We start from the raw sequence: 141,668 nt of genomic DNA, 5'->3' as shown, positions 1-141,668 counted from the left end.
GAGCCCCGGGCCCGGGGCCGCCCGCGGCCGCCGCGCCTGACGCAGCCGCTTTCGGCGCCGGGCCCTGCGGAGGCGACGCGGCTGCGGCGAGGGACGCTCACCGTGAAGGGCTGGTCGTGCAGGCTGCCCACGGAGAAGCAGCTGTCCCCGGGGTTCACGGCGCCCGTCAGCACCTGGTGCAGGTTCATGATGGAGGGCGCGGCCGCTCGGCCACCGCCGCTCGTCCCCCCGCGCCCGGCGGCGGCGGAGGCGGTGCTTCCCGGGGGCGGAGCGGGCGCCGCGCATGCCCGGCCCGGCCCGGCCGCCGTCCCTGGGGCGGGCTGAGGGTTCCGTCCGCCCCGTGGGGAACTCGACTTTCCTGTTAAAATAACCCGACTAAATATCCGACTGTGCTGTCAAAACAGAGCTGGAAAACGCCGCCGCCGCGCTGGAGCCAGGCGGTGGTGACGGAGCGGACTCGAAACCTGCCGGGCTGCTGCGCCTCCCGCCCGCCCGGGCCGACAGCGCTGAGCCCGAGCGCATCCTCTGCCAGCCCCTTCCACAAGGGCAGGGGCTCATCCGCCGCCCTCCCACCGGGCCGTGACAAGAGGAAGCACGTGGAACAGGAGTCTTGCGTCCCCGAGGTCAGGGGAACAAAACGTTTTCGCTTGCACCTCAGAGTGGCTGTCGGCAGCAGGGCTTGTCAGCGCCCGGCTGAAGGGAGGGGGCGCGGGAGCCGCCTGGCAGCTCACGGGCGCGGTGGGCGCGGGCCGGTCCGGCCCGACGAGAGCCGGCAGCGTGCCCTCCGCCTCTGCCGCCCGTCCCAGCAGCGCACCTCGCCATTTCGGCAGCTCCTCGGCGCCAAAGCTACGGCAAGCTGAGGTGTCGCCCAGCTGTGAGGCAGCCTGGCCATTCTCTCTGCTACGCTTAAAGAACTTTATAGTATTTCTTTCCACTGTACCTAGTTTTTAGTCTTCCATCAATTTCTCATAGGAAACTTCAGCATTACAAGTGTTTTGTCTTGTAAATTACAGGTCCCACATCAATTTTCATTCTTGCATTATCCCTGTATCAAATATTAGATCCTCTTTCTGCCCACCAGCTCGTCCAAGAAAAAAATGCAAAATTAAAATAATTTGACGGTGTTAGGCATAACTTTGTGTACCACATCCCCGAATACTTATAAAGTGATACTGTGTATCTGTAGATGGCAATGCCTGCGTTTCTGCATAAGCAAGGTCAATCTCATACACTTTTGGGCATTATGTCTTACACATAATTTTAGTAAATATAAGCTTTGCATCCTTTGAAAAACAGATTGACAAGCATGTCACCATAACACAAATTGCTGATGATAATTCATGCATATTAAATAAAGACATCTCTTATTTTTAAAGTCTTCTGATATGAGAAAAAAATCATCAGGTTTGGCAATCTCAGTATGTAGATGTTCCTCCAAGGAAAGTTATAAACTCCTGTAACCCTAATCACTTTTCTTTCGCAAAAGATCAAAAAGCTTATGAAAGTATTCTGTCAATGAGTAATGATCTTACTCTTGCAAGGCATGCTGGTCACTGATAAATGATCTTAATTCTTCTGCCAGCTGCAAAATCTCAAAAATCAACCTTAGTGAATTTTTAAGGTAACAAAAATTCTGTTCATTGGGTTTTAGGTAATAAAGTGTATTATTACTGAAAGCAGTAGGAGACTCTCATCTGCAATTTTCAGCACAACCAGCTACTTCTAAGCTCACACTGTGAACTGCTCTGACTTTGCTTGCAGCCAGCTGGGACTTCTTTCCACAAGGACTGATCTGGAATACACTGGACAGAAGAAGTCAGAGGTACTGCAGATCTATGTTGGTTCTTCAAGTCTTATTCAATCCACAGGTGTAAAGCTCATAGGATTTGCAGTATAACATAAGAAAGAGCAGGCTAATACTAGACAGCAATCCCAGACCCCTGTCTGAGGAAGGTGAAGCAATCAGGAAGGAGGGGAAACTCAGGACACCAACAAAAATGATGAAAGGAAGAGTTTTACTCTGCAGTTGATAACTGCTTTTTAATCTATATCTATTTACAACATAGTAAGACATTTATAACTGCAACATCCTAACATGCTGGTATGCTAAGAAACTACAGAACTTCTCATTTCCTTTCTAAGTGAATTTGACCTTTGTCACTACTCAGATTAGTATGTTTGGCTTACTTTATAGGACATTAACTTGTGTTCTCTCTCCTGTGTATAGAGTGACAGCCTATGCAATGACCTGTCAGGTGTATAAATCCAAGGGCTTCCATCCCCACAGGAATAGGGCATTACCTTCCTCCTCCCAGATTTGCTGTTGGCAATGTGCAGTAGTGCAGGACTTTCACACCTCACCTCACTGCTGATCCCTGACACGGCTGCTATGCTTCTTCCACTTCTTAGCCTGGGGAATGGCAGGACCAGCCATGTGTCCTGCAGTTTGATTGATGCCCCTCCTCACTTCTGCAACATCTATGAATTCAGCTGCAGACACATTATCTACTGTATATTTTATTATAACATCAAAGTGAATGCATTGTAGAACACTGGCATTTAAAAAGAAAAGCTTTAAATTGTTTAATACAATTAAAAGTGTATTTGTACAGTGTCTTGTTGACAAAAACATGTAAGTTGGTCTAGCTCAGAATTTTAAAACTCAATGGTTTCTCAAAGGTAGAAAAAAGCTCAGAAAGCTAACAGTTACAACAACAGTTTTCTTCACATATTTTTTGTTCATTTTGCATATTTCCTCACCTTCTCAATAAACATGTTTTCTTCTTTTAAGAAGATCTTGGGTTTGCCTTTCACTCAGAAGAATTAAAAAAACAGAATAGGCATTGAGTTTAACCTACAGTATTATAAAGTACCATTATAAACTCCTTTTCATTGTTCCCCCCCTAACCTCAGTAAATCTTCTTCATTTGAATCTTTCAGGAACTGAAGTTCTTCTCGCAATCTGATGACTTCTGTCATTCACAATTACTAATGAGTATGCTCACTCAGTCCTTGACTTTGTTTCTTTAAAGGGAACTGTATGAAATGGTATCTGTATTAGAAGATCAGGAAGGACTAATTTCCCAATACTTTAACACACAGTGGCTGTGGCTGTTCTGAAAACCTGACAGAACTGCAGCATTTTTGCATGTACAAAAGGGCTTGGAAGTGAACAATTTACTGCTTTTTGATTATTGAGAAAAGTATTACTTTTTCAATAACAACGAGGCCCCTAAATGCTGCATAAAGCAATACCAAGTATATGCATACACACTTCTCATTAGTAAATCCTTCATATATTTCCTGACAGTATCCAAGGAAAGTCTAAATGAGAATTTTAAATCATACTCCCATGAGTCTCTTCTAAATTCAAAATTGCACATCTGCACAGCAAATCCACATTAACAATATTCTTCAGTGTAATGAAGTACAAAATTGATATATATATATATATGTAAATTATTTCACTTGCAGAATTACAATGACATACTTTGTGTTCTTTCTGTACAAGAAACATCCATGAGTCACTTATTAACAGCGGTGAGGCCACTTATGTCAATGATATACAGGCAGCTTGAAAGAAGCTGGCATTTTAAGTGGCATGTTTAGAGTTTGTCTATGGTACTAGAAAATGTTGTATTCTTCCTGTATTTCTTAATAATTAGCTACAGGAAGGTAAGATATATTTTACGTTTATATTTTACCTTTCACATGAAAAAACCAATGCACTGCAGCCAGGAATAGCTGTGCCACCTCATACACTGTTTGACCTTGTCTTTGCTGCTGTTGATCTTTCTGCAGCATTCCTTTGGTTTGTGAATACACAAGGCAAAAGTGGACCTTAGTGAGGTTAAGACTGAAGAGCCCTTACTGATCTCCTCAAGATATGGTGTTCTCCCTTTGTGATCACACTGGCAATCACTTGAAGAACTACTCAATTCTCCTCTTGAGCTTTTGTGACTTCTAAAAGTGTAAAACAGTAAAAACATACCATAGAATCTTCAGAAAATGTGAAATGCATAAATACATATATATTGGCATTTAGTAGTGAGACTCTAAACAGAAGACCACTTTATGAAACCTTTCTCCCCAAAAAGCTTGCTTTATTCATGTCTTCAGTACCCCAAGTTTCATTATTTGTAGCCTGAAGCTTAGAGTGATATTTGGTTTTTGGTGGTTTTTTTTTTGTTTGTTTTTTGTGGTTTTTTTTTTGTTTGTTTGTTGTTTTTTTAAATGTAGTTTTCATTTGGTGAAAAATGTTTTGTAACAGCTAATGTTGCTGTCAAATCTCCTGTACAGTGCAGTACATTGCCTTTCACTTCAGTGATCTGATATGGCCTTTTACTTGGTGAGGGAGATATATACTGACTGGTATCCTTTTTTACAAGATATTAGTAAAGATGTTTTGATTTATTAAATTCAGATTTCTTTGGCTCTTGGTGATTCTTTGGTTTCAGCAGACAGTATCATAACTAGTTGATTCTAAGGTAAAAATCAACAATTACTAGATCACTCAGGCTTGCAAATTAACAGCTAACAATTAACAGACTTTTAAAATTTCCATTCATATACAGAGTTTTACATTCATTTCACATAACTGAGATTAAAGCTACTTTTGAAGTCATGAAAGGACTGGTGGATAGTACATTAACTGTCCACTCCTTCCCCATGAATTTATAAAATATTCTGTGATCCCTGACAGCTGAAGATGTTGAGCTGGACTTTATCTCTTGAGATAAAGAGATGAGAGTAGTGGGGGGCCCTGACAGGTCCACCCATCACTTTCCAGCAGGCTGCTCTCAGGATACAGCTCTGCACCACAACAGAGCTGGGAGAGCCAGGAGGGCTGCTCTGGCATGGAGCTGCTGTGCAAAATATCCTCTGGTGGATTACACAATGCATGGTTGAGAGTGATCTTGTTTGGCATGTAGAGGTCCTGTCCTACTGCAAATGCTAAATAGTGATGACTTCCAAATGCACCAGTGAGTTTTCACATGTCATCTGTCCTACGTGAACAGGGCACATTTTGTGCCATGGTGCAGTAGTCAGTATCCTGGAAAAGACTGAGCCTGGCTCTCTTCACCACTGCAAAGATGTGTCTGGTTGGGTCAGTTCTTTGTGTAGACCTGGAAAGCTCCATCTGGCCTTGGAGAAGTTCTGCTGACAGCTCACCTGCTGGCACTGAACACTGATTAGGCTACTGATGTATAGTCTGTTACTTGAAATTCATATGAACAGCTGTTGAAATAGCCATTATGCAGTATTATCTACCGGAATGTATTTGTCCTTTTTATGTAAATTCTGAATTGTTCAGTAAGTCTGTTTCTCTTTTATGAACTGTGATTTTCATGTTGAGCATAATAAAAAATACTATTTTTTTGTCTACTCTGAAATGTCAAATTATGTGTAAATAAAAATGTACACTCCATATTCAGATCATGAATTGTCATACTGCCAGTCTATTCCAATAAAGAATATTATTTTATAGTTGAACTCTCTAGGGTATTTCAGGTGGCATATGGTTTCTATATCAAGCTTAAAAGGGTGACACCCTTTATATGTGTCCCTAAGAATCTTACCTGAAGTATAATGCAATCACTTTACTTTTCCTTTCATGTTTATATCAAGAGATTGGATATGTACGTTTCCAAATTCACTATCAGCATATCTCCACAAGTCTATTGCATACAGACATTCATATTTCGACCTTTAAAATGGCTTGAGACACTTAAGGGCTAGCCTGGGGAAAAAAAAAGTTATTTTATGCTATTATTTCAACTTGTTACCTCTTTAAGTTTGTTAATGGCTAGGTTTTAACCTCTTATGAGAATGATTGAGCTTTTGACAGAAGACTGTTTTTTCCTTATACCTGTACTTAGACTTAAGCAGATGGCCATTTAAGGATTGGGAAAGAAAACCACAAAAGCCCATTGTTCTTTCCAGTTGCAGTGGAACTAGCAATTTTATCCTTAAATGCATATGCTCCATATCTCACAGACATTTTGTAAGGTAGCCCTGCATTTTGTTCTTTGCCAGCAGTTTTCATGGTATGCAACTCAAAAGTTGTTTCTTTTTCTGATTGCTACATTTCATTAATATAGTTCACATTCATATGTACAAATGCAGAGTTTCTGAACTGTCAGGCATACTTGCATTTACAAGATTAATAATACCTTCTTTATGCTGTTTTTATTCCACAAATAGGGAAGAGAAAGGAAGAGCAATCAAATGAAGGAGTGTTCATCTGTGTGCTAATGCACATTCATTCCAACATTAAATGGCATATTCATAATGCTGCAGACACATAAAATTTAACAATGGTGCTGAGAAAAACAGAATGTTTCAGCCTGATGGTAGATTCTCTGTTGACTGTTAGGGGCAGAGTAGAAAATGGTGTTCCAGTGACTGATTTTGAGTGGAACAAACCACATATCTAACAAGGCTTGACAAAAGCTATTAAAAGCTATCTTTCTCATCACTTGAACACCTGCATGCCATCTACTTTTCTTTACAGGGTAATAGAGTGTTTGTGTTTTTATAGGAATAGTCTTGAAGCATCTTCCATTTTATAAACAAAAAATCATGAGTTTCTTTAACCTAGTTGTGGACAGGAAATAAAATTTACACATGCACATTTTAAAACATATTAAAGAGTGGTGGTTGTTTGTTAGTACCAGACTTCATCTGTTTTGCAACTAAAGAAAATAATTTTTTACCAGATTTAAAAAAAAAAAAAGCACATGCAATTTCCTTGTTTAAAGATTGTTAAGAGTGTAAAGTGTCACTGTGTTTTATGAACACTATGACTTTCCTGAAACAGCGTGTGGGTTTGTGGTGTACACTGTTTAATCTGCCCAAGAGCGATATTGCTTTCTCGTGACTCTTCTTCCACCACATATTGTACACTCCACTTCAATGGACTGATTTTTATTTACTGCTGAGTCAATATTTACCACTTTGCTACTGCCTGCCTGTTTTAATCTCTGTCTGAGCAAATGAATGGTACCAGGAGATTTTTACAGCTTTAGGCCTTAATCCTGTCACATTCATCGAGTTTCTAGTGGAAGTTAAGGATGCTCAACACCCCAAAGTATTAGAATGCCTTGGTTATTATTGTTTATTTCTTGTATTGCAATAGCCCTGGAAGACTTGATTAAGCAATGGGGAAATACTGTGAGGCAGGACAAAAATAAAACCTATAATGTGCTTTTTTTTCCACAGTGGTTTTCTGACCCCATGGAACAAGAAATAGGATTTTTTTTCCCTGCATGTGTGAACAGAAGGGATCCAGTAGTACCAGAAGCATACACCAGAGAAGGAACCAAATGACAGAAATGCCACAACAACAGCCATCAAGAAGCTGCTTTGATTCACTAAATCGTTTTGTAAATAGAGACTCCAGACTGGTTTCAGTCTTTCTTCCGGAAATCGGTATATGGCTTTGTAAGCAGTTTATTCTGACAAGTTTCCAGCAGTGATTTAAAACCACAAAATCTGCTTGAACCATACAGGTATTAAAATACCAATAGGGCAAATGAAAATCAGCTGTGCAAAGCTTTCTTCTGTAAATACAGGTAGCTCACATGTAAAAAATTCTATCATCTTGGAGTAGACTGTCAGCTGTGTTGTAAAGACACCGTCCTTAAACATATTCTGGGAGAAATACATTTATCTTCTGTAATTCCAGTGTTTTCTTCTATATGTTAACTGCAGAATTTCCATTGCAAAGACCACTGTGACTCTCTGAGCACTGTGTAGTGCTGCTAAATGAACAGTAGTGCTCTAATTAATCTAATGTCTACAAGGAATAGTTGCTGGTACTTAGTATCAAGTATTTTATCTCTATTTTTCCTGGGGGACTGCACAAAGAAAAGAGGTAGCAAATACAGTCACATGGAAAAATAGAGGCATGGTATATATTCTGGTTTGCATTTGCAGCTTACTCTTCTTTCTAATAAACATCGAAAGCTCCAGTCTTGCCCCAGGAAGAGAGAGAAAATAAAACTGAGAGCAATCCTATATAATATATAATTAGACCCTGTGTTTAAATATACTAGTCCAGAGGAAAATAATTAAACAGGTAACTAAATAAACAACCAGCACTAGAAAGCCTAAAACTGGCAGTTAAATCTAGGAAATTGTTTCCTGCTCTTGAGGTCCACGTGAATGTTGACCAGTCCTGTTTACCTCATTACACGTCTATGTGTGCAAATGTGTACATCCATCTTTGTGGTTTTTTGTGTAAGAGAAAGAGACTGGGAATCATCACCAATGCATGCTATTTGGCATATTTTCAGCAGGCATAGCAATCAGCAATGTTTACTTGAAATATGAAGAGATATGAATGTTTAATTATGTCATTGCTAGATGATTCAAACAATAACACATGGACCTTTGGGCTACAGGATTTTCATCATTCTAAGAATTCACAGTGCTTTCATATTACATAAGAAATAATATCTAACATACAATGAATTTTTTCTCAAGACACAGCCTTACAGTTTTTGCATTAACACCAAGTGACTACTTGAAAAATCAATATTTAATTATCTGAATATGCTATATAATAAGCAACAGAAAATAAAAAATAAAATATGAAAACTGTTAAAATCAACAATTTGGATTTTACCATAGATAAAATTTACTGTGACAAATGTGATTTTCCATTGAATGATTGGTGTACATCTAAATAAAAATAACTGGTCTCAGGAAAGTTCCAGTGAGTTTTATGTGTTTGTTTCTGTACTGCTTGTGCAGTTTTAAAACTGTCATCCTCAATAACTTACAAAACTGTAAGGAAAAGCAGGGCTCAAACAAAAGCATTACAACCCGCAATAACTCTTTAACAAAGGATATAAGTATTTATTGGGAGAAAAAATACCCCCAACAAATGAATTGTTCATGTTTCATTATCTGTGACTGCCATGTTAATTCTAAACTTTTAATTTATAGGCCTCCAACTTCACTGCTATCACAGCATCCTTTTTTAAGAAGTTATATTTCAGAAGGACAATAAAAGCATTTTAAATTTGGGAAATGGTGATTGTTACAAGGCCATGTTGCATAATATTATATTAAATAAAATACTTGAATTTGAAGAAATTTAAAGTTTCATAAAAGAAGGAAAAAATAGATTTGCTGCACAATTTTATATACTGGTCTGACAATAGGAAGGAGAATGAAAAGTAAAGTCCAATGCAAATCATTAACTAAATGTATCAGCTGTCAGTTATATCACATTTGGAGAAGACTAATAAGAAAAATATCTACAAATAGCTTCATTCTTCCTAAGACAAGTTATCTAATTTTGGCAAAGTGTGTGTTTTATTCACGGATTACAAGAATTGGGAGATGGATCTGGAAATTTTCCAAACCCTTTTGTAGATACTATATATATGAAAAGTAAAATATATATATGAAAAGTAAAATCATAATAATCTTTTATGTAAATTGGAAAAGTGATGTCTGATTTGGTGTGTGAAATTGATGGATTCAGAAGTACATAAATATTGGTGGAACACTTTACCCCTCAATATATCTGGGCACTTGCCAATGGAGTGTTTTGAGAAGCTCACTAGTGCCCTCTAAGATATTATTTGATTGCATGTTTATTGCAAATATTTGGCCAAAGCCCCCCTGAGAACCTCTCCGAGAGAGAGCAGACAGGACTAAATTAACTGAGCAGAGACAGAAGGGAGAAGGGTTACCACTGTCAAGTGAAATATGTGAGCCCTTCGCCTAAAATGCTTTGGACACTAAATTTATTTACAGGTGCCCTTATAAAGATCTAAGCTTTTACAAACCTAGCTTCTAGAGCTTTTTTTGATAGGTGTCACTGCAGCAGCAGGCAGCTGCATAACCTGCCTGTCGTGTCTGTTCAGGCTCATGTGCAGCTCCCATTGTTACTTCTTGCAATCTCTTTACAAATGTGCTATGGGCATAGGACAAATCTGGTGGTCTGTAGACTGATACAAACCAGATTATTTTACAGTTAGCTGCTCTCCATTAAAAGATTTAACAATTCCCTACCTCTACATAAAGCAGTGTAATGCACATGCTGAGCACCTGAAAGTTGTGTAAATACATTGCCCCAGTAATATATCACTGCTTATTCATACACTTTTCTGACTTCACAGTGCATGCATCACACAACAAAATTTCTATTGTGACATAGTAAACAAGGTGTGTGAAAATCAAGGTAATCTGAGGATAAACCTTTACAAGCTACCTATGAATTTATCACCTTTGTTCATATCATCACACACTTTTTCACATAGAGGCTGTTTTCATAATTTTACAACTGAGAAGGACATACAAAATTGACACACACTGCTACTTTTTCTCTGCTTCATAGTTTTAGGTGGCAGCACCATAATAAAGACTTCTGCTGCCCATGATCACACAGATAAACAACAGAAAAATCAGTGTGAGATGCAGCTCAAGCTACAGAAAATTCTGAAAAGTGCACCTTTGTGTAATATGGTGCAGCCAAACCCTATATTAATTGCTGTATTTCTGTTCTTTGGCTGTTAAGTGGCTTTTCTTTTATGATTGAATAGACATATTTCTGCTGATTTTGTCATTTTGTTTTTTCTTTTCATGAGGATGTGATCTTAGCTGGCCTGAACCTGCATGAGATAAATTCCTTCCCGCCTATTTCCCACTCTTCACTGAAGTGAATGCTGATTTTTTTTTACCGTTCTCAGTAGGAAGTCCATTGAGCCATCTTTTCATATTATCTCACAGATGTTCTTATATAGTCTGTGGGCTGCAGTGTTGCAACATGGAACTTTAAATTCCTCTATGCTTCAGATCATACATCAATATTGCCTTCTCATCCTGTTTGTTAAAAACTTCAGCAATATGCAAGAAAATTGATAGTTTCTATGGGTCTCCTTTGTCCTTGGATCCAGCTTGTTAAAAACCTTGTGGCCTTTTCTCCACAATTTTGCAGCATTTTAAGTTTTCAGCCTTCTAATTCACAGAATCACAGAATAATTAGGGCTGTAATGGACCTTCAGAAATCATCTAGTCCAACCACCACAAATTTCATTTACTTTTCATCCCAAAAGTCAAAGAATCATCAGGTTGGAAAAGAACTTTGAGATCATCAAGCGTCACCCTGTAGTAACAATCAAGTCCAACCCATGACCTAACTAACAGATTGTCTTGGAAAGAAAATGAGGCTAGCAGATCCTTTGGGATTCACTGCTCCCACTGATATCAAAGCTGGCTCTGATTCTCCAGAGAATAGGCTCATTCCTGATGTGTCTCTCCAACACCATGAGTGACCATGCTCAGTCTTACCAGACAATGCTATAAAATTCAAACACATGTCCAGGGTGTTTCTTAAGTAGTGAACTACCTTATTATAGCGACGTATTCCCTGCCTCCTTTGCCCTTACGATATTTTTAATGATTTTGCTGGGCTGGCATCTACAGTACTGTGTAACACACTCTCCTTTTCTCTTCCCCAATGCAGCCTCATGACTAAAATAATCTACAGTAAAATCACTACTACATTTGGTGTCCACATAGGAACAGCCTATTTAGGTGCATAAGCACAACCCATCATGCTATTTAGCCCCTGCACAGCTCACTGTCTTTAGCAGGACAGTGTCAGGGACAAATCATCATTCTTTTAGGAAAATCCCTGTTGTGACTTGTTGCAAAGTGAGAGGGGTTTTGTAGACTGGCTGAAGTGATGTTGAAGTTGCAGATGAAAGATAATAGATGCCATGTCCTTGCCCTAGGAAGTACATTGCAGATCCATTACATCAACATTACATCAAGGTTTCTACTGACATAATTATATTAGGCATTGATCTTGCCTACTACATTATCTATCAAGCAGATGGTGAAGTAACACAAATATATCGATACTACCACAACAATTTACCGTGCAAGGCCACTCATGACACCACACATTTGGGTTATTTAGCACTCATCAAAACTTTTGCTAGAATGTAAAATTTCTTGGGGGAAAAAATCAGTCCAATCTAAGGAAAATAATTTGATCAGGGTCTGGCAAAGCATTAAAATCAGGGTATTAAGAAGGAAACAGTCTGATCAGCAAAATAATAAGATTCCCAGAATTAATAAGAGTTTATTTTTATTTCCTCTGACTTGATAGCTACTGGAAGAAAGAGTATGTTTTGCCTGACAGTATTTTCTATGATATAAAACATTTCTTTGTAGGGGACACAAATCCATGAACTTCAATTTTAACTTCTTTAAATGTCTGATACCATTAAGGATATTGCTGGCATTATGAAGGATCAGCAAATACATGCCAGAGTAAGCACAACAATCAGAACCAAAGCAAAAACAGAGTCCCAGAACCCAAGATGCAGAAGTAACTCAGGGGAATATTAGTACATTATGCACCATTGCTAACATTTCATCTAAAAATTATCCTAATTGTTTATCTGCATCCATTTAACAATCAGACTTCACCATTAGAATAAAAATCAGTATGGCTGAGATAGATGCAGTACGTCATGGAGTGTAAGACAGGGACAAGAAACAGTACCTAATAGCACCAGATTTGGGACATCTGCACTGTTAGATGCAAAGCAAGAGAACTGATCTGCCCTGTGAGTTGGAAGCATCAAAGAAAGGTCCTGTCCAGGACCAGGAAGCACCCTGAATCAATCCCCTTACTGCACCCTTGCTAGCACAGAGGCAAACATTATCTCCTGTGCTGTATACTTTGCTGTCTAAGGCACAGGAGATAAAGCACACTGCGGTATGTATGTAACTACAACCTAGTCCTAGAGTAGCATGGCAGATATTCAGATACACTATTTAATACTAGTCTAGTGTTTGATCTATAAATCCAGGACAATAGTGCTGCATGAATGCTGCTTTGGAAGAGAGCTTTTCTGACATACTGTTTGCTTTCACATCTTTCAATAATTTTCTTACACGTTATAGAGAGGAAACTTGAAATGCTCACGTTATGTGGAATAATTTTGTTACTTTCTTGTTCTTTATGAGAAGACTGAATCTCCTGTGCTATTGCTGCCACCTGAGGCTTTTACTGTATTTGCTGTAGTCTTGTCTGGAAGACTGTATTTGCAGAACCAGAAAAAACAAATCATATAGAATAAATGATGCATCCAGTCTGTGAAACTGCCCAACCTAAGAAATGGCAAGATATTGCTAAACTCATGGACATGAGTAAAGTTGCCCTGACATTTCCCCTTTGCATTGTCATATTTTCCAAATGACCAAAACATCTTGGATTTAAAGAGAGAGGTACTTCTGCTTTTCAGAGGTACATTCTTTGCACCAGTAAATAATCAGTTAGTTGCATATGCCCTTCTGATAGAAGAAAAAGAGCACAAACTGAATGTTACATTGCAAGACAGGTACAGTTTAGTCTCTTTCATTTACCTTTAAAGCTTTTTACTTGACTATTCATTAAGTGCAGAAGTAATTCAGCTATACTTATTGTGGGAGTCAAAGAACAGGCAACAGTTTCCAGACAAGTGGAACCTGCCTCCTTTGACCACCTAGGGCAGGCCATACCATTACTAACAATGGAGCAGGAAACACTAGAAATTACTATAATTACGGCATTTGACCAGCTTTCCAACCAGAAACTTCACACTCAGGTCATAATTTTCTAATGGCTTCGAAATGACTTGCTGAATGCAAAGCTTTTAAATTGAGTGGAAAAAAGGGTTGGTGTTGACCTCTCAAAATGCCCTGTAAAGGTACAGCTGATTGGAACATTGACTTCTAGAGGACTTCAATAAAAACTCAAAGATTTCTGTCAGTATTCTGAAAAGCACATCCTTTTGTCTCTCCCTGTAGCAAGACACATCTACATCAGCAGTACACTGATTCTCTGATAAAAGTGAATTCTCTGCTGACATGCTTGTCAGGGTCCAAGAGACATGTAACATACAGGAGTCTCCACTGAGTAGTCCTGAAAACAGAAGCTTTATGGTTTAGCTCTAAAGCTATAAAGCTCTGGAGGACATACTGACCCTTGCCTATAGTATTTTACTACTTCAAAAACCATCTCTCATCTACCTATTTTAATCTCCATCATTGAAGTTTATCTCTTTTGTTTTACATCTGCTCTTTTTATTTTTGGCTGCATTTTACAGTTACAAAATGGCATACACAGCACACCAAGATTATACAACCAGCTACACTTGTCTCTATACAATGCATAGGTTTTGATTTTTGAATCTGACTTTAGTTAAGAATTTCGATAATTAGCATGACGGTCTCAGTAACCTCTTACTGTGCTCCAAGTCATCAGAGTTGAAATCAAAGAGCTGCAACTACTGGCTTAGTGATTGGAATTATCTGTTATTAGCTATGTGTCAGGAGTGAATGTGGTTAGATAAAAGGTAGGAGAATAGAGACAGTGGTGAAGGTAATCTGGCCCCTAAGGAGTTACAGCTGTGCAAATTATCAAGCATTAAGAACAAGCCTGCCCTTAATAGGCCACAGCTGGATCCAGTTAAGAGGGGTATTATAAAAGAGCAGGTTAGCTGGTGGTGATGGGGTGTGTTGCCTGTCCTGAGAAGAAGGAGTCAGTGCTGTGAGGAGCTGCGCCTGAGAAACCACTGAGAAGGTACGGAACCTTGGCAATAGGACAGCAACAAGTGAAGTCACTAGAAGTGACCAAACTTTCAAATCAGTGATGAAATGACTGTTTGAAAATGTGTTTACACCTTACAAATATTTGCTTCTGTGAAAGAAGCAAATGAATGTGAGTGATCTGTCACATGATGTATTTAACTTACCTTGGATGTTCAGTCTAAGCTGTTTCACAAAGGAGATGACACTTACATGTGACCTTATAGAATAACTTTATGAAGTTCCATGTGACTTTCTTATGCAACATGAGAGATCTACTTGCAACAGACAAAACCAAAAGGAACCGAGAAGGCAGTTAATTTTTACAAGCACAAAAGCAATCAGACTCATGAATTGAATTAGGCAACCAAACTATAATTCAGTGTATTTTTACAGACCATGATCTCTTCACATCTTTTGAAACCTACCCATAACAGTGAAACAAAGAATTGAGTACACAGATTTTCCACATCAGTGAAGCCTTGTGAGTGTTGTGCTGGCAGGGAGCACGGTCCAAGCAGCAGCCTGGCAGGTTGTTTCACAGCACAGCATGGCACAGGCAAGATGAATACTGCAGCAGTAGAGCAACATGAAAGGAAGAGTGGCAGCTCACAAAAAGAAGAATGACAGAAAAAAACCCACAAATGAAGCTGGCATGAACAGCTATTTTTAGCTGGCAATGCTTGCTTATATTGCCATATGCCCTTCCAGTATATTATAACTGTACTCATCACAGGGCTGGCCCGCAGCAAGACAACTGGTGATGAAGGCCAACCTCTGCAGGCACCAGTACATGCCCAGAAAAACAGCTTTTTTTCCCCAGCTTTACATTTTTACTGGTCTTTCACTTTTTCATTGATGCTAGAGATCAGAATGGAAAGCAGGACATTTTTCTCCTCCTCATTCTTCCCATGAGCACGCTTATGCCAGCATGAATGTCTGTCTGGTCACAGGGTAAACCCAGCTGGTGTATCTGAGAGGAAACAGAGAAACATTCAGGGTAGCTGGTGGGCTCATGGGGACTCACAGTAGCACCAGGCAAGATGGGGGCATGGAAAGGTGGGCAAGACCATGACTTTCACCAGCTCTGACAATTTATGTGCACCTTCAAATTATTTTTTGCATTTAAAATATGCTGCCATTTTTAAAGTTTGCAGGCTTGAACAACATGCTCATTTAAGCTTGATGGAAATTGGCTGGAGGCAGCCTGCAGCAGCATTGTCTAACACCTGCTACCCTGCCAGCACTCACCAGTTTCTAAGCTGGAACAAGTGAACATTGTTTTATGAGAATCCAATATGTCCATGTTTGTTTACAATCCTCATTAGGAGAAGGAATTGTTAATCCACCACTAAAAGTGACTACTTGATCAGGAACAAATACTTGCAGAGCCATTGGCACCTGCCCACCAAATGTAGAATGCTGAGCTCACAGCACAGGTAGACTGCAAACAGCCATACAAGCACTACAGCTTTTATTAAATTCATTTGGAAGTGGCCATCTTCCCATATAATTAGCAACATTTTTTCATAACAAATGCAACCAAAATGTTCAAAAGCTGCCTTTCTATGTGTCTGCTGACCTAATTGTATCTATGCCAGAAGCTTGGGTCGCTGCTAGTGTATCTGTGTGAGGTAAACACTGTAAAATGTGTTTGCAAGTGATGAATGGTAACTGCACAAGTTCGCTGCAGACCAACCTTTGGCCTCCTTAGGGTTTCTCTCTTCAAAGTGAGGCTAACGTAAGCCACTTAGACTACCCTGGGTGAGACTTCAAATGCAAAGCTCCAGTCTGTACTGATATTTGTCCTACCCCAGTACTTCCCATATTCCTGGAAGAAAAATATTACTGTGTAAGTACCTTTAAATAACTTCACTCAAATTAATTCCAATGCAGATTGACTAAAAGTTTTCACTGTTTTAAGAACAAGTGAAGAAATAAGGTTCTACTCACAGTATCATTGTCTTCACTATTATTTTTTTCAAAATGGCTGGTAATTATCCTCAAGGGAGAATGAGAAAGAACATTTCCTGGTATTAACAGTATGTGAAAACATTTAAACCAGTGGTTTTGAAATGCAGTAGTTACCTTGTAAAGTCACGCCCTTATTATTTCACTGTAACTCATCTGTGTAGTTATGCCAAAAACAAAAGTGTATGCACAGGATATGGCATGAGACAGCTGGGATAGAATGTTATTTTGAGCTATTTCCTCACACAAAACCAGTTCCTAACTGCATGTTCTTATAGGGTATCTGCAAGGTGTGGGGAAAGTTTAAATGGACAAACATTATTAACCCCCAAATCCTTTGATTCTGGGAAGTAAATGAGGCTATGGAAAGTACTCCTTTTTTGGCAAATATGTAGAAGAGAGGTGCTAAAGAACAAGCTCTGCAGGAGGCTTTTCATCAGGCAGAATAAAGGCATAATCACTGCAGCAAAGCATTTTGGACATGATTGCACAAATTTTAGTTCTTGGGTCAACAGAAAGAAATACAAAGGAAACATAAGCGACAAACCGGATGTTTCTATCACTGCTGCTGCTTCTCTAGATTATGTAAAGGACATTTCCAAGCCCCCAGTAGTAACAAAAATAGCTGAAATGAATTCTCCATTTATCAAGTCACTTGCTGTTATTATTTACAAAGCAGTGATCATAAATGACAGACAAATCCAAAGCCTTTAAACATAATGAGTAATGTCTGAAGCCCACAGGTGAGATAACTATATGCACCGTACATAAATGTTACACAAGTCTGACCATGTAATCAGTTTTTAATACTGGATGTTTAAATCTTTGTAATTGGTTTTTTTGTTTCTTTTGTTCTTTTTTTTCCCTTTTCTTAGTTTGTGCTCTGTTTTGTTTGTTTGTTTGCTTTATTTTCCCTTTTTTGTTCCCTGGAAAGTAATCCTTAGCTGCCCAGGCAAACAAGTAAAATGGGTGCTTTATTCCCATCCTTTGTGTTGCAAATCTGTTATAGAACAGAATCTTCTGGAATAGAGACAGGCATAGGCAATGCCCTTAAGTCTCGCAGTACTCTGTGCATGTGGAAAAATACAGTACCTCCAGCAACAAAGTCCTTGGTGGGAAGTTGGAGAGGATTATTCTGGGCAGCTATCTTGTCTCCCTAAAAACATACTTTTTCCTTCAAAAAGGCCTGTCTTGGGAAACAAGTGGGCTGACAAATCAGGTCAGTGCATGCTTAGGTCAAACAAAAAGCAAGCTCTTCCTCAAAACTCAACAGTTTCTGCTTTTGAGTTCAGACACCCCCACACTTCTCCTGCACTGAGCTCCATTTCCACCCTGAGTGGTATTTACCAGCACTATGCTGGAACCCCCTTATCTAGTATAGTCTTCCATATTGCACATGGGCTTCTGTTGGCACACGTTGCAAGCTCAGAAGGTGCTTTGTTGATACCATTCTGCTGTACAAACACCAAGACATTTGTCTTCTGTTGTGAGGCAATGAGGCAGAATCACACAGCAAACAAAAGCCCTCTTCTTCATGGCGGCCTTTGTACAAGCATCTGCCAGTTCACCTGTCTCAAACTTGTTCCCCTTGGCTCACATTTCCCAGTGCCAGTCAGTTCTCCAGGCTCATCTGTGGAGTCCTGAGGCAGCAGTTTAACACAGCATGGCTTCCCACTCCCAGTGCACTTAGGCAGACTGTGGCTCTTGCTGACACCAGTGACTGCGCAGTAAGACAGCTCAGGCAGCCCCTCCAGCTTGAACGCTGGATCAATCACCTGAATGCATGGACAAGGATGGGGATGGGCAGGAAACATGAACCACAGCTACCCAGATTCAACAGTTGTCAGCTGCCATGAAGGAACACTCTGTACAAGGACACAGCTTTACAAAGAAAACAAAAGAAAAAAAATATAATGTATCTAGCAGGATTTCAAATTACTTATGCTGGTATTTGAAACTCTGAGTCAAACAAACCAGTAGAAACATGGGACTTGGAATTAAACTGGCTAAAGCTCCCTGGAAACTACACCTGCCATTTGCATATGCTTCTTTGAGAACTGCAATCCTGACAGCTTTTTCACATCTCTTAAAATAAATGTATATTAAATTTGAACTTCTTGGCAAGGAAGGGATTTTTGGTGACTTGTAGCAGCAGGAAATGTAACTTGTTCTTACTCAGTAAGGGCTAACCCTAAAATAAAATAAATAGTAAATCCTAAAATAGAAGAGAAATGGTTTATAAAAGATGCAGAAGAGACTGGACATGCAGAAGAATGGTACTTTCCACAAAATTTAATGGACTTTCCACACTACAGTGAGTCACTAAACACGTAACCATTTATTATCCCAAAAAGGGAACAGTGCAGCACATCAAATGTACTAAACACAAGCAAGAAGCTCTCAGTCACCCCATAATTTAGGTCTGTGAATTTACAAATTGTAAACATTGGTCCAAAGAGATGCTGTGAATTCCTCAGGTTTCTAATATGATGGTGGACATGTTAATTTGCACTCAAGTCTGCACATCAAATATTCAAGCTACTAATGCATTAAAGAAATAGTGTGAAAATAAATACCCTATTAACTTGCAAAAGATTATCAAGATCTGCCATAAAATATATATTTTTTTTTGTCTTGGACTTCAATATTCAGTCATTTTTCCTCTTAAATCTCTCTTTATTCAAACAAGATGTTTTGGTCAAAAAAGAATGCTTCCAATTTTTAAAAAATAGTATTTAGTGTAAAATTTGTAGTTTTTTTGGCCTTTAGTGAGAAAAGATGCTTTGAAACAACACAGATATAGCAAACCCTAGCTCTGTTAAAAGAAAAAATGCTAGGGTTCAGCTGGCTTTTAATCTCTTCTACTGTTGTTGGAAGTCCAGAACAGCAATGTTCTGCTAACTGGAATCCTCTGTCCTCAAGCCTAGCTTTTAGTCATGGTCAGGTTATCCTAACCTGATCTCATGTTTCCATTTTCCTTCAGTTTCAACTGATTCACTTTGTTCTTCAGATGTACGCATACACAAAAAAACATCCTCTAGCTTCTGAACTTCTCCATATTCACTGCCAGGTTTACCCATTTCCTTGGCAACAAAATTACTTCAGACCAAGTTATTGTTACATTTATTTTAGGCATCTATCTTGCAGATCTATTTTCTTCTTTTGTGTGGTCCAACCAGAACAGTTTACAATGGTTTACTTTCTTTTAAAGCTGATTATACTTAGCAGAGCAGATAAAAAACTCAAGTCTTTGAAGACTTGTGGAAAGCTGTGAAGGCATAGCCAGGCTGCTGCTAGTAGCCCTGCATGGGGATGCTTCTAAGTAAGGTGGAATTAAGTAATCATTAACAGTCCTTGTCCTGTCCCCTACAACTGTGATCCTTCTAACAGCAGGCCTAAATAAGCGGTTCATAGGTTATAACAACTAACCTCATGATAAGGCTTTCAGCTTAACAAAAAAGTTTCAGCCTTCCCCACCACCCACATTAGTCTCCCTGTCCTAAATTAGGACAGGCCTATAATACTAGCAATAGATAACTTTATAATTTTGAATTTGCATAATGGCAATTTCCTTTTTACCTAGTTTTTTTCTTTCTGTTTGTTCCTTTCACGTTTTTAAAATTTCTTTGGTGGATTTTTTAATTTTTAAAAAATTTACAGTGTATAAGTATATAGCCAGCTTCAGAATCAATGATCTCTGATTTTTTTCATTCTTGTGAAGAAAATTTGTTTTAACTCTACACAAGAAAATTAGTGTATATGTACCTTGAGCTACAAATACAAAAGTATAGTACAAAAATATACAACTTAAAAGCAAAACTATGTTAATATTCTGCATGAATCTAATACCAGGAGGCCTAAATTAGATCAAATTTACATGATTGTAAATACGTAAACACAATTCAGTTTATTTTGGGTACAGAACAGAAAACAAGAAATAATACAACTGGCCCACTCATCTGCAGATGCTAATTTCAGGAGAGGATCTCTTGTGTGGAAATTTACTGGCTGCTATATTTCAGTAGATTTCTAATGTAAACTGCAACAATTCTGGAGTTGAATTTCATTGTAGTGTATAGTGGACTGCAATAGACTCAGCTTATTAACATACCTACCTTAATGACCACAGCATAGCTTACATTTTGTCTTGTGCTGCAGAAACTCTCCCGGAGCTGTGTCAGCCCAGTACAGGCTACAAGGGATCTAGGGCACGGTTAGTCCTGAACCCTTACTCTTCAGCACTTGGAATAAAATATCAATTCAAGCGGTCAGATAATTACTTTACAACCAGAAGACTGATTTAAAAAAAAACAAAAAACAACAGTATCAAAAATCCAATCTCCCACCCGAGAGTAGCACCAGGAGCTGCTATCTACGCGGAGCGGGGCGCTCTCAGCTCCAGGCCGGGGCTGTTTGCCGCTGTCTCTCGGCGGTGCCGGTACCCGCGCGCTGAGGGCAGGGGCGGGGGCGGGTCGAGGCTCCCGGCTCCCGGCTCCCGGCTCCCGGCTCCCGGCTCCCCGCGGGCCGGCGCTCCCGCCCTCCCGGCAGCGCCCGGGAAGCCCCAGCGGCTCCGCGCGACCACCGCGCGCCGACAGCGCCCCCTGCCGGTGACGCCCCGCTGCGCAGCGCGAGCAGCTCTCATTGGCCCCGCTTCGGTGGGCGGGGCTCAGCCGGCGCTTCCCGCGCTTCTATTGGGCGTGCCCCGGAAGGGCGTTGCCGCCCCTCACGTGAACTGGGGCGCGCGCTCTCCTGCCGGATGGTGCCCCCTGGCGGTCGGCGGCCCCGCGGCCTCGGCACGCCGGCATGGAGGGGAGCAGCGGCGGCGGCGGCGGGGCGGATCCGGGCCCGGCCACGGCCCCGGGCGGGGAGGGCGAGGGCTGCGAGGGGCTGTGGGAGCTGCCGGTGGAGCGCTGCGAGAGGCGGCCCGTGTGCGGGCGCTGCAGGTGACGCGGGCGTGGGGCCGCGGAGGTGCCGCGGGGCCGGTGGGTCCCGCCCCGCTCGCCGTGAGGCGGCGCTGAGGCCCCGGGCGGGCGCGGGTCGGTGGCTCGGCGAGGACACCCGAACAGAGCGGGTCGGTGTGAGCGGGGTCTCGCTCGCCCTGTGCGCCCTCCAGCGCCCGTGGCATCGCGCAGTCCCGGCACGGGTCAGGCTGGGAGGGACCGCGCGGGGTCGTCTGGTCCAGCCTCCCTGCTCGAGCTGGGCCATCCCAAAGCAAAGCATCCCCATGGTTCTTGGGTGTCCCCAGTGACGGAGACTCCACAACCTCTCTGGACAATCTGTTCCAGACACAGTAGAGATGTTCTTCCTCTTGTTCAGGTGGAAGTTCGTGTGCATCAGTTTCTGATTGTTTCCTCTTGTCCTGAGGCCATCATGTCCTAAAGGCATGTACACACTTCTTGTGTAGCAATAACATGACATCAGTTAACTCTGTTGTCCACGAAATTGGTAAATATGGTGGGGAATACCTAGAAGCTCAACACAGAGAGGGTGCTGCGCCTTTTCTCTGTGTGCTCCCCTCTGAAAAGCAGAGGGGAAGCAATGTGTCCCCTCAGTGCCATGCAGCGAGGCACATGAGGCTCAGTACGTCTGAGCAGTCTTTGGTGCTCTGTCAAAAGAAAATGAGAAACTAGCCTTACCTTACAGCTTTACAGCTAATTTTGAAATCCATTCAATGCTGGTTAATACAGCTTGTGAATTCAGGTGTCTTTTTGAAGCAGGCAGTGACTTAGAGTCTTACAGAAATACCTCACAACTTGATTTTATGCTTATGTATATATGTATGTACTTTTAGTAAAGTGAGTGCAAGTTCCTGAACTGAAATGCTTGTGCATAACTGCCAGAGAAAAAAGGCTTCTTAGCACCTATACTTATTCATCTGTTTGTGGTCATTGGTGAAATGAGTGGAAAGCTTTGCATGTAGTTTTGCTGACATTGTAGTTGCAGTCTCTTTCAAGTGTCAGAGTTCAGAAGCTTATTGCTGGTGAGTTTCCTATATGTAAGTTATAGTAAATAATATGTATTTGCAAGTCACTTTTGTAAGTGTTCACTGTTAGAAAAAGTAGTCATAAGCAATAGTTGATGCTCAGAGATGAAAACCAAGCAGATGAGTGACACTAGCCTTTTGCTGCCCTCATTTTCTCCAGTGACTTTTAACTCAAAGAACTTCTTGAGCTGGATGTGGTTCTGTATCGAATATCCCCCAGTAAATGTAGGGGGGATGGTTTATGTGAATTTCCCCAGTCCCACCTGAACCTATGTAAATTCCATGTATCAGCAACATCTGGCTAGCAAGGACACACCACAAGCCTACAAATCACAGTGGGGAGAAATTACCTTTTAATGTATTTTGTCTGTGCCTTCCACCTTCCTCCCTTGCACATAGTATTCCAGGTATGAGCAAGCCAGCTGGAGATTTACACGTTGGGTGGTGCATTTCGGTTTATATTTATAAGGATCCTTCCTCATCCTATAGCTGCTTAGTTTCCTAGTAACCTTTTGGGAACTCTTTTGGAAAGGCAAAGTTGTTTTTTGTCAGCTACAGCACTCTCACCCCTGTATTTATTGACTCTTTCAGGGATCATAAATGGTTCTGAAAAGTTTGGTTTCCTTTTCCTAAAGCCATGCCAATTTTTCTCGTATAAACCATGCATTTTTGTAAGGTTCTACTAACCATATTTTTATTTGTAGTTTCTGTTCACATTAGCAGTCTTCTTTGTTGGATATCTTTTTTGTAGTAGTTGCTTACTGCTCAGCTTTTCTAGTCCTTACCTACCAAGGAATTGGCTGAGTGAGAGTTAACCCAGTGTCAGCCCTCAATGTGCTTTTTAATGTTGAGTTCTTTCAAAATGCCTGTAGAGTACTGCCATTATTGTTGTTATTTTATTAGTGTGTTTCACAATATCTACTTCAGGTCCTTAAATTTTGAACAGATTCTCTGATGAGTCACATACAAAAATGGTTTCTAGAAACGGTATCTCTTTGTTTTCTTTCACAGTAAACATGGTGCAAAATATTTGTCCAGCTCCTCAATACCGTGTAGAATATTAAAACATCAGCTTCCTAAAGAGTTGTGGATGAATTACATCTCCTTGTGAGGAGCATGGGAACAATGAGCACAGACACTGAAAGAAATGTAGGGGCAGAGAAACCAAGGAGGATGTAAAGACCACAGCCTACTTTTTAAGAAAAAAGGAATTTTTTTTTTTTGTGGTGCTGACAATGCAAGACTAAATTGTACATTCGGTGTATTTTTGCACTATGTCTCCTCCATGCTGTTCTTCAGGATTATAGCTAAATTAGCTTTTCATTAATCATGACTTTCCATGGCATGACTTGAAGTGGGTAACACTGTAACTTAGGGTGTCTCATGGGAAGCGATATTACCCTTAACAGTATCATGTTGGTTGGGGCCAGGTATAACAGTATCATGTTGGTTGGGGCCAGGTATATTTAATTGACTTCCTCAATTTTCTGAACTCTAGATTTTTGTTCTAAGTTCCTTAATGAATGTGATTTAGGTCTGAATTCAGTAGAAGAGCATGTAAGAATGGATTCTCTTTAGCATCATCTGGTGATTCCTCAGGGGAACTGAATTCAGGTTCTGATTTTTTTTTTAGAAATGGCAAGACAACTGATTGACAACTTGCTAACAAGTGCTCAGTCAGTCAAGACGTGAAATAGAAATGTGGGAGTAAGGTAGATAGGTTTTCATTTTGGATAATGTGAATGTCACTTGAGTGTCCTGAAGGAACAGGATGTTTCTAAGTGTTATGTGTTTGGGGCTTCCTATTGCCTGTGGTGGTGGTGGTGGAGAAAATATCAGCATTTGCCATAGCTTATGGGGGAGAATTTGAATGAAATAATGTAATACAGTGTAAGAGCCTAAATGAGAGATGCAGGACTCCAGGCGGCTCTTCCAAAACGCAGTTTATTACATGCAAGATGTTACAGCAGTCCAGGGTCGTGGGCGACAGAGCCTGTGCCTAGAGCTGTCAGCTGCAGCTGCAGGCAGGCCTGGAGACCCTTAGCTTAGGTTACAAATGCATTATATACTTTTCTTTGCTGAGCATCTTAATACAGTAGAACCAATCTATACCTTAACTTTTATCTATAGCCTATCATAACTAATACAATTACCATATTCATGTTACTATTCTCCAATCACTAAATGTTAGTACATTACAGTTTAAGCTAGAAGTTGTTTTTCAGTTTTCTTGCAGTGGAAAATTCTGACACCTTTTTTCTACTTGCAACATTTGCTGACTTGTTTGCCTGTGCTATCTTTCTGCTTGGTAAAAACATCTTGTTTGAGGTGAGTTTATCCTTTGTTCTAAGTCATAAAAACCCCCTTCTAACTAACAGACACTTTGCCTCCTTGGTTATCCAGTAAGACTGGCTCAGCAATTCTTTTCTTCTATATCAAAACTTGCTTCCATCTCTATTCCTTCCTCAGCTTCTACATTCAAAAATCTTTCTGCTAAGCATACATATCTGTGAGACTTTCTTGTCAAACTTTCAACTTTCCCAACAATACAGTTTTACATTTTGAAGGTGTTGTGTGTGTAAGTGCCAGTTTTAAAAAAAAAAGTTTCAAATGACCCTGCTTATGATTAGTGTTTGAGATGGCAAGCATCTGATGCAAATGAGGTATGTGCATAATTCTGTTTTGTTCTTGAGGAGAGAATTTAATACACATTCTGTCTGCCAAAAGATTAGTGGTGATAAACTATGAATGAATGACTTCTTAAGGCTTTCATAGCTAACTTAAGTATTCCACTTGCTTTCAGAAGTTAAAGCCCCACACCCAAACATTTAAATAGAATAGGTTTTATATAATTTCCAAGTTGCTATTAGCTTGAAAAACAAAATGAGCAGGCCCTACAACTGAAGTAATGTAGGACAACAATTTGATTTTGTGGTGTGATGCTGATAGGAAATTTAACATTTTGAAATTGTGAACTTCTCTGGGTCAGATTACATAGTTTTCTAGATACATGGTGTTTTGTTAGGGAAAAAGCCTTTTATTTGTACAAGAGCCATGAATTGACTTCTTGCCATAAATCTTGACTATAAATATGGAAAGCTCCATTGTTATAAGAGAATTTCTGGGTAATATTTTCAGAAGAAATTGTGACTTTAAACTGTGAGTATTATTTATCGTCTCTGGACATTGCTAAGTGTCATGTAGGCCATCAGAAATACTCACTGGTAACAGTCCTCTATATTTGCAGAATGAGTTTATGTTGTAAAGTTAGGTTAACAGCAATTGGTATTTTCTCAGTTCTACTACTATAAATGCTGCACTGCTGTGTATGTGGGGGGCAGGAAAAGGAGTAACATTACTCCTTTAATATAAATACTCCCTTTGCTTATATCTGAAATAATTACAGTGCATTTGAGTGCTGTAAAGGCTCTTGATAGCATTGATAATTCTGTGATGACTTATGATGACATGGTGCTGCTTCATATTTTGAGGAAAAATGTAATCTTCTTGTATAAGTGTCACATATTTGTTAATAATTCTGTTATGTCATATAATGGCTGAGTGTGAAAAACCAATCTGAGCTTTCTTCAGCACAATAAATGTATGCATTTGCTTTGTAGCACATTGTTATGGTATTTAGGTGCAAACATGAATTTTTAAAGTTTGAGTTGCAGTTGCAGAAAGTGAAATAAGCATGCATTAAGTATTTTAGCAATGGCTGTTGCAAGAAAATAGCTTCATAGCCTTTTATTACTTATACTTCGGGATGATTTTTTTCCAGTTGGCATGTTTTTGTTATTGCTCTGTGGAAATGAGTACCTACTTCCTGTGAGGACGTAATTGTCAATTGCCACCCTCACAGTCTGACATACTCAGCTGGGGCTGTAGCCTGGTCACTCTGTCATGTCACCATTGCTTACATTAGAGAATTTTACGTACGAAATGGGTGAGGTTGGTGGGGACCTCTTGAGATCATCTTGGGTCCAGACCCCTGCTGAAGCAGGATCAGCTAAACCAGGTTGCCCAGGATTGTGTCCAGCTGGGTTGTGAATATCTCCAAGGACAGAGACTCCACAACTGCTCTGGGAATTTCTTCCAGTGTTTGACTCCATCTGTGTTCAGATGGAGTTTCATAGTCTACCTGTTTTGCCTCTTGCCCTGATAGTGGGTGCTGTTGAGAGGAGCCTGGCTTCATCTTCGTTCCCTCCCATCAGTCATTTATACACAGGGATAATGTTTTCCTTATCCTTCTCTTTCACAGGTCAAAGAGTCCAATTTCTCAGCCTCTTCTTGTACAAAAACCTTCAGTCCCTTAGTCGTCTTTAGCTGTGTGCTGGACCTACTCCAAGAAGCTTGTTATGTTCTGGGAAGCCCAGTTCGGACCCAACACTCCAGACATGTCCTTAGTAGTGCAGAGTAGAGAGGAAGGATCACATCTCTTGACCTCCAGGCAGTGGTGTAAATGCAGCCCAATTTGCTATTGATGGCCTTTGTGTCAAAGGCAAGAACAGTCGGCTGGCTCATGATTAGCCTCTCTGCCAGTTTCTTCTCAACAGAGCTGTTTTCCAGCCAGCTCTTTGGTTCCAAAGGGTGTATTGGTGCCTGAGGCTGTTCTTTTTATGCAGGGTTTTGCATTTCCCTGTGTTGAAATTTCATGAGGTTCCTTCTAGCTCATTTCTCCAATCTGTAGAGGTTTGTCCTGCCAGAGGCCAATATCCCCAGATATCTTCTAGTGTGCACTGTCCATCCTAAGTTACAGAAGGGAATGCATGGGTTGAACCAAGCTAAAACCCATTGTTCTTTTTGAAGTTCATTTTGTGTTTGTTCAGCTTTTGTGTTATGCTAAGCCGTGTAAATACTTCTTCCATGCCGGTCTGGCTGTGTCAGAAAGATAATTGTTTCTATTGATTTTCTTGGGGTCAGGAAGATAATGATCTCTATTGATTTTCTTGGTGGAGGCCATTTACACAAACAGTTGATCCACAGGGAAGTTTATCTAAAGCAAAGGCCACTCTCAAGTCCCTTTGTATTGAAATGAGTCCAGCTTCCTTTGTGTCTTCCTACATTTTTTTCTGAACTTTTTATTGAAAGGGTTTTTTATCCTCAGTCACACCTTTGGCTAGTACATGCCATGTACTAGCCAGTCCTATCAGCTGTGAGCTTTTCTAAGGGCATGCTCTCTCTCAGCATACAGGTCAATGATGAAGAGGTTAAGTGGTGTTAGCCCAGTATCAGTATCTGGAGTACTCCACTAGCAGCTTGTCTCCAGCTGGACTTTATCCCACTGGTCATGCCCTCAGCACCTGGCTTTTGAGCCAGTTCTTTTCACTGTCAGTTTATCCAGGTACTTTATCAGCTTGTCTAGGAGGGTGAGACACTGTCAGAAGAAGCTGAGGTAAACAACATCTACTGCTTTCCTCTCCTCCTCACTGTAGAGGGCCATCAAGTTGATTAAATGGGATTTTTCCTTTGTAGATCCATCTGATTACTCTCAATACCCTTTTCTCTTTTGTTTGTTTAGATGGTTTCCATGAGTAGGTTCTCTGCTGTCTTTCCAGGGGTTGATGTAAGGTTGACTGGCCTATATTTTCCTGGACCTTTTTGCAGAGAGGAGTGACATTTGCTTTCTTTCAGACTTCAGCAACCTCTCTTGTTATCTGGAGATCATCAAAACTGTCCTTGTAATAGTGTCAACCAGCTCCCTTAACATGCAGGAATGCTCCAAGAAGGATTCACCGCATGGCAAGGCTGAGTGGTGGCGGCAGTGCCGCTGTGATTCCCCTGCAGCTCATGGTGAAGACCACTGTGAGGCAGGCTGTCCACCCACAGCCCATGGAGATCTGTCATGGAGCAGAGCTCCATCTGCAGCTCTTGGAGAGCCCCACGCCAGAGCAGGTGGATGCCCAAAGGAGGCCATTGTCCTGTAGGAAACATGGCTGGAGTGGACTCCTGGCAGGATCTGTGGACCTGTAGGGCAAAGAACCTGCATGGGAGCAGGTTTGTTGGCAGGACTTCAGACCCTGTGGAAGAGACCCACACTGGTGCTAGTTAATGAAAAACTGTAGCCAGAGGAAGGAGTCATGTTGGAGACATTAGTGGAGGACTGTCTCCTGTAGGACGGGACCCTGGATCAGGGGAGACTGTGAAGAGTCCTCCCCTTGCAGAGAAAGGAGTAGCAGAGACAGTGTGTGATGAAGTCATACCACTGTTGAGGGTAGAGAAGAGAAGCTGGGAGTGAAGTTGAGCCTGGAAAGAAAGGAGGGGTAGGGGAAAATGTTTTTAGCATTTGTGTTTTGTTTTTGTTATCCTACTCTGATTAATAATAAACCCATTTCCCTAATTTAAGTCTTCACCTGCTGTGGTAGTTGGTGAGTGATTTCTCCCTGTTCTTGTCTCATCCCATGAGCCTTTCATTATATTTCCTCTCCCGTTAAACTGAGGAGGAAGGTGCTAGAGGCTTTGGTGGGCATGTGTCACCTATCCACGGTCAACCCACCTCTGATAGTAAAGAGACAATGGTGAATATGAGATCTGTCAGAAGAGCACAAGTAGCTGGTAATAAACTTTTGTTCTGAGATGAGGCAGAGACTGCTGGAGATAGATTCATGCTTATGAAAGATTACTGGCTTTCCAGTTCTTAATCACAGTCCGAGGTTATGTTATGGAGATGCTATGTAGTGTAGTTTATGTGGCTATCTCTACTGTGTCTGTAACATCAGCGTTTGCTGAGAAAGACCTTTTGGTAAGTAGTAGTATTTTGCAGATATGTCTAACAGAGCATGTGTGAAAAGTGATTATGTTGATGAAATTAAGTCTTGTATTTGCTTTTAGATTTTTTTGTAGAAGGACTTTGTAAGCGGCACAACTCCAGTTAATGCCTGGGAAGAGGGGATTGCCTAGAAGGGATGAACTAGAGAGAGGAACCGGGATTTTTAAAGGGGTTGTTTTCAGCTGTTGCTTCTAATAGAAGAGCGAGTAAATTGGTTTGTGTGTTCCAGTATAGCTGAAGGAATCAGAAATTACTTACTCTGAACAGATTTTTGGCCTATGGAACCAAATTTTCTTTCTTGTAACTTTTTCGTTCATTACTTTTCAAAAAATACGGTGCCTTTGCAATTCTATTGTATCCTTGTGTTGACCCACTAATTGCTTGCATAGGTTTTCCAAAGTGTTGTCCGACCTGGGGACATAATAACTGGAATGAGGCTTTTGTAAGCTAATTTTAACACAGAAAAGCCTGATAAAATATTTGAGGCCTTCTCACTTATAAGTTGTATTTCTTAAAAAAATAGAAGTATTCATCAAAGATTTCTTATCTCCTTACCATGAATGTATTGTAAGTGTTTATTTCCAGCATTCAATGAGTTGTATATAAATAGGGAATTCATTAGGGTAGACATGCAGATATATATTTTTTTTTCCATAAGTGTAGGCATGTAGGCAGCTGAGAATATAAGACAGGCCTTGGTGCCAGTCAGGTGTCTGACCCTTCTCCAGGGCTATGTCAATCCTGTAGCCAAAATGAATCGCAAGAAGAACTCTGTTGCCATGATTGTATTTTTTTGTTACTTGATGTATGCTTTCTTAGCTAGCTTGGGAAATGTGTATTTGCACGGAGAGATCTAGAGCACCACACTTAGAAAGCTTAAGTTCTTAAGCAAGAAGGTGCTAGTGCCCTCTTGCCCCCAGTCTTTGAGTTGGTAAATCTTCACTGACCAGCAGAGAATCCAGCCACAAGACCACAGAACAAATTAGTGTTTTGAGTTTTATGCTTGAACACATGAAGAGAAGAACATTTCTGAATGCTGTTATTCAGAAATAACAGCAGATTGCAGATTATTTTATCAATAAGTGCCTATTTTTGCAACAGCAGAAAGTTATTTTACAAACTGAAAATTTATTTCAGCATTAAGTGGTTATGTTGATTTTCTTGCCGCTGGAGAAGCAGAGATATTTGTACTGTAATATGTCAGCTCTTCTGAAGAGGCTAAGGAATTTGAATAGGTCTGGGGGTGTGAATATCAAAAGTATACAAACTGAAACTTTCTTCCATTCAAGAATTACCCTTTTTGCTTGATAGACATAAATGTCTTTTAAGTTTTTTTTTTTTTTCAACAGAAGATGCTCAAGGAGATTTGAGGAATATTAAGAGGGGGTCTTGAACTTGTGTACTTGGTAGTAAAAAAGATGCAGAATTTACCAAATACATCTAATTTGTAACTTGTTTGAAATTGATCAACTACAATATATATAATCTATACCACATTTCAAGAAGAATAGTTAAAGGTAAGTGGAAAAATTATCAAGCATTAGATTGGAAGTTCAGTGCCTTTTATGATCTTAACATACTTCTGCTAATGTTGCTTTAAATGACTGTAGTTTGCTCACTAAATTCTGTATCTTCTTTTGGCTAGAATTATAAATATCAAGCTAAACATTGCGGTTTCTTCTGTGTTCAGCAGTTACTTTATATGCAGTAATTTCTCATACTGATGTTTCTTTGGTGTGTATTACCAATATTCAGTGGTGCCAGAGCTGTTGGTGAATTAAAGATATTGTGACTTCACTGTTACTTATTTCTGCTGTACTAAATTTCAAAGGCATTTATTAATTTCATACTATATTGTGATCAGATTAATGAGTGGAGACCTTTTTAAGCTGCTGGTTTTGTGCCTCAGCTGACTTGGTTAGCATACTTTTTGATATGTTGGTATTAAATAAGGAAAAAGAATATGTTAGCCTGGCCACATATGGTATGTGGATAACTAGGTTATTCTATAACTATAGGATATAGGAGCACACCCAAAGACAAGAACTGTATCAGCAAATAATCTTGTTAGTTAAAACAATGTAGTATGTTTGATTGGCTTCTATTCTGTAATTACACCAAGTACACCTTTTCCTTGGGGATGGTAGAGTATTAGAGGTCAAAAATGTTTCAACATTGATAAAGCCCTCCCAGTTTAATTGTAAGGAATACTAAAAAATACAAATGGTTATTTTTCTTGATTTGCTTTTGATTTTTATAAACATAGCACAAAGCAAAAACTGAAGAAAAGGTGAATTTGGCTTTCCATTCTCTGGGGCTACAAAAGCAGCTGAAGACTGTTATCCATATACCCAAATAAGAGTTGGTTTAAGTGCAGCAATCCAGTGATTTTTCATGTAATTTCTGGGGTTTATGCCTGATATTGGTATAAATTTCAGCTGCAGCATTATCTCTTTTGAGGAGAGCCAGCCCTGACATATCCCTGAGTTATTTTATTACATAATGTATTCTAGAGCTTGTCTGAGCATCCTGTGACTAGTTGGTCTTAATTCAGTGAGATTCTTTTCAGTTACCTGTTGTCTGTTTTTTCTTTTTTTATGTTTTCCCTCAGTTTGACTTTTGTTTTTAAAAAAGCTTTCCTGTAATTTCAGGTGTATCACTCAAATCTTCTTCCTTTGTTGAAACAGTATGCCTAGAATTTCTTACAATTTATTTTTTCTTCTGAGTAGTCTGAGAATGATTTATCACAGTCATCTGAATTCTCCCACCTGATTTTTTTCCTGATTTCTTTCATTGATGAATTTTTTTTATTGTTTTCCCTTTCAGCTGTGATAATTGTTTGTTAGAGTCTTCTCTCTCCCTTTTAATGACCGTATGTCATTCTACCCCCTGATCTCACATTCACATTTATCCCTTGCAATGCACCTGTGTGTCCCTTTCTCACTTTTAAAAGCCAAATAGTGTTCTGAACACTGGATTCAGTTTTCACTTGGCACTTTTATAGCTTTAACAGAATTGTACTTTTGCTTCACAAGCTCTGATGAAATGTTTTTCATCAAAATCTGTAACGCTTTTTGCTTGGAATAAACAATCCCAGTTCAGACTCCTGGATCTGTCGGCCTAGTACTTGTCTGTGCTGTATGCTAGAAGCATACCCGTCTTTTGGCTTGCAAGACATGGTCAACAGATTTTTTTTTTTCTCTCCATCTTTCTGCATACAGTTTCTGAGTTACACCAATTATGCCTGTGATGTGTGGTACAAATTTCTTTTTGAATTCTTGAACTCAGTTCCTGAATCTATTTAGCATGTCAATACGGAAGACTGCAAACTGTCTCTAACATATGATTTTTATTTAATCTCAAATTTAGTTTCATGGAAATGTCCAGCTGTATTAGTTACGTGAAGGGGAATGTGTCCTTGCAGTACTTAGTTTTTTGTTTTCCTGTGAACATGTAAAGAAAATGGGCTAAATGAGTCCTGGACGCCTCATCCTATGGCTCTTTTGGCACAAAGTAATAGGTCATCTATATTGTAAAGTTAACATGAATTTTAACCTAGTGAATAGTCAAATTCTTACTGTGGCTTTATTTCTTTCTACATGTATTCTTTAGTGTTTATGTATTAATAATTGACAGTACAATTTTCTGAGAGCTTTTTCCTTTTTTAAGCAGTCAATCTACTGTTGTCCAAAAGGAAAAAATATTAAATAAAATTGACTGTTTGTGCATCCTGCATTTGGAAGGAGTGCCTTTTAATGCACACTTTTGTGTGAATTGACAGTATCAGCTCATTCAACCTTACAAGATTTATTATAAAATACTTTTATTTTCTTATGATATCATGGAATTGGCATTCTTGCCTGTATTTCTGTTTAACAATTTAGCATTTCTATTTATTCCAAAAGTCCAGTTTAATGAAATTGGAAGTAGACAAATTGTGCACTAGGAAGAGAATAAGTGAGTTAAAGTGGAATGAATATGAGATGTTCAGGAATTCAATATTTTGATGCTTTTGTCAGATAGTGGAAAGAAAATACTCCTTATCTAAAAATAACCTAGGGGTTTTGGGTTAATTACAGATGCCAAACAGTCTGAGGAAATCTATTGCCAGAAAAGTTAATTAGAGATAAGGCTAGTTTTGTTAACAATGGATTATATTCTTAACAGATCTAAAGGAGTAAATCAAGACAGTTGTATTTTATAAAAAAAGATTATTTTAAAAAAGGTGATTCAGAGGTTCTTATGATTTGCTATGTATATGAAACAGTAGCTGTCCAATTCAGTGAGTTTTATATAAAACAGTAGCTGTCCAACTTGTTGGAACTTGTTTTTCCTGGTATTTTTGAATTCAGTATTACACTTAAGTGACTTAGGAATAATCTGCCTTTCTCCCCTCGCCCTTGATTTATTAAAATTGTTGGTTAGAAACTTCAGAAATTCTCTTTGTTGGAATTTTCAACAAATGAAGCTGTAAACTTAATAAAATAAAATCATTATAGTTTAAATTTATTTTGTTTTTAATAAAAGGGCTTGTTAATTGTACTTTCTAATAGCAAGTTTCTTCATTAAAATACCAAAGAAATATCAATGAATTCCAGTTGTGCTGATTCTTCTGGACACCTACGTCTAATTCTCCTTGAGCATCAAAGTTCTTTTAAAAATCCTCATGCATGAAAAGCAGGCAGCTAATACAGTGCATTAAGTTGACTTTAAGTGACTTTTAGAATATGTCATCTCCAAGTAGGTTAAAAAATAACCTCTAGTGTACCCCAAGCCTACTTACGCCAATAGCTGCTTCATGCCTTACAAAAGTGAGCAGGGATGCTGATGAATATGTGTTTTAAACTCAAGTGGTTTTAAAGATATCTAGGCACCCAAATACCATGGAGCTTAAGCCTTTAAAACTGCTTCAGTGATGTCTTTGATGTTTATAATGGTACAGTGGATATAATCTGTCAAAATCTATTAAGTTGGTTATGCTTTATTATAATTCTGTTCTGAGCCACTGCTTTCATTTTGTATTCTGTTCCCTTTGGCAAATGCAGATTTTGTAACTGTTGGGAGAGGGGTCGGGGAGGAATTTAGTAGGGGCCCTATCAAGGACTAATGAAGTCATGTACCAGTAAAACAAATGTGGGTAGGGGACAAATGGAAGAGCAGCACACCCTTCTTCGACAGACTGGTTAATGGATTTAACTGTATGTAACCATGATGACAGGTTCTGGTTCTGGAGTAGGGGGGTGGTTACCTTTGGCTGAATTTAAGGATATTAAAGGAGTATTTGAGAGCTTTCTACAAATGTCAAGCCGGGAAGATACAGACTAGATTATAGGTTTACAAAATAAACAAAATAAAGAGAGCCTCCCAGACTGCTGAGCTCAAGCAATCTACGCTTGAAAGCAGGAGAGGTCTTTGTGGGGGTTTATGCTGTGAGCAGAGCTATGGAACATGCTCCCTTTGCCCACGAGGAAGGAGCAAGTGCTGCACTGCAGGAGGTTAGAGCTGCCATTCAGAGAGACACTAACAGCTCTCTTGTCATGAGGAGCCTCAGGAAATTCAGCACATTCGAAGCTCAGTTCCCAGGGCTAAACAAGATCCGGTATCACTGTCAGCCTGCGTACTGGCCTGCAAGGGAACCACTCTGCAGCAGCGGTGGGCAGCAGGGTAAGCGTGGGCCAGCAGCATCCCCTCGTGGGAGAAGAGGCCCTGTCCTGTCAGTTTCAATGGGAGTGTAGCTGTGTTTCGGCTTCACAAAAAACAAATTAAACTTTCTGAGGGTGGTTAAATGGTAGAGCTGGTTGCCTGATGAGACTCTGGTAGGCTAACATCAATTGGCTCAAGGCCTTTGAAATTGTGTCTGCTTTGAGTCCAAAGCTGTCCATTTCTGAATTATTTTATGAGTCTGTTTATAGCTTTTTACTGCTGTGCTCTGTTTAACTTAATACCAGTGGCATCTCAGACCATGATACTTTTATGAGTTCAAAGTTAACTATTAACTGTTGTGCTCCTTCCTATTCCTGTCAACTTCTTAATGAGGTACTCAAGTGCAGTCTAACCGTGTTTTTTATTAACTTTTATTAGCATGCTTGCTAAATATATACTACACTAGTGATGAAACTAGTGTTTCCAAGTTACACAAGAAAGTTTCATCTATGGAAGAGTCTTCTAACTTTCTTATTTTAAAGAAAGCATTTATTGTGGGGTGTTTTTTTCCTAGGACCTGAAGCCTGCAAAGCAGGCTTGAGTGGTAAAAATCAATGTGATTCTGAGATTTGATGTTGTGACTGCTGTATTAAGCATTAAAAAGCATTTGTGCTGAATTGTTTACCTTATTAAAGCAGCATCTTCCAGTATCTGGAAAATGCTTTAGAATGGCTTAATGAATTTGATACATAAAAGAGTAAATAAAAGAGATAATCTGTATTCTGTAAAAATCAACGTATTTTAAAGAAATAACTTTTTACTGTTAAATAACAGGTATGCTGTTTTAAAATATATTATTTTGTTGCATTATATCAGGAAAGTGACTGCTTTTTAATAAGATAGATGCTAGATCAGAATCAGTGTGTTTGACAGAAGTGCTGCTCTTCAGAAAAAGAACACTAGAGCGCAGTGTAGCATTTAAAGTGCTCTCACAGCTAAGTGGTCACGAAGTCTGAACAGAGCATTGCACACGGCCTTTTTGGTATTGTTTTGTATTGGTGAGTTATGCTGAAGTTTTCTGAGTGTCTAAACACAATTCCATTCTTCTACAATCTATGACAGAAATGAATATTATACTAGAATACTTTAACTGAATATTCTATTTCATATTTAACAATTTTCCCCATACAGGTTCTTTGTCATATACTCCAATAACTGGATTTTTGCTTGCATTCAGTTGAAGATAAACTTTCTTTTAACAGGAATGTATATTATTTAAAAAAGTTCTCTCTTATAGACATTATCTACTTTCATGTTAATGCTAAATATAATTTAGGAAGTGAATACTGTTGTGTGCTTTGTTTTACCATAATAAATTATAACAATACCTTTATTTTATAGGGTTTTAAAAACATTTTTGGAAGGAATAAAGCTTAAATTCATAGCTGTAAGTGACAGGATATAGCATTGTTGTGTAGATTGAGAGACATAAGAACTTAGCTCTTTTAACTTCTGAAATGTGTGTGGATGCTGATCATGCTTTCATGAAAAATCAATGACAGAATTCCCTTGACTTCATTTAGTGCAGAAGTGAGCTTTTAATTTAAATCCCTTTTTTCATCTGCTCGTTTCAAACTAGGACTCAGACTTGGTTTTGCTATTAAAAATAAAGTATATATTTCAATAGGTTCTGTGTTTAAAACACTATATTAGATAAGATGAAGTTGCATGAGAGACCTAAATTTCAAATGTGAAATGACCTATTCATTTTGTGGAGATAGAAAGGGCAGTTTTATTGAAACTTGGTCAATGTGTTTTGAAGATACTGTCACTCAAGTAGTTCAAACTTCAAACTGAAAAAAAACCTCATAAGTTGGGACTTAGAAAGAAATATAGTGTTAGAAGTTTTTATTCTTGCCTGGATAGAGTTTTGCAGTGTTACCCTTAATGAAAAGTTGTAACCATCCTTTTTCATCAATAAACAAGAAAAAACAACAGTGCAGGAAGATTTTAGGTAAATTTAACTTGAGATTTGTAGACTGCATTTACACAGCTTCAGTTGCTGCTTGAACCCCTCACTGCACCTGAATGTAGTGTCAATGCCTCCTGTTAACAGTGTCTTAATCTCAGCTTCCCTGTCTCACTGCAGTTTTAATTATGAACCTTTATTATACATGGGGTGCTAAAGAACTTGTGTTCCCTCAAACCAAGCTGCCAGACAGAGAAGAAGAGGGAGAGTCAGCCATAGTTTCTGAGAGTCATTTGTAGAGAGGCTCTTTGTGCAGGCATGCAAAGGACTACCAAGCCTACCAGACCCAAAATGATGGTGTTGTATTGTTGGAAATGTTTTCTTTTTTCTTTTTAAATTTTTTTGCTCTTTCTTGCTTGGATTGGTGGGTTCCTCTCTTCCCTGGGAAAATCAGGACTTTTTCATGAAATGTTTTGGTTGCACAGTCTTTCTGCTTTGTATTTTCATGTGGGAGAACCTGAGCTCGTGAAACAGATTGGGAATTATAAGCTGGCAATATAAGACTTAAGTTTAACTTCTCAATGTCTCAATTGCACACTTTAAATGCCATTACTGCTTCACCTTCTTCAACAGATTAAAAGCTGTGCTAGCTGTCTGGCATCAAGCTTGTCAGGGTGCCAGGTATTTTGCCAGAGTGTAGAGGCAAGATGCATGAAAATGTCAACAATCTCAGGCTCATTAGTTTTTGGCTTTCCTGGCCTTTCTGTAATGACTGCAGTGCTGCATAAGCTAAATACTATTTTATTTATTTACTCCTATTAGTTCCAGTGGAAACCACAGCCAACTTTAATGTAAACACTTAAGCCGTTGAAAGAATGTTCTCCTATTGATTTGTTAATTTAAGTTATTTACAAAGAAAGCTGCCTGCCAAAGTCTGCTTTCTTGTTAAAAGTTCAGAAACTGATACAGTGTGGATATTTTGTTATTTTCTTCTTTGCACCGTTTGTCTTTTAAAGCACTAGAACATACTTGTTGTATTCGATATGTTTTGATTAGGCTTGTAAAGCTACTGTGAATGTACTAGGCTGAAAACTAATTTGTTTGTCCTTTATTTATGATTTAATTGGTCCGGCAAAAAGGTTATTTGCCTTGGAAATGGACACATGAGAACACAGCACAATTTAAAGGCCTTTAATAAGGTTTGTGCTGCCTTTACCCACATTTTTGAAATATATTGATTTTGTCTGTATACTTTCAGCATAAAAATATGCAAAAGATTGCTCATTAAGGATAGCACACTCTTAGAGGGGTCATACACATGGTGTACTGAAGAATCTACTGATTTTGTTGGGTAATCTGTTGATTCCTATTGTAGTGTCAAAGTCTAAGGGAAATGTCCAAATTAACTTAAAATTCTTCCAGTATAATTGCATGTCACTGTAGTGTTATAAACTCCTCCATAAAAGCCACTTCACCCATAATTGGTAATTCTCTAGATACTATGTCTTCAATATGTGGTGCTATTACTAATGCTGATGATGAAGATAAAATCTCTTGTACTATTTACTTTGTGTTGAAAACCACTGTGAAAATAAGGTAATGCAAATAGAAGTTCAGAATGATACATAAGCTATCAGATTCTTGGAAGGAAAGATACTTCATTAGTTTTAGATTTTTTTTTAAAATACCCATTTTCTAAAGAGAAATGTATGTATCTAATGATGTATGTATGTTTATTTGTCTAATTTTTGAAGAACTGCACTAACTGATGAAATTTTCAAAAAAATAGGAAGGTTTTCTTTAATGAGAACTCATAGCTTATCATGAACTCAGTGACTGCTTCTGTCTCTTACTTCTGGAAAGTTGCCCTTTTAGTCCAGTTTTAGTCTTAAATCTAGGGAAATAAGATCTTGTAATCTTTATAAGTAGGGTTTTTCATAGTTGTTTCAATCCAGACCAGTTGAACTTCGACTGAAAATCATTACAAGCTGATTGTTGTTTGGTGCTGAAGAAGAAATGAGTTAATGGTATCAATCCTGTTTCTAGTAGCTGGCTGTCAACTGCTGAAAACTTAGCTGGTTTTGAGATAGATTTGTTCCTTTTTTTTCCCTCAGTAAGAGTTTAGGACATAATCTCTGAGATATATTGGGTTGCTCTGAAAATAAATGCTAAAATGAAACCACATATAGTCTGCTCTTGTTTTCAACACTTACCTCACTGAACTTTATGTTCTCCTGCTGAGTGTAGGAGCTGGATAATGGTCTAGTCCTTCTTTTTTTTATTTTTTTTTCTTTCTTTTTTTTTTTTTTTTAATAGTGATTTCTGCCAGTAAACCATACTCACAGCAAATGAGTCAAACATGAGCTTCTGTGGTGGATGGCTAAATAATGAATAACAGGTGCCTGGGGATCATCATAAATTCTGGGCACCTGTAGAATGATATTTGTGGCTGATAGAAGTAGTGGCTTTGTGATTTTCTGAACTAAAATGCATATACTTTAGTAACTTGATAACAGACAGCTTTTTATTGCTGTGAATTTCTCCCCCTGCCCTTTATGTGATGCAACATAACTGTTCATGAAACAGAGGTAAATAGGTGTTTCTTTTTGACCTTAGTCTCTGCTGGTATTCCTTGATGCCTCTGTGAATTAACTACCTTATTCTTTGTTCAGGTTTTCTGAAGTCCAGTGCTCTGGGCAGAGGTCCAAGACTGTTTCAAATTTACAAGAAAGCAAAATTTTCAAATTGATTCACTATGATGGAAAATCAGTGTTTTGCACTGGTGGAAACAGAAGGGCAATGGATGTATCTTCTCACCATACCATGTAGGAGCAGGAGAACTGCTAAGAGTACCAACTTTCAGCAGTTCTCTTGCTCCTGCATGGAAACTGAGAAATCTACAAGAAATCTAAGTGCTAGGGAATAGTTCTGTGGTCTCCTAGCTGCTCACTAGTACTATGTGCTTTGTTGAGAGGCAGGGAGATGACTGTCTCCCTGTCCCCCTTCTGAACCTCTTTCTGTACCTTATCTCTGAAGTATCTCTGACCCCATCCCATTGCATTTTCCCATTGCTGTATCCCTTGACCCAGTTAGTTCCAGTGGGATTCTAGTTCAGTTCAAAGGCAGTTTTTGTCTAAAAATACTGCATTGCTTTTTGAATGCCTCTTTACACTGTGACAACTTTGCTGTGTTGATAGTACCTTGTGGTAAGAAGAACAGACGCTATGTTTTATCAGCTGTACAACTATGAGGAAATTGCTCTGGAAATGAACTTGTTGAATACAATGGCAACATCTATTTAATTGGTCAGTTTCATGGTCTTGTTGGTTTGGAAGTTTGTGATACTGCTTTAAATGTCTTCTGGTACAAAATGTTAATCTGGCATACTTTAATGAATTTAATATTTAGTACTGCGGTAGCTTTTCCTGGAACTAGATAGAAAAGTTTTGGAACCTGTACCAGAATACAATGCAGGTTTTAAGTGTAAAAGGAGCAAGATCTATAAGTTAAAAGAGATAAAATTAGGTTTAAATTAGATGTTAGGAATAAATGCTTTACTATGAGGATAATGAATCACTGGAACAGTTGTTCCAGAGGAGCTGTGGGTGACCCATCTCTGGAAGTGTTCAAGGCCAGAACAGGGCTTTGAGCAGCCTGATCCTGGAAGGTGTACCTGACCATGTCTGGTATTATATGAAGTCCTGACATTCAAACTCAGGGGCCTCAAGCTTTTTGGCACAGAGAACATTTGATGTGCATTGGAAAATTATCTGCAAAATGGAGAGACACCAAAGGACTCCACATGATAGCATGAGGAGCTATCTCAAAGCTCTCTCATTATAGCATGAGAGCTGTGGTACAACTTTTCATATGAATTAGAACAACGTCAGCTGAGTTAGTTTATTTTTGTGTTCTGTTGCTTAAAGTTGCTGTCTTTATTGTATTGAAAAAGTTACAAAAGCTTTTGTGCAGGAAAACGAAATTTTCTTTAAATAGTTACCTTTTTACACCTGAAGGCAATTTATTTGCAAAATAGATGATTCATATTGTTGGGTAACATAGAAACAATTTTTTTTCCATTATTGTGTGTAATCTTTGGACAAAATATTTTCACTGTGATTTGTATTAGATTTTTTCCTGTGCATACACATTTCTCTGTTGAGTGTATGTTTTTACTCTGGGAACAGAGGTATGTTATTTCATTAAATTCGTTGGTTGCACCATTAAAAAACAAATGCTAAAACAAAACCAACCCCATACACCTGTTTTATTTATTTATAACTTCTTATGGAAAGCAAAGCTTTGGCAATACGCCTTTTTATTTTTTAAAATTTCTTTTCTTTTTTTTTTGCCAGGAAGCTGGTGTTATACAGATTATCAAGTGGAAAAGGAAGTGCTCTATTATTGTTCTTGATACTCCCTCCATCTGTGTTTCTGATACTGTGTTTTATGTGGCTATTAACTCCTAATGAAGTTTGTAAGGATTTAATTTTACATTTTTACACCTCATGACCAGTGACTTTCTAAATTTTGTGAAAGAGATAGGAGGAAGAAATGGAAGTTGGAATACAATAAAGTCAGAGTAATGTTCTGTGCCTGATTTTTCTTGGGAAACCCCCTTAAAAATAAGGCTTGAAATTTTGCTTGTGTAAAGAATGTCCAAAATAAGCCTAGAAGAAACCCAGACAGTGCCGATGACATGAGAAACTACTGCAGGTATTTTTGATCTGGCTTCTCCAGCACTCAGAGTGCACACCAGGGGTTTGTGTAGTGTCGTAAAAATGTTCTGTGTTTAATTATTAGTAACACTTTACAATTGATCTGCATTTTTGAAAACTGCTTGGCATTAAACTGGTGTTTTCACAGGATTATATATTGAAGGTTTGTACTGTTGAGTGTCAATGTCATAGTAACTTCACACTGTATTTTTCTTGTAAATGTTGGGTTAGGATTGTTTCTTCCTAAATGCATAAGTTTATACACATCTGTGTATAAGATCTACTTATCTGTGTATAATCCACTCTTTCTTTTGTGTTCCCTTTATAGCTGTAGTGGTTAAGGTGGAGAAAGCAAAATGTTATCTTAATAGTTTTTGTTTGTCCTCTAACATAAAAGTAGCAAAAATAGCATTAGTTTCCAAATTTTAAAACAAAAATGGGCTTCTCTTTTAAACTTCACCCCCTCCCCCCGGGCTTTGTAAAAGTCCTGACTGTTGTTTTAACGCATGGGAGTAATGGACTTCTGTTAGTATAAAACATACATAATAGCATTAGTATAAAACAGACATATGGTAACTTTGTGGCTTTTCTTCAGATTTCTCAGGTGGGTTTTGACAAAAACAGTAGAGAAATCTAATTTACTTGAAGCAGCTATTTCTGTTTTGGCAGGCATGTTTTTTTGAAAATACAGTCTGGGGCCTGACCTTGGCAATATGTGTTGGAACATCGATATATTACTACAAGTATTAGTAGTTAATAAACATCAGCTTCTTCTTTATTTTAATATTGGAAGCATCATTTCTGGAACATGTGCTTGGTACACTTAACCTCTGTATGTTTCCATACAAATGTCTACAAATGCTGAGCATAAAACTGCAACTTTGTTAGTTTTTGCCTACTTTGGGTTTAAATCCTTGAGTAACTTAGCTGTAGTTTTCTGAGTATGGGTGTATGAAAACACTCACATTCACAGAATGATGCTTGTTTTCAGAAGAAGCCTTTGGTCATGTAGCAAGGTAAAGTTCTGAAGCAAGTTGCAGTAAAGTAATACAGAGACTTGGAAAGAATTTCAGAATTAGCCCACTGTTTTCCAGACTATGGTATATTTAATTTTGGAGTATCTCTGCCCAGAAACTAGTAATCACACTAAACCTGATACCACAGTCCCCTGTCCAGATTCAGTTCTGCTGGGAAGATAGACTTAATGTTATTCTGAGTATCATTAATTGAGATATAAATAATGGAAAGAAAGCTATGAAGTCAGTACATGTACATGGCTGTCTTTTTTATATGGAACAATCTTTCAAGGTGTGGAATGATGGTTTTTTCATTTTGTCCTGCCATTGTGATAGGTTACTTCATCATAAATTTTTAGACTAGAAAAGCTGTATTGAAAAAAAGGTAAGAATCCACTGGGTAGCTTTGAGTTGTACTGAAATTGCATACAGGAGAATAATACAACAAAAATTATCCTCTTTAAAATCCTAATCCCAACTCACAAACCTTTTCCTTAATATTCTGAATGCTACTGCTCCTGCCTAGAGCTGATTTCTGATAGCAATCAGAAATTTCCAGAAATGAGAAAAAGATGATGTTCAGTGTTAAAGAAGTTCTTGGTGCTGCTTCTTTTCTGTAACATCAGTTGTGTATGTAGGGCAAGAGTAAAACAGCATCTTTAAACAAAAGAAAGACTAAATGCTTTTTCTGCCTAGGTGGCCTTTCTCAGAGCAAAGTCAGCTTTTGTGGGGGTGGAACAGAACTTTGTTCTGTAGTGCTTCCTGTCCCACAGATGTGGGCTGGTAATGTTGATTTCATGAAGGAATAATGTTGGGGGCTTTTTGTCTCACAAATAACTGTTAGGTTCCAAAGTAAAATTACAGAAGTAAGGCCTGTGCCCTCAAGATGGGGTTGTAAAAGTATGTATTCAACATAATTGGGTACCTAATTGGGTGCTTAAACTAAAGTGATGTACATGCATATGTAAGTAATTAAATTATATTGGGAAATTCTTTATTTGTCATAGTGCTCTGCTCCCTACAGATCAAATTATAGGCAGAATTTATTTTGCAGTTATTTGAAAATAACATACTTTCCACATAATTTCCTTATTTTTGTTTGGGTTTGTTGATTTTTTTTTTCTGTGAGATTAACAAAGCTTAAAATATCTGTGAAAAATCCAAACTAGTGTGGAAAATACAAAAAGCGTATACCAAAGGGAGACTTGAAAGTAAGTTATATCTAGTGAAATTTTTTATAATTAAACACCCTGAGGTCAGAAATCACTGGGTTTTTTCTGTGCTTATGAGAGGCAATGAACAGTGTAGTTCATGGGATTGAAGTCAACAGCTAACTGTTCTGAAACAGCTTGCTTTAGTAGATTTTCATGTCTTTATCTCTCTTCAGCAGAAAATTTCATAATGGGGAGACCTTTAACAACTTACCTTGTAAATGAAACCAGCTGTTGGAGTGAAGCAGCTATTGAGGAGAAATCAAGGAATCACACTTTGTACACACATCTGAGTTTCTGATGAACCTGATGATCAAAAAGAGGATGAACTTTGACTTAACAATCAGGACACAGGCAAAAAACAGCATCCGCAGTATTTGCTGCTTCTAGGTTGTTATCAAAACAGAAATTTCTGTTTAAATTGCTCACATCTGAGAACATTTGGGAAAATGATAAAGAGATTGCACTGGAGAACAGCCCATCAGACCTGGAAGTGAGGTTGTTTTCATTTCATTCACGATGAAGGTCCCTTGGGGAGCCCACTGAATAGTCAGGTTACTGAATGCTTAATTTTAAGCCTGAGGCTTGGCCATTAATACATCAGAATGTACCAAATGTATGCTGCATTAGCAACAGGAAAATGCCTGTACTAGAAGAAAAAACAGGCAGCAGGCTACTGGAACAGTACACCAGAAGAGCGTATCAGATTAATTTTCAGTTTGCCATTAGGCTGATTTATTGTCTGTAAGCCTTTAAGTCTAAATATTTAAATTCGTTTTTCTGGTGCTCATTTTGAGAAGTATCAATTCCTTGTTTTGCGTCAACAATCCCTGCGTCTTCATTTTGTGTTGTGACTGGTGTTGGGTAACCTTTAACTGTATATCCTGTGAGAAGGGAATAGCCTCTGTGCCTCCTTCAGTAGTTGGGGGTTGAAGTACAGCTTTTAAATTAGCACAGCCTGTCGAGTGATAAAGAGGAGCTTATCAGTTCTTACTGCCTTTCTATAATGCTGCCATTTACTATTAAATAGTAATGTTTGAATGGGGAACGCTTGTACTGGTGTGCATCACTGTAACATTACTTAGTCCTCCTGTTTTGGTGCATGCTCTTGTGAACAAGCAGATTCGTGATTTGGGCTCATAATGAATTTAATCTGAACCTGTCTTCAGAATTCACTTATTTGAATCACATCTACAGTGATTCATTGCTTACTGTCTCTCCTGTGAGGTCAATGTATGAACTGTTAACAGTAAAGGTTACGAAGAGGGTGCAGGTAAAATTCTGCTCCAAGTTGCTATCACTGCTGAAAATACTGACTTTGTATGTTTTAAGTGATAGAGTTTTGTTTGTAGAGATGGTGTGACTTTAATTGATGAATACATGTAGTAGTTTCACTGTTAAGAAAATCCATTTTCCTGAGTAGTTGTTGTGTGTTTTTCTGGAGTGACAGTACAATTTCTCTGGGAAAAACTTTAAGCTTGCTTCTTTGCTTCTGTTTGTTCTTGATTATTCAGCAGATCAGTTTCATACTAAGCATAAGTTATTTTCTTTAATTACTGTTCTTCAGCTAGTCATTTCAACAGCTTGAAACAGTACACTAAAGAATTTGGAATAATTTTTTTTTCTAACGTAGATTGGATGTTCCTGATAAGGATTTCTCTGTTTTCATTCTACATGTTTGCTACATATTTTGGCATAGATGGAATTATAAAAAATTAAAATACAACATGTCTGAGTTTTCATGTGTGTATACTTCTAAAACATTATATTCTAATTAATCATATTAATATAAATTGTAAATATTGTAAATATGGTATGTTCTGTTGTAGCTCATCATATTGTTGAAGCTGACTTCTTAGGAAAGTGATAACAGACTTGTCTAATAATGGTATGGATACTATTAAGCTGCTCATCTTGAAGATGACAGAAGAATTTTTAGAGTGCTATAACCCTAATGAAACCACAGGAAGTATCTGAATACTGTTCTCAAAATGCTGTTTCAATGAAAGCCTTGCCTCTTTATTTTTAGAAGTGAAAGGAGTTTCAGATATAAGATTACATGAGGTTTAATACCATGTGGCTAGGGGAAGTTCTTATGGAATGCGATATGTATTTGTGCAATGTAGTTATATATCTTCTTTCACAAACTGCTGATTATTTTTATTGTTCTCTCACTCCCCTTTGCCATGTAGCCGTCCTCAGAAGGTGTGTTTGTGTCCTTTCCTGCCTGTACATCCACTAAAGGTCTCCACCTGCTTGTATATAATTCAGCATCCAGCAGAGGTGAGTAAGGCTGTGGTAACTATGGGACTTGAGCTCAAATCCTAATGCAGCAAATGGCAGGCAGGAGGAAGCAGCTGTGCTGTCAACTCATTGTCATGCTTCAACCCCAGCCATCAGCTGAGTACCATGCAGTACCACAGTACTTGCCCCTCTGCCAGATGGGATGGGGATGAGAAGCAGAGGGAGAAAATGTAAAACTTTCTGTGAGAGAGATAAGAACAGTTTAATAAATTAAACAAAGTCAAATACAGGAGTAGTAGTAGAACTACCACTGCTGCTATTAATAATAGCAATAATAACAACTTATGCACGATATAGTGCTCGCCACCTGCTGGTGCCCAGCCCATCCCTGAGCAGCAATTGGCACGTCCTGACCATCTCCAGTTTAAATACTGGGCATGATATTTATGTGTGAAATAACCATGTTTAGCCAGTTCAAGGCATCTGACCTGGACATGCTCCCTCAAGATTTCTTGTGCAGCTTTTCACTGGCAGAGCATGACACACTTGAGAAGTCCTTGGCTTAGCTAAACACTACTTAACGTACTGATGTTTTCATTGTTGCTATCAACATTATTCTCATCCTGGATCCAGAACACAGCCTTGTATCAGCTACTGGGAAAAAAATTAATCATATCCCAGCCAAAACCAGGGCAATCATATAATGATTTTTCCTTTTAAACTTTATGACTGAATGCTAGTTCATCTGAGGTGCTACATTCGTTGTTCAGTTCTTCTGAATTATTGTACCTTCTGCAATCACACCTCATTTCTGTAATTCTATGCATGCAAAACATCTTAACTGTATAGTCCTACTGGAATTGAAATCTACTTGCCTTTGTACAAATTGTAAGAATGAAATAACATTATGATTAAGTAACATTAAATAAAGGCACATGGGTGTGGAGTATCCTGTACAAGGCCAAGAGTTAGACTCGATGATCCTCATGTGTCCCTTCCAGCTCAGCGTATTCTGTGATTCTATGAACACCGTGTCTCACAGAGGTGCTTAGAGTTGATCCATGGAGAAATGTATTTTGATTACAGCAGTGGTCTTTTATTGATGTTAATCTTCTGTTAAAAATGATAATTAAGCTATTCATCTTAGTGATGACCTTATCTATTTCCCCAATGAAAAACTACAGTTCAGCTTCAGAACAGTATGTTTTGGTTTACCAAATAGGAGGACATACTGATGGTTTACTTTACTTTTGCTTTACTTTACTTTTGCTTTACTTTACTTTTGCTTTACTTTACTTTTGCTTTACTTTACTTTTGCTTTACTTTACTTTTGCTTTACTTTAATAGGAGGACATACATTGATGTTTTCCTCTTTGGCTGACAGTGGCCCATGGAGGTGGATCATTAGGTGTTTAGGAATTGTGCCACGGTTACACAGTTCTGGGTAGATGGTGGGTCTGCAAATTAGTCTGTGGAATTCAGAAAACTCTCATGATGTACGCTCATGTACTCTCATGATGCAGCTGTTTGCTTGACATTGCACAGTGGTTCAATCAACATGCAAAGAGTAATTTCCTGAAGGAATTTAAGCAGAACACAAAAAAAATCCTATTTAAAAAAAGTCTTCTCTCACAGGGAAATAAAACAGAAGCCATGACATGTTTGGACTGTAAATGGGAAAACTGATTTTTAATGGACTGTGTGTAGTAGAAATACTCCTCCATGTTACTTCCTATTTTAAAAGTACCTAAATATACACTGAAGTCACCTGCTGGGAAAAAGAAGTTTAAAAATATGCCAGAGATACTGAATTGGAATTTTAATTGTGTTGAATTCCCTATTCATGGTGAAGAGTATTAGAAAAAGTCTGCAGATTTTTCTGGATTTATACAGCATTCCTGTGTCTCTCTGGAAGGCTATCTACAATTTTTTATTATTCAGCAATCAGAGAAGCTGTCTGTTGGGATGCAAGTTTTCTCTTACTCTATATTGCATAATGATAATTCATAAAATAAACTGTCGTTGGAAGACCGCTATGGTAACTGTCAACTAAATGAGGGTCCCTGGATTATTAGAGATAAGTCCTGTTAAATGGTGGGAAGCTAAGAATGTCATACAGTGATCTTTGGAAGTGGTCACAGGTGGTGCATTTGATTGCATAACTGCAGAGGTGTACATGACAAAAGGTAAGTTCCCTTTGCTTGTAGCTGCTCATACTCAAAACGCAATCAGTCTTGAAGGCAGATGAACCTTGTTGGACTGTATCTGATCCTTCAGTCTGCCATTGCATTACAGATTGACTCTTAACAGTCTGTTTCAAAAATAACCCATTAAACTAACCAGGTAGAGAATTTCTTTCCCCTGCTGCACGTCAGTCTTAACTGTCATCCCCCATGTGCTTCACTGTTGGATTTGGAAGTGTGCTGTGCGTTGGATTGAGCCTTCAACTCTGGTCAGATGCTGCTATTGAGACTGGTACTGAGGGATGATAGTAATGTAGAAAGTCAGGAAAAACAGTTCCTGTGTTCTGATGAATGTGATTAATGTCTTCACATTCACACTATCCAGAGGCCAAGCTGCCAGACAGAGCTGTGCATGTATCAGGTGTTGTAAAAGGGAGAGAATCACTTGTAGAACAGTGTGTGAGAAACCTGTGAGAAACTGTACTGTCGAAATTCCATTTTGCATAATAGCTACATGAATTATTTAGATTTTTATTTGTGGAGGAATCCAAGGATAATACAGCATTCCATGTCAAGGTGTAAATACTTGGTTTCAGATCAGTGTTATTGCACCATTGCTCATCATGAGACTAATTAAAAAACTAAAACTATAGAAATCCAGCATCAGGACTAGTGCAAAGGTGGTGGAATTATTTGCTCCATCTGATTGCTTTTTTTTTCATAAAGGTAAATATATATAAGTAAATAGAATAATTTTGTAATTTTTCCTTTTTCATGCCTGCTGTTATGATCCATAGGTCAGTGGCACAGCTAGGTGTACAAACCCCTTATTTTCTTACCTTTGCCTTTGATTATTCATGAAGTGATTCAAGTAGGAAGTAGACCATTATGTACTTTTGAAAACCTGAGTGATGTGTGGAACTCAGGACAGAACCCCGAAGTGTCTATTTGTGGAAATTGAGCCCTACCCTAGTTTTCTTCTGATCCTGATACTATTTCGTTAATGCTAATGCTTTTTTTTGCCCACTATTATTATTCAGTGATTTTCTCTGAAGTTTTGTTACTGTTTTTATATTGATAGCCTAGTTCAAATTTATGATGATGATTGTAGATTAATTGAGACTGTGTTCAATATTGTCAATCAAAACAATACAATTTAAAGCATCAAGACTGGTTTTTTTTTTCCCTGAAGATTTTTTGTGTTGTTACCTGCTATAATTTTTTCTCTGTCTGTAGTCAACAGAATTTGATAGAAAATGAAAAATTAACAATTCATAGAAGCCTGTCTTGATTTTATTCAAAAGTAACTTCTCCTTTTTTTACAGGAAAGTCGAGTGTTAAGAACGGTACCTTTGCTAGCAGCTTGTCTCCCTCCAGACAAATGCAAAATTTTGGTTGGTCGACGTTTTAACGAAGACAGGTGAGCAGGATTGCCTATGCATTTTCTGCTTCTCTGTAAATAATAGGAATATGTCTTTCAGTGTCTTTTTAAATAGCCAACAGTGTTCTTAATTTTTATTTCAAGTGTGCGCACTCACTTTTGATACAAGCTTCCAAAGATAGTCAGAAACACTTGATATTCTTCCTTTAGGTGATAGTCTCAGTTCAGTGCTCTTGGAGAGTTCAAATGGCTACTTTCAAACTCTTATCTGTTTCCAGTTCTGTTCTTTCCTAGTACTTGGTCTGTCTTGCTATTCTGTTTTGTTCTTTTTTGATTTACTTTATCTGACTAACCATTTGGTGTCACTGAAGTAAAACTAATAGTTGTGGGAAATTGAGAAAGCAGCCTTGTTGTGAGAAACTCTTTAACAATTGAAAAAATATATATTAATTTTCTCCTTCCTCTTAAAATTTATCATAAGAAAGCATAGCTCTCAGAAATTTTAAATTATTTTTTCTAATATTCTGAGACATTGGAAAATATTGCTTTCCCATATAGCATCTTTAATTTTCATTAGATGAAGCTAAATCTTAGAAACCAGGTCTTAGTATGAATGCCAGTGAAGCTTTACTGCATACATTTTTAATGAAGCAAATAGAAATTGTGAATACTCCAAAGGAAATTAATTCTCAGATTGAGTTGAATCCTTAGAGGAACTTTTGTGAATTGTTAATATTTGCTGTTTTCCTTCAATAAAAATTGAATGTTAATGTTAATACACATGACATGGTGAGCAAGGGCCGTTGAAATATACAAAAGCGTAGGGGAGAACAGAGGGGTAGCTAGGGCATCTGTTGTCTCAATTCAGTAAAGTGATTACTTACTCCTGAATACAAAGTTAAGATATAATTTATATAGCTAAATATACACTGTACAGTGTGGTTTTCTGAAACTGCAATTACAAAAGACTTTACATTTGAAGGATGTCTATTAAAATGCTCTCTACAAAGATAGTGAACTTCAAAACAGTGGAATGTAGCAGGATGGGCAAAAAAAAAGTGCTAATGTCTTTTCCCTGAACTGTTCATAGACTTGTACAACTGCAGTATATTTGCTATTCACTATGGAAGTGTTAGGGTAAAAAACAACTATTGTCTTTAATACATGAATAAAATGCAATTTATTGGATTAATGTTCTTTTTAGGCTACTAATAAAATTTTGTAGGCAGTTATTTTTGTATAATAATCCTGTTCCGCTCAGAAGTAATTTTGGGTGTATATTGACCAGAGATAACAACTGTATCTAATATCTAACATGTCAAAAATTTGAATTATTTTGGTACTGGACTTTTATAAACAACCTTGTCACTACGGTTTTTAAGTTTCATTTTATATTTTGTGACTATTTGGATGGGGTGATTTTGCCTTTATTTTATTTTTCTGGAAAGGTAATCTAATCTTCAAGCCTTCCCTTCTTGCAAATATTCACACTTTGGTAATTCTGAATGCTGTGATGAAATTATAGATTCTAATGAAGGAATACTTACAAGACACCAGATGCAAATATTTCTACATCCACCACCCTGTTACTTAGGACAGTGTGGGAACAATTACAAATTTATCTGCATTGCTCTCTGAAATCAAACCACACAAAGTGCTGGTTCTGTACCTGGGATGGGGCAACTGGCTGTGTGTGTAGACTGGGGAATGAGATACTCAAAACCAGCGATGTGGAAAGGGACCTGGGGTTCCTGGCCAATGGTGAGCCAGCAGTGCCCTGGCAGCCAGGAGGGCCAAGTGTGTCCTGGGGGCATCAGGCACAGCATCGACAGCCAGGCAAGCGAGGGGATTGTCCTGACCTGCTGTGTGCTGGGGCAGCCTCACTTTGAATATTGTGTGCAGTTTTGTCACCACAATATAAATGACATTGAGCTGTTAGAGAGTGTCCAAGGAGAGCAATGAAGGTGGTGAAGGGCCTCAAGGGGAAGCCATGTAAGGAGTGGCTGAGGTCACTTGGTCTGTTCAGCTGGAGAAGAGGAGACTGAAGGGAGACCTCACTGCAGTTACAACTTCTTGTGAGGGAAAGAGGAGGCACAGACCCTGATCTCTTCTTTCTTGTGACTAGCAACAGACCCCGAGGCAATGACCTGAAATTGTGCCAGGGAATATTTAGGTTAGATACAAGGTTTTTCACCCTGAGGGCGGTTGGGCACTGGAACAGGCTCCCAAGGGAAGTAGTCACAGCACCAAGTCTGTCTGTGTTCAATAAGCATTTGGTCAATACTCCCAGGCACATGGTGTGACTCTTGGGGTGTCCTGAACAGGGACAGGAATTGAGTCAATGATCCTTGTGGGTCCCTTGCAATTCGGCTTATTCTATGATGTTATGGTTCTATGATTCTATGAAATCTCAGTTCAGTAGTTAGATCAGAAATTAAGTGGACCACTTGGGAAAATTTGTAGCTTCACTTTAAAAGTAATAAAATGCAACTTATTTCTGTTGATTTTGTAAAGCTGTTTAAGGTAATTATATGCAATAGATATGACACTTTCTAGTGCTTGTTCATAAAGAAGAATTCTTATTATATCAAATATCAACTAATTGAGTTTTGCCACTTACCAAATAATGTAAAACTGTTTACAGTTGTGGTTCTTTATTCAGGTAACTTTTTTTGTGAGCTTTTTGTGTGCTTTGGTGTCATGCTATCAAACTAAATCAATGCATTTTTGCCCCTTACCACAATCATGAATGACTAGATGCAGGCAGAGATCATCAGCCTGTCACAGCTTTTGTCATTCTGTGCATGAAAGTAATTAGTGCTGGTTAACTGAGCATATGCTAATTTCCATCCAAAACTGTACTTTACTGTATCAAACAGATTTCTCAATATCACTTAGATAACATTCTCTCTGGCTATTTTTTCTTTGTGTACTATAGACTTCAGCTTTGCAGTAAAGTCCAGAATATTTCCGTTCTGCTACTGCCTCCTCCTCGCACTTTCCCTCAGTGTGTGTGCTCTCCCCAGGCTGCAGTGCCTTTCTGGACATATTCACAGGGAACACACAACAACTCTTGCAGCTTACTTACTACCAGAACCTTGACGTGAACCCAACACAGCATATGTCACATATAGGAAGACCTTCTCACTCTCTACAACTAACTAAAAAGAGGTTGTAGTGAGGTGGATGTTGATTTCTTCTCTGAACTAACAAGCAACAGACAGGACAAGAAGAAATGGCTCTCAAGATGTGCTTCAGTGAGAGGTTTAGATTAGAAAATTCCCTCACCAAAAGGACTGTCCAGCAATGGAACAGGCTGCCCAGCAAAGTAGTTGAGTCACTATCCCGGGAAGTATTTAAAAGACTTGTAGATAGGGAGTATGGGGATATGGTTTAGTGGTGGTCATGGCAGTGTTAAGTGTCCAGTTGGATTTGATTGTCTTTGAGGTCCTTTCCAGTGTGAAAAGTTCTATGATAATCCTTGTGCTAATGTTTCTGCTCTTAAAGATTATGCTTTATATACAAAGAAAGGATAAATGATAAAAAGTAGATAAAACAGAGGCACTCTTGCTGGATATCTTTTATGCTTCAGTCCTGATCCTAAAGGCCTCTTTCTGAATATGGAAATGACAGAGGGTAGTTACCTTTTTTTTAAATCTATTTTATTACCTGATGGAAATTACTACCTTATAGGAATTACAGCAATCCAGTCTTCCAAGCACAGGAGTACTGAGAAAGGCAGAGTCACCTGCCTATAACTAAGGTGAGATAGTAAAAATGGTAAGAAAAACTGAGAAGTCCTCATTAACCTGATGGTTTTCTACAGATAATATGTTAGCATCTATTCTTTATTAGTAGTACTGTTTGCTACTAAATGGCAGTGTTATATTTTTAAAATTTGAATGCTTGCCTTTCACACTGGATCCATGTTGAATTAAAACCATCTAGAGAGTTTGAGAGCAACCGAGAGATGTGTAATGAAAATGTATATAGTACAAAAATGAGATTATGTTTAAATTACACATTTCAAGAGCATGCATCCCAGAAATGAAATGCTACTTAAGTGCAATCATGAGAATGTATAAATCTGTGACAAAGTGGTTGGATATTCAGACATGAACGAAGAATAGTTCTGCTTAGCAGAGATTGTTGTTGTGCTAAATGGATTATAAAAGCCTGCAATACCTGCTACATACCAAAACTAAAGCTAATTTATAAGAGAAGGAAGTTTTGTAAGTATTTCTCTTTTGGAGCTCAAGGCCACAGTTGTATCTTACATCATAACTTTTAAGTTGTGACATCTGTTTGAGCTTTATGTTAGCTGCTGGCCATGTCAAGCAGACAAAAAAAAATGTGTTGATATATTTATAGAAAAACAAAATTAATTATATTCAGATTGATCTTACTTTTCATTATTGCAATAAAAATCTTACCTGGGTTGAAGAAAATTACTGTAACTGTAAATAATACGAATTGCTTTTTCTTGGGAAATTCAACTTTTTCTGAAGTCTGAAATTCTGCAAGTACTGCAAAGTGCCAGTAAAAGTATTGGAAACATCATGGTGTCTATATAAAGGATTTTTTCTTCAGCATAGTCTTTATAGAGGATGTTCCTTCAATTACTTGAAATCGTTCTGTTTTAAGGATAAGAGCTACTAAGGGCCATCATTGGCTGTCGATATTCATTATGTATGTACTATAGAATTACAGAATACCAGCATGGAAGGGGACTTCAAGGATCATCTGGTCCAGACTTTTTTTAGCAAAAACACGATCTAAATGAGATGGTTAAACCTCGTCAGACAAATCTAAATCTTAAGTGTCCAGCGTTGGGGAAGTCATGGGAGTAGCAGTTGGTGGGAATTAAAGGGGTGGAAGGACTAGGAAGAGGAGACTAGGAGAGTTGAGATTGTTCATCCTGGAAAGGAGATGAGCTAATTGCAGCCTTATATACAAGAAGGGAGCCTGGATGGATGGAGAGAGATTATTTACAAGGGCATTTAGTGACAGAACAAGGGGGAATGGATTCAAACTGAAAGAAAGTAGGTTTAGATTAAATATTAAGAAGAAATTATTTACTTTGGGGTGGTGAGGCACTGGGACGGATTGCCCAGAGAGGCTGTGAATGCCTTGTCTTGATATGTTCAAGGCCAGGTTGGATGGGGCTCTGAGCAGCCTAGTGGCAGGTGTCCCAGCTTGTGGCAAGGAGGTTGGAATGGGATGATGTTTCAGGTGCCTTCCACCCCAAGCCATTCTATGATTTTGTGATGATCTTTGGAGGAGTATGAATTAAAAACCAACTGAATTGTCAACTAAAACATCAGTTATGGTGTTCATAATATGAATTTAAAGAGCTTCATAATCAATACAGTTTTGGACTAGTTTTAAGAATGCATTTTGTTTTAATCCTCTAAGAGGATTTAAAATCTCTTCTGTCTCAGAATTAGGATAGTTTGCTCTTTGAAGACTCAGGTTCTCAAGGCAAACATGAAAATAATGACCAGTTTTAAGCCTTGCATACTAGATACCGTTTAATGAAATGGCCCCTTGCTTTCGATTTAATGTAACAAGATTATTGGTTACACTAAAATGATACCAAATTACTATAAGTAAGGCTTAAAATTTAAGTTTCCATGTACTTCTGTTTGCCACAGGCTTATCTTACAGATTTCCAGTTTCTATTTACAGTTATTTTCCTGTTCATTTTGGAAAGACAGATCATTATGTTTTGGTTTTGTTTGTTTATTTGTTTGTATGTTTGTTCTTTGTAGTAAATTATGTTGATAGGAATGAAACATATAGTGTTGAATCAGTCTGGACGGTTTGCTGGAGGTGGGATGGCTGGCAGTGAGGGTGGTCAGATGGTGGAATACTATTTCCAGGCTTATTGGTTCACTGAATTCCATTCCACATTCATTTCATATACATCCTGTATGCTCCCATTTGAGTATTAATCTGAGGATTTCAATGTCTTGCATTTCAATACTGTCTGAATTTAACATTCTTAAAATTGTTTTTTTCACATGCCTCGTCAGAGTGATAATGGAGTGCAGGTTTAAGTACACCTTGTATATATCAACTCAAAATCCATTATGAACCATTTCTTTCTTCCCTAATCCTCCCCACTCCTACCACTTCTTCCCCCTACAAATCCATGTTACTCTTGCTTGATTTTTGGAGAAGTGGTGCAGGTGCCTGGTTCTTGGAACTTAACAGCTCCAGGTGACAGTGACAATAGGAATTCCTCAGTGTAAACTTAGATGTTTACAGCGTGCTGTGTCTGTGATCATGTACCTAGTGGATTTTGGTAGGTGTCATAAAGAGCCCACTTTATGTGCTGCCTATTGTTAATCCCATTCCGATACACGTAAGATGTACTGGTTTCTCTTCCTACTTCACATGGTGTTTCAACTGCTTATAGCTCTTCTCTTCCTACCAAATCATTTTACACCTTATAACCACTGAGGTAGTATGAAGAATTAATTTCTTACTTGATGCCACATGCTTTGGACAGTTGACCCTTGCTTTATATTTCTTCATGCTTTCTGATTGAGGCAAGACTGAAGACTGAGAAATTAGTTCCAGACAAGTAATGCAATCTTTATTAGAAGACTAGCCTTTTCTTGGATTCTCCCCTATCAGTCCGCTTGACTACACCATTCTGGTGAGAACCCATCTGGAGTACTGTCACCAGCTCTGGAGCCCTTAACACAGAAAAGATATGGACCATGGACATGTTGGAATGAGTCCAGAAGAAGGCCATGAAGATAATCAGAGGGATGAACACACCTCTTATGGGAAAGGCTGAGAGTTAGAATTATTCAACTGCGAGAAGAGAAGACTCCAAGGGAGACCTTATGGAAGCCTTTTGTTACCTAAACGGGACTTCAAGAAAGCTGGGGAGGGACTTTTGTAAGGTCTAAAACAAGGAAAATGGTTTTAAACTGGAAGAGAGTAGTAGGTTTAGGTTAGATGCTAATCATAAATTCTTTACCCTTATGGGAGTGAGGCATGGAAACCGGTTGCTTACAGAAGCTGTGGCTGCCCCATCCTTGGAGTGTTCAGCCCAGACTAGTTTAAGCTTGGCTTTTGTGACCTGGAGTACTATTTAAATGACAATGTCTTTCACAGGTTTTTATAGGCTAAGACAGTGGCATCCTTCAAAAACCTCAGGAGTTTCCATGTGCACTTAATAGGCAGTTGTTACTCCTGTGGTTACTCCTACAAATGTAGAAGCCAACAGGAAGGAAGAAGAGAGTGTAAAAGCATAGGAACTATAACTCTACCAGTTAGCATAAGTAGTAATAAAAAAAAACCCCAAACCAATGGAAATGATAACATTTTCAAAAGTGCCCTGTAGGTATGGAACATGAATTGCTAATATTCTCTTCTATATTTAGAAGGTTAAAATGGGATAATTGCAGTAATTTTATACCAAGTGATTGAAGAAATTTTTCTAGAATACATATATTAAATTTTGGTAACCAATTCAAATGTCTTTGGCTCCAATACACATTAGAGTAGTGATTAAGCATTGGAAAAGATTTGATATATTGCTTTATTCAGCTTTCATCGGTCACTTTTGTGGTTGTTTTTTGACTGTGCCCACATAGAAGCTGGGGTAAAACCAACAACTTCTGAGGTGTTGGAAGGAGAAAGTGACTGATCAGAAAGGGACATTTTAAGTAAAATTTGGTGGAGGTGAGTGGGAACTAATATTTGAAAGTATATGTATGTCATGAAAAATTTCAATAATTAATTTAATTTTGTGTTTCTTTGCATAAAAGATATCCTGAATTAGCATCTGTGTGCAGAAATCCCAATACTCTAATATTGTATCCTGGAGCTGAAGCAACCAATTTGGAAGAAGTTACAGTGATGTCTTCTAGTCCATCTGTTATGATTATCATCGATGGAACATGGAGTCAGGCTAAAGATATATTTTACAAAAATTCTCTCTTCCGCCTTCCCAAGCAGGTGAGTTACAAAATTGTAAAGTAAAAATTCAAAATTTGTCTAATAGATGCTTGCTTCTGATCAGTCAAAAGGGAGTGGTTATTCTAAGGATGTAACCAGCTAGCAAGAGAAAAACAGCTTAAGCAATTATTTAAGGATTCTGTAAGATTATAAGAAAGATGATTGTAAATATTGAGGGTTTCTACTTTGTCACTTGAAATTTGCCTTTTTTGTTTTTGAGCTGGTGTATGTAACTTCATAGTGAATCGTTTTGCAAAATTGAAAACTAGTTTGTGTAGAAAATTCTAGTGTCTTGTTTAAGCTGCTGGAATACATAGATTGAAATAAGCGTTTCTTTTTCCCTGCATAAGTATCTTACATTGCAGAAATAGGAAAGCTGAAAGTTGAATTTTCAGCCTCTTAGGAAAGGGTCACACTCTTCTCATATGTGTTCTCCACCATATTAAAAATTCTGTCTCAGGTAGCATGTTACAAATACTGTAACATTTGACTGTATGAATGGAATGATTTTGGATCTTCAGTATTTTCATCAGAGTAGGATTGTTTGTCTGTATTTAATTTTTTGACAAAACTGCCATTTTTATTCAGGGCCTGAATAAAGATAAAAAAAATTATATTGATGTATTTTTGAAAGAGAAAATTACTATCTTCAGATTGATCTTTTCATTATTGCAATAACTGAAAGTGTATTTTAGAAAAAGTATTAATACCAACAGTTTTACTAATGGAAAAATAATTCCATTCATCATTGGATCATAATTAGTATCCCTGAGGGTGTTAAAATGTTTATTTTATTAAAATAATGGACAGCAAACTTATGGATCATTTTACATATAAGTAATGCTTTTAAAATTGTTAAATCCTGCCTAAGGCAAATTGGAGCTGATAAAGACTTTGAAGTGATAGAACAAGTAAAAATAATGTAAAGAAAATGTGTTAAGATACTACACCAAAAAACTCTTGGAAAATTGAGCAGTAGTGTTGACTATAATGCATGAAACCTTATTTAATAAAATAAATAAATATATAAATAATTTATATTTTAAAAAATCCATAATACCCAGTTCGTTACTTTACTTTACATTTATTTTACTATTGCATTAGATTTCACCAAGATATTAAGATGTATCTGTGTGCTACAAGAAATGAAACAAACATTTCATGTTTACAAACAAATGTGTTCCTATCATAGGTTATTACACCAAAGACTAGACTTAAATCACGTCTACATGTGATTTTATATACACCTAATTTTCCCATAACTGTTTTCTGTATGTTAAGATGTTTTGTGCAAAATTTCATAGCTATAGGAGCAAATGTAGGTGTAGGGTGTTAATCTATAACCCTTTGTATGTGAACATGGATAAAGACATGTGAAGACATGACAGCCCAGAGATTTTCTGGATGGAAGTTGATAACTGGGTACTGTGTACCTTCCCTCCCTGCAAGTGGGCACCTCTGTACAGGGTGCAAGACTTCGCAGAAGTAACAGCTGGATATTGGTTTGTCACTGGGGTGAGTCACAGATTTCCTTTCTGAGAAAGTTCAGAGGCATTGATTTATAAAACAGTGATGCAAAGGATCATACTTAAAGCTCTAGGGAAAAACATCAGCAGACAGCTGGAATATAAAAAAACATTCTTAGGAGATTTGCTTCTTTGTGCATGCTTGAATTCTATATTGCATCAATTGTAGTCTTTAACATTTGCAGCTATTCATCAACACTCTACTTTTTATCTGGCCTTTTTTTCAAGGAAAAGTATATTCTGCCATCCCTATTCTTTTTTATTGGAATTGCATTGCTGCTTTTGTTTTAAAGGATTTAAATTCTTAGAGTAAATGAATACAGTGATACAGTGATTCTTGAAGTACTAAGTTAATAAAAGTATTAATTTTTTCATAAACTATGGTAAATGGTTTAATCCATCTGGTAAATATATCAGAGCTAAAATCAATATTTGGTTTGATTTTTTATTTTATATGCTACTTGATACTTTCTGTTATTCAAATCACATGGATGTGTTATGATGACATTGTTGGAGTTCCCAAATGCAAAAATAGCTTCCTGCAGGAAAGACTGTTTTCCCATGTTGAAGTGTGACCTGGCTGACTTCAGTCTCTTAGATCAAGTTTAAAGGTTACATTTAGTAGTTTGACTGTTATTTTAGCTTTATTTGTGCTGTGCTGTGCCAAGTTAGAACTTGTGCTGTAGCTGCAAACAGTAACCTGTGAGACAGGTAGGGCTCAGTGAAGACTGAGTGAAGTGCAGAGCAGCGCAAAGGTTGTGTTGGAGTGCTGTGTACACAACCTGCATGTTAGACTAAATTTGGTCACTTTGTGTTGAAATTAGCTTGAGGCACCTGTGCAGCCCCCTAGAAACTTCTTAATGGTTAAAATTAGCAGTAATGTGGGAGAAGGTAGTTATAAAACTGTCTGCGAGTAAACACCAGCATTGTTAGGGACTAAAGTTTGTTCAACCTTTAGCAGTGTTCCGTTTCATCTTTCTCACTGAACTAGCTATTATGGCCAACAGTGTAGGGTTTTTCTGGCTTTTTACTATTTCTACATTATTTCTGGTTTTCTATGTCATAGTTCATATTTAAATGAGCTATGTAAATGGTTCTCTATTTGAAAAAAGTTTTTGCTGATTATATCTTGAAACTTTGGGTTGATATTGCAATTTTCTGAGACAAAAGTGTGTAGAATATCCCTATGTTTGAAATTCAAGAAGGCAGGCTTTGGCCCCAGAGAGAGGGTGAGGTGGATATGACAACAGCTATATGGAGGGGATGTTAAAATTGAAGAGGATGTGATATCTGTAGACATTATCTGTAATACAAAAAGAAACTAGACTTATTCAATAAATGGTGATTTGTGCTTTTAATCAATTTTCTGGAGGTAGAAAAGAGCTATTTTAGTAATAAAGTTAGCAATTCTTAACTACAAAGACACAATAGATTGGAGGCATTGAAAGGAATATTTTATTGTATTACTTTACAGCTTTGCTGATTTTGGGTAATACAAACTGCTATGTTGAATGATTTTCAAGATACTGTGGGATATTTTAATAAACTTTGCTGTTGTTTTAAATTAGTAAATTTATTAAAATGTATTTAATACATTTATTAAATGTATTAAAATCTTGAGATCTCCAATAAAAGCTCTGTTAATTAAGAGTTCAGTCAGCAGAGCATTTTTCCTTGAAAAAAATGATAAATTCAAATTGCACTCTTCCAGAAAGCCCAGAGGAAATAGATATATGTGAATCTAACATATTTAACTTTATCAGAAATATGTAAATTTATGTCTTGATTCAGAATCGTTCTTATTGTATGGAATTTTTTTCATAAATTACAAAGCATGAGGTTGGACAAACTTTTTAGCAAAAACCTATGAGGCACTGAATCGCAGATTCAAGGAGATTGGAAAAGACCTTTGATGTCATCAAGTTCAACCTAGGACAGAACACCACTTTGTCAATTTGTTGGCACTGATACCAAGCACCACATCCAGTATTTCCTTAAAAGTTTTTTCTCCTCCACAGACAGTGACTCACTCCACTGCCTTTCTGACCAGCCCATGCCAGTGCCCGATCACCCTTTCTGTAAAAAACATTCCTCCTAATGTTCAGCCTAAATCTCCCCTAGGGCAACTTTAGACTTGTCCTGTTTCCTCTTGTCCTGTTTTTAATTGTGTGGGAGAAGAAACGGAGCCCCACCTGGGTACACTCTCTTTTTCAGGGAGTTGAGAGTGATGAGGTCTCCCCTAAGCTGCCTCGTGTTGAGGTTAAACACCCTGTGCTCTCTCAGCAAGAGAGAGCTCCTCATGTGACTTTAGTATGATTATTACATTGATTACATAGTGTGGCAGTGGGGTTTTGAAGATTATATCTTTAGTCTCTCCCTAAAGTAGTTTACCACCTGTCTTCCCGCCTTTTCTCTGTGACAGTTATAATAATTCCAGATTCCTCCCTGTCTATCCTTCAAAATTCTGTCCCTGCAGCCTGTCTATTGTAATTTCCTGCAACCATTTATCCAGAAGCTTTGGTGTCAGTTATGATATCTCCCTTCTCTCATTGGTTTGTATCTTTCCTGTCCCCTTTTCTATTGGTATTATGTTTACATTTGTCCCCCGTACCCCTCCTATCCAGCCCTTGACTTGTTAAATGGTCTCCTCCTGGGAAAACACTTCCCCCTGCCCCGCCCCCCCCAAAAGCTGCTGTTGTTCTTGGTTGTGTGCTCTTCTGCCGCTGTCCCCCTTCGAGCCATGCTGCTCCCGTGCAGCGCTGCGTCACCTGCGCTGCTCCCGTGCAGCGCTGCGTCACCTGCGCTGCTCCCATGCAGCACTGCATCACCTGTGCTGCTCCCATGCAGCGCTGCGTCACCTGCGCTGCTCCCGTGCAGCGCTGCGTCACCTGCGCTGCTCCCATGCAGCGCTGCGTCACCTACGCTGCTCCCATGCAGCGCTGCATCACCTGCGCTGCTCCCGCACGGCGCTGCAGCCCCGGCGCCACTCCCATCATGAGAAAGAATAAAGATGGCTCAGAGATGTAAGCAAAGAGTCCTTCCTTCTTCCTTTGCCTTGATCCTTAGACATGGGTCCACATTTATCGGCCACACCTGTCGGTCTGGGACCTCAGCCAGTGGCCAAACGTGATTCTGCCTGCTGGTGGCTAAGGCGGAACGTGGCCACTCCTGACGTGTGTCAAAAGCAAAAGGGGATCAGAGTGAGCCGGTGACCAGTGCTACCACTCCTCCACCACTGGGATGCGACATCAACGTAGGGTACTCCTTGAACTAGCACCCTCTGGAGAAGCACATTATCCTGGGATATTTTGCATAGCCAAAATTGAGGAAGAGGTCTGCAGGCTTTCGTGCAACAGCTGCTGTTACAGAGGGGATACAGAGAAGGTATTCAGTTACCTTGGACAAGTTGATGCAGTTAGTTTGAGAGAAGAACTAGCCATTTGGCACAGTTCATGTGATGGTGTACTCTGTGAAGCAATCACAGGCCACTGTGGGTGAAACTGCTTCTGTTTATGAGGAGATAAGCACAGCATAGTGGGAAGAGACAACTAAACTCCTGCTTTTGGCCTTCTATTCCTTCAGCACCAAATAAGAATTGAAAAAGTTAACCTGAAAACCATATATATAAAAAGTAGACAATCTATCCCAAGTGCTTATTGTTTCATCAGAAGTAGGTAATGCAGAAATAATTTTTATTTGTGGATAAGTATTTTTGGATCACTGTTGCAAGTCCAGGAATTTACTATCCCAAACCTGAATGAATTATTTCTATCACCTGATGTTGTTTTCCTTTTTTAAAAATGCAGTGAAAATCTTTGGGTCATCATACTTAGGCTGGATATTGTAGAAAATGCATACCCATTCCTTGAAGATTGGAAAGCGCTACACAGTGGTTGTTGGCTTTGCTGGCTGTTTTTTGGAAGGGATGGGAAATAAAAAGTTTACAGGCACTTCTGGATAGTGTGGTTTACTTATTTCTTATTATTTTTGCCATCTTCCTGGTCTTGTGGCTACCTAAGGTGCAGCCAGCTCAGGACAGGAGGATCCCTGCCTGGCCTGCAGCTCTCTCCTTCCCCACTCTTGGGGTATTTCGAAGTTATGTTCCTGTGACATTGAGGCAGCGCTGGGTTCCAGAGCTAAGTGTGGTGGGATCTGAGGAACTGTGTGGTTGTTTGGAGGCTTTGATGGCCTTTGCACTGAGCTCTGTGCCCACTGGAGGGGAGATTGGTCATCTTTTAGATGAAGGCTTTGAATCCCATGTTTGCTGTATGTGTTTGCACCCCACCCTGGACCTCCAAGATCCATGCTTGTCCCAGAAGTACTGTGCTGCTTTCTGTGTTGAGGCCATGTCCTGCTGGCACATATCTGTCCTTGCTCACCTGTCATCTCATCTGGTTCACCCCTGGGGGAGGGGACAATAGAGTCCTCCCCTTGCCTTGTCTGCCCTGCTGGCAGTGACTCAGCCCTGGGGGTGGCTCAGTGCCCTTCGGGACACACTGGCTCTGATTTGGGGCTCAGCAGAGGTTTTGCACCTCTTGGATTCTGTTTTCTTTCTGGTGCCCATCTGCTCCGTCCTCAGAGGAGTTTTGGGTCAAGAACAATGCATATCTGTGTGTGTGATGAGACTGAGCAGTGGAGGCGCTGGGAGCTGCGCTGTGCCATGCTAATGCCAAGGGGACTGTCCCTGCCCAGGTACTGGAGCAGCTCTCACCACCTCAGTGTCATCACATTGTATTTTGAGAATATTGAGGGGTGGGAAGAAGAATTCATATTCTGGTATTCAGGTACAAATAAATAGTTTTAAGTGAAGATGGAAAGGTGCATGGAAACTGTATTTCCCTATAATTTTAAGGGCATCAGCATCGATCTAGCCAACAGTCAAGAAAAATTCAATTTTAGACAGTCAGATACGGGGCATAAAGTGTAGTTCACTGTTAATTTTTTTTGCTTTTTCTTCCTATGTTATGTGTAACATTTTTACCTAATATGCTTTGACATTTTGTAGTGACAAGATATTTTGTAAATGTTTCAGAAGACTACTGAAGAATATTTTCATGAAGCTAGTGTTCCAGTTTTAATGATACCATTTGGACACATTATTTAACTTCTTGTTTCTGCCTTAACTCCCTGTTAGTCTGAATGGTGTGTCTGTACATGAGTGGCCTCAGTTTGAGGTTGGAGGAAGCTTTATACTCATTGTGACTTTTAAATTATTTTTTGGTGTACTCTTCTGCTACTTAATGGGCATAATAATGTCAGCAGTATTGTGACAACAAATTATTCTATTTATGCATTCATCACAGTATTGCTGCTATTCATATATTCAGTACCTCATTTTCTTTTCCCATCATGCCTTCATGATTTCTAACACATCTGTTTTGTTTCCCTTATACTTTCTTTGCTACATAAAAATTGGTATCATCATCTGAAATCTGGTTTCTTACAGCACATTTTTACCCTTTGAACTTTACTGTTTAGTTCAGCTTGCACTGTATGCTTAAATCTGCTTGACTCGTCATAAGAATTTGTAATGTATGCTTGTATTGCCAAGCACTGGTTCTCAAGCAAGTTGATATTTTGATATACAACTTCAGATTATGCTTGGGATCTCTCTTGCTCTTCCTCTCTCTCTGTTCTCACCCTTCCTTCCCTGAGATGGAATTTATTTTCTAAGCAGCTTTCTTGGAGCCCAAGATGTCACCTTTAAAAGAGTTTAACAGATCTGTCTGCAGTCTTGCTAGAGCTTTTAAAAAAAAGAGGTAGCCTTAAGATCAGGGAATCATCAGTAAATCTGACTTACTGTAACTACTCTTTTAACATTTGAAAATAATTTGTATATTTCTTCTTCTACAAGAGAATTCAGATACCATATTGAGAATATATGGCAGAACCATCAAGAAATTGCAAGAATGCATGCGTAAAGACTAATTGTTATTCAGAAGTTTTCACAAACACTGCCTATACCATCATTTTAGTGAACATTTAGAGATATGGAAATGAGAGTTTTTTATCAATATAATCTATTTGCAGTAGTCAGAAAGTATTTCAGCTGATGCAAAGCAGCCTTTCTGTATGATTGCTTTTAGTGAGGGCCATGTAATTTAAAATTGTAATTATAATTTTGTTGATGTATTCACGTATCTGCATCAGAAGAGTGCTAATCTCTTGTGTGTTAGACTGCATCATGTGTATATAAGGTCATGCATGACTTTTCTAAAGAGGAAAAGTCACTCCTCCAATGCTTGAAACTTCCAGGACAATTGATACAAAGGAAGTTATTGAAATAAGGATAAAGTATCCAGAATGATCTTTTGGCTAAAAAATTTATGTTCAGCTCTAGAATTGTCAGTTTTCTGAGGAGAGTCATGTGTCAATGCTTTCTTACCCAGTCAACCGCGAAGACTTGGAAAGTCTTAACATCATGGTTTAATATTATCACAGTCCTTGATTATTGCATGAGTATTGCATATTGTTGGCTGTGTTTCTGCTTATCCTTTCACATATCTAGGTACACTGCAGTAATACCAATAACCCAGTGGAAAATATTATTAAGAATAGGTTTAGGAGATCCAGGGATGTATGTGCAGTATTGGTCTAGTTCAATGCAACTGTTGAAAATAGGTGACATATCTTACAAATTTACTGAAGCTGTTTACCTACATGCGTCATGTCTCCTTCAGAAGCAATCTGACTGAATCAGTGTGCAGAGGTCACGTTTTGCAGAAGCCTCACCAAATACCCTCAATAGAAATAATTGTCATTCGAAGAAATGCTGTCTTGTATAAAAATACTAAACAAGGCATAAGTAACTGGTCTGTTTTCATAGTGATTGTAATTTTATTTTACGGTTTGTAGAGAAATTGTTAGTGGAGCCTGCAGTGAATCCAGGTTGTTCAACTTATTCTGAAGTAATAACTGAAGGTATACTAGTTAAGTGGCAAAATGTTATCATGACAGTAAGTTATTGAAAGTGGTCGTGATAACTCAGTGGAGAGTTCTATAAGGAGTATAAATTTCAGTAACTGGACATTAATACAGTGCAGAAAATTCACTGTTGTTCCAGTACAGAAATTATTTAATTGTTAATTGAAACTGGGATTCCAATTTGCTGACCTTCTGTTTAGCAGTAGTAATCAAATATGATGTCTGATTAACTTTATGTAAGACTCTCTTACAGCAGCCTCTGTAGATATACTTCTATCACTTGTAAAGTAATACCTGTAAAGCCACAAAAAAATGGCTTGACAAGCCTTCTAAAGGGCCTCACAGTTTTTCATGTACTCGGAGTGAGATGCATGGGAGAAAGGCTGGCAAGATATCCTCAAGCAGTCAAACAACAAAAAAAGCTTTAATGGCAACTTCAGAAAAGCAGAGAACTCTGGCAAAAGTTTAAAACAGCATACAATCAACATAGAACACTTCAAAAAACATTAACTTGATGCCCTATTCAACTTAGCAGGCTCCAAACCCATCCAGTTTTAAGAGTCTCAAAACTCTAGGAAGAGGAAATGAGAAGAAGAAAGAGAGAAAGACAGAAAAGCTGTAGAAAAGAGCATACAATTCTGGTGTTCAGCTGATAGGAAGTACAGCAGGAAGTAGAGTCAAGATCTATGCTTGCTTCATGTCCTGGCTAAACTACCCTTTGGTCTTTCTTCACCCTTTCCCCGTGTGGGACTTCCCTCATCTGGCTGCTCTGGGGCAAGACTGGGGCTCCAGGGCCAGGTGTGGAGGTGCCAGGAGGCCAGGTGCCTCTGTTGTGCTGGGGACTGATGGCCACTGTAGGGCTGGGATACAGGCCAGGAGGGGTTGTGCAGTGCAAGGCATGGCCCAGTGAAGGCAAGGCCCAGCTTGCCTTTATCCCCACATGTGCCTGAAATGTTCCATCCAGCAATCCACCCAGTCTCTTGGATACCCTCCCCAGCATTTGTTTGTACCTGAGTTCATTGCAGCTCACCTTACTTGCTTTTTACTGCCTTGGCAATTAGTTCAAGGTCTTCTATAGTGTATACAAAAATTTCTTTTGCAAACTGTAGAACCATAGAATGGTTTGGGTTGGAGGGGACCTTAAGAATCGTCTGGTTCCAACCCTTCCTACAATGGAGGGACTACATCAGTGGACAAGGCTACATGAAAGGGCTACAGGTGTCATCTATCTGGACTCCTATAGGGCTTTTAATAGGGTCCCCCGCAACTTCCTTTTCTCTAAATTGGAAAGAGATGGATTGGATAGGTAGACTGTTAGGTGGATGAGGAAAACAGTCACATCGAGTGTAGTGGCTTAATGAGGGTCAATGGCTCAGTGTTCCAATCGGAATCAGTGCCAAGTGATACCCTCAGTGGTCTCTGCTGGAAGCAGTGTTGTTTTGAGTCTGACACAGACAAAAGGATCAAGTGCACCCACAGCAGATTTGCAGATGACTACAAGCTGAGTGGTGGCATGACACTCCTGAAGGATGGGATGTCATTCAGAGGGATATGAATGAGCTCATGAAGTGGACCTGTGGAAGCCTCATGAGGATTAACAAGGTCAGCTGGAGGGGGACTGGTCAGGGAGCTGGACTAAACAACCCTTGAAAAGTCCCTTCCATTTAAACTATTCTATGATTCTGTGAAAATAAATAAATAAAAAAACTGAGATTTTTTATGTCTTCCTATGTATGATGGACTTTCAGCTCAGGTAACCTAGCCAAATTTTGCCCAGAGTAGTTAAACATTTTCTTAAATTCAGTTTTCCCCATTTTTCCTATTGAATTTAGGTATACTTCATTATACAGTTTGATGGGCTTGAAATTAACTAGGAAAAATGTGATCTGCTGGTAGGTGAGGTAAATGCTACCATATGCTTTCTTTCTTATATATTTTTTAAAGATGTTTGCTCATATTTATATGAGATCCTAGAAATTCTGTGGTAAAATGCAGCATCATAAAGCTGTTAAAATAGGTTGTACATTTGCTGCCTATTAAAGGTAAACATAATGGTTTTGAGGCAAGACCTTCAGGGTGATTTATGAACTTGTTTGTGGCAATAAACTGCAGAGTTTCAAGGTACCACACAAATGTTCTTACTCAGCACTGCATTTGTCAAAGGGTCATTCCTGCTGAGTTTATTTACTCCCTTCTGTCTGACCTTTTTGTGACATTCTGTCTCTGTGCATAAGGTGGGTACAGTCTGCTAAACATAATTCTATTTGCAAACAATATAATCAGGTTGTTAAGAACACTTACTGTTAAATTAAAATACCATAGTACTATTAAAAAAACCCTCAAAATGCTTCACTGTCTTCAGTACAAAGGAAAAGTGTGCAAAAGGTGTTACCAATGACAAGAAACTGTGTTCTTTGACCTCATAAACCAGTTAATTAAAAGCAATGATGCCACTTTATAGTTGATGTGCTGCCTTCTGAAAAGGCCCTATAAATTTGAAATGTCAAGATTATATGCTGGGTAGAACGCCAGTCAATGGAAGAGAACTTCAGCAATTTGTCAGACAGGGGGAGCTTTTCTTATTCTCAGCTTCTGAGTAACGTGGCCTAAATCTGTTACAGTTTCTAAGATGGTGTGATTAAATATTTATTAAACACTTAGGCATTTCTGTTTCTTTTCAGTTGTTCACTGACCATCATGTAATATGCCTGAGTAGTTGTCAACACAAACTGGTCTTTGAGATTCCAGAGTTTTGATCTTTCACCAAAGTCAGTCATATCAACATCTGTTTTAAGAATTCTTTGCCAGCTTACCTTGTTGCTCTTGTCCAAACTTCATGTTGTGCAAAGTAGCACTTACTGGATTGTTTTTGTGGTTTCTTTGTTGCTTCTGCTGGGTAAGCATGGATTCACAGATGGTATGGGATGTCTGAGAGTAAGTCTTATCAAACAGCTTGCTTGAAACTGTCATCATAAGGATTCTTCGGGAGAGCATTCTTACCCTCTTCTGTAGGAATCAGTGTTGGAACATGCCAGCTATTCTCAAGACCTCACCGAGCACTAAGAATGAAAGAAAGGAACTGCTTATGGAGTATGGAAAGCAAGGGACAAACTCTTGCCACTCTTTATTTAAAAGAAAAGACATTAAAAAACCCCATTCCTCTAGGGGTCCACCTGCTTTTTGATTGAAGTGGTGCTACTGGAGTTACTAGGTAGGAATCCCATGGGCTTCCCCTGAAGGGTTAAATGCTAGACAGGAAGTCATAAAATGCCACCTGGTTTAAAGCAAGTTGTATGGCAGATGTGATGAAATGCTAAAGTGTCAAAAGGTGCAGGGTGCTGAATTGTAGTTGGCTGTAGATTCTTCTGTCAGCAATTCAACCTGCAGCAATACCAGTACTATCAATGAATGCATAATTTAATTTGCTCAGCTATGCACTATGCATAGCTGAGCAAATGTTGAATTTAATTTTTTTATTTTTCTGTTAATGATGGGTAAAAGTCACGAATGAGTTGGTGGAGAAACTAATGGTTTGAGGTTCATTGAATAATTATATCATACTTTTTAACAGTAAGTGGGTTTTGTGGTCTAGTCCTCTGGTATATTCAGATAATAAAACTTTATTTGTGAATTTGTCATTTTCAAGCCTAGAGGATTAAGGAATGGGTAGCATTTTTTTCTGAAAGCATGTTCAAAAATTAGAGGAATTTCATTGATGAAGCAAGTAGTTACTCTAAAGTGTTCTCTGTCATTTACATAAATTCCTTCTAGAGAAAGTTAAAACTTCATTCTAGTTTAGTTACTGCTCAGTACAGTACACAGACACAAGTATAATACAGTTTATGTTGTATAGCACACTGTAATGCCTTGAGAGTTACAGTGGATTACAATTATTGTGAAAGAAATATAAAACCATTTGTTCATCTTCACACAGAAAACACCTAGAACAGAAGTAAAAGCGAAATATCAAGAGTCACTATTGTCATCTGTCTGTATCTTATTTGACTCTTATTCTGATTACTCTCTGAATTTTTTATTAAATCTCCTATTCAATGAGCTCAGGAGGTGCAGAGAAAAGTATTTTTTCTAATCTCCACAGTTACAAGACTTCAGCAAGTGATTTTATGAGGGCTAAATAATAAATAGTGCCAAGAAGTAAATGAATTTTTTTACAGTCCTCTTTTATCTTTATGCTTTCCTCTCTCTGTTTTTATTTGTTACAGTTTACAATTTGCATGAGAGAAATTCAGTACTAAATTTTGCCATATAACCTAAATAAATGAACAATGCGCAGTTTAATTCTGCAAGGGAAAGAAGTATGATCATGAATAAAGAGTGCAGGAGGCAAATCAGAACCCAAGGCAACAAAGGCCAGCCACAATGGTTGCAGCAGGGAAAACTGTAGTAAGGTTGGTCCTGGAAAGTATGGATTCAACCATCCATCTGTACTCATGGAAGAAAAACACTGCATTTTCACTGACTTGTTCCAAACACAGTTTTATCTATCTGTGTATGACACTGGTGATTTTCCTAATAATCCTGCAGGGTAGCCCAGTTTTCCTTAGAGCGAAGGAGGCTCTGTGAGCCTTGATAGTAAATTTTTGTTTGTGTGTTATATTTGTTTTTTTCCAACTGTGAAATTTTTGCTGCAGCAAGAAAACTTGTTTTCATTAAGTAAGTAGTTCATAACCTATTCTGTGTATGATGACTTGTAAGATAAAAATCGTTAACAGCTGTTACATATTGTGAAATGTTTGATGTGTTAAGTTTTTAGCTGCTGTCTTATTACACCAAAACATTAAAAAAATTTTCAAACTCAAGACAACAGAATGTTTTATGCTAGGACTGTCAGAATTGCTGTTTGAGTAAACTGAGATCAAAGAGAGAGAGCTGGGAATTATTTTGGGTGAGGACTGGAGGCATAGTTGAGATATGATGCTGAGCAATCAACAGCATTCTGTCCTTGTGACATTTAGGTTAATTTGAATGACATTGGTCATTGACATTTTTCTGGTTATAAGTATGTATTTATTACCTCTCAATACAGTGACATTTTCTTTGTGACTGAAAGGTGTGAGATGATTTACCACATGTGAGAAGTGTATACTTTATTCTTGGTGTCATGTTCCACTGTGGGGAACAGGAGGAGTTCTTTTAATAATGATGATTGGGAACAAAATTAAGCCCAGCAAGGCAAACATTGCATCTGAGAACCGTTTATTGGTAATGAGAGAGCAAGATAAAAATGAGTTATTTTTTTCCCTTTTTTTTCATAATTGTTGTCAAACCCTTCAACAAATGTCTGAATATCCAGGTACTAGAACAATTCAGGAGCATTGGCAAATTTTGTACCGTTGTACCCATGCTGATATTCTCATGGGATATCAACATTTTGTAAAAAGTAAACTGGAAATATATTTAATTTTGATTGAATTTGCTTTGAAATAGCTAGATTAATTGAATACATTTTTATTCTTTTACTCTTTTCTTTTCATGATTCCTTCTGCCCTTGCCAAAATTAATCTCAGGAGCTTCTTCTGCTGCTTTTCCCCTGTCCAGGGAAGTGCTTACTGCTCTTCACATACAGTAAGAAAACAAGAAATTGCACAAAGCAAAAATAATTAGTTGGTTCCAAAGAACAGTATCATTGCATTGATGCTACATTTTGACACTGAAGTATGTAATTTTCATTTTCAACTTTCTGATATTTGCAGGTAATTATAGTTAAATTGCTGTGACAATACAAGTAATTAATTTTTCTTTCTTCATTTCGTGACCCCATTCTCTACGTTCATACTCTGCTCACTGACTGAATTTACTTGCCACACTTTCCTGTTTTATTAATTATTAAAAGAATAGTGCTGCATAAAATATTGAACTGTTGGCTGACATTAATTTTTAAATGTAAGCAGAGCAAGAGAGATATTACCAGAAATAATTTCTAGATTTTTTCTTCTCTAAATAAAAAAAAAAAAAGTACAATGCCTGGAAATTAACTGGAAATGCATGGTCATTTTACAAAGTGGCATGAATAGCCTATATGACATGTACTTAAATATAATTATTTTTCCATAACTTAATGGCAGTGTTAAATTATTTAATTCCTTAGTTATAGGTCAGATCGTGCAATTTCAGAAACTGAGACCATAACCAGATGGTATTTCAATTATTTTTTGCAGAATATATAGTCCAGATATTCCTAGGTCAGTCCTATCTTCTCTAATGTGTTATCTGTGAATATTTTCCTTTCCTTACATTTTTACTGTATGTTAGCTCTTAGTTTTATTGACATTTGGATCTTTCTCATGCTGTGTTCTTTTACAGGAGTTAAAACTGTTCCTTTTGGGTTAGAGCTGCAGCTTGTGTGCAGTTGGACTTTATTTCAGTTATCTGTTTTAACTGAAGACCAATCTAAAATCTAAAAACTGAAAGAACTAACCTTCTTAGGCTTCCCAATATCTAACATAAATTTTCCCTCTTTCAGTTTGTAGCCATTACTCCTCCTCTTATCCACCACTAACTCCATCACAGAAGGCAAGATTTCTCCTCTGTAAAGCCATGCTGGCTCTTTCCAATCACCTCTTTGTTTTACACGTGTCTTAGCATGGTTTCCAGGAGAATCTGCTTCATAAGTTTTCCTGGCAGATGAGACTTCTCTGTAGATCCCTAGATCTTCTGCTTTCCATGTTTTCAAAAATGGGGTTTATGTCTCCCTTTTTTGAGTCATCACAGTCTTTAAAGTCATGCCCTCATGCCTGGTGGGTTTTGTGACAGGTATCTACTTTTCCAGGCTGTCCACTTGTGACAGTTGCATGGCAATTATTCCCTCCAGTATTTTAGAAAGAGAGTGCTCTTAAATTGTCACTTTAAATTAAAGCCAAGATTTTGAACAAGATAATTTATTTATATTCTTGATTTAAATTTCAGTAGCATGCTGAGACTAAATTTACTCAGCCTGTCTTCTCCGGCACAAAGGTAATTTTACTTAACTGCATGAAATTTCTGTAAGATACAGAAAACTGTTTTGGTTTACAGATAAAAGGTTCTTGGTGCAAACTGGATACTGAGTGAACGATCTTCCCCTGCTTGTCACCCATCTTCTGTCTGAGGCTCTTTTTGCAGTAGCTTCCAGAGAATGCTCTTACTGCCTTAACCACCTTCAAAGCAATTTAGCTTCTAGAAGGATGGGAAGGATAGCAGGATATGGTTGTACTCTTTCTGAGGTTTTTTTTTTTTTTGTGCCTTTTGAATTAGTTTAAAGAAATGGCTGGGGTTTTTTCTGAAAGGTATTTATTAAAGTAGTAGAACATATGACCTATGTTATATGTTATATAAGACTATGTTATAGTGCCTATGTTAAGCAGGAGGACAGATGGTACTTTTTTCCTTCATTCTTGAACAGTTAGCAAATTAATTCCCAAGCTGACATTCAGATTTTCAAAAGACACTATCAACATAAAGAGGAAGTGATCTTAAGTATTAAGGTTTTTAGAGAAACCACAGAAAAATATATTATGCCTCTGCCTTTTTTGAGATACTTATAGAACAGGCAAGAATTGTTTTGTGTGTGCTGTGAGACAGATGTGCTAACTTTTTTGAATTCTTGGTAATGCATTATTTTCCAAGTATAATTTTGCATAATATTGGGTTCTCTTTGGAGAGTAAAGCTGGTGAGAGTAAAGCTGCTAAGCGTAGTGATGAAGAAATTAACAGAGAAAAGATATAAAGATGCTGATATTAAGGAGAGGACTTAGAGCTTTCTGATAGACCTGCAGTACTATTATTTAAAATAAAAGCAGAAATCAGTTTCCTATCTTTACTGACTTAAATTTTTAAAATTTCAAACAGCAGGTTTGTGACCCCATCAAGGCAACACTTTTCCTCCCATCAATTTTGAACAGCTGAACAAGATCAGCTGGGTCTTCAGTTGCCTGGAACATGTCCAAGGAAGGCTCAGGAAGAAAAATGCTGCCCCAAGAAACACTGAAGGGTCACAATTTTTATTGTGTTTCAAATCCTTTGTAAATGCTCAAAGGCTGTAGCATTTGCTAAGGGAATGGTGCAGATAAGCCAGTGTTAAGTTAGTCTAACAGTATGTGAAATTCAGGCTGAAATTCAGGCTTTTGGAAGCAGGAGTCTTGAGTTACAGATAGAAATGAAACTTTATTTTATGTGTTGCTTCCTACTTCTGATGGCTTGGAAATTAAATCCTCAAACTTCTTCGCACTTAGAGAGAATAGATACACTAATTTCAATGTCTTGGTTGAATTCCAGTGAGTAATTGCATTATTTAAATTCCTCTCTGGTTTGAGATGGTTGAGATAGTTGCCATCTTCTTTCTTGTTATTTTGGTGAGCAATATTAAACTGGTTGTTGTTTTTTCAACTTCTCATTTCTGTATGTTGTTAGAAACTGATATTATTCCAAAGTATGCATATGATTTTCAAATTACTTTGAAGCAAAAACAAACAAGTTGTTGTATTGTGGTGTCTGTCATTTTATGGAGAAGCACTTCTAAAATATAATAATTTTTATTTCGAAATGTACTTAAACAGGGTATTTGTATATACTCATTTTGAACTGAGATTTTTAAATCTGGTGTAAGAGGTAGGCAGTGTGATTTTGTTTAAATTAATTGTATGAATATTTCTGTAAAGTTGAACAAAATTTGTTCAGCTGGATTTGAGATACACAGGTGACAGATAAAGAATTCATGCACATAAGTAATGCAGGAACTTGGATGAGATTGGTGCAGTATGGTATCTGAAGCTATTAACTGCACAAAAAGCAATGCAAGTTTAGACCTCTTGGTCAAAAATGAAATAAGTCATCTTCCCAATCAAGTCTGATTGGGTAAAGTAAATATTTCATATGTCTAGGCATTTTTTTTTCCAAGAAAATATCTTCCTGTGTCTGAAATGTTTAGTAGCTATACTAATTTGTTTTGGTCTCTGTACTGTTTCTGCTTTGTTTTGCCATTCAGTTTATGCTCTGAGTGGGTGGAGTATTGTTTGTTTTATTGGCTCAGTAAATGTATCTAGTTTCAGATGGGACCTTTGATGAGTCTGTCCATTTGCAGTAGATAAAGACTACCTGGACTGTATTTCAGGTGACTGGGGATCATTTATTTAGATTGTGCCTGCTTTAAAGAGTAGGTTAAAATGCATGCTGAAAGAAGCCTAAGAGACAAACTGTAGCTGGCAGTTGTCTTGATCAGGTATTCTTCCTCTGGTCTCCAACACTCTTTATGGTATTTTAATTTTATCTCAGGGAATATGTAATTTTTCAGAAAAAGTGGATGGGAACACTTGTTTCCATTCTTTTTCTTTCGTCTCATGAAAGAAGAAATGTAGTTGCTGCTGCTGTTGCTGTCAGTACTAGAAAGTTGCCCTTTTGTGCTTGTCAGTTGTTTGAGAGCTGCAGTTATGTTTTGGCTCCATGGTTGTGTGGCATTGTGCAGGCCCCTTTTCTTTATAGAAGTTGTCTTGCAATCATTGATAGGTTTTCTTTCTCTGGAATGTTGACTTTTTCAGCATAAGACCCAAGGAATGAAGTATAGAAACCAGCAGGCAGAACTATTCCTAACTCCTAGGAAAAAAAGCCTCAAGGTGCTGTCCAAGGAAGGGGAAGCCAGTGGGCCTGCAGGTGCTCCATCAGGTGGTTTTAGCCTCTGGAGAGATATTCCATGAACAATGTAGTGTCAGCTGTTGAGAAAAAGTGTGAATATATGTCTGCTTTTCTGCTCAGGACACGTGTTGGAGAAGGGATGGACTGAGTTCACCCTGCCTTTTGATACCTAGATAGAAGTTTCTAAGTAGGGACCACTTCTTCCAGCATAGTTTTCTGTATACTTCAAATAACTAAGCTTCCTACTCTGTTGTGGTGAAGATCTCTACATGGTCACAGAGAGAAGGCATAAAACCAAAGAAATCCTTGAGGAGTAACAAATGAAAATACTATCTTCTTTTTCTTTTCATTACCTATACTGATGTCTACATTCTAAATTTTTTCCCTCCTAAGTAATTTTATTGTCTTCTGGGTTTTCCATACCAAATTGAAGAAGGTAGGTTAGAAAGGCTTAATTTTTCTGAATTTTCCAATATTTGAGTAAATTGACTTTTTTAGCTAACTTGCTTGTCTTTTCCAGAATGCCTTTTGCTCTTCTCTTGTTTCCCTTTTTTAAATTTTACTATTTTTAATTTCTTTTAAATTGGGATAAGTAAGGCAGTGGAATTTCATATTACTTATTTATGTCTCTTCAGTAGTCTGGAGTTTTCCTTTTATAAATGGGATACCTTGAACTTTTAGGAATGGGTAATTGCTTGTAAGAGAGATGAAGAAAAACGAAATATTTCAAATAAAAGGAAAAATGAGAAAAGTGAAGGAGGAAAGTATTGAATAAAGTGAGGAATGGTGAAAGACTTCTGGCATGCAGAATGGTAACAATATTATGACCATGGGGATTCACTCATTTTTTTTCGAGAGGAAGAAAAATAAAAGACAATTGATGGGATGAGTTTAAAAAAAAAGAAAATTAACATACTCTTTTATAAGGATGTGTCTGGGTTTTTTGTATTGCACTACAATATTGTTGGAAAAAGAACTGAGACTTTTTGGTTAAGAATACTGACAATGTTGCTAAAACATTATTTGGTTTTCAAATTGCATTTTAGATATATGTGGACATGGAAATCTTAAGAATAAAGGAATAATGTCTGAAATTTCATACAGAGTCAAGTAGTGTAAATTCTGTGTTGTTTCAACCACTGTTTAAAAACCTGGTAAAAGCTTTTGGAGCTTTTGGTTGAATTAAATTTCCTTTCCTTAAAATCCTTTAATTTGCAAGCTAGTGTAAAGTGTTTATCACTTCATGCAGAGCCAGTAAATTATCTTCAGACATGATTTTGTTAAACAAATAGTTCTAATGAATCTAATAAACCTAGTTCATTGTGTGAATAAATACGATTTCTAGAAGTCTGAGATTCTTTTGACAAATAGTATTTTGGTAAATAATACTTTGCCAGGATGTAACTTCGACAAAAAATATTTTGCCAAGATATAAAGTGTTTATGACTATATGGCCATTGTAGCTTGAATGTTTGTGTGTAGAGTAATTTTAAAAAGCATAAGTGAATAAATCTATTTTTGTTATAGCATATCTATGGCAACTGAAATCAGTTGCTAAAATTTCGCTTACTCTTTCTCTAACAAAAAATAGTATTTCCTTTCCACATTCATATAGTAACAAACATGCAGTTTTTGTTTGTGGTGGTGGCTCACAAGTATTACACTGAACAGTTGCGTGGCATTGGCTACTGGGAGACTAAACAGCAAAAAGAAAAGAAGATGAGTGAACACAGAGGGGAAGGGGATGTGTTTTGCTTGGTGCAGAGAATAGGTATCTCATGGGTTATCCTGGCCTGTTTTTTTTACTAGAGTTTGCTATTTTTCAGGTGCAGTTAAAACCCAGTATTTCAAGTCAATATGTAATTCGTACACAACCAACAAACACCTGTCTGTCTACTCTTGAATGTGCAGCTGTTGCTCTTTCCATCATGGAAAAAAATAAGAGTATACAAGAGGTATGTAAACTTAAATACCTGAGTTTTTCTCTTATGAATGGCAGAGGGGCAGCAAAGATACTTAGCTATTAAAGTAAAACTTGACAGATAAAGTCTTAATGACATTTGTAATAGTTTTGTGGCATAGCAAGCTAAAACAAGAATGCAGCAATGGATACCATTTTTTATTTATTAACTCTTGAGTATTCAAATTACTGTGACTCTTTCATGTTGTGCTCCAAAAGCAAACACAACAAAGTGACCTTTAACTCTGAAAAAACTAATTAATTATGTGACAGGAGATAAGGTATGTTACTGCATGGAAAGAAGTAAATTGTTTTTTCCAAAAACTAGACAGCAGAGATGATCTGAATCCCCCCTCACAGCTATCTTGAAGATTAAATGTTTTATAAAGCCAGGTCCTCTGATCTCCTGCACTCCTCAGCCATGGAATGTAACCCACTGGGTTACATCTGCCTGCCAGCTGGCTCACAAGTCTTGCATGTCACTGGAGGAATTTAGGACTTAATAGTTCTTGAGTTTAAGTTTATCCTAGGTCAGAGAATACTAATTGGATATTAGCCTTTCCTTGCAAATTGTGATCCCACTAGTCTGTGATGGAAGAGGTCATTAAGAAAATGTTCTTCTTAATCTTTTGTTGCTGACATTAGTAATATCAATTTAATAAGCCCCTGAAAAACACCTACTAGTACTTTTACACCACAGAGCCAAGTCTGCAATTCAACTGTGTGCCCAGAATTTAGTAGTGAATGATCTGTGAAAAAATATTTAAAGCCCATCCATGTACCCCCTACATGCTAGTCTTCACCCTGGAGTGCTCATATTGCTCTCAATCAGCTAGCTAATATTTTCATACTCAACATCTGCCTACTAAAAAAGGTGCCCAGGTCAAAAATGCTCCTGTAGCTGGCATAATATATAGTTTGCCACCTCTGTGTCTGCCTCTGTGACACTAGACTCACCTTAATATTAAATGAATTGGATATGAAACCCAGATTTGGACCAAGTGTGTGGACACACAAGGTAAGAGTAATATTTTTTTCAATAGAATCTCAGCTCGTGCTGATTGCGGTTACACATGCGATTGCTTTACACCTTTGCATCTACACATGGGACGCCCCGACATAGCCAGGCAACCAGAAAATGAAGAGTCTACAATTAGGAACCACTTGAGATAAATCTGGTTTGTGTGGCTTCATTTATTCTACACAATGCCTCTGGGCAGAAGCTGTTGTGTCTCCAGGATTGCAGTCTATCTGCCTTGATCATAAGTCCCTCCTCTCTTCCTGAAACCCTGCCTCCAGGGATTTTTGTGCAAGCACAAACAGCTTAGTTATTGTAACTTATTTTATTGCAGCTTGTTGACTGAGCCACAGTAATTGATTGTAGTCCATTGCTGAGGTCAAGTCAAAGCCATAACTTACAGTAATGTCGCTGGGGCTGAAATCAAGATTGAGTGGTTCCAAGGGAAGGAGTGAGGGATGGCACCATGCAGGTGGTGTATGACTGCTCTGTGGTTCTTTTTAGTACATCTTCTATTCAGGTCTGCCTTTTGTCTCCAAAGGGTATATTTTAACAGTATTTATCATCCAAATTGTATTCTATTAGCATTTTTAAGTAGACATTGAATTAAAAAACTGGTAATAACTGATGTCTCTAAAATACCTTACTAAAAGCTTGGGGTTCTTTTGTCACCCACCCCTTTATGTTTCTGCAGACTATACTCCATCCGCTTCAAGCTTTATGCTCTTTCCAACTTCAGCATGGTGCCCAGATCCATCACAGCAAGGAACATCTTCTCAAAAATGGCTTATATGACAAGCCCATGCCAAAGAATAAACGCAAACTCAGAAGAATGGAGCTTCTGGTGAATAATGTTAAAATATAAGAAAACTGTACTGACTGTACGGTGGGATTTATTTGCAGCTAGCAAATGAATATGAATCTGGATTTGATCCAAACAGTTGACTGTACTCTAATAAAACAACTTTTAGGCCCTTCTTAGGCAAGATTTTATCTACCAGTGTGACAAACAGTTATGGACTAGCTTTTTCCTTTATGCAGTAAGCCAGGTGCCTTTGTTCAGATGATGGAGGAGCATTCTCATTTCCTGTAGAGAAGAGGAAGAAAACCGAACATAATTTAGACTTATGTTATTGCTTGGGTGTCAGATATGATCCTCAGTATGACTGGATGAATTTATTTTGGAGAGGCTTTTACCAGTACAAAAAGACAAGAAATATGAATATGGATGTGATGGAAAGGTAAGGCTTCAATGGTTAGAATTATTTTGAATTACTACTGAGCTTTTTAGCTTCAGTATCTGACTACAGTAGACTTTCAAACCATAATTTCTGATATTCTTTAGTTCAGATGAACATAAGACATGTTATTTGGACAGTTCTTTCTAACTTCGAGATTTTTATTTCTTCTATAATTAGAACTCCTTTTTGTAAATTTACATAAGTTTTACAATGCAGTCATGTTTAGTTTCACTCAGACTTAATTTGTAAATTAAGTCTGCATAAGTTTCTACAAGAAACTAAACAATTCTGACTTACAAAAAGAAAAGTAGAAATAGTGATTTGTGGAATTAAAACTCAGGTGCATTGTTTTTACTTGAGCAAAAATTAGTCTTCCGCAGATGGGGAGATGTTGTGGATATAAATACATCATACTTATACTCTGACATACAATGATTATGCTAGTAAAGGAATTAAACAAGCCCAGTTTAAACTGCTCTGTAAGAAGTATGATGCAATAACAAATTATTATGTTTGGTTACAAACAACTAACATGATTATAGATCCTCTAGGCTTCATGTGTTTAGTTTTTTACTTCTAGCAGTGATTTAAATGTACTTCTTTCTAATGGGAATTGCAAGAAGCAGAAGAATTGGGTATTTTTAGAGACTTTCTGAAATAATATTTTATGATATGGAGGGAAAAGTAAAGTGAAGTAAAGGTTCTGATAGTCCTTATTTCTACTTTAATACCTCCTGCATTTAAGAGATTAAAATGCTTAATGTTTGCCTTTACTGTTAGTTCCCCTCTAGGTAACAACATGAAGCTAATTGGGTACTAATTAGTCTTAGAAAAGATATTTTGTCTTTAATTAATGATCTGTAAGACAAGAAACTACAGAAGTGCAGTGGGGGTGGGGTGAGGGGATGTGTAAACACAACTAACCGATATTTTACTGAAAGCTTTTCTACAATTAATAAGAGAGGTCAAAATTAGGTCAGAGATTAGCTAAGAAGTTTTAGTTGACCCTGAGCTAATAGTGACCTTTTGTTTAGGCATGGATAAACAATATAATTTGTCTGGCTATGCGAGCAAAGCTTATATAACCTTTTCCTCGTCTCTCAGTCCAGATAAATCCCATATCTGTCACTAAATTTAGCAAAGCTGAATTAGTTTTGACAAATCTGAAGCAAACCAGTCTCATATGATTAATGATAGCATAGATGCACTTTTGTTCACATTGGAACAGAGAACTGTAGCACACCAATCTCCAGGCTAACTTGGAGTCTGAAGTTGCAGTCTTGAGCAATTTGTGTGCGCAGCCTTGTGTGTGATGCTATGTCCAGTTACCTGCTGGACTGGTAATCTTCCTTTCCTCTGCCCTGGGACATGGTCAATAATTCCTTGAGGAAACATGGGTATCAATTAAGCTTTATTCTTAATGTCATATTTACATATATGAATGATGTTCACATTTAATGTTGTTAATTTAATTTACTTTATTTTAAATTTATCTCAAGCAGCAGTGTATCTTTTGACCTACATTTTGAAGTTTGTTTTCCTAGGCAGAAGATTAAATGTGTCTTTACAAAATATGTGAGTTTATATTATAGATAACAGAAGGAAATTCGTACTACAGCCTGGGATTCATAGCCATTTGCAAAATGCCTTAGAATTACAGGATCAGAGAAATCAGAATTGCCTTAATTAAATTATAATCCTACTTTAAATACTCTTGTACATGGAATCTATGCAGAGTTTTCATGTTTTTCAGCAATGGACAAATTCTGCACAGCCCACAAAAAGGACTTTTTAGCTTTGTTGATTTTTCTTGTTCTTTTAATTTTGCTCCTGTGGATAACAGGATTTTGTAGGACCTCATGCTGGATGCATGGAAACCTTTAATTGCTAATTTCCTCTGTTGTACAATACTAGATCAATCAATATGCAACAGTTACTGAAGAAATTAAAAACAATGCATTGCAATTGCAAACTCCAGGCATTTTATGTTTTTTGAGGTTTTTTGTACGTCCCAGCTTAGCTATAATGTAATGAACATTTAGGTGCAGCACAGCAGTCACATGAAGTTCAGTTTCAGATTTGTTTGAAGCTGTTAAACACAAAATACAAAGTTCCACTTTTTAGGTGGAACTTGCATGATTTAAAAAATATGCACAGTGTAAGAGGAAGAATTTAGAAAGTTTGTTTTCAGGTCTTTTGGTTTCAGAAATTGGCAATAAATACATTACCTCAAAGAAATGAATACTCTGAAGTCCAAACTCTCTTGACAGAAGCTGTGTGTGAGCACTCTTTGTAAGCAATTTCATTAGAATGAATTTAATTTGCAATTTTACTTTGCATAATGGTAAATCCATTTCATTTTTCCCTTACCAAAAGATTAATGACTGAAACCCACCAGTCTAACAAGATATTGATTAAAAAGGAAGGAATGTGTTTGCTTCTCATGTTTGCTCCTTTGTCCTTGTCCACTTTGTACTTCCAAATACTGCTACCAAAATTAAATCTGTTTTGTGTGTGCTGCAATCTCATATTTTGGGGAACTGGTGGCATGGATAGGGGGCTTTGGAACACATGCAGATATTTTTTCAAAGGTGAACACTGTTAATTCACCATATTTTCATAGTCTACAGGAGTAAGTCTATGAAAAAACACAAGGATGGAAATGTTTCAAAATAAGGACACAAGCCACGCCTCCTCTTTTGTTTAGAATGCTTTCTTATTAAAGAGACACTCAGGACAAACATAAATGTATTTTTCTTCAACATTGTACTTTTGTTGCCTCATAACCCCATACTACCAATAAATTACTCTTTTATTAGTTTTTCTTGAGATGAAAAAGGAACTTTTCAAGTGACTTCAAAAGAGGCAAAAATTATTTTAAAACCAAGAGTTTTCTTCTCAACTGCTACATTGGATAAAAAATTGCTTATGCTGCACTATTTTCTACAACTTCCCTGCTTGTTTTGAAATTTAATTAAAAACTGGATTTTTTAAAAGAGATAGTGGTTCATTCTTTTCTCTTGATGTTTGTGTGTTTTATGTCTACATACATGAATGCACATAAATTATATATTTGTTTGTGCCTCAAAGCAATAAAATATCTAATTTACTGTGGTATGTTCCACTGCATCTCTACAGAACTGATTTGTTCACATGTGCTGATATTACAAATCCTAGTCCTTTTTTTCTGTCTTTTTAACGCCACACAATCAGTTATTGAAGAGATGTGGCTTTATGTATGTTATTTGAAGAAAAAGGCTTCCTTTGTTATCCAGTGAAACCTGCATGAAGGCTAAATTGCTGTGCAATTTCTCAAGCTTTTCAGTTTCAGAGCCCTGTTCTCTCTTTCTGCAGTGGTGACTGACTCCTGTTTGGTACCACACAAATATGCATATCTTCCCACACTGAAACACCACCCAAGTGCCACATCTCCAGCTCTGTGCCCTAATAGGTGCAATGAAATAACCATTCTGTTTCTCACCCACAGTTTCTTCTATCCCAAATTGCTATAAAAATTTAAAACAACAACAACAACAACAACAACAAAAAAAACCAAAACAAAAAAAAACCCAAAAAGCAACCAACAGACAAACAAACAAAATAAACAAACAAACAAAAAAAAAACCAGAAAAAAAAGAAAATCAAAATAACACAAGTGTTCTTGTGCAGCCATTTCTTATCTCCCTTCTACAAAATGTACTCTTCAGGGACTTACATATTGCTTTGGTTACAGGATTTGTTTCTTGTATTCGAATTCACAATCCTTCCAGACTCCCAGCCCTGAGAGCTGCTGCTTTTGTCTCATAGGCACAGATAATAGACGAAAATAAAGAGGAGAGAAGAGTATGTGTTTTAAGGAGGATGAGAGACTATTGTGGTCCAACCTGAGCCATCAGCCAAGCCCCAGGCAGGCACTTGTTTGTTACCCCACCAGCAGGACCAGGAAGAAAACTGGAAGGGTAAAAGTAAGAAAACTCATGGATTGAGGTAAAGACAGGTAAATAGGGAAAGCAAAAGTTGTGCACAACAGCAAAGCAAAATAAAGAGCTAATTTACTGCTTCACGGGGGCAGGCAGGTGTTCAGGCATATCCAGGAAAGCCGGGCCCTATCACGTGTAACAGACTTGGGAATACAAATGCCATCACTCTGAACATCCCTCTCTTCCTTCTTCCATTAGCTTTGTGTTGAGCAGGATGCTATGCAGCCTGGAATATCCCTTTGCCCGGTTGGGATAACCTGTGGTGAGAGCCCGTGTCTCCTCCCAGCCTCCCAAGTACCCCCAACTTCCTGGCCAGTGTGGCAGCACAAACAGCAGAAAAGGCCTTGGCTCTGTGTAAGCTCTTCTTAGCAATAACAAAACATCTCTGTGTTATCAACCTGTGTCCAGCACAAATCCAAGACATGGGCCCATATTAGTCACTGTGGAAGGAAATTAACTCTACCACCACCAAAACAAGTACAGAGGCTTAGGTAAAGGGTAAAAGTTGTTTCTGTTGTTAGGGTATGTCTGCTATAAAACTTGGTACTTGTCACTGTGGCTTGGTGTTCCACGTAATATTAGGATTGTCCTGCTTATGAAGTATATCTTAGGTTAGCTGCATTGGTTTAGTGGTTTATTATATACTAAATATTTCTTTGAATCCCATTGTATTTCCTAAAATAATGCTAACTACTTTTGTATGTGAGAAGGTATGTCTGTCACTAAGCAGCAGAAAAATTGCTCTACCTATGGGACCATGGAAGCAGTAACATAGAGCCTCGGTAGCTGTAACTGAGAGATTCTTTTGGACTTCAATGCTAAGATTTGCTCTCAGTAAAGAGAGATGTTAAAGAGTATATACAAATTACTTAAAGCACATGAAGACATACCAACTTCATGTGTTAGTGGAAGAGAACTACAAAAATATTTTGCAAATTAATAATGTATAAACCATTTACTCCCTATATACATGAATGGAAATACAGATAATGCATTTACATAATGCATTTTATTGTTAGAATGTTTGAATTTTAAATTCAAACATTTTTTAATTCAAATGTTTGAATGTTTGAATTTTTTTTTAATTATATTGTTGGAATTTTAAAATACATTTTTAAAGGAAAACTATGGAACAAAAGGTCTTGCTTCTAGTTGCTTGTTTTCCTTTTATTGACTCATATATATATGTATATAAAACGCATAGATAAAAGTAAAAATTAATTTCTAGTGGGATTTTTATATGTTCTTTTTAAAGATATTTTAAGATGGATATACTGAGAAATGGGTCATATACTTGTCGTGATTAAGCATTTGCAGAATTGAGGTCATGTACATTACGTTTGATTTTTTTCCATAATTACCAGCAGAAGGTAATGAGGAAAAAATTATTCTGTTCTATATTAATGTTTCAGCTTATGGTGCTTCATTATACTTGAAGTAGTCCTCTAAGGGATTTTAAGTTCATGCAAAATCAAGTTCCCTATTTTTTTCAGGGATTAGATAGGATGTCTTCAGTCAGTGCTAGATGTGCTGATGTGTGCCGAGTATGGAGTCAGTATTGTGGGAAATACTAGGTTTAGATGAAAAGTTCATTCATATAATTTTCCCTAGAAATATTATGTGGATTTTCTTTTTCACAGCAAATTAAATTCCATACAGTAGTGCCTGGTTTGCGTTTTTGATGTCTTTTTCATGTGAGTTTAACAGAGCTATACATAACTGGAATCTTGCTGGTCATTCTGTTTAATTCTGAAATGTATCAATAATAGATTAGTCAATGAAAGGTGCTAGTAGTCAGGTATTTACCAAAAATGAACAATTGTGGTCTGTGACCTTTGCCTTATCCAAAGACATTTTCTTTCAGTTCTTTGAGCAGGCATTGGTAGTAGATAAAATATGTACTTCATTTATTTTGAAACTGTTGTGAGATTGTCATTCTTTTGGCTTTGTTCACCTGTGTCCTGCCATACAGACAACATTCTCCCCTCTGGGGAGCACTTACCTCCCTGTGATCAGTGAGAGTTTTTTTAGCCCATCAAGCTGAACCTACACTTCAGCCTGCAGAACTAAATCCTCCCTGCCTGTTCAGACAGCAGTCATGTTTCCTTTTGACCCTGTTGTCACTGTGGAATCACAGAAGATTATTTTGCAGTGCTATTCTGGTACTGTTGGGGCATTATGTGCTTTTGATATGAGAAAGATGAACATCAGTTTCTGTTGCAGTTACTGTTTACTGGGGATTTATCCAAACTGGAAAAAATAAAATGTCAGTATTGTCTGATAATAACAGACAAAATATGAAAGCAAACTTTTAAGGGCCAGATTTTACACTATACCTAGGAGCTCCTAACAAGAGGTCCTTGCTTGTATGCCCTTCTCAAGATGCATGGAAAATCACAGCCTTTCTTTTGCAGAGAATAGAAAAACAGTTCTGTCTTTCTACCCCTAGAGGCATGTATCACTTCAAAGATGGGGGAAAGGGTCATGACTATAGTGTAGCTCAAAAATGTAATGCTGAATATCACAGCTTTTAAAGTGAATCTCTGCATGGATGCAGCCTCTTCTTTAGGATATGTACTCTTTAAGGTGTTTAAGGACATCAAGATAAATGTAAGTGTACTTAATAATCAAGCAAGAAACATTCACCTGTCAGCATTGTTGACTTCAGACATAAATTGCTCTAAATTATTGCTGTTGTTTTCATAATGTGTGTATGAGAAGATGGTACTAAGTCAAAGTGATAATGAAGTTTGAGGAGAGGGAATACCAGAGTATTTCTGGTTCTTTTTTTAAAGGTAGTTCTAAAATTCAGAAGCACAGGACAAATTGTTAGAGGAATTGAATTAGATGTGGAGAGCTGTATGAGTTACAGAATAAGAGAGTTTCTGAATCTTAATTTGCATCTGCTCTTCCTAGCACCTTGAAATCAGAAAAAAATTAATGTGAATTTCATAATATTTTAGAGAATTTAATAACATTTTAGATTCAGTCTTCATCTTCATATTCTGTTGAAATAAATGATTTTTAAAAAAATGTGCTGCCCTTTTCAGAGGTATGAACTTTTCTTTTGTGAAGTTTTGGAGTATATTGTAGTGATTTGGATTAAATTCACTGCAAGTTTTACAGTCAGCAGATTTTTAGCTACGGGGTTTTTTTGCGTGTAAAATCCTGAGCATATTCTGTCCCCAGAATTACTGAAGCAACAACAGAAGATGGAAAGCTAGTTGCACGCTGTGTTTTCTGCTTTCATGATGAAATATCATCCTCCTGAATTAATTGTCTAAATTGTGTCTATTCAATATCAACAGGTGATTTTCATTTCCTTTATAAGTTCATCCAAAGTTACAGTCATATTAGTGCCTTTAGCTTGAGACAATTACTACTTCACAAAAGTAGATGTCTGGCAAGTAGTTACTTATAACAAGTTTTGTTTATATCAAAATGTTACTAATATCTACCTATTTGTATTTCTTCACTAATTCTTAGGAACTTTGTCCTCAGCCCAGCAGGTTGTCCATCTTCCAGTCTAAGGTTCTGCTCCTGATGTGTGGCAGGTAATCCATGATCATGAAGAAATTCTTCATACACTACTTCTTTCTTGGGGGAAAATGCAGTACTTTTGATTAACAATGGAACTTAATAAAGGGGAAAAAATAAAATATGACAGGGGTATTCTGCTGAGTGATTCTTCCAGTTAAGTTGATGATTTCTACAGAAGCATGCTTCATGAATAATTCAGGTAAGATGGAAGCAAGTGCTTTGCTGGCCAATGATTCAATGAAGAAATCGTGTTAGTACCAAAGCATTTTGTGTAAAATGCATGATATTCTTAATGCTTTTGTTTAAGTATTAATAAGTTTTGTCCTATAGGATAACCAGGGTGCAGTAGGGTTGAACCCCAAACAGAATTCATGTACGTCACTTCTGAAGCTGTCACAAATGCTCTGTTTTAAAATGGAATTGAGGGAAGGGTCACTGTTGTTTAACAGAGCAGCAGGCTGCAGTTCTCAGGCAACCTGAACTGTTTTTCAAAAGAGAGCCAAAATTTTACAAATGACTGTGAAAGTTCTAGTGAAGAAGCAGGTACTCCACTCTAGTTGCTCTGCTTCCTGAGGAGTTAAATTCCTTTGAGTAAACAATCTGAGCAGCAACACAAGCAAGCTTTAATAGAAACATCTTTCAAAAATTATCTATAGTACCTCATGTAAGAAATGCATAGTAAATACCAATTGTTGTGGTTTAATTTCCATATTCATTAAATAAATATATTTGTTGTGCAAATATGCCTTGTTGTGAATGCAGCCAGTGGATGTTGAGTTATACACAGGATAATGACTTTAATCTGAGAATCTTTAAAGAGTTTAAAGACGTTTCTTAATTTCTGCATTTTCACTGTGGTGCAAAAACCTGCTAACTTGCTTTTTATGCTTAAAAGGAGTTTTTGAGAAGTTAAAGGATTGGTTGTGCCGTTCCTATTTGTTTGTTCCATTAGTGCTGCTTGGCAAGGCTGGAGTTCATGCTGCAGCATGAACTGTATGTGTTGGAGGCCTCCCTGAGGAATGTACAGCTGGAGACTGCCTTTTGCTTCTGCTTTACCTTCACTGTGGCATTGCAACTGGCATAAGGACTCCACTGCAGCATGTAAAATTTGTTTAAACATCCCAGAGCTGAAAATGTGTTATAATGTGCAGTGGCATTCAAAATTTCACTGCAATATCTGGATAGTTACTGCAGAAGTTCTTTTCTCCTTCTCAGCTATGTTATCCCAGAAGTCCTGCCAGCATTGCTGACAGGCTCAATCTTGGCCAGCAGTGGGTCCATCTTGGAGCCAGCTGGATCTGGCTCTGTCTGACATTGGGGAAGCTTCTGCCACCTTACTACAGAAGCCACCCCTGAAGTTTCTCCCTTTCCCCCTCCCAAACTTGCCTCAGAACTTCAATATTGTGTGCTTGCACTGCTGACAGCTCAGCTGCAGGACACGGTGCCCAGGTCCTGAGCAGCACACTCATAAAAAAAAGACCAAGATCAAGGAAAAATCTGCAGCTTTAAGGGGTACAGGAACAGCAGAAAATGTTGGGATTCAAGCACCCATGGTATCTTTGTGCTGCAAGAATTGTGGGCAGACTCTTACTCAAAATAACCCACAGATGCTCTGGCAAGGATTCCATGATTAGGACTTCAGAGGAAGACAGTCCTCCAAATCCTGGGACCATGTCAGTGTGACCCAAGGGGAAAAGAACTTCCTGACTGCAGATGCAGGGCAGCAATGGTGTTATGGTGCTGCAAGAGCAGCAGACAGTAAGTTACCCTCAATGGCCCAGGGGGATTTGCCAATCTGCCCTGGCCAAAATTCCTAACACCAGAGCAGCCCATTTCCTGACCTTGTGAGCAAGCCCAGACCAGGAGCTTCTCCTACTGAGCCACAACCAGCCAGGTAGCTCATGAGCTGAGCACAATATGCCGACAATATGGAGGAGTCTAGCAGAATCCTTCCCCATTAGGACCTTGGGACAACTCTCAGCACAGGGCTCGTGCACTCCTGCAAGCTTGCTCCCTCCCTTGGGCTCATGTGAGCAGAGGGCATCCCCTATGACTTGCTGGGACATTCCTTGTAGTTATCTCTTGCTCTGCTCATGCTGCTCATAAAGCTCAGGAGTGTGGGAAACAGCCTATCCAGCCTCGTACCTCTGCAGAGTCACCTTCCCAAACAATGGCCATGGTTTCTCCAAGAAAAGACGGGCAGTGCATCAGGGTAGTGGAGAGCTGCTACTCTTCTGTGCAGCACTGCAAGCAACAGGCCATGGCACAGGTCACTGTGTTCAATATCAGCATGAGAAGTATGTGGAACTGTTGGAATGAGTCCAGAGGAGTGCTGTGAAAATTACTGGAGAGCTGGAACACCTCCGCTATGAAGACAGGCTCAGAGTTGGGGTTCTTCAGCCTGAGGAAGGAAAAACTTTAAAGTATGTAAAGTGGCAGCGCCAGGCATAGTGAGGGATGCGGGAGGGGATTATGCTGCTCTGCTTTGCTCTGTGTGGGAGCAGCTCATGGGCTGGGGGCAGGTTTGGGTGCTACAATGTAAGAAAGACATTGAGCTGTTAGAATGTCTACAGGAGGGCAACCGAGACTGTGAAAGGTCACAAGGGCAAGACTTACAAGGAGGAGCAAAGGTCACTAGGCACATTCAGCCTGGAGAAGGCAGCAGGAGATCTCATTGTGGTTTATGACTTCCACATGGAGGGCAGTGGGCAGTAGTTGCTGATGTCCCTTGTCTGGCAACAGTGATTAGATACAAGGAAATGCAATGAAACTGCTGGCTGGATTCTATAAAAAGTTCTTCCCTGAGAGGGTGGTCAGTCACTGGAACATTGTTGCCTATGGAAGTGTTCATCACCAGCAAGCCTGACAGAATTCAAAGGGTGTCTGGATGACAAGTACGTGGGGGGTTTTTTTAATGTAGTCCTGCAAGGTACCTTCAAAGGTATTTGGACCCAGTGATCCAAAGGGTCCCTTCCAACTTTTGGTATACTACAGTTATGTTATTCTACTACACATCTAAGGTAATTACTTGAAATACCACTAAACACTATTTCCCCATTACTTGGCAACGTAACAGCTCTCTGTTTTTAAACAAGTTGACAATTTGTACTAGGCAGCTTTTGTTATGAATAGAATTAATTGTGTATAACTCTTGTATACTGTCCTTGTCTTTTGCAGTGTGCCTTCTAGGATATAATAGGTTTAATTAAACCTACTCAGTTTGACAAAACATATTTTAGTGATGCTCTGTAATGCTAGATATTTTGCATTTAATGGCACTTAGAGCATATTGACACACAAAGTAGTTGTGACATGTTTATATTTCAGTGTTCCTTGAATCCAAACTCTATTTTAATAAAAAATGACACAGTATTTATTGTACTATGATACATAGTTTATTGATTATTAAGGATGACATCATTTCAGGAAAGAATGTGATTGCTCTGAAATGTAATGACAGTTTAAAAAAGATTATCTGTACTTCAGGCTCCCTGTGGCTTTCAATTTCCTTTCAGTTAATTAACTTTAAAAATATTAATTCCAGATAGCAGGTCAGATTTAACTACAAATAAAACCTCAGAAATATGGGTTAAACTAAAATAGGTCACTGTATGTTATTGCTTAAATCTCAAATTGTACATTGTTGAGTTGGGGTATCTCATGCAGGGCCAGAAGCTGGACTCGATCCTGATGGGTCCCTTCCAAGACAACATATTTTATAATTCTATGATTATATGATTTTTAGTTAAGTATATGGGCAAAAATATTTCAGGAAACATTGTAGAGTAGTAGTTTTTCTTGATGAGTGAGATGCCATAACTGGTCATGTGTGTGCACAAGCTGTGATGTAGAATAGTTAATATTAAACGTGGTTACAGTGTAAAGTAGACATGATTACATCCTGTGGCTGTGCTTTTCAACCCAGTGAGCTGTCCAGTTAGCCTCAAATGCTCAGTGGAGCAGCATTTAAGCTTGTTCCTGCGATAGTACAACAAGCTAATTTCAGTACTACAAACTGGTATTTTTACTGGTGCCTTTTCCTGTTCTAATAGGTTTTTGTCTTTCTGTGAAACAGAAATCAGGTCTGCAGTTTTGCTTGATGTTTCTTGCTCAAGCCACAATTAACCCTTAGCAAAATTGTAATTCTCATAAATCGCAAATATAGTTTACGCTTTACAAAAACGTGAGATACTACAGATCCCTTTAGGAGCATTTAGATTTTGCAACTCTTTCATATTCCTTTGTTGTCTATTCCTTAATTTGCAACATCTCCTTTATGCTAGGAATTACATTCTAACCTCCTTTGTGTCTCTCTTGACTTGCCCTCTTCCCAAATTAGGGCACATGCCAAACCACCTCTCTGAAAGGTTGCATTTAAATATATTTCCTTTGGCTTTTGTCTGACAAGTTGCCAAAAAAGAGAGTACCGGTTTCCCCTAACTAATAAATTAACATATTCTTTCTCTTATTTTTATATGCCTAGCTTTTTGTTGGCCAGACTTGAGAATTACTTCTCAGAGTCTCTGGAATTTAATTGCATGTAAATTAGTTCTTTCATTTGCCTGAATGTGCTAACCACTTTCTATTAACATTGCTTTCAAAGATCCATTTTCTTTGCTCCAAAGACCTCATATCTCAATGTAAGTTTACAATATTTTCTGGTTCATAAGCCTGTATCTTAAACTAAAACAGCAACACAAAGTTGATGCTGCCATGGCATCGGTTTTGTACAAACTGGTATATTTAAATTTGCTCTTCAGGAAGTTCTGACTAATTTTCCTATTTGGGACCTCTTAGTCCTTCATGTATGTTAACTGAAAATTTATCAGGCAGTAATTTTCTGTAAAGCACTTACCAGATTATAAAATACAAGTGCCAGCTCAAAATTTGTGAAGTGTTTTGTAGGGGTGAATTTGTAAGTTGTATTAGTGCTCCTTTGTCTTATGAAAAGTCTGTCCCTTGGCGATCTGTATATTGGTATGCAGCAGGTCATGGCTTTGGGCTGTGTCTGCTTCCCTTAGTGAGGAAGCTCTAATGTTGGACATGAGCTCTACAGAAGATGGAACCAAACCTTCTCTTTTCCAGTGGGACACAGCTGGTGCATTCTGCAGGGGCCCAAGTCTGCAGCTGGCTTGCACAGTGCTCAGTGCATTTAGGCAGACAGGTGTAAGTAAATATTCACCAAAGTCCTGCAGAGCTTGTTGTGTCTGTTCAGTGAGGTCAGAGGAAGCCTAATGTCCTCCTGGTGCCACCTCCCTGAGCTCAGTGAGCTCTGTGCAGACCACACCCACCATAGGAAATACTTGATCCTGCTGATGTGTGCAACAGGACCCCTATACTGCAGAGCACAAATTATGTGTGAGGACATGAACTTATCCTCTTCCCTTAATTTTCCTTCTGGATCTTTGTAAAGCCTATTTGACAATGAGACAAAGATCATGATGGCCAGAAAAAGATATGTTAAGGCATTCTCTGGAACATAATTTTTTTTTAAATAAAATTTTACTGCATCAGAAATGACTGCAGTGTCACAAAAAATAAAGTATTATTTCTTCCTTGGTAAGGAGTTTAAACACAATTAATATTTAGTAATTATGAAGCTGTATTTTTTAAAATTTGTCTTAGTGTTTGTTACTTTTCTGTCTAGTGCAAACATACCATCTTTCATTAAAAGGAAACTTGGCCTCTAATTTCTCAAAGATCCCAAGGGAAACTCATACTTTTGAGCACTAATCCTGCTAAAAGTAATGTAAAATAGTAATTTGATTTAATTTGTAGCTGTGGGTAATACACATGCAGCCTTCAGATGCTGGCTTAGTTTTTGTTGATGTTATCATATAAGCAATTTTTCAGATGAATGGAAATATTTATGTAGAAGTTGACTGTGCATGACAGTGCTAACATAATCAGACCAGTGCCTGTTGTGTATTCCCTTAAACTATGTAGGAGATATCTCAGGAAAAGCTTAAAAATTTGTGAAAAGTCTCTAAGACCTTTTAGTGAACCGATCTAAAACTAAATGGACCTGTAGAATGTACTAAATCTGATAATCAAGAGATGTAAAATCTACTTATTTTCCTTTTTTCACTATTTCCTTCTAAAATGTTTCTCTTTGTGGCAGTTCATGAATGTAATAGGCTCTTGTCAGTGACTAAAGGCATTCAATTTTCTTGGGCTTTTTTCTCTGTAGATCTAGATGGCTTTAAGTAGCAGCATAAAGTATTGTTTTAATAGTCTTTGGAAACTGTGGCTACTTGCTTGTGGATATATGTGAGCATTGAAGTATTGTTTAAAAACTCAAGTTCATGGTGTGTATTTTAAGTGTCCTGCTCTTGAGAATGTTGAAAGCAAATTTTGGTTTTTCAAATGAGTAGCCTGTTAGTAAAAGGAGTGAGAAATAGTGAATCAATTGATTTGCCTCTTAGGGAATGACTCTTGTGTGGTGATAGAATGCATTGTTTAGTCCAGAAACAGCAGTATGACACTAGGGGACAGAGATGGTTGAGAAGCAAAATTGGTTCAAGGGAAATGTGTTAGTGAGGCGTCAATAAATGTGCAGCTGGGAGGGAAGGAAAATAGCTAGTAAATTTCCCAAGAAAAAGAGAAAACATTGAAAAAACATAGTTAGTGGTTTAGACAGAGAAAGTACTAATATAACAATGGTAATTGGAATGAATTTGGAAATTGGTTTTCTAAATTGTATATTGTATTTCCCTATGTAAAATTGCATAAACATTTTTGTGTTTGTGTAAAATATTGTGTGTAGTTGGAGAAAGAGAGGGAGAATGCATGTATTTTGTCACCAAACTGTGCATAAATGAAGACTAAAATTTGGCTTTGAGTTTCCAAGAACCTTTTTTTCAGCCTCTTGTTCTATAGTTTTAAGTGTCAGAAAAAACCCTCTACAGGGGCTGTGCTCTGTGGTGCACTCTTGGATGAACTTCCTTTTTAAAATATATTTTCAAACAGAATGCATTAGTGGAAACCCTAGGGAATTGCTTTGTTCACAGCAGAAACTCCTTGATTATGCTGTGAATGCACAAGGTGTTATACACAGAAAAGTACAGAGTACAGTACACAGAAAGTACAATTTTGGAGTTTGTCTCAAATTTTATCCTCTTTCTTTAATAATAATTTTTAAATATGTCTGTCTTCTCATTCTGAAAATGACATAATAGTGGAGTTTGACAGCTGCTCTCCATTTTCTATCTTCAGTGAGGGTAGCTAAGGGGGAAGAAGGTCATAGAGCCTCCAGTAAAAGAAAGCCTACTGGGCCTTTCACGTCCAACTACTTTTTGCATTGAGCCATGGACAGAAATCTCTGAGGTATCTTCTTTGGGTTCAGATTTTGTTGGATACTAGCTCTTGCAGGGAGATTTGGGGCTATGAGACTCCTGAAAATCCAACTGTCAAACAGTGTCTGCAACCATTGTCCAGCTTTATTTCAGTTAAAGCTCAGCAGTGGTGACTAAACTGAAATGCACACACAAGTTCTTGGATAAAGGAGGGGGCATCAAGCAGCAACAACTGTTGCAGTTACCTACCAGCAGGGAGCAAGATCTGAGACCATTCCTCTGAAAACCATATGTAGGAAATGTGTGGGGAAAAAAACCACCAAGCCTTTAAAATCTTGAAGTTATGTACACATTTTTAAAGTGTCTGAGTAGTTATGTAAGATAATCCATAGAGCTAAGGGACAAAACCATATCTGTAAGGCTACTTAGGATTTTGAATTACTTATTCTGGGGAATGAATCAGGAAAATTTTGACACCTTTCTACTTCAAGAAAAAACAATTATTTTTTTCATCTTCAAAAGAAAGAATACATCTTGTCTGAGGAAAGCATTTGTTTGTTGTTTTTTTTGAGTTTTTAACCTCTGTTTATAATGCAATCCTTGTTCTTTACACAAGATCTGTTTTGCTGTAGCAAGTTTACTAAAACCCAGTAGAGTTCATACATAGCTTGTAAACAACTTTTTTTGTCTTTGTAAACCCTTCAAACTGAAATTTTTGTCATGGTTGGATAGAACTGCACATTGCAGGATCAACCATTAGACCTGAAGACGGACTAATTAGATGTTTGCCTTTTGCTACGTGATATTAAGACTTAAATTCTATCACACCTAAGGTCTATGCAGTTCTAGGCATCAGTCAATTAGATAAAGGAAAAACAGGTCAATTTTATTACACCCCCATGACTCAGGCAGTTGATTATGCTGAGAAAACACAGGACTTGGTGCTTTAGCAGAGGGTTTGCTTTTGTAATTGACTAACTGTTGCCTCCTGCTCTGTTGACCTTCACTAATTTGTAGTATTGTCTGTCATTCCTTATCTGCAGTCGAGTGGGGAGGTTCACATGTAAACATCAACGTTGTTAAGGTCAGGGGGGACTGCATCTGTCTCTGTAGCCAGTTCATTTTTAATTGTGTGTACAGCCAGGCTGCAGGCTTTATGCCACTTTGTTCTGCATATCTGTCTGAAAATCTGCAGCTTTTGTCAGACAGTCACGGTTTTAATCATATGAAATGAATAATGTAAACAGCTATGGATCATTTAAAACCCTCGAGAGCATCTTCTGTTACAGTGCCTGTGCTGCCAGGCACTGCAGGAGGGTGGCATCCCCTGGGAATTGGCTCCATCCAAACGCATACAACACACAGGTGTGCCCTGGGAGGTGTGGTGCTGTATCACAGAAGCTCTATTATGGTTACTGTGGAATTCTTTCCCTTTGGGGTATCAGTGTAGGGGCTGAAACTGAGAAAAAAGTGCCCAAAACTTCTCCAAAAGGTTGCATAAGTACTCTCATGTTGTATTTACCAATGTTTCCCAATACATCTACACAAAGCAGAAAAAGTGTGTAAATTATTTCAATGGCCTGGTAAGTTTCCAATATTTTTAGAAAAATATTTATTTAGCTTTATTACCAATGCAGCAATTTACATGTTTGCATTTCTTAAATACATTGTCAGTCTTATTAGTTAAAAATAAGGGGACAAAAGTGGTCTAGGAGTACTGTTGCTTGGTACTTTCCATAACATCACATTTCTACTGCAGAATTCTCGTATTTTTCTGCCTCCTGTATTTTTTTTACCTCTAAATTGTTATGAAGTTTCAGTTCTGCTGTGATATATTCCATATCCTGATGTATTTTAACACAAGCTATTTTTGGTAGTAACTGTATTAAATGTCCTTATTCTAATTTCATTTCTTTGTTCAACATAGCAAGCTTTCTATTTCAGCAAGTGATTCTTCTTCCTTTGATGTTCCTTCTCCTCAGATGTTTGTATCCAATTACTTTCTTTTCCCCTTACTTCACCTTGGCTAAGGTGGCATACATGATAGTCTTTAATATTTTTTTTCTCAAATTTGTCCTCAAATTCATCCTCTAGCCTCTTATGCTGATACTGCTTAGCCTAAAGCTGTTTTTTTCAGTTGTCGAGCTAAATAAGAGAAGTCTTGGTGCTATCACTTTGCTAGCAGATGACAGTTCTTTCTCTGCCCTGATGAAATGGAGGACCCATACATAATCTTTTACTTCCCTGCTCTATATTCTTGTGAGCTGTCCCATCACAATCTGCATTTAATTATTAGTGTTGTGAATTATTTTGTATACAGAGGTTCTAGTTTGACTTTTTTTAGGTTGATTTGCAATGTAATTTGTTTTTATCCCAAAGCTTCCTTGTTTTTGAAACAGTGCATGTATGCATTCATAACCCCCACAGGCATTGTATCAGTCAGGAATAAAACTGACACATTTTCTTCCTGCTAAAAATTATTAATGAGAATACTAAATAAGTATGTTTTTTTCTAACTGTGATTTGAGCAAGAAGTACAAAACCAAAAGGAATGCATGCTTCAAGGTCTTGTTGTGAAGCAGTCTTGAATGGAAAGGGGATGAGTGCATTAATGAACAATCAGCAGTTTCACTTTGGCAAAAGTCAATGAAAGTGTTTTTAATGACAGTGACCTACCTGATCCTCCCTCCAGCACTGCTTCTTCAAAATGATCTTCACAAAATAGTGCAAACATGTACAGAATGTTGAGAAGCGTTAAAACCCGTCCTGCATGTCATGATGACTAATTGAAAGGAACAGCTTGATGAATTTTCTAGTTCAGTTGTCTGGCTTTTGCAGAGAAACTGCATTTCTGAAACACAGCAAGCTGAGGCCAAAAAGTAGTTGCCTCTAGCAGTGGATCTTTGATCTGGCTCTGACTGATGTTGCATAGCTGTGAATTCCTCAAGGAATGAATGATGAAATAAATGTTGAAATGATGAAACATCAGTTCTGGGCTGTATTGCAGATCAGGATGATGGAGCAGAAAAATTATCAGCATCCATATTTAACCCTGCAGCTGTGCTACATTGCATTTCCTTGAGTACATGCATTTATTCCTTGCATTGCTTTCTTCAGAGCAGTGCTGTTTGTGTGTTTGTGAGCCCTAACAGTGATGTGTCTTCTTCAGTCAGATCAAGTGTCACTCCTGCCTGCCAAGCAAGTGTAGATGAAAGAAAGGAAACTAATTGGTGCTCTTGGGAAGCTGCAGTAAAATACTGTTCTCCTGTGTCAAATTTCTACATTTGAGTGTGCTAAAAAAGAGCAAGAATTCCACAGTTCTCTGTGAGCTCAGGAGGTGGTGGCAAGATCATCAATGAAGGATATTGTAAATTCTTCGTACAGCTAGTGTAGAGAAGGAAAATTCCCCATAGGTTTGTGTCCTGACAGTTATGTATAAATTGCTTGCACTTTCTTGGGTGTTATTTTCCTACAACAGCCAGATATTTATCTCCCTGCCTTAGTAACATTGCTGTAGTGATGTGCAGATTAAGAGTGAAAGGAAATGAAAGCAAGGTCAGCCCCCAAATGAAAAAGCATTCTGTTTCAACAAGCCCTTTTTTTCCCAGACAGAAGGGAAAGCTTTTTTACTTTAAACTATGCTTCATCTTAGTGACAAGTGACTGAAACACAAGAGTGAAGGAGAGAGAGATAGATAATGGGGTTAGTTCAATTTGGCCTTTATTTCCAAGGGTTGGTCAAAAACTGACTACATTATTTGAGGAGAATTGATTTGTTGTTTTGTTTTGTTTAATTTTTAAAAAATAGTAATTGAAGTTTACAAGAACCTTGACACAATGCCCTAAACTTGGGAAATATTGTGACAGAACTGGGTACAACATTAGTGCAGTTTGTAAAGAAATAATATTTATACAGTTCATATAATCAAGAATAATTTTGAAGTGTTTTCCAAATAACAGTGGCTTGTATGCAAACCTACACAGTGCATGGCATAGGCCAAATGACCTATGACAAGACACCATATTTGAAAATTACTGTGAAATAGCTGATAAATAAAATGGCCTTTATTAGATCATGGGGCAAAGGGGGCTGTAGCTAGGGGAGGAGCTCAGCTGGAGTTGGAGACTCAGGAGTTTCTCAAGAGATTGATATCAGGACTTGGAGGAAGTCTGTATGTGTGAACTAGTGGAGAATAAATACCAGATGGGAATGAAAGGCTGATATTTAGTGTTAGAAACCTGAAAGCATGTGATGTTAGTGTAAGTGACATGCTCTTCTCAGATAAACCTCCTAAGCCCACTTTTCTGATTCTTATCATGTTGATTTATTAATTTCTCTATCTGATTTTTGTTGTTGGTGCTGATTTTCCCATATTACTGTCTAAGATATTAGAAATTTCAGGAGAGAATATTTTACCAATCTTCATGTTTTTAAGCCAGAGATCCCCAGCCTCTTTTACCTGGAGACAAACACTGATGCAGAGCACTGGATAAGTCAACATCATAACTCAGAAAAGAAAAGAAGCTGCAACAACTGAAAATTTGAAGGGAGATTATGAGTGTAAAAGGGAAACTTCAAACATGCAAGCAATTTTTATTGTAATGTGCTGTTTTTATGTAAGTGTTGTCTGTCTTGGCTGCAAGTCAGTGTACAGTACAATGAAACAGTGCTGCTTGTTTATTAACCCAGAGATTAAGTCTACTGCTCTACTTCTCTGGCCTTCTCATCAATCGAGGTTTTGAATAGAGCATGTAGCCCCAGCCTTGCCTGAGGTATTTGCATTTCCTGAGTGTGAGATACTTTCTTTTCACAATGCCAGAACTTTGAAGACTTGTGTTGAAGACCTCAGAGCAAGCTGAAGACTTGTGTTGAGGAGATACTAGATACTACTGAGGGCTGTAGTTATACATGGAGTTGTACCTGTGACTTTCTACTCTCTATGGGCCTGTTTTTAAGTATGATGCTTTCTTTGGTTCAAACGCCCAGCCTTGTCCAACCTGTGCCTTGTCCAACAGAGTCAAGTGGGCCTGATAAGTAGGCTGATCTGTTATCATATTCTCAGTTTCTGTTGACTTTTGTACTATGAGGGCTACTTGAAACACAATACCTCGAAGAGCGTCCTGGGTTGACAAGGAAGTGAATTTTTCAGGAAGATGTAGTCAAACCAATCAGTGCTCAGATTTGAATATTGGCACCTGGTGTAGCCACTGAAGACATGGATATGCCTCTGAGAACACAGGGGGTTAAAAAGCAGAGAACGCCCGAGGGAACTCTCTCTTGGTTCTGGTAGGGTTAAGAGGTCAGACCTTCCCCTGCCCAGCCACGGGCTGGGTGTGGGAGGGGAAGCCATGTGGTCTGAGGTAGGTCAGAGCCCCCGCAGGAGGGAGGGGTGGAGGAACACTGAGAGGCATTGGGCAGCCCCCCCACCCCCAGGCCCGGGAGAGACAGAGAGACAGGAAATTTGATACCGTGTGCCAGCAGCACTGCGGAGAAGGAGAAGGGGGGTTGCAGTGAGAAGGTGCCTGGCTGCCGAGATGGTGCCTGGCTGCCATGGGAGTTCTGGCTGGGCAGAGCCCAAGATTTTTAACACTTTTTTTGGACAATGAAAACTTTGTGGAATATTAAACCCTCCTAGAAGGGAGACAGACATGAAACAGAAGGAAATGGGCAAGTGTGGTGAAGGTCGGAGGAAGTGAAAGATATCAGAAGAAGTTGAGGAGAATCCTAGGTGGGAGGAGATGATGGAGTGGCTTTTGGCTGGACTCTTTTCTTGTGTAGCCATGGACAGACCCATTTTTCCTGTGCCACAGAGACATTTAGGAGGAGGCAATGGTTTGGAGCCAAGAGAGTGCAGTGGTGTTATGTGAAGCAGTGGCGTGAACAGAGATGGCTGAGGAGAGTGTGGGATGCCCTCTGTCTCCGTGGAGGGGAAGATCTCTGTTCACGAGGCCCCTCGGCCCCAGGGGGTGAAATCTGGGGGGGACTGGTATCCCGAAGTTGAGAGACTGCTGCTTTTGGAACTGGGTGGGGCATCCTTAAAAGGGGAACCCTAAAAGCAGTTCTGGTCCATGTGCAGTGGTGAGAGCACTGGACGTGGAGGGAAGACGTCATGAGGGCAAATGTTCTCCAGGCAGTCCCATGTGTGACATGAAAACACAAGAGGTTTCAACAGTGTTTCTGAGGGAAGCCTATGGTACAAGAGGAAATTCTCTCTCCTTGATGAACTGAGAGTTGATTGTCTGAGGGGTGGTAACTGGATTGGGAATCTAAGCTTTTATCTCATTGTGCTGTGGTGGCAATTGGAGGAGGAAGAATGTTTTGGAAGGTTTTAATTCTGAGTTCTGTGTGTGTTCCTTTTTACATATTGTAAAAAAAAGTTTTTTCCTTTATTCTTAACTTGGAGCCTGCTTTGCTCTATTTCTGGTCACATCTCACAGCAGCCACTGGGGAAGATATATTTTCATGGGTCACTGGCATTGTGCCACCATCAAACCATGACAAAGGTGAAGGACAGATTTTTTTCTTAGTTATTCCAGTTTTATGAGTAGAATCTTACAATTTTTAGTTTACGTCTTTAGCAATGTAAAATACCTGTATTTATCCTAAACATTTTCTCTTTAGTTCAATTTTCATGTTTCAGCAGATACATAGGTAGAAGCAGCAACCTGGAAATTCCTGTTGAAAGAGGCCTCAAATCCTTTTCATTTCCATCTACTTTAGTCATAGTCCCATGTAAACAAGATGCAGAATTTCAAAGGCTTCAGCTTCTCTGCTGTAATGTGCTGGTCATCCAAAGACATTCACTTCATTTTTACCTCTTATCTCCAGAATAAGAATGACTGTGGTATGTTGGTTTACCTGGAAGCTGAGGTTATGATAGTAATCAAATGAAAAAATCTGTATGTTAATATCCTTCTCTTCCTCACCGCAAAGCCATATTCAATCTGTATAATTTAATGACCAATCGTACCTCATTGTGTTGATAAAATCATCTGTGATTTCTTCTTTTTGATCCTTGACCTTCCCCATGAAGGTGAGACTGCACAGGATGTGGCAGATCTCGGCAGAACAGAGATCCCCCTAGTTCAATACCGACATCTAACTGGGGGTCTGCAATACCTGTCCCACCCTCCACTGGACCTGTCACTTTCCTTCTGTGCTGCATCCAAGTTCCTCTGCTTCTAAACTGCAGACATTGAGGCTGAAAATACAGTGTTGTTTTTCAGTCATTACCACTGGTGAAAAATACAATTAGTAAAGTATCTTCTTGGATTACGATTAAAGGAGAACCTGTTTGGTCTTTGTTCACAGGATTGAGGAAGGCAGATGGGAGCCAGCCTGGTGCAGTGCAGTAGGGTTGATTAGCCAGGAGGTGGCAGCTGAAGTACTCCTTTGCACTTGGAGCAAAAAGCAGCAGTAAGAGCGAAAACCAGCCTGTAAATAGAGCAGATCCTGCCTTTCTGCATGGGAAAGTGCTGTTCTTCATTAAGGCTGCTAAACAGAAAAGTCCTAATGGATGTGTGTTTTTATGCAATTACCTCAAGCAGCCCTCTCAGCCTTTGCATTAATTCTGTGTATTGTTGTGCAGTGGCATTCACAATGAATTCAAAGCTTGGAAAAAAGTTCTTCTTTTGCCTTCTCATGGCTGTGTCTTTTCTGACTGACTTTAAAATTGCTAGATAAATGCTGAGTTTTGAAGGATGGGGAGCCTGTTTTAATTTCTTTGGTTCTTTCCAGAGGTTAATGTCCAAATATGTTGCACTTGGAGTGCCACAGGTAGTCAGAATATAATGTTCCAAATGGCAATGGTTTTAATGTTGGTTTTTTGCCAGCTGGATTTAAGTGGTGTCAGCACAGCTTCCCCATGACAAACAGTCTAGTCTATATATAAATAAATAGGCCCAAAATGTCTATTAAGTTTGCAAGGTAACACAAGTAAGGAGCAACCAAAACACAATTCCTGAGATAGCCCCTGGCTATTTTATCTCTTACTGAATAGAAGCTTCATATTAGAGGGTGTTGTCAACCAGACAGTTAATCTTATAGAGGAGATGGCTCTTTCAGATGCTTAGGTTAAGTGGTTAGAAAACAACAAGCTACATCTGGTCTAACTTCTTTTTATGGAAAGAAATTACACAGACAGCTGGAATCATAGTTGTTTGAAGCATTTTTCACTTTTACTAAGATGCAACAGCTGGCTGAGGATTCCTAGTTTTGACTAGTCCTCCAACTGTACAATTCTTTAAAGGACAGGTTTTGTAAGTGAAGAATACACTTTTATTCCCTATTAAACTCAAATTGACCAAAAACAGCCCAGCAACCCAAGAAGAAAAATGAACAAAAAATGCCGTCCTCCAAAACACCAAACCAAAACCAAAACCACCACTCCCCTTGCCCCCACCCCTCAAAAACCCCACCAAAGAACAACCAACCAAACCCCACCAAACAACAAACCAACCAAAAACCAAACTCCAAACCAAACAAGCACAAATCCTGGTGTGTGAATTGGAATCTGTGCTTCTCCACTGGTCTGAAGGCTATCACACTGCTTATAGGGACTTACAGGAATTTTGCCCTGTAAGGTTCCAAGTGCTTGCAGTTTCAGGTCCTGTCCCTGTACACATATAGAAGATGTGTTTAAGTCTTTTATATGTTGGAGTAAGATATCTCTCTGGCATACTTGCATACTGGTGACACCCCTGTGCTACCTCATTGTGTCCACTGAAATGGATGCAACAAGAGGAGTGCACACTTGGAGAGCTCTAGTACTCAATAAAGTATCTTTCAACAGCAACGTCTTGGAGGCGACCACAGGAACGTTTCAGTTCTTGAATGATGAGGTGGATGCGTAGCAAATGTTGTTCACTCTGCACTAAGTTTTGTAGTCAGCGTACTTTAAAAAAGTATTTTTCTACTTGGTGAAAATTGGTAGCAGAATAAATACTTTTATGTGAAATATCTTTTAAAGATGTACAGAACAGCACCTGGTAAATACTGCAGCAAATTCATTAAAGCTGCGTAGACTACATCTTTAAAGTGTTCTCCCCACCACTAAGCTCATCCTTTGTTTCTTCCACTCTCCAGTCTAAGGGGAAAAAACCCAATAAAGCCTACTCCAAACCATCCTCCTTGTCCTTAGCCTAGTTAGGAATGTCCCAGTGTCCCAGCAGGATGAGACTTCAGTGCAGCATCCATCAGCTGTGCTTTGTGCAGAGGCTGATTTCCTGTCAAAGCCACTAGACTGGGGAAGAGACAAATCTGGACTGATCCTCACATCCCATACTGCCTGCTCATTTCTGGTGCTTAAGTGGGATTTCTATGTGCATCACAGGGTTTCCAGGGGATGAACTCTAGCTCCAAGGCACTAGTCTTGAGCTGCTGGAGACCGTCCGTTTCTGCGCTGTTGCGGCTTTGGCGTGCAAGAGAAGCGTTTTGAAACAAGGACGTCACCTGGGGGCACTATTGTAGCCGGATACTCGGGTCTTGTGTCATTTGCATTTGAAAGTTTATAGCAGCTGAATATATTTCTGTAAAGCTGCTTTTTATCAGAACATTTCTTTTAGCTCAACTACTGGTTATAATTTTAAATGATCTCTGCCCCTGAGCAGAAAAACAACAGCAAAATTAATAATAGAGAAACTTAATTTCCTAGGTTGCTTACTATTGAAGTTTAGTTTATTTTATTTGGTGAGCCAAACCTTATTTTATCTTTAAAACTTTCCTGCAAAACAATAACCAGTTCCATTTGAGTTCTGCCAAAGCAAACATTCACATAATTTTATCTTGTGAGGTAAGCTGATATTCCATACACTTTGTTTCTAAATATGCTTTTTACGTCAAAAAGACAGTGTGTATCCAAGATGAGTTTCCAATATCCATGCCTTGTTGCAAGAAACAAAAAATGCTTTGAGAGCATTTATTGCACTCATTTCTGGAGCTTACCCTCATACCAAACAGATATATCTCTCTTTGGTTTTATTTTGTAGTGGGTAAGGGGAAATAAAAGATAAGAAAAACAACTCTGCTTATATTTGTGACATCAAATATGCTGTGATAGAATTATAATAAAATACTAAATATTTTACTATTTTTTCAATAGTTTAAACTGTTGAAAGAACATACATCATGCTATTTGTGATATCCTATATGCTGAGACTATTGTAAGAGTCACTGGAAATGGTGATACCTTATACACATATTATATTTGAAAAAGCCAGGTAATTTCCATTCTAAAATGTACCTATGCAAAATTCTCATCTTCTTTTCTTCTGCAGTTGTAAAAGGCCCAACTCTACAATGAAAATGTACCAAATAGTGTGTGATGGAAGAATACTTTGAAAAGCAAGGTACTGAAAGTGTTAGCTAGGCAGGGCCATCTGCTGTTCCTGCAAGCAATTCTGCCATTCTGCAAAGAAGGATCTTAAAAGTTTTAAGATTAGTGAGTAAATTTTTCCTGCATGACTTATTACTTCTGGCCTTTTGTAGTATCCCTTCAGCAACTGCTGCATGACATGACCTTTTCAGCATATTTATCAGTCTCAGATTGATGCAGAGTTGTAAATGTGGTTGCTGGGGGAGAAATGACCAATTCAAGGGGACTGTTCCAAAATCATGTTTTGATACAGATGCTTTGGAAGACATCTGATGTTTGAGCAATGTATTTTACTGGAGGGATATTCTGACTTATTACAGTGGTTTTCTGGTACTCTCCTGTGACATTTCTGGCTTGCATCTATGAAGCTTCAGATATTACAGTATTCCATCATATCATTGGAGTCAATGAAAAAACTTCTGTTAATTTCAGTGGTACAAGATTAAGGCCTGGGTATCTGGGTGAATTGCTGTACTGATTTAGCATTCTGCTTTTTACCCTGAAGGATCATGCACAAAAACCCCAAACCAAACCAAACCAAATGAAACCAAACCAAACCAAACAAAACAAAAAAATTAATTTCTATCTTTCTGCATTAATTCATTTACATAGAAACTAACAGTGTGTCCGTGTGAGTTCCTGTGTTGCATTCCTGGCACTGACTGGTAGATTTAGAGACTCAGATTTTACAATCTCTCTGCCCAAATTTTCAGCTATTACCCTGGCAGATATGAATAAGCAAAGAAAGATTGCAAATTATGGGCACATTGGGGTGAGACAGGACAATGTCATGATCCAGTGTTTGTGATATTGGAAGGAAGAATAAGATACTTAATCACCACACTTTAACCTCTAATTTCTAATAGAACAAGGTTTGTATATGATATCAGTGATGTAAGTGCTGCTTTTTGAGCCTGTTTTAAGTAGCTCTTGAATAAACATGCTACATTTGTGGTAAATTATATAGTTTCTTGGTGAATTGCTCATTTTCTGTTTTATGACTACCCTGCAGGACTTCAGATTTCTACTGTGACTCAGTTAGTGTCATTACCACCTGTTTGAGAGCCTGGAGTCTGTCCGGGGCAGGATTTTATTTCATAGCAGGTGCTTCACCACGTGGCTGTGAAATCTGGGATGTGAACAGTGAAGGAATTCTCATTGTGTGTGTTCCTAGAGCTTTGACTTAGGCATTTTTGTAGATAAATAACACTCCTCTTTATTCAGTGAATTCAACTCACTCATCTCAGAAGTCTGTTAAGGCTCTTTGTGGCCAACAAGATGGTCCCTCAGCTGAGGTCTGTCCCTGTTTGGTGTTGGGACTTGCTGTTTTGGGAAAGAAGACACTCTAAGAAATGAAATTAGGGTCCTTTGAGGTGCACAGGTTAGGGAATCCAGTAAACTCAGTTCTGCCCTAGGTCTAGCTTTTACTCTTGATGATCTCTGCTGGCTGATGTCACCTGACTCACTGCTTACAGAATGGAGTTCCCAGTTATTGTTAGCTCCTTCTAAACTGCGTTGTGTAAATGGATGTGAAAATGAGCAAACCTGCTTTTGATTTTTTTGTTTATACACTCTTCCACTGATGAAGAGGAGCAGATCTGCCATGAGTTTGTGTACTGTTGTCCAAAATACCTGAGACTCCGCAGTCCCAGTTTACAAGAGAAGTTCAAGTGACGAAAATCCATGAATACCTGACAAATTTCTGGCTCCAAGAGGTGAAGCCCACAGAGGGGGAGTTTTACACTACCGAAAATGTATAAAATGATCAAGTACAGCATGGGTATGCTTAAAGAACGACTTCTTGTAAAGTTTTAGTGAAAATTCCTCTGTTTGTCCAGAACTGTTCCCTGAGGTCACTTTCAAAAACCTTGCCAGAAGTACCTGATTTGAAAGCAGGCATCTGATTCAAACATTTTGCAGACCATGAATGGAGCTATCGCCTTAAGAATAGAATAATTTCCATAGAGGTTTGCCATAGCTCGTGACATTATTTGAATTGTGGCAATGCTGTGATGCTTGATAGTCTTTGGCTCTTCCCTGTTTAAGTGATGCATACAGAGCAATTTATTCTACAGCAGTCATCAACATTTTCACTGGCTAGACAGTGATAGTGAAGCACCAGAAGTCTGGGAGACTACATCCAGTTAAAATTCCCAAATTACAAACTTTCTGGGACCTCACTCTAGTTAAACTTATGGTGAGGATTCCTGACCCCTTTCTCCACCTTTTCTTATGCTGAAATGGGTTTTGCAGTTCCGGTAGATGCTAATCTGGGTTGTGACAGAAACACTGCTAAAGTCCAGTGAAGAAACGAGGGGATGCTAGGGAAGAAGAAGAGTTAGAGGAGATTATATGTTACTGTGCTGCAGTATAGAGGTGAATTTAAGGAGAAAGACTACAGAAGGACATAGAAACAAGTAAAACAAAATGATCTTTGAACTTCAACAGATTCAAACAGATCTATTAAAAAAAAACAAAACTAAAACAAGAACAAACAACTCTGCTATTTTTTAAAATTTATCTTTTCCTTTAGTTTTTCTTTGGGTTTCTTCTCCTTTTTAATTCTCTTTTGTTCAGAACTGTGTGAACACATCTTCAAGTTTTGGATTTTGTCATTCTAATCCTGCAAATCTCTCTCTCAGCTAAGCATTAACTACTCAATGGATTATCTTTAAAGACATCCAGAAGAAGATTTCAATGCAATAAAACATTGTACTCTCTAGATCATATTATGTAGGAAAGAAAATTGAACACTTGGACAAACTTCAGAATTTATAATAAATTTATATGTTTTATAACAGCATTAGTAATTTGTTATAAGGTTTTCATTTATTTCTTGTATGTCATACACGATAGAATGAAATCATAGAATATCCTGAGTTAGAGGGGAACCACAAGGATAATTGAATCTAATTCCTAGTTCTACACAGTCCCAAGAGTCAAGTGCTTGAGAGCACTGTCCAGATGCTTCTTGAGCTCTGTCAGGCTGGTGCAGTGACTGCTTCCTTGGGGAGTCTTTCCAGTGCCCAACCACCCTTTGGATAAGGAACCTTTTCCTCATATCCAAACTAAACCTCCCCTGGCACAACTTCAGGTCATTCCCTTGTGTCCTGTCACTGTCACCACATGGAAGAGATCAATGTCTGCCCCTCCTCTTCCTCTCACAAGGAAGTTGTGTCTGCAGTGAGGTCTCCCCTCAGTCTCCTCCAGGCTGAACAGACCAAGTTCAGCCACTCCTCACACGGCTTCACCCCAAGGCCCTTCACCATAGACGTGGTCTCCTTTGGACACTCTCTAACAGCTCAATGTCTTTTTTGTGTTGTGGCGTGCAGAACTGCCCCCAGCACTCGAGGTGAGGCCACCCCAGAGCAGAGCAGAGCAGGACAATCCCCTCCCTTGCCCAGCTGGTGATGCTGTCTCTGATGCTCCCCAGGACACGCTTGGCCCCCCTGGCTGCCAGGGCACTGCTGGCTCACATTCAACTTTCTATTGACCAGAACCCCCAGGTCCCCTTCCATGCAGTTTCAATTCTTTTAAAATAAAGAGTACCACTCTAAGAAATTTGAAAGGTAATGTTACATTATTCACTAACCAGAAAAAATTGTAGGTCATGCTAGATCGAAAAACTTGCCTGAGAGCGGCTGTCAGAGTGTTCAGATACAAATTTTCAACTAGCTTTTTCCCCTTCCCATGAGACTGAGAAAGGAGAAATTAAATTAATATAAATTATGTGTTCACTTGAAAACAAATGACTTAACTGTGAACAGAGTACCAGTCAAAAGAACTAATGCTTTTTCCACACACTAAAGATTCAAATAAAAATATACATCTGCGCCTCTGTATATATAGATGAATCTAAAAATGTGGGAAGTGGAATGAAATTCGTCTATTGTGTCCTACAATGTTTAGTGTCAATATGGCCATTGGAATTTTTATTGAAATATTTTTTACTTTTTCTGGTTTTAGTTTGTTGTTAACAAGTATATTTTGTGATCTATACATTTAAAGATGGCAAAAAGAATGGAAAGGACAAAGAATGTAACTGTTTGAGATGTTTGTGACTATGGCTTCTGATAGGTAGAGAAGACTATATACAATTATTTTGTTCAAACATGGAGAAGCCACAGCATAAAGACTTCCAGTGATTTTGTGCAGGCATTTTGAGGAACGTAGGAGACAGAATACCTCACAGTCCCAAATCTACAGTCGCTTTGTTCCAGGGAAGCTCCAATCCAGTTTCAGGAATGAGGCAATAGAACTCAGTTTAATTGAGCAGTTGAGTGACTTTCTGTTTGAAAAAGGGTTTTTCTAGCATCAGTCTCTTTGATCTCAAGCAACATCCAATCCAAACAGTTTCCATGAAGTCTCTCTTTTATGTAATAGGACTACTGATGGTTGTATGCAAGGTACCTCTGGCTGCTTTATATTTTTACTTAAAATACAGGAATTTGAGCAGTTTAAACACTTCACAAACACAAAATGGACAAGGTCTTAATTTCCCCAGTCACAGATGCTGCTTGCTTGTACGCTGATAGAAAGCAGTCATCCTTTTCCTACCTGGGAAAAGATATCAGGCAGGCATGAAGGATCCTCCCCAAAGTCTATAGCACCAAATATGCCTCACAAAATTCTAAATTTTGTGTCTCCCTGATGCTACTTAGTACTTGGACTCTGTTTGTGCTGGGGATGTCACTGTGTGAGGTCTGAAGTGCTTGTGCTCAGTGCTACACACCTGCAGTCATTGTGTGCTGCAGAATGCTCCAGACTTGTACACGTAACTCACAATGAGCCACAGACAGCAAAGCTTTACACAATCCAGTGGTTGTGTATTCTCATGCAGAGCCCTGAGAGAGTCTGGGCACAGAATAACTAATTGACAGAGTGCTTTGCTGATCTTAGTACAAGTCCTTTCCCATGGGTAACTTTGCTTTTTTAGAAATAGTACCTGAATTCTGTCTGACAATTTTTGTGGGGCTGGTTTCTGGTGAGGTAATACTTAAAATGGTACATGAGAGCAAAATTTTGTTTGTTTTGTTTCCTGACATCTCTCTGTGGGAATTGCTATGAATGCAGCTCATTATACTAAACCAAATTTTCCTGCCCCTGCTGAAACTCTTTGGTAGGTTGTGTTTAATATGTTGTGAATACTGCCTTTACTCTCATATCTTTTCAGGTTTCCACTTTATACCACTCTTTCTTTACTGTTTTGTTTGGCTTGCTAACCTTTTTAATCCTTAAGGTAACCTAGATAGAAAGAATGATTTCTGGTTTTGAGTCCCTAGAAAACAATTTCTGAACTTTTCAGCATGAATATGAGGAAGTGGAACTGCAGCATATGAAGCCCTTTATGGGATAGATCTTGACAAGATAGTATTATCTTTCAGGAAGAAATGAGTGTGTCCGCTACCATAATGTGCTGCTGTCTCTGCCCCAAATTCTATTTTTATTTCTATTCTCCTTAGCAGAACAGAACAATAATAAAACTTTTATTTTGCTTTTTTTTTTTTTTTGGTTATTTGAAATATTTTCTAGCCTAACTCCAAAGAGCAAGCTGCAAATAGAGATGAGGTCTTTGTAGAACAGCACCTGCTGATCCTCTGTGAGGAAGCTTTACCTGTCCTGAATCTGCTAGGTCTCTTGGCAGTGCTACGTTACTCCTGCTGGGTGAGAAATGGGCTGTTTGCAGTTACACTTGACTTATTTCCTGGCCCAAGTTTTTTATTTTGTCAAGTCTTCAGTTTTCTTGGTTAAGCATGACACAAAGATCAATTTTTTTAAAAAAACCCAAATCACAGTTGAATTTTACAGTAAAAAGCATTGAAGGAGTTGCCCCTGACTGAGCCATGGCCACAGAGGAGATGGGAGCAGAGCACCTGGGGACATTCCTGCTGCTTCCAGACTGGAAAGGGAAATGGGTACAGTGGAAGATGTCATTGCACAGCCACAGCAGTGCTCACTGTGTTGGTGCAATGACAGCCAGTCCACCTGAGCTGGTGCTTCATTTGTGCAGAACTGCTGGCTCAATCCTCAAAATGCCAAAGAACTCCTTTTTGTTTTCACAGGAGTAAAAATGTTTGGAGTGATAAAGGACAGAGAGCTCGTACAGGGTCACACACACATCTATAGCCACCCCCGTCACAGAATCAGAGGGTCACTGGATGGGTCGGGTTAAGTTGGGTTGGGAGGGACCTCACTGGGTCATCTGCTCCAGCCTCCCTGCTCAAGCAGGGCTCAACCAGAGCACATGGCACAGGACTGTGTCCAGAGAGTTCTTGAATTTCCACAGAGAGACAGAGTCCACACCTCTTTGGGCAGCCTGTTCCATTGGTTGGTCACTCTCATAAAGTCTTTGAAGTGTTCCATAGGGTCCTGAGCACTAATGGGTGAAATGCCACTAAACTCCTCTTAGGTTATGCAAAATTCATGTCCTTGCATAAGTGCATTAAGTTACTTGGCCTAGCTAGGTTCCAAGGATCATGATAGTGTTATCATTATACAAGATGAAAACCATGAGGAAAATAGATGGGAAAAGGAAAAGCATTTTTGTGCAAAAACAGATATGTAGAGTCAAACTTCAGCTGGAAGCTGTTCTGCTTTTTATCCACAAGGGGATGAGTTGGATAAATTGCACCTAATTTTTTTTTCCAATAAAGATAGTAATTAAATTTTTGTATCAGATAATGCCATATTTTATGCACTGAGGAAAGCTTTTCTTCCAGTACCAAAAAATTATTTCATTAGAATTGCATTTTAATGGAGAAGGTGTTACTTCATTACCAAGTATTTTCTTTCACTGTTTGTGTATTTTAAAAACACTCTTGCTCTAGAAAGTTTCTTTTCAGACTCAGGTGAGCTTTTTGCAAAGCTTTGTGTGAAGATTCTCTCTTTTGTTTCCTTAACCTTTCCCTGTTTGTGTGATCTACCTAGCAGTCTCTGTTGGGGAGGCCACAGTGTGCAATGGTATTTCTTGTATTCAAATACCTGGAGTTCTGTACTGTTATGCTAAATGTAGAAAAGAAAGGTAAAACTTTTTTTTTTGTTGCTGTTGTTTTTTTTTTTTTTTTTTTTTTTTCTTTTTTTTTTTTTTTTTTTTTTGTTTTGTTTTGTTTTGCTTCCAGCAAATGATAAATAGTTGCTCTAGGGGTAGTAAAACCAGGCACAACAGAATATGATTTTTTTGGTAATGGAAAAGGACCCAGGAGGCTTTGGGGTGTCTCTTTGAGCAGAAGATGAAATTGCATTAAGGCAGGACTTCATCAGCCGACCGTGATGTGGAGATAACAGGTATGGGGGGAAAAGCAGAGCTGAATACCCTAAAACTTAACTTGAACTGAACTTCTACTGCTTCTACTTCTTAACCAAGGCAGTTATGATATTTATTGACCACATATTAAATTAATCTCTATGAATTTTAGTTATCCTTCATACTATCCTACAATTTGGCCTCAAATTCACAGATTGAATTTATTGTCCTGTCTATACATTTGTCTACATCTTTCTTTCACAGAAACTTTGCAGGTCAGTGCAGCAACTGTAGGATACTTGCTAAAAAAATTTAAAAAATAATAATACAATGCACCATCTGTTAAGGATCTTTAACAGCTAGTTGGGTCAAAGTGTGATCAGGAAAAGTAGCTGAGTTAGTTTATGGTAGCGGGGTAGGGAGAACGTAAATATTTAGCCTGAATTATAAGTCAGGATCGATCGATCTGTCTATCTATCTATCTATCTATCTATCTATCTATCTATCTATCTATCTATCTATCTATCCATCTCTCTAATCTCTATCTTGCAAAGCTTTACCTGGTGCAGGATATTGTTCAGAGTAATGAAGGAACTATCCCTTAGCCATTCTTTGAATAAAACACTGATTGTATTTAAGAAGGGATGATTTTGATCCAAAATTATGTTAGAAAATTATATAGCATCCAGCATATTACACTTACATGTTCCTGATCTCTTTCATTGACTTAACTTAAGAGCTGCTGGATTTCCTGACTGATATATTTTTGTTATAGTTTGATTCCTTCTTATTTAGGCAACTTTTGTCCATGTCATTTGTCTATTCCTTTCCACTTGCTCTGTGAAGATTTAAAGAGATCCCCCAACCAAAAGAAAAAAAAAAAAAGAAAGAAAATTGTCACTGGCATGTCCTTCCTAGTTTTACTGAGAGCAGTAGGTGTTATTTTTACCAAAGGAAAAAGGATGCTCATCTACAAATCTTGTGATTCTCAAGCGGGAACCGGTGATAGAGTGAACGTGTCCTCCTTTGGAGACAGACACACCCTGCCTCTGCTGCCCTGCCACAGGATCAGCTCACATCATCTGAGTGCAGAAGCACCTGTTAATCCCTTTGGTGTGAGGGAGGGCTGTTCTGAGCCTAAAATGCACTAAAAATGGTTCAAGGGAAATGAGGGGGAAACGGGAAGAATTAGCTTAATTGAAGAGTTCTAAATGTGCCGTAGGGCATTGTCACTTTGCACTGAATGAGAGGCTGTGGTCTGGAGAGCTGTGCTGTTCATCTCTGAAGGGTCTGGTCTCATGATCTAGAAGGTGAAAGGTCTGTAGTTTGCTTGGCCCTTCAGACTCCTGCTTCTTGCCTCTGATTTTCTGGCAGCTGAAGGTACAGGGGAGTAAAACTTTCTGAAGAAGGCTCTTCTCTTCAAGAGAGGAACTTGTAATTACTTCTAATGAAAGGATTTTAAAAGCTTTCATTATAGGACCACTGCAGAATGGCTCTGAGTCTTAAGACAGAGGTTACCCTCTGGTGTTCTTTACAATCTTCTGGCTCCTTTTAGTGTTGTTTTGGTTTTTTTTTTTTTTTTTTTAGTTTAGTTTAGTTTAGTTGTTTGTTTTTTTTTGGTGGTTTTATTTTTTTATTGTTTTGTTGCTGTGGTTTTGCTTTTTTTTTTTCGTGTTTGGCTTATTTGGGGAACTTTAAGCAGTGTAGTGTCTCTAAGGAGGAAAGGGAAGGAGCATGTATTTCTTTGCTTACAGGCCAGCCCTTTATTTTGAAATAGCTGTGTATAAATACAGGAAAAGGACTTCAAGAGCTTCTGCCTTCAGAAAAAGCTGGTTGTGGACAGAGCAGCAATCTTCCCTGAGACAAACATTGTTGAGGATAATTATGACCAGCATGCCTATCAAGCTGAAACTGGTGCTGGACTTTTGTATCCATATAAAACTCCTACTGCTATCCATTTAATACAGACTGGGTATATCTTACATAATTTTGGTGTTGTTTAATTCCCATTGAAAAAATATTCTCTTTGAGGAGAAGATAGAGGATGAGTTCTGTTTTACTCAGTAGATAAAATATTTAATTTTTTCTAAGAGAAAATATTATAGAAATTTCTATATTTCTATTGAAAAAGTAGAAGTTACTTTTCTTTTCTTATTGTGAATTGTCCATAGAGCAAGGAGAAAGCAGTTGAGCACAGATCACATTCCACACAAGAGGAAAGTAGACTTTAGGGACTTTGAAAAGAAAGATAAACAAATAAACAAAACAATATGCCTTTTGGACAAAAAATTGGATGTTGCCCAGTTGTAAATGTTCATCGTTACCATCATCACAGTGATCTTTCAAATGAGTCTGTAAAGTATTTCCATCATTTGTCCAATTCACTGTTTTGTGTCATGTGATAATTCCTTTGGAGGGACCAATGTTTGCACAGCTACACTGACAATATAATCCTTTATCTGGATTCTTCCTGGAGTAATGCAATATCTTGAACAGAAACATTAATAATCAATTTAACAGTATTTGTGTAATAATTTTGGTTCACTGCAGAAGTAAAATAATTAAAGAGCAACTATTAGACTGGAAATAAATTTAACATCTTTAGCACCCCATTTTAGGATTTATTCCAATTAAAATAATAGAAATATTAAACATGTGAGGGTAAATCCCTATTTTAGATACTACTATCTTTACTCCTTAAATGTGAGAGAAGATTTTTTAGATTTACACCAATGTCACTGAAAGCTGAGCCTGGCTTTGATTGAGCCTTCTTGTGTGTCAAGATTTATAACTTCTTGGTGCAGAAATGAAAGAAGATGAATATTTTTTTCTGATGTCCTACAGAAGAGTGCTTTTACTCTGATTACAATGTTTCCCCCAAAATTCATAATGCTTCGTGAGTTGAAATGGTGCTTCAAATTCCTGGTAATTCACAACTGTGTTTTTGGGAGCCAGGGCCCTCAGGATTCCCAGATCTGTCTTCCCTGGTAGCAAACTATATTTCCAAGTAGAACATTTAACATTCATACATTAAAGTTAAGAGGTTTAGGAAACATGAAAAAAATGTATCATAAATGGCAAAGAGAAATTGCATGGTCAATAATTAAAAATATAAATTATTGCTTCACAATGTTAAAAGAAAAATATAATCTAAGCTTTTTAATTTCTTAGTGTAAAGCAACAAGAAAGTAGCTTTTTCCCTGCAGATGCAGAGGTTTCACTGCAACAATCTTGTACAACACTTGCTACATTGTAGCTTTTTACTGGAGAGAATATAGCATTCTTCCTGAAAGAGTTTCAACAAGTCATTTCCTTAGTTGTTCTCTGCAGTATTCTTTACATCCATGAAGATTATTATGAACCACAAGACTAACATTTTAATTTTTGTCCATTACTGCACTCCTGAGACAAAACGCCATAGCAACAAGGAGAATAGCAGTAAGGTCATGTGCTCATACCGAGCTCGGCTGTGAGCTGCTGTATTGTACCAATATTCATTACTAGATCTTACTATTATTTACCTCTGGCATGTGTAGTTCCCTGAGGCTCTGAAACTGAAAAAACACAGCTTTTGACAAGTGGCAAAGTCTAGTCACTTCACACCTAAGATGTGGTGTTAATAAAGGACTAGCAATTTTTAAAAAAACTTTATGCAAATTATTCAAATTAGATTTATTTAAAATTTTGAAGGAGAGCAGTGAAGTTTTAACGAGCAGCTATGCTGTGCATTATCTGTGCACAAAGCAGATGTAATGATGCATTATAAATGCTGAGAAAATTTAATCAGTGTAGAAAAAAATATAATGAAATGGTTGTTTAAACACTGCAAAGCTAATGTTATAGTAATTAGTTCCCATTGAGCAAGACATGTGCATATTATCTTGGTTGTGTTTGATTAGTGATCCTGCTTATGACATCTTGTCTTTTGTTAACTCTACTTCAATATAATTTAAATTTTTTTAATCCTAACCCCAGTTAAAAATACAAAAACCAGCATGGCATCAAATTCAGTTGTTCTTCCTTTCCTTTTTAACACAATCTGCATGAAAGTCTGCTCTGATTTACTGTGACTATATATGAGGAGGCTGAACACTTATGCTTGCAGAAAACATGTTTCTGTGGAGGTTGTGGGGGACTTTTTTCCCCTGAAAATAATATCAGCAATATTACTTGTAATGATACTCATATTTTTCAAAATGTCCTTGTAAAAGGTAGATTGGAATATACTGAAGTTTAGTTATGTGTTTTTTCTGAGATTTCTTTTAGATGCATTAGACATGGATTTCACCATTCCTTTGTCTCAATTCTTCAGAGCCTGTAGGGACACACTGATAGCTGTAAGTCACTCCCCTAAAATGAAACATATGGAAAATTCTAATAATCCGTTCTTTTACAAACATAAGTCTTGGATAGAAATAGACAATGTATTCTTATTAGTCTTGTCTACTGATAATTATTTTTAGGATCTGATTAGGGCTTTTGCATTAGGACTATCTTACAGTCATAGAGATTCTGGATTGTGGCTGATGTCTTTTAATCACATTGGATCATAAATGATAGATGGAACTGAATTATTTTTGAAGCCTTCAGTCAATGAGACCTACTCAAGGTTTTAAGCTGTGTTCAGCTCCTACTGAACACAGTAATGAAGTACTTATGAGAACTGAATTAAAAGCCATTAATGGAAAGTTTAGAATCCACTATCTCGTAATACTGAAGAGCAGAACAGGAGGAGACTGTTTTGCAAATGTGGAGTAATAGCTATCTGTAGGGAAAACAGATGTTGAGGAGAAAGACTAGCTTCTAAAAAACCAAAAAAATTCTCCCAGTAAATATAAAGGATAATATAAAAGTACAAGTGGACTACATACCGCTGCACTGCAAACTCTGCGTGCTCAGGTCTTCACAAACACCAGAAGAGTAAAGATTTATTTCTTACCTTCAAGAAGCATACAAACCATGCATGTATCTGCCTTCTTTCTCCTACTGAACAAAAGTAGTTAATTCTTAAAAAACATGAACCTTGACTGTAACTTTCACTAATAATTTGTGTATAAGACCTAAATTGATACTGTCAAGCTAAAGTCTGTTCATGGTTTTAGAGTCAGTAAGAATTTAATGTAATGAAAATTGTTGAAAAGAGAAAAGATCTTCAGTGAAATAGTCCAATTTTTACTTGTGTGAGTACTTGAAGGCTTTATCAACTTTGTAACAGTTGCACTGTGGATTTTGGAGTCAGACCATTTCTAATTAATCTAGTCACACTTTTTAATGTTTTTGATTCATCACTCGGTTTTGTGGACCTGACATTATATATTTTTTGAATATTAAGATATATAATAGCATATGTTTTTAAACTGCATATATATATTTCTCAGGGAAACTGCCCATTCTTTTGGAATCTTTTGGATAATTTTGCAAAACTTTGATTCCACTCAAAGAAATTAAGAACCCACCAATTCAGAAAGGAGTGACCCACTGGTCTCAGGTCTAGGTACCAGTTGGTACAATTATTACTGTTGGCATAACCCTAGAAATGAAAAATGATTTGGGGTAATTTGAGAAAGGAACAGGTGAAGCTGAAATAATTTAGGAGCAAGGAGAAAAGGAACAAGTGCCAGCTGCTCCAAGAATCATTGGCTTTTACCAGTGCAGCATATGGAAGGGCAAATAATGAGTGCATGATTTCATCATCTCTGTGGTAAAGGCTTTGCCTTCAGAACAACAGTACACAATTTTTGTTGGGGTTTTTTTTGTTAATAAAGAGGATTGGGTTATGGCTCCTCCAGGAGGATCCTGCAGAGTCAGAAAAGAAGCCAAGACATGGCTTCCCTCCAGAAATGCTTTTTATGTCGTGGAGAGTCTTAAATCAATAGCCTCAAAGCTAAACTGAGCTGACAGTGAATCTAACTAATATTCATTAAAAGAGAAGAAAAAAACCCCACCCCACAAAAAAAAAATCTGTATGAACTTACCTAAAAAATCTATATACACTTACATTGCTAAAGGGTTTGGTTTTCTTTAATTAGTTCTCATATTCTCTTTAAAGCTTTTCCTAAAATCTACAACTTGCTTAATGCCTTCTATCTGTGTGAAAGTAAATACTATGTCACTGTGATGCATCCTGCTTTGTTCAGAGACTACACTTTGGACTCACATCTGTAATTGCAGCCATGACATGAAGATACAGGGCAAACCTTATAGGCTGATTTATCTTTGTCAGAGGGATAGCAGTGCTCAGCACTGAAATCCAGGATATACGTGACTCTAAATAGAGCAATTTGTCAAGTATTTCATTGACACAAATTGAAATGAAACTGAGTTCTCAGACTCTAGAGGTCACTTTGCAACAGGAAGAATTCATTATCTACGTATACACAGAGGAAAACTGTTCCACAATTGAAGTTGATTTGTGAGAGATAGACGTACACACATAAAACTTAAAACTCATAGGTCACACTTTCAAAGTAAACCAAAAGAGCCTACAGGCTCCACTATTCCCTGGCTAATAGCCCAGCAGTTCCTCTGAAAATTAAAAAAAAAGCAACTGTCATCGTAGTGAGGTCTATCGAGTGTTTTACACTCTTTTAGTTTACAGAAATATACAAATTACCTGCTTCAGATCTTAGATGAGGCAAATGTCTTTTCATGAATGTGTATTAGAGTGCTACACACTTATATACATGGCAACCCAACCTAAGAAGAATGGTGTTTTTAAGGTTAGTGTATTTTATTTCACCTATGGACTATTTTCAAAATTTATTAGAGGTATACTCCTCTCTTGAAGGTATGCTTATATTCAAGGCTATTGCTTCAGAAGCCTGATTAAAATCTTTCCTGGGTTAAAGCACAGCTGTCAAGAAAGAAGAAGAAATCTGCTATGCAGAAACAAGCTCCTCTTTAATTTGTTCAGATACTGTTGGGAGGTGAAAAATGCGTGAGAAAAGACAAGGAAAGTAAAGAAGTAATGATAAAATTGAGAGGGGGTGAAATACACATTTAGAGCTGCAGGGAAATTTATCTTACATGTGCAGTGTTTTATGGCAGAGGAGCAAAACACTGCTGGTAGGCTAAAATTGTTGGAATGGATGTCTGATCAGCAGTAACATGAGGATGGTCCCAGTGGTAGAGATTTGCCAGAGGGGAGGAATATTGCTTTCCATTGCAGAGTTTCAGCAACACTTAGGCTCTCTTTTTCTCAAATGCTGCAAGTTGTCTCTGCTTTTACTTGGGGGCTACTCTCTCTGGTTAAGCATGACAGTACTTCACATCCACTTTGCACATGTGTGGAAGATCCCAGGCAAAAGAGGACTAGTACTCAGGATTTATTTTCCTGCAGTGGCACCTCTTAAAGGCCACTGAAATGAATGTGCAGTTGACTCTTTCTTGTGGGGTGAAAGAGAAGCAGGTTGACTAAGAATGAGTAATTTGAAAGCAATGAAAAGTCACCCTGAAAGGTGGAAACATATTTACAGTCTTCTCTATCTAGAAAATGTTTGGTTGAGGCATCTACTAGAAAGATAACTAGAGATGTATGGTATCCAGATGCTTTAGACAAATTGAAAAATCTTAAAATATTAGGAACACCATGTGTCCTTTGTATGCTTGGATTTTCCCTCCCTTTATAATAAGTTTCAGAGCTGGTAATATTTCAGATAGTACTTTGATAAATGCTAGTCTAATGAAATTCTTGGAAAACTGAGCATGACTCCAGGAGGATCATTCACTGCTCTCAATAAAGGTATTTTCAAGGTAAATTGTCTCTTTATGTTTTTATCTACCAGAACTTCACTGATATCAGGGACACCACTGCTTCAGCTTTGCTGTTTGCCTGGATGAAGGGTGCCACGCTCTGGACACCAAGGAAAATCTCCTGGAAAACAAGGCAGGCCTGACTGATAACTTTTATTTCTTGCACAGTGGTTTTTATGATCTACCAAACTGCAAGTATTTGTTGGGACTATTTCTTTATATTATCATCTGTAGAGTGTATAACCTGTTTATGTAATTTATCTCAAAAATAATTTCCCCACTAATTCTTTACTTGCAGAAAACCTGTTTAACTGAAGCCTTTTCTGTCAAAAACATGCTTTCTGATTGATGTTTGTCACTGGGAAGAAAGCTTCCTTTGAACGCTCTTACCCTGCTCTGATCCTGCAGATGTCTCTTAATATGCTCCTAGTGGGTCTCCTAAAGTTTTTGTGTTGTTCTTTCTTCTGAAACGCAGATAGAATGAAGCTCTGGTTTGCAAAGAACAAGTTGTGCCAAAAGCTGCAGGAGACAATGTTTATTTTGGAAATGCAAATTCTTGTGCTATGCAGTATTCAAGGAAACAAAGTCTACAGAGATATTGCCATGGGTAACTTGAAAAAATAATAAAATTGTACTAAAGTGACAGTAAATAGTTAAGACTAAATTAATAGGCTGGAGATTTCAGTGATAAAAATGACAACCAGAATTTGCTCAGCTTGGCTAGGAATATTTATTCTTGTAAATGCACTATGATTTAACTTCTGTGTAAAGTAAACACCTGATGAAACAACAAACTTATTAATATTGAAATGCCTGATGGCTTGTTACTAAAAATATTGAGAATTCAGAAGAGGACTTTCATGCCGTAGGAATATGAATTTCTCTTCAGTGAAAGTCTTAAATTATACTTACACAATTAGGCCAGGTTATGGAGTGTACAGCAAATTTCATCAAATTAATTATTTAAATAGGGGCAAATGACATGATAGTTGCACACTGCTGTCTGTAGATAGCCTTGAAATTGCAAAATGGCAGAAGAAAAAGTAGACAACTTTGTTTTCTGAGAAAGAGAGAACGTAGGAAACACTAAGGAGTTCAAGTATTCATTCTGACAAGTATTCTTCAAGATTTGGGATTGTAGTCTGGATTTTAGAGTGATCCAGATTAATCTGGAGGCTATTTGAAAAAGCCTTAATGATGTAGTTCAGAAGAAAGAGTACTAGAGCAGCGAGACTGATACAGACTAAGAGGCAAACCAGCTAAATGGGAAAAAAATCAATTAGTTAAAAAAATATTGCCCATAAATTACTATTCAATTTTGACTCATTGCAGATAATGAAAAATATGCATATAAAAATAGAAATAAAAATCCCATAACAGCAGGCAAGAGAAGCTGTATATCCCACTGGTGAGGAACATTTTCCTAAGACCTGCTTGGAACTATTTTTGAGTGCTGAGACATTACAAGCCAGTAATATTGGTTGGCTAAATTCTACTTAGGACATTTGGAGGAGTTTAGTGATGCACTTAGGGGAATGTGGTGTTGTGATAAAATCCCTTTTCTTGTTTACAGGTAATCAATACACCAATAAAAATATAAGGTAGAACTGTAATAATTATGGCTAAATATTGTAGTCTAAATTTTGGAATTCTGGATATATTTAATGATTGTTTAGTCAGAACAAAAAAGAAAAGTTACTGTTGAAGCACTGTTTTGAATATTTAGAAATGAGACTTTTTTGTTACTGTGAAATTTCATTTTGGAGGAGAGATTCCAACAGTCATTGTATAAAGTCATTATACATTATACTATTATATAGTATAATACATTATACTATTACTGATTATGTTTTTCTTTCCCTGATGATAAAACATGAATATGTTTGTCACATTTAGAGCCCTAAATTGATGGTCAAAGTTAATATTACGACTGGATTGTAATTTCACTGGTAGTTTGTAAATCAATCATTATTATCTGTTTGCTTCTATTGTAAGGAAAAGGGAAGACACCAAGCAGTCAAATATTTACTTTAGGTTATGAAAAGCCTTATTTATCAAAGATAAGTACAAGTATAAATAAAATTCAGATGGAAAAATGTGACTAAAAGTTTTGATCTTATATTTTATGGGGAAGAGAAAAAACTGCAATAGTGTGTCTTTGAGGAAGAGCCCAGCTTTAATAGAGGTTTTCTGTTTCAGTGGAGAAATAAATTTTTCAGCTAAAACAATCAAAACATTAACTAAGAGGGGAAACATGAATGACTATAAAACCTTAAAAATTAGGGTTCTCTAGAAAACTCTTGAGGGAGTCTAGAATAATGGTTTTAAAAGGGACAAAAGCAGAAAAATACTTAAAATTTCCTGTATATAACAGACAAAAGATAACAAAATCCATTTATATATGGGGGTGCTAAAAAATGATGCAGGGAAGAGACAAGCATTCATAACCATTTCACTTCTGTATCTGAAAACAAATTAGCTGATGTGCCACTATCACATGAGGATGACATACTGACTTCTCATCCACTGAGGAGGATATTAATTAACAATGTTTAAAGATAAACATTTCAGACAGAAAGCCTGGATGATTTGCTACTGTCTAATATCAGTGGTTAAGATGTCTTTCTTGCTAACATTAATATCTAATAAATGTGAAAGATTATAACACTTCTGAGAGATATTTGAAGTAGACAAGCGTTGCATGAGAAATGTGTTAAACTGTGCTCAGCCTTAGGCACTGTAATAGGAAGGCCTGATACTGGATTTGGTTAAACAAAACTGTAAAGCCATAAGTTTCACATTTTTCTATGGAAAACAGGTCTTGCTCCAGCAGATTATAACTTTGGTTGCTAAAGGTAGCCTCATAAAAACTATCTCAATGACATTCATTCAATGAGATTCAAATTTTAAAATGACACTAGAATAATATCAGTAAATCAAGTGTTTGTTAAATAAATTTCAAGTCAGATAGTGGATATCTTGTAAAATCTCCTTGTTGTGGTATTTCTAGTAGATTTGTTGGCTTATGCACCACATTAAGTGTTAGTTTTAGGTAGGATTTATTACCTAAAAATAAAAAAAATGATGGTAAAAAAATGTTGACTGTAAGATGACAGAGACTGCAAGAAGAGTAAAAATTGAATTTAATGACCCTACTTTGTATTATTTCAGCATATTTGATTTAAATACAGATAATTTCTGTATTCCAAAGGGAAAAAAAGGAATAAAGGACCAAACTGAACTTGTTTTGAAAAAAATCTGGATGTTGCAGATGACATGAACTCAGAAGAAACTATCAGTGAGTAATTCCATCCCTAAAACATCTGTACATGCTTTTCTGAAATGAGTAATCTTGAGTGGGAGAAAATGGGAAGTGTATGTCTGGTTATGGAACACTGTGTATTTTACATAGTTCTGTAGTCCAGTTCTGAAAAAGGAATTAGGGAATAAGGAACAATAAAACAAAATTTCATCGGAATGTGGAATATAAAGTGCATTAATGTGAGAGCCTTTACTTCAATACATCTAGATCATCAAAGAAAGCAACATAATGAGAGAGAACAGCAGCTTCCTGAGAAGCAAAGGCAGAGTGCTTAACCCTCATGAGACAAACCAGAAGGAAGAGCAAATGTCTGGAACCAAAAGTCAGACAGATTCAAGTAGGAAGGGGAATTTGTGTCTTCTTTGAGGGAGGGGGATGAATCATTTGGAGAAGCTGTCAAAGGAAATGGTGTTTCTTTTCTAATACTCCCCATCCTGTTGTTCTTGGCTCTAGACTGAAAGACTATTTAGAAAATGTGCTTTAGTTGGACACTCTTTAGAGTTTAACATCCCTGATTTTAGACTTCTTACAAAGTCAGCTAGGTAAAATTTAATGGTCTTTCATTCAAAAGGAATGATCAGTATGTAGAAACAATCTTTATTGATACCCAAAACAGAAAGAGTACCTCATGCTGTTAACTTCTCTGCTCCTACAAAAATAAGAGGGGACAATAAGTCAATACCTCAAAAATTAGGAGAATTGGGTATAGTTGTTACTTGAGGTTCTCAAAATGTAGTCTTCTTTCATCATTACTTACTATTGTTTGAAATCTTGTGTGGTGCACACAGGCTAAAAGCCAGCCTGAGGGCCAAGCTGTAAAATGTATATGTTAATCTCTGAACATTGCTGTCTATTTCTTGTGCCTCACTGTAGTTTAAGGTATTGCAAATAATAAGTGCTAAAATATTTTGGACAATTTCTTCTTTCTATTCTGTTTCATGCAACACAAGAGCACAAAAATTTGTATAGTGGTGAATGACTCATACTTTAGCCAGAGTTAACTTAATCAGCAGTGACTAAATAATGAAGACACTGCACATTGGATTCAGTAAAGGCAGAGATTTCAAAATTACCTTCCCATTTCCTATTAAAAAGGAATAAAGAAAATTGCTCTCCTACTTTGGCTAAAATGGTCAAATAATAAACAAGAATTTGCATTTTTTTTGTATTTGTTATCTTGAAATGTAATAAAAAGCAGTTGTAATTTTCCTGAGTTATGTCATTTATGATTATGCTAGCTACAACTTATTCAACATTCCCAATAGTAGGCAAGAAAATTAAATGCCCCTGTAAATTTTAAGTCATCAGAAATTAAAGGTTCAGAGGGTCAATAATAGAATCTTATGTGTTTGGCAGACATAAACATAGCTAATTAGTTAATGCAAATTTCTTCCTGCAATCCTTCTGTTTCACAAATACCTTTTCCAAATCACTTCAAGAATGAAAGTAATTATTATTTTTTAACCTATAGAAGGTGTATGTTAAAAATACATAGGAAATAATGGTGGGGGGGCACAGTACCAGTTTAAGGACAGATCTTTTGGAGTTGAGTTTTTTTTGCTTGTTCACTTGGCATGTTAAGAGCAATTTAGCAAATGTGTTGAGTGGCATTGGTGTCAAGAGGTACTATATTAATGGTGTTCAGTAATGTCAGTATTTGGTATGACAGGTACCCTTCAGGATGTCTAAAATGTTTGCTTGCCTGATTGAAATGGTGGAAACCAAAAGAGAGCAATGGGATTTGGACAGCTGGAAGGCAAATGGCCTAGATAGTGTGAGCAGGGCTTCACAGTGGTTAGTGTATCGATAATTCTACTTTTATCTTTTTATTGAGTTACTGTAATTCTTGAGGAAGGTTTAGAATTATGTAGATGAAGAGTTGATTCATTGTGACTGAGGTGTTAATGGGAAACATGGCATACATAATTCTCTTTCTAAATGAAATCCCTATTTTTTTAATTACAGGTTCACCAAGAATTCACCAAGAAAAGGAGAAGCAGGAATGACCTCTGAACACCATTGTGCTTAGAGAGCAGATTTCTTACTCCTTGGTAAATTGTTTGTACCACAGGTTTTCAAATTTAGGGTGTTTTCCATGCCTTTCTTTTGCATCACTGTCATGAACTGACCCCATTTCTATTTTGAGGACTGTTACTCCACAGATGTTGAATGTGTACTACTGATTGTACGTCTGTTGTCTGTGTCACTGTGTATTACATTACTTGCCACGGAACTCACAAGGCAATGCTTTCATTAATAAGCCTCTAATTGCCTGGAATGCACTTGGAAAATTGTTTAAATTCAAACAAAAAAAAATCTGTATGTTTTCAGAGAAAAAAAATTTCATGAGAAGAAACCACTCTGAGGCTCTTTAGATATGTATGGAGATATTGCTCCAGTAAACCTATGGAGGCTTGAACCCAAATTGTGGTGCAGGCTCAGAGATGCAAGGCTTGCTAAATAAATCGGAGGCTGGATTTATCTGCTCAGTCTTGGAATTCATAATTTTACACAGCTCTGCTTCCAACATCCATTTCCAATCTCTGGAACGATTGATTTGTCTTAGTTCTGGTCCCAACAGGATTTTTCATGGAGGAAGCATATTTCCCAATAGTAAACACAACTTCAGGCATATATAAAATGAAGCACCAGTCTCTGAAGAACATGAGAGAACTCCCATCACTGCTATAGGATAAAAAGAAAACAGTCAGCATAAATAAAAAGCCCGTACAAGTCCCCGTAAAAATGAATATTCCTATTCTAACATGAATGCAGTGTCCCACCATACCTCGCCAATGAGGACTACATAAGTAAAATGGTAGCATATACCATAGGTGCCCCTCTTAGAAGAAAATCTAGTAGGAATATTGAATGTTTTTTTGAAACAGTATCAAGCCAACAGCTGGTTGCAATCATAGCTATGGCTTTGGGTATTGTAGAACTGTGGCTCACCAAAGTGGCCCATGGCTTGCTGACATTTATAGGTACTTCTTTTTTCAGAGGTCCTGTTTTTCTGCAGTAGCGCAAAAAGAGTTCTGCACTCAGGCTGTAACTTCTGGTTTAGGGAGTTGTGAATGGAAGGTTGTGTGTTGAATATGACAGCAATAAAACACTTCCTTTCCCTTTCTCATCTTTCTTGTAATGTCCGTATGAATATTTTTAAATTCGTCTTTTTGATTGAAGAAAATTTGTGCTAAAGAGGTGTGGAGTTATTCCTCATATCATTGCTTCTAATTCAACCCAAACACTCAAAGAACTTTGAAAAAAAAAATTAGTTTAAGATTGATGTCTTGTTACTGTTAATATATGGTAGTAGGTAGGGTAGTAGGTCAGGAAAATGGGTGAAATAGAAATGCATGGTTCTTTCAAAGGCTCCAGGGTAGAGAGATGATCAAATGTGGAGCCAAGTGGTGCAATGGCATGAGAAGGGGGGAAGGTGCTTGTAGAAGAATGAGAGAAGTTGCAGGCAGCACCAGCCATTGCTGCAGTTACTGACGTGAGTCTGTTAAAGTGGTGCTTCCTTTAGCTGTGTCATCAGACTGCCATGATGCAGAGCAGTGCACAATGGCCAATGACACAAAGAATGTTTAGGCTTTTTTCCGACTACATAAGGAGTTGAAAAGCTGAAAATTTATAAGCTGCAGGGAGGACTTCAAATGGCTGCTTTAATTAAGATGAGCCCATGTACAGGGAGTATGTAGCTAAAAAATTTGTTTAGTCCACACAGGCTGTGCAGTGGGGCTGGCTAAGGGAAGGAAAGAAGCCTCTCTCAGGAAGCACTGCAATAGAGATGTGGCTATTTTAGCCTTTGCCACGGGGACCTAGATTACATTTTTCACAGATGATTGGCACCTGCTCCCTGTGCTTGACAGAGACCTTTAAATTGCAGGAAGATCCTTGAACTCTGCTTTCAACATGAGGCTCTATAGAACGCTAAGTACTTTCTGAAATAAGGTTTCAGTTGTCTTCTATGGAGCATTCACACAAAATGGAACATTTTGACCTTGTTATTTCAGTAAAAGGAGAAATGCTGCACCAGTCACCTCACAGTACTGAGATATTTGAGAGATGTGCTGAATATTGTTTGAAAACTATTTGACAGCTTAAAAAGATCTGGACAATAAATGCACATATGTTGAACTGTGTTTCATTGCAAATTTGTATCTATTATGTAGAGCACCTGTGGCTGCATTTGAGCATTTAGGATGCCCACACAAAATCATCTAAAAGTAATCTCTTCTTTAAAATCACTTATTTTATAAACAGATAGATCGGGACTTTGCTGTAAAAGATTTTGCTCTAAGTAGACTGTAAAATCAGTTATTCTCATATAGACTGCTGAATCTTCTAATTGCCTTTTTAAATCAAGCATTGTTTTGGAACTAGAATATTTTTTTTAAGGGGAGATTCACAGAGGTGGTATTAACAAGGACTAGTTCAACTAAAAATATACAATACAGCTTAATTAATGTATAAAGCTCACAGAGAAAATCACTCCTTCTAACTGCTGTATCATTAAGATTAGAGGCTGAAAAATCTTCCTTTCTGAAGGTTCTCAAGATAAAAATAAATCCGTGAGCTTTACATCTTTCATTTTTCATTTTTATTTCCATTCAGTTTTACTGATTGAGCACAAACTGTAGGAACCCCAAATGTGTGCACACAAATGAAAAAATAAAGTACCTTTTTTATAAGCCTCAGAAGCTTCAGAGGGACTGTATTACTTTCACTCAGCAAAAACTACTTTAGAAAAAAAGAAGATAAAACCATATTTGATAGCTGCTGAAAGAGGGAATAATCCAGATACAGACATTATGGCACAACATGCCATGCAGTTTCAATCTGCTACACTTTAGTAGCACATCAGTCACAATGAGCCTATTGTGAAAGGTTTTCTCCTATTTTTATAATTTCTAGGAGACCCCTGGAGGCATTGGGAAATATGTATATTTTTGTGTGAGGGAGCGTGAACAAACTGTCTTTGCTATAATCTGAACAGTTGTTGATTGGTAATTCTTATATGGATCCTAAAATGGAGATTTCCCAGCTGTGCTAGATGGGACTTATCATCTCATCTAACACCTATAGCTCCTGAAAGACTGTTCCAAATCTCATCAGACCGGAAACATGAGATGGGTGGACTGGGCTGTGCAAGTGCACACTCCACAGAGCCCTCATTCAGGCATTGTGTGTCAGCATTTGCCAGCAGACAGCATTTGGAGTCAAGTGAGAGACAGACAATGACAGATTTAGCATCTTGCTCCAGTTGTAAAGGCAGCCTGGTGCACATGCACAGACGTGTAGTATGAGGAGCATGCCGAGGATCTGCCAGTGCCTCCCTGCTATAAACAGCACCTGTGCTGCCAAATGGTGGTGCCACTCCATGGCCAGCTCCTTCCATGCTGCCTCCAATTTATGAAGCAAACTCCCAGGACCTGATCCCTCTTTCTCTGGGTGGGAAAACTAAAAATTAGGATGCTAGTTCTCCCTTTCATGTGAGCAATTTGCTTGACCACATGATGGTGTGATCAAGTAGGGTCTCCGCTCAGTAAATAAAAGCAGTGGGACAAAAAGCACACTCTTGTTGTGTGACATTAGGTAAGCGTCCAGAGTCTGGCTTACCTAGAGATTCAGGATAAAGGTTTCTCTAGCCTTATCTCTCTGCTGCGCTGAATTGTCTTAAATCAAATCTTGCCAGTGATACAGGACTGAGAAGTTGTGCACATCCCTCAAGTGCAAAGACCCACATTTTTCTCACGTCACATATTTTGAGATCAAGTCAAACTCACTTACAAACATCAGATTCTTTTCTCCTCATCTTGCCCAAACTTGCTTCTTCTCAATATTCTGCATAAACTTGAGGTTAATTTCCATGACTTGCCATTGTGTGAAGTGTTCTGCTATTTTGTTTATCCTTAGAGGTAATGAACAGGAAATGGCGGTGGGATTTTCTTCCACCTCCTACCACACTGCTGTGGGACAAAATGCCCATGAGAAAAAAGCCCACCAAAATTGCCTTTATGCCACCTGAAGCTGTTGATACAGCCTGCCCAAGGCGCTGTAAGGACCACCTTCCCAGGCTGAAGTGTAACTTTGAATTTCAAATTGGCCTTTGCATGTGGATTTACCGTGCCCTAGCCGTCTGTTAAGACTTCAAACCCACACATAGACCTCCAGCAGTGAGTTAACCAAGCGCTGAAGACTCCAATCACTTATAAGTACACCTCTGCTTCAAGAAAACTGTAAGGAGAAATACCCTATGCTAAATGTTGTGTATGTGTTTTGTACTTTGCTGTCTCATAGGGGTATTAAGGGAAAAGTAACTTGGAAACTGGGTTAGAAAATGCCAAAGTGGTAGTTGCCTGGGGAACTTGAATTCAGATCTTTTTGCAGTACACTCATGTCTGTCATTGAGCACACTAATAGATAGGCCTTTTTTTTCAAAATTTATTTTGTTTCACATGGAAAAAAGCAATTAGTATTTTACTGTTATTTTTTACTCAAAAATTATGACTGGTTATTGTTATTCTGTAGCTGAAATTAGATTTTAGAAATTACAGAGGAAACTTCATCTTAAACATATATAGACAAAATGTTAAGCAACAGGGAGAGCCCTACCATGGGAAGTCCTGAGTTACCTTAATGAATGAGAATCCTGTGAATTATTTTGCTAATAATGTTGAAAAAATTACAGAAATTTTTAGATCTTATCTGCAATTTTTTTTAGGACCTCATATATTGATTTTATTCTTGATCATAATATAGAAAAAAAGGTTAATATTAAAAAAAAAGGATTGGTATTTCATAGCTTAGAAGAAAATCTGCAAACTATTACCATGTCTGAAAATTGTTATCACAATTTTATCTGAAGTTTTACAGTACTGCCCTCATGTATAAAGGAAGTTGTGCCTGGAGTGTCTGCAGAGCTCAGTAGTGATTCATGTGCAGGAAGGCTACTCCTTACAATGTAAACCCAACCGCCTGCTCTAGTCCAGGCACTTCTCCTGCAGCAATGCAGCTCCAGGGGCAGGATCTGACTATTGATTATGTAACAGTGGCCACCGTGAGCCTGCAACAAGGTTTTTGTGGGTGGTGTACTCTTGCAATTTGGCCTTTATTTTTGGTGTCTTTTCTTGTCTTTACACCCTGAATGCCATCTCTTTTTGCCTCTCAGATAGCCCAGACAGTGTGGTCAGTATGGTCCAGAGCCCATTCATTTCTTTGGGCTCAAGGCAGTGCCCCAGCAAGCAGAAGAAAATAAAATCTATTGGCACCTAAAACAGATACCTTTTTCTTGTAAATAAATGATCAGTAAAATTACTGTATGTTATTTTATATTAAGTTTATCTGTGCAGGCATGTATTTGTGTTAATGAGCTACATTAGATTGGTGAAGTTAACTACTAGATTTCATTGTAATTAAAGCACATAGAATTATTCCGAGATCACCCTCTCCTTCCTGGCTAGCTTTGTACAAGTCATAAGTTATAATAAACAATGAACTTTGCCAACAAATAACCACCTCATTTTGTCTTTTATTATTTTCCCCCTCTACTAATCTTTCCACGTTCTGTAGAACCTCACAATTCTACTTTTATCACCAAGCACAAATAGCTGTGGAGCAATGTGTAACATCTTTCCCAGAACAGTCTCACAGGGAGATTGTGTGGGTAGGTGAAATATTTTTTGAGATATTTTCTGAGAGTTGTGTTCTGCCAACTGGCTCATCTCTAAAACTCTTTTCAATATATTTTTCAATCCAAGGTTCATTATTTTTAATTGTCAATAAAGGTCATGTGTGTCACATGACAGGACCATACTTACTGCCATGAAAGAGCCACTCTTCTAGTAAGAGTCACATTAAGGTACTTGTTTGAAATATTTTTCTAAAAACGAAAAAAAAAAAAAGATATTTTATAGCAAGTGGTACCTTTGAACACCCAGAACACATCTGTGATGAGCTGTTTCCAATTGCCTTTCCAAGTAGACAAGGTCCTTGTTTACAGCATTTCCTATTCAAACATCTGGTGTTTTTAAGATGTATTTGGAGAAAAATAGCTTTCTTCTCCTGTGCCCAGAGACCACAGGGAGTTTTTTTTTCTCTCAGAGAAAGCTGTCACCCAGGTTGTTCTGCACAAATGGAAAATAAAGGGAGACAACTTTTGCCTGTATGGCATAAAGCCAAGTGCACCAAAATATGGTACTGTGATCCCTGGATGAATCACGGAATTGCTTCTGCACTGGCTCTGAAACTCTGTTGCAGACCTTGAAAGAAATTTCTTTATAAATCCTTACTTACTCCTTTGCCTTCACCAGTAACAATATTCTTCCTGAAGCAGTTTAATGTTTAACGAAACCCGTGAGTACTTCTTTACAGGAGACCATTTCACAGGTGCAGGTGTGCAGTGGCCCTTGTGTGGCATCTGAATGCCCTTTATTAACTAGAATCATGTTTTAATGCATTATCTAACAGCATCAAACAACATTTGCTCCCACGAGGCTGTTTCATTCAGCCAGCCTGCATATAATGAGCAAGGTGGCCATTAGCTTAGGATTCTGCTCATTGCTCTGCACTGATGAATACAAACGGCCTGTGGTCCTCAAGAACATTGCAAGTATTTGGGATCTGAACATTATTTACAGAAAGAACTGTTGTAAAACCTAAAGATGACAATATATGAATTCAGTTTTTTTTTTACCAGTCAGGCCAGCTAGCGGGGGAAGTGAGTGGGAAGAGATAAAATGAAGAAAAGGATAGGGCAAGCAGGAGCAAATACAATACTTCCTTTGTGCAGATGGTTTTCATGAGTATTGCTGTCCAAACTTGGTCTTTGTTCAGCTTTAACTCTCTGTCACTTTTATAGTCACGAAAGACAAAACTAAGTCTTAAATCAAGAAAACATCCTATTTTAGAATGTTTCATAAGACTAGGTTTATGTGCAACTTTTTCAAAAGAGTTGAAGCATATTCTTACAGGGAAATGAATATCTAAGTCATGCTCTCTAATTCATGGATCTTAAGCACTTGCTGAGCTGTTTTCACTAATTGCATAACCAGTCATTGGCCCAAGCTACTCAGTAAAATCACTGAAATTACCTAGGTCACATGGTTGATTGCACTCATGCTTTTATGTGTGCAAAGAGAGGCAGAAATAAATTGGACAAGAAAAAGAATTTCACACTTTGCTTAATAAACATATATAAAAAAGAATCCATTATCTCCTATATTTCACAAAGTGGAAGACCCTCCTCTTGCCTTGAAAGATTTGATGTCAAGGTCACTTCCAGGATTCATAGTGACTTTCTGAGCCAGGAACTGCTGCAGAGCAGCCTCATATCATCCTTGTAGAAGAAGCTGCCCTTTATTTAAGCAAGATGAGGCAGAAAAATTTTTGCAGACTACCTGACTTTTGGATGCTGCCCATTAGAAAGGAAATTTTCACAGTTGTTTTCAAGGTTTAACAATAAAATTCAGTGTGGACATGAAGCTGTTGATTAGTAAATCTTCAGTTTGCTTTCGTTTACCTGAGGCCAAATCACAGACCTCTTAAGACAGATGTGTGTGCATGTGTGTACATGCAGAGAAAAAATTGAATCCCTCAGTTGTTACTGTTCTGTTCTTTTTGATTCTGTCCATGATATTTGTGAGGAAGCAAATCTAAAAAGTGGTTTAAAGAGGATAAAGTTTCACTGTTTGGACTCAAGACAGCTGTGAAGAGTTTAAAATGATGCCTTGTCTTTATGAATATATTAAAGCCAAGCTGGTTTTTTTTTTTTTTTTTTTTTTTTTTTTAAGTTAGCAGATTTTCAGGTGCATTTTGTCCTAACTCTTAAACAGGTTATTTTCTTGACTGCTTGACATAGTTTGCTATGGTCATGTTATGAAGGAAGCCTGGAGACTGCCATGTACTGCAGTCTGCCTCCTCACTCTGCCATGCCTGCTGGAGACTCTACAGTACTCACATCTGCAACTCACAATTATTATTCAGAAATGTCCTTTAAAAAAATGTCACATGTAGTAGTGAAAATAGTAATAGTGTAATAGTAAAAGTGAATTTTAGAATACATCTAGCCATCCTGCACAGAGCAGACACATTCTAAGCAAAAAATCATTAAAGAAAATCCTGAAGAGAACAATCTTAATTTTTATATATGTATGAGTATATATTTTCAGTGAATGTGGTGGTGTGCCTCTATATGTATTCTTATGTGCGCATATGTGTACATATATATATATATGTGTGTATATATATATAAGTATGGGTCTATCTTCATGTGAATACTACAGGAAGAACAAAGGTGGGGATATTAAATTAAGCAAACATCTTTGTTCAGACACTGTTTGCAGTTTCACATTTTAGTGTTTGTCATTAACCTTGCTACTTAGTTTATGCCTCTCAAATTTTAGATGATGCTTCAGGGATTATCATGTGAAAAACCATGAAGAAGTATAATATGGAGTGGTCAGGAACTAGATTTAGTTGATCTATATAGTCTAAAATCCTATGCAACAAAATAATTAAAAGGGTGTTCTGGTGACGTGAGAGAGACCTCAAACCAATGATGTTTTTATGCCTGTGCAAAATGAGAAATTTTTAAAGCTACGTTAAAAAAAATCAAGGAAAAGGAACAAGAAAAGGATACCTTGGTTGAATGCTTTTCCAATTTTCCTTATCTCCTCTGAGCAATTGTGGACCTATTGCTTTGGTTTTATGTACCACTTTATAACATAAAAAGACTTTTCCAGACATTGGCTTTGCTGGTTGAGGACTCCATTCCTGCAATGCCTGTCCAGCACACTCTGTGTAGGGCATTAGTTTTATCTTAGTGTTTCCACAGACATTTACATTTATTAGTGCAAATGTGTAGAAGATATTTTTCCACCATGGTTTTGACATCATTAATATCAACTGTGCCTGAGGAGTCACCTTGAAATAAGTTTTGGGAATTTATTCACAGTGATATTAATCCACAGAGTAACAGCAATAGGAATAACGTGTTGAGAAGGGGATGTTACCAGATATCTAGAGGGTAACTTCAGATGGATGAGTGATCATCACCTATGAGATAAGAGCCAAGAAGTGGTAAATCAGCACCTTGTCCATAAAATATTTTAGCTAAGTACTTACAGATAGTGCAAAAACCCAGTCATGTCACCCATTTCACAATTTCTGAAATGTAAAACTAGACTCCACAGGCCAAAAAAAAAAGGGGACACTTCTTCAGTGGTATCTGGATGACTGTTAGTTGTAGAGAAAGTTAATTAAATGAAGATCCACATTTTCTTTTAGTCCTGCACTAGAATGATTAAACTTCTCAGTGCTGTTGGTTTAGATCTGTTAGCTTGTTTATGATGGAGACCATGGGAACTGTCAATGGGGACCTCACTGATAGTGTAAATTAGCCCTAGGTACAGATAAAGCTTTATAGTGTTGTACTAGTGTTAGCATTGACATATGAACAAATGTATTTAGGTTTGGATCTTTGTGTGGCTGGATGAATTTTTTGCCTTGTGGGTAATTATGAAAATTCTAGAAATTCCCTTATGAATAGTTTAAAAATATTTAAAGCAGTCAGGAAAATATGAGTGCCTTCAAAACTTGCTTTTAAAAAGGTATCCACAAGACTTACAGCTCAAACAGCATCCAAGCCTTCTAATCTTGATGCTATTTTTATTCATTCTTAGTATAATTAGTTACACAAATCTGACTGAAGGTATCACTTCAGTCAGGGAAATACAAAGCTAATTAAAGAAATTTTCAAATAGCCTTTTGCAGACAATGTTGCAGTAAGCAAGAAAAACAATTGGGGGGGCAGTGGGAGCAATTTTAGGTATTGCAGATTGATGAAGTTCTTCAATTTTTATTCCTTAATGTGTGCCAGTATTAAACCAGTGGGGCAAACAATCGACATTTACTTAATATAGACATAAAGGAAAAGGAAAAAGAATGAGAAGATCAAACTGCAGCCAGAGCTAGAAGGTACAGTCAAAAACCTTGTTAATTTAGATTGCTCTGAGGTGGCTCACCACCTTCAAAATTATTTTTGAGGAGGAAAGAAAGGACAATGCAATGCCTTTTGAAGTCAGAGTCCCTTTTTTCTTCTGGTAATGAAGTCTGACAGACTGTCTTTGATCTTTGAAACAATCTACAAACTTGTATAGCTTTGATCACTTACATAATGGATGTGGTGTTATTTTCTGTGTGTGTTGAAAGTGAGTCTTCACCAGCCTAGTTAGTACGGGTGCTAATTGAGATACAAAGAAGCCTTACCCTGAGCATAGAACTGAGGTCTTGCTAGCAGAAGACACACCTGCATTTTATCCTGTTTCTTGAGAGTGAAAGCCTTCAGTGGAGAATCACAGACCGCAGCACTCTGTAGTGCTGCCTCCCCTTGTCATATACTTGTGGTTTTACAGGATTAACACAAGTAGGTTATGTTCATGTCTCTCAGTTTGTATAAGCTTTATCTTGCTGTGTCATATTTCTGGAGAGCCTACTGGTGCTTGCCAGCAGACACTCTATTAGCACAGTAACATGATGACAGAATTCCCTTTCTCTTGGTGGAGCACCACAGTGAGCCTGCCAGGCAGACACAGGAAACGTGCCTGGGGAGGACTGCCTCTTTGTGCTGGGCTGTCTTAGGAAAACCCATATTTTTCTAAAGAAACAAAGCCCAGGTTTAGGCCTGACATTGCAATTTGATGAACCGTTTCTGAAATAAAAGGGGGGAAGTATGTAATTTCATGGCACGTTCTTGGAACAAACAGGTCCAAAAGCCCTGCAATGGGTTCACATAAGCGGAGCTGCTTTAATTATTAGCCAAAGATATCATCATTTATGTTAATTTAGAAAGCAATTTTTTTTCTCTGATTCATGATGGCATCTTAATTGCATGGCTCTTCTTTGAAAGCACAAAGCAGAGGAAGGCTGGGGAAGGATTTTCTGCCCTTGGCAATGGACATCTTAACTGTTTGCATGTGCAAACAACCCACTTTAACTGGTAGGTGGTGCTTTTATACAGTGATAGACAAGAGCAAATGGGATGGCAAAAAGTTTATGGGATTAGGGCTGTATAATAAGTGTTACCAAACTGTTTTTTGAAGCACATTCTGAGAAGGTTAACTGAGATTATGACATTCAAATAATTTGCTTGGAAATATATCAGGCTTATTTTTAAAGAAACCATGCAGTGGAGTTCAGGTATTACTGACAGCTTTTCTTTTCAAAAGACTCCATCTAGTGTGATGAGTCTAAGCAGAAACAGATGTACCTGGAAAGTACACTAAAGGAATATAAACTGAAACTTCAGAAGAGGCTTGACCCCATATGTTTGGTTTGTAATTCTGCAAACTCCTCCTCTTTTTGGAGATTGTCATACCACAGGGTGTTTTGAACTCTGCTGGTACAAAGATCTGCTGTGGACCATCCAGTCACCCAGTTCGGTCTTGACAATCACAAGCAGGCCTGGGTATGTAAGCTTTTAGTTTAGCTATCAATACCAAGGGAAGAAAGAATGCTTTTATGATTTTCTGACCTTTTGGTCTAGCAGAAATGTTTCAGAAGATTGTTCTCAGAAGACTGGCTTCTTTTGAGCATATGTGGAGTCAGGTATCAGCGAAGCCTAAACTGAAATCCTCTGTGTGGAACTTTATTGTTGTACTCACCTTCACCAATAAAGGGATCCCAAGTTCAGGCATAAGACAGGGGCACCATACTAGAGAGGAGATACTGGAGAGGAGCAAACACAATCCCATCTTCATAACTGGCTTTAACAAAGTTCTGTTTCTCCATCTGGACAGCAACAAAATCTCTCTTGCCTTGGGATGGCATAGGTTCATTTTAGTTGTGACCATCACATTTTTATGCTGTTAATTCTTTCTTTGGTTTACTCCTATATGGAGGCTTTATAGTTTCATGTTTTTAGTGTTTTTTCAAAATTAGTTTGTGAGGCCATTTTAAAGCCAGAGGAATTTAGGAGTGAGAGAAAAAAATTATCAATATAATGATGGTCGGTATATTTATTATTCATTAAAATGTCAATATTCTTACAATTTTAAGGAACCTGAATTTCACCTGAGGCAAAAGGTGTACCTCCACTACTTTAGCCGTCACATGCCTAGGCTGTCCATATTTGATCCTGAATGACTGGGCATGTACCTATTACACAAGCAGGAGTAATGACAGAGCTCTGAAGGACAATTCATGTAGGAGCTATAGATCTCAAAATCAATAGAGTGCTGCAGAAAATAATGGAAACCATAAATATCATGATAAGGAAAGACAACAATGTCAGCTTATGGGCAGAAGACAAGACTGACCAAAATCATGTAAAATGGAGGTGACAGGACAGTGAAGGAACAGTGGTACTTTATTTATCTTGCAACAGAAGTCTTGTTTTATTGCAGTACCTTGAATAAGGGATATATCCAAAATCATATAAGGGGCTTTTTTTGTAATATAAAATATATGAATTTATGAAGTACCATGGGGCAGAGTACCATATTTTACTGCATTAGAACAACTGAATAAAACATGGATATATGGCTGATGATGAAAGCTGCTCTGCTGTACATGGCAGGTTATTACTATTGAAAGGTTTCAAATCTTTCTGCTCTGAATGCCCCCAGTACCAGCCCATGTTTTGCAGAGGAACCTGTGGGTTCAGGAGCTGCAGCTTGTGCATGGTCCCAGCCAGAGAAGTGCTTGTGGGGCCATCTCCCCATTGTGGTGTGGCTGTTACCCCAGGATAGGAGTGCTCCAGGCCATTTCTGTGGCACCTAGACTGGCAGCTCAGGGTGCTGCACTCTGAGCAGGGACCCTCAGAGAGCAAGGAAGTGAGATGCTCTCTAGGGGGAAGTAAGGTTCTTTTCAGGATCTCATTAGCAAAGATGGAATAGTTAATTGTCCCTGCCTGATCTTAAGCAGAGATTTCTAACTGTAACAACCACCATCTGATATTAAAATGTATGGTCTTTCTATTGGGGTTCATCTTGAAACAGTAATTCTATTCTACCCCGCAAAACTCTGTATCCTGGACATCAGCCAGATTTTTGTCTCGTTCTCCTGGATTTTGAGATGTGCTTGGATTCTGTCAAAGACAGTTCTATTGGACTAGATCCCTATGTTAGAATGACTTCTGGTTTTAATTTGCTTAGAAGAATATTAGACAAGGTTTCAGTAAACTGAAAAAAAAAAAAAATCCAACACAGGACAGAAATTAAATCAGGATTTTTTTTTCAGGGGGGGCTGTGTTCTCCAGTAAGTCTAACTGTGTGCTTATCAAAAAGTATGTGTGTTTTACTTAAAGATTTACCAGGAGATTCTCCTTGCTGTCCTGTTGGGCAGCACACATTTAAGTAGTTGAGAATTTATTTTAAAAAAGCACCAGAGAGAAGATTTTCAGTTATAATGTAAGCTTTGAATCAGTGGTATCAGAGACAAAACTGGATTAATATAAATCCTTCAAGAGATAAAATACATTTACAGATTAACCCTGACCTCTGCTTAAAAACTCCCAAATTCTCTTTTCTCTATTGATTTATCTAAACAGGGCTGCCTGGCTGCACACAATGAAATGCTTCCTCTGCAGGTCAATTAGCAGACACCTGGATAAGACTCAGGCTTCTGTTAAAATCCCATTAGATGCTGCTACAGGCTGTTGCTGCATGTTTTCTACCATTATGAATATTGTATTTAGAAATGTAGAGTATATGCTATAAAAATTCCGACAGCTATAAATCTTGTATTTGAAATGGATGGCTTATTGACTGCTGCTGTCTCTGAGATGGTGAAAAGGGGAAATCTGTTCTATTCTTTTGATTTAAAATGAGAGAGTGCTATTTAGGGATGATTGATCATGGAAAGTGACTTACCAAGTGCTCCACAAGATTATATTACTCTAGATAATAGGTTAAACAGGAAAGAGAGGCTTCTGAATTCAAAGGCACTAAACATAATTTTATTGCAAATGAGAAAAATCAGTATAAGTATGACATGGACATGTTCATTTATATTCTAGACCAAATGAAAAAAATAATTCTTTAAATTATTAATTCCAGTCTAAATATGTGCCACTCTGAACTTTTGTCTGTCATGCTACATTTCATAGTTTTTCACGTCCTGAAAAGAGATATTTTGAGTCCATCCTGAAGCTGTTCCATGTCCACTCACCCCAGAAATTTTAATGTTGCCATAGAAAATCTGAGATTATATCAACTTCTTTACTACCGTATGTTGGGTTGCATCTGTCTTGTACCCAGTGGAGTTGTTACTGGGAAGGTCACCAGATTTTTTTTAATGTCAGGAAATTTCTTGTGAATTGAAGATAAAATTATGTCTCTGTTGAATCAAAGAGCAAAAATTATTTTGCTTTTTGTGGAGCTAGCATTTTACTCGAACTTTTCCACATGTCTATATTTAGGTTATGCTCCAAAGCACACAGAGAACAGATGGGAAAATCATTCAACCTGTCTATATTTCAAGTTTCCGATCTATACAACTAGGTGGATAATAGACACCTCAGGTATTTTGATAGTTACTAATGTTAAAGCATTTGACAACCTTGAATTGAGATATAATCAATAGGAAGTTTGTAAACATTGTATTATTAATAAAGCTTTATAAAAATACAGTTGCATTGTATCACTGACTGTAAACATGTCTCTCAACTAGCATCTATCAAGTAAGCATTTTTGAGGGATGATTCCCAGTGCACAGTGAAAGGTCTTGTTATTGAAATATATTAAGGATTACAACTGACTGCAAGAGTTGACTGCATAGCTGCAAGGCCCAGCTGTTTTTTAAATGGCTGCAGTCAAGCAAGAGTTAGGACTGGAAAAAATCCAGTGAGTTGTGCAGTTTCCACTAAATGAGAGAACATTATACCATCTTTTATTACTCTTAACCTTTCAATGTTATTTACTTAGAACTTTTGAGAATATGCCATTCCTACACATCTATAAAACACACAGTATTTTTATACTTTGAACTTTCTGTTGGCATTGAACAAGCAAGGTGTTTTGATACTATCTAAAGTGTTACCATTTTTATGAAATGAGAATCTGTAACATCCCCAAAACTCCAGGCAGCTTAAATTGCCTTGAAAAATAATCAGTATTAGGCATATTAGATCATGACCCTGTTTTGAAAGACATACATCCTTGAGAGCAGACAGACATTAAACTGAAGTGACACTTGCTGTTAGTCTGTAGGCAGTTTATCTGGGAGAAGCTAAAATGCTGCTTGTTCTTGATGTCTTTAGTTACAGTCCAAAGATATGTCTATAAGAATCAAGGAACTTTATTGCTTTAAAGGTGTTACAATTTTAGAGGTGTTGAGGTACAAGCTAGGTGTTTAAAAAGTATAATAATTACATGTTTCACCAAAAATTATGTACACATTATAGAACCCTTTTTATTTCTTTGTTTTATGAATTAACTTTACAGTTGGGTAAAAGTACCTTAGTAAAATATTGGTTATTATAAATATCATTCATGGATTGTTGAGATCATTCCTTGGATACACTTTCTGTCTGTCTTGTATGGTGAAGAAGGATGCAAGATGTCATACACAGAAAGTAAGTAGGCACAAAATGAGAGTGAGGATTTGCATATTAGAAGGAAAAACTCACTTTCTGACAATCAGGCACATCCACCAGTGCATTTTAAAGCACTGCTGGATGTCTTGGTATTCTATAAGTCACAGAGCCAAGAAGGACACAAATCCCTTCAGAACAAAGTTGCTGTTTGTTAAAAAGAGCAAGTGATTGCTATTACAGCATAGGAATTGTGTCAGCATTGCTGACTGATAGACGCCTTGGGCCAGTCTCCTCAGAGGTAGGATGAGTGTAAGCTCACCACACCTGTCTTGCTCTCCAGAATTTTAGAAAAATAGTAGCAGCAAAAATGATGCTAAATACTAAGTCACTGAAATTTTCAGTTTCCTTTCACTGTATAAAATACAAACTTTTATTCTGTTTTTCCATACTTTAAAAATTATGGAGGATACATTTATTATTCTTGAAAAGACAGGGAGAAAGCATAACTATGAGGAATGTTTCTTTGGAAATGGGTGCAATTGTATCTTGGACCTTTCTAGAGCATTTTTTTTTAAGTTATCAAAAATATGTCACTGGCAAACAGAAATAGTGTCTTCCTTTGGCAATTTGTCTCATCCATAATAGACTAAACATTATGAAGCATTT

The 141,668-nt window shown here is 37.9% G+C and overlaps 2 protein-coding genes across 6 annotated transcripts in view; one reads left to right on the top strand and one right to left on the bottom strand.

Moving 5' to 3' along the window:
- The window catches only part of DMXL1 (Dmx like 1), a 76,829-nt gene extending 76,512 nt beyond the window's left edge, over positions 1-317 (bottom strand). For 2 of the 5 annotated variants that reach the window (XM_039730999.1, XM_039731009.1), the window contains exon 1: positions 102-304. In XM_039730999.1, the coding sequence (XP_039586933.1) occupies positions 102-188 (87 nt within the window). In that variant the 5' untranslated portion in view covers positions 189-304. Of the gene's footprint in view, positions 1-101 lie in introns of all 5 variants that reach the window. The other 3 variants (XM_039731031.1, XM_039730988.1, XM_039731020.1) reach the window with 3 other exon arrangements.
- Positions 318-21,357: 21,040 nt separating this feature from the next.
- DTWD2 (DTW domain containing 2) lies at positions 21,358-82,964 on the top strand. Its single transcript, XM_039731114.1, has 6 exons — positions 21,358-21,515; positions 46,074-46,164; positions 49,634-49,728; positions 57,477-57,666; positions 77,570-77,698; positions 79,416-82,964. Exons 1-6 carry the CDS (start codon positions 21,376-21,378, stop codon positions 79,584-79,586), a joined length of 816 nt encoding a protein of 271 aa, XP_039587048.1. The 5' UTR covers positions 21,358-21,375; the 3' UTR covers positions 79,587-82,964.
- The last annotated feature ends 58,704 nt before the right edge of the window (positions 82,965-141,668 follow it).

The sequence above is a fragment of the Passer montanus genome, unplaced genomic scaffold (assembly GCF_014805655.1).
Source record: "Passer montanus isolate IOZ18808 unplaced genomic scaffold, ASM1480565v1 scaffold110, whole genome shotgun sequence".
In the NCBI taxonomy this organism is placed as follows: Eukaryota; Metazoa; Chordata; class Aves; order Passeriformes; family Passeridae; genus Passer; species Passer montanus.
This window is presented reverse-complemented; position numbering and strand designations above follow the sequence as displayed.

Bases quoted from the DNA above. Each gene is read 5' to 3' on its own strand.
- DTWD2 (XM_039731114.1), top strand. From the start codon at position 21,376: ATGGAGGGGAGCAGCGGCGGCGGCGGCGGGGCGGATCCGGGCCCGGCC. The intron at 21,516-46,073 runs GTGACGCGGGCG...TTTGCCATGTAG, and splicing joins CCCGTGTGCGGGCGCTGCAG to CCGTCCTCAGAAGGTGTGTT. The intron at 49,729-57,476 runs GTGAGCAGGATT...TTTGCATAAAAG, and splicing joins CGACGTTTTAACGAAGACAG to ATATCCTGAATTAGCATCTG.